General features: G+C 37.6%; 8 protein-coding genes, 4 long non-coding RNA genes and 1 pseudogene across 23 annotated transcripts; 7 read left to right on the top strand and 6 right to left on the bottom strand.

Annotated features, from left to right (window-relative positions):
- Positions 1-11,303: 11,303 nt before the first annotated feature.
- LOC147523572 (uncharacterized) lies at positions 11,304-11,996 on the bottom strand. The gene is made up of 2 exons (XM_086571506.1): positions 11,622-11,996; positions 11,304-11,516 (listed from the first exon to the last, which is right to left on the bottom strand). Exons 1-2 carry the CDS (start codon positions 11,994-11,996, stop codon positions 11,304-11,306), a joined length of 588 nt encoding a protein of 195 aa, XP_086427632.1.
- A 7,345-nt stretch (positions 11,997-19,341) lies between these two features.
- Positions 19,342-20,433, bottom strand: LOC147523571 (uncharacterized). The gene is made up of 2 exons (XR_015196657.1): positions 19,789-20,433; positions 19,342-19,558 (listed from the first exon to the last, which is right to left on the bottom strand). It is a non-coding gene; the product is annotated as an uncharacterized LOC147523571 (long non-coding RNA).
- Positions 20,434-25,217: 4,784 nt separating this feature from the next.
- TBL2 (trichome birefringence-like protein (DUF828)) lies at positions 25,218-32,015 on the bottom strand. The gene is made up of 5 exons (XM_086599068.1): positions 31,071-32,015; positions 29,866-30,058; positions 29,578-29,768; positions 29,164-29,322; positions 25,218-25,830 (listed from the first exon to the last, which is right to left on the bottom strand). The coding sequence occupies exons 1-5, from the start codon at positions 31,832-31,834 to the stop codon at positions 25,488-25,490; spliced, it is 1,650 nt and encodes a 549-aa protein (XP_086455194.1). The 5' UTR covers positions 31,835-32,015; the 3' UTR covers positions 25,218-25,487.
- LOC147523570 (uncharacterized) lies at positions 25,840-27,475 on the top strand. Its single transcript, XR_015216223.1, has 2 exons — positions 25,840-27,156; positions 27,233-27,475. It is a non-coding gene; the product is annotated as an uncharacterized LOC147523570 (long non-coding RNA).
- Positions 32,016-49,273: 17,258 nt separating the features above from the next.
- NIK3 (NSP-interacting kinase 3) lies at positions 49,274-55,448 on the bottom strand. 2 transcript variants are annotated; one of them, XM_086599057.1, is made up of 11 exons: positions 54,468-55,448; positions 54,042-54,174; positions 53,859-53,930; positions 53,524-53,667; positions 53,074-53,145; positions 52,889-52,948; positions 52,701-52,798; positions 52,448-52,597; positions 51,098-51,442; positions 50,028-50,419; positions 49,274-49,816 (listed from the first exon to the last, which is right to left on the bottom strand). In XM_086599057.1, exons 1-11 carry the CDS (start codon positions 54,568-54,570, stop codon positions 49,499-49,501), a joined length of 1,887 nt encoding a protein of 628 aa, XP_086455183.1. In that variant the 5' UTR covers positions 54,571-55,448; the 3' UTR covers positions 49,274-49,498. The 2 variants fall into 2 exon arrangements, with proteins under 2 accessions (XP_086455183.1, XP_086455186.1); XM_086599060.1 differs by having other exon boundaries at positions 51,098-51,439; positions 54,468-55,380.
- A 15,571-nt stretch (positions 55,449-71,019) lies between these two features.
- LOC147523567 (Isocitrate/isopropylmalate dehydrogenase family protein) lies at positions 71,020-80,479 on the top strand. The gene is made up of 15 exons (XM_086599052.1): positions 71,020-71,249; positions 71,329-71,372; positions 71,460-71,569; positions 71,665-71,702; positions 73,465-73,542; positions 74,183-74,236; positions 74,317-74,418; positions 74,515-74,603; positions 74,695-74,798; positions 74,915-74,983; positions 75,072-75,187; positions 75,900-75,934; positions 76,038-76,180; positions 77,842-77,964; positions 80,231-80,479. Exons 1-15 carry the CDS (start codon positions 71,024-71,026, stop codon positions 80,322-80,324), a joined length of 1,425 nt encoding a protein of 474 aa, XP_086455178.1. The 5' UTR covers positions 71,020-71,023; the 3' UTR covers positions 80,325-80,479.
- Positions 80,480-82,338: 1,859 nt separating this feature from the next.
- LOC147523566 (ethylene-responsive transcription factor ERF026 pseudogene) lies at positions 82,339-84,192 on the bottom strand (annotated as a pseudogene).
- Positions 84,193-87,355: 3,163 nt separating this feature from the next.
- On the top strand, positions 87,356-91,408 carry LOC147523565 (transcription factor E2FA-like). Of its 3 annotated transcripts, none has more exons than XM_086599041.1 (13): positions 87,356-87,861; positions 87,957-88,146; positions 88,249-88,302; positions 88,440-88,525; positions 88,625-88,713; positions 88,840-88,894; positions 89,145-89,197; positions 89,274-89,324; positions 89,427-89,475; positions 89,564-89,706; positions 89,851-90,085; positions 90,780-90,846; positions 90,950-91,408. In XM_086599041.1, the coding sequence occupies exons 1-13, from the start codon at positions 87,706-87,708 to the stop codon at positions 91,084-91,086; spliced, it is 1,365 nt and encodes a 454-aa protein (XP_086455167.1). In that variant the 5' UTR covers positions 87,356-87,705; the 3' UTR covers positions 91,087-91,408. The 3 variants fall into 3 exon arrangements, with proteins under 3 accessions (XP_086455167.1, XP_086455159.1, XP_086455163.1); XM_086599033.1 differs by having other exon boundaries at positions 87,358-87,861; positions 87,951-88,146; XM_086599037.1 differs by having other exon boundaries at positions 87,359-87,861; positions 87,954-88,146.
- A 54-nt stretch (positions 91,409-91,462) lies between these two features.
- Positions 91,463-105,764, top strand: LOC147523564 (uncharacterized). 6 transcript variants are annotated; one of them, XM_086599011.1, is made up of 17 exons: positions 91,463-91,601; positions 91,891-91,932; positions 92,034-92,089; positions 92,171-92,388; positions 93,193-94,985; positions 96,129-96,264; positions 97,503-97,639; positions 97,823-98,024; positions 98,375-98,613; positions 98,832-98,943; positions 99,523-99,667; positions 100,112-100,254; positions 100,463-100,629; positions 101,241-101,549; positions 101,631-101,686; positions 102,529-102,743; positions 102,906-105,764. In XM_086599011.1, the coding sequence occupies exons 5-17, from the start codon at positions 94,782-94,784 to the stop codon at positions 104,084-104,086; spliced, it is 3,246 nt and encodes a 1,081-aa protein (XP_086455137.1). In that variant the 5' UTR covers positions 91,463-91,601; positions 91,891-91,932; positions 92,034-92,089; positions 92,171-92,388; positions 93,193-94,781; the 3' UTR covers positions 104,087-105,764. The 6 variants fall into 6 exon arrangements, with proteins under 6 accessions (XP_086455137.1, XP_086455131.1, XP_086455143.1 ...); XM_086599005.1 differs by lacking the exon at positions 91,891-91,932 and having other exon boundaries at positions 92,001-92,089; XM_086599017.1 differs by lacking the exon at positions 91,891-91,932 and having other exon boundaries at positions 92,001-92,089; positions 92,159-92,388.
- LOC147523563 (F-box/kelch-repeat protein At1g23390-like) lies at positions 104,436-105,813 on the bottom strand. Its single transcript, XM_086599044.1, has one exon. The coding sequence runs from the start codon at positions 105,735-105,737 to the stop codon at positions 104,619-104,621; it is 1,119 nt and encodes a 372-aa protein (XP_086455170.1). The 5' UTR covers positions 105,738-105,813; the 3' UTR covers positions 104,436-104,618.
- Positions 105,814-114,278: 8,465 nt separating this feature from the next.
- LOC147523562 (uncharacterized) lies at positions 114,279-118,910 on the top strand. Of its 4 annotated transcripts, XR_015216128.1 has the most exons (4): positions 114,833-115,204; positions 115,295-116,624; positions 116,964-117,138; positions 118,717-118,910. It is a non-coding gene; the product is annotated as an uncharacterized LOC147523562 (long non-coding RNA). The 4 variants fall into 4 exon arrangements; XR_015216129.1 differs by lacking the exons at positions 114,833-115,204; positions 115,295-116,624 and adding an exon at positions 114,279-114,758; XR_015216127.1 differs by having other exon boundaries at positions 114,845-116,624.
- Positions 118,911-120,779: 1,869 nt separating this feature from the next.
- LOC147523561 (uncharacterized) lies at positions 120,780-126,411 on the top strand. Its single transcript, XR_015196648.1, has 3 exons — positions 120,780-121,140; positions 121,233-121,287; positions 126,377-126,411. It is a non-coding gene; the product is annotated as an uncharacterized LOC147523561 (long non-coding RNA).
- Positions 126,412-127,978: 1,567 nt separating this feature from the next.
- LOC147523560 (uncharacterized) lies at positions 127,979-131,457 on the top strand. The gene is made up of 7 exons (XM_086571481.1): positions 127,979-128,000; positions 128,217-129,174; positions 129,245-129,356; positions 129,585-129,631; positions 129,714-129,822; positions 130,102-130,185; positions 130,998-131,457. The coding sequence occupies exons 1-7, from the start codon at positions 127,979-127,981 to the stop codon at positions 131,316-131,318; spliced, it is 1,653 nt and encodes a 550-aa protein (XP_086427607.1). The 3' UTR covers positions 131,319-131,457.
- The last annotated feature ends 12,722 nt before the right edge of the window (positions 131,458-144,179 follow it).

The raw sequence follows: 144,179 nt of genomic DNA, 5'->3' as shown, positions 1-144,179 counted from the left end.
CGTCGCCCTGGTCGCTCTGGCAGTTCACTAGCCAATGTCGGCATCTAGATTTATCATATGTGAGCTTCGGAAGTTTGTTGCTTCTTTATATGTGGACCCGATTTGCACTGGTTTTGTTCTTTTGGAAACTTCGGCTCTAGTCAGGCTTTGTTGGGCTTCACTGGGGTTGAGTGGGGAACTTCAAATATTCCAGTATTCCTGTACTTTGATACATGTTTATCATTATATTCATGTTAACTGCGGAAACCTGCAAAAGTACAAAAATATAATTATTACATGATTATTAAACACATAATCGATCAGAATGCTATATCTATCGGGGTTTAATATTACAGTTTTGGGTGTTTATCACATAGCAAGAATACTAGACAAGATTGATACAATGGCCGCACGCAATGATGGAGGTGTTGTGGACACCATTAACCCTAAAGTTATCCCACCCATGCAAGCACAACAGAGGAAGAAGCTGAGCGATTTCTATTCACCAATCATTGGAGACCCACCCAGCAGTATTGTTTTTCCAGAGACAAAAGCTAACCAGTTTGAACTTAGAGCATCAGTAATCTCTATACTTCCAAAGTTCAATGGTTTAGACAATGTTCAGCCATATGTTCGCATGAACAAATTTCTATCAGTCCTCAGAACTTTTAAGAACCAGAATATCAAAGATGAGAGTATCAAGTTGATTCTTTTTCCGCTCTCACTCGAAGGTAAAGCCTCCGAATGGTTAACTGCACAGGTGATCAATTCAATAGACAACTGGGAGAAGTTGAGAACAAAATTTATGAACAAGTTCTACCCACCCCAGAAGACTGATGCCATGCAGCAAGCCATTAGCAATTTCAAAGGGAAGGTGAATATTTTTGTTTTCAAAAACAAAAATATTTTTGTTTCTATATCAATAGCATGAGAAACATGAATTTTAATAATGAATCTGGGATATATATTCTATACTGCTTAGTGTTGAGTTTGATAGATAGTTGATATTGTTCATTTCATTACCACTTAGACTATTTATTATGCTCGGACATAGTTCTTGTTGATAGAATTCTTTATCAAGGCACCACCATAAAACTTGGTCAGTTTTGTGTACTTTTGCTAGAAGAGACATTTAAACCCCTAGTAAACTGGAAGTAGAATTTTTAGACTTAGCTCATGAGACTTGAGCTTTATACCCATTCTTTGGAGAGTTCTTACGAAAAATCCGAGTCTTAGTGACTCAACATCTTTCAGTTCTTTATGTCATTATAATATAGTCTCATTATTTGTTGATTTGGTTAATCACGAAGTGACATCAACTGGGGAGATAGCCATTAAGTCTTGTAGTCTATTCAAAACAGAGTATCATACTGATAAGTCAAGTAGTGAACCTATTCAGCCTTTATCCCACCTAGTAGGATCATCATGTTAAACCCTTTTGAGCCTTACAATAAGTCATTTTCTTTCATAAAACCCTTTATCCTTTACCCAACTCCAGACAAGAAGTATAGCCAAAAACTTTTATCAGCCATACCCATATGTTTCTGAGAATACGAGGGGAACAAAGCGGAAGAAATATCACAAAAGGAAGATTACAAGGAAATACCAGAGAGATACAATGAAGACCATCATTCTGTTCTAAGTGAAAGAAGCTAGTGGAAAGCATATCCAGTACTAATCAAGGATATACCACTGAGCTAAAAAAAAATTAAGAAAAAAAAAAGTTGAACAGAATGGATGGAAAAAGCTAAGACAAAGGAAGAATTTTCTCTGCAATATAGAATTTGAAGAAATCTTCCAAAGAAAGAAGCAAAACCCTTAGTGTTTTTCAGAAACAACATTTGAATCATTTTAACCTTTCTTTCATAAACCAATACCCAAGCCAAATTACAACCCATGACCTATCACTACAGTATGGTACGAAGTCTAGAATAGGTGAGAGGATGCTAAAGTGAAGGACCCGACACTTCATATGTGATTGACATTCTTTCCATGAGACTACTGTCATCTAGAAGTCTATTTTTCAAGGTAGTATGTGGGATGTTCGTATTCATTATTCTTTTCCCCACATACATGAGGTAAAATAGTATACTATATTCTAAGAGATTCTTTTATGAGAGTATGACCGTGAGGATTGAAAGTCGAGATTATCTGTCTAAAGGTAAACTAGGGATTTCGTTTCTTGGATAGGAGAGTATAGGAGATTGACTAAGTACAAACATAAGCCTTGATTAAAAAATTTATCAATTTTTACTATCTCCCATCATAATCTATGAGTCTTTGCAGCAATGTAGTTAGCAATGGAGACCGTCTGTTGGAGTAAGCACTGAGTGGGTAAGGAATTTCACTCTCTGAAAAATACTATCATTCTTGAACATGCTATTAATTGATTTTGTGGGTATATCACCTAAAAACCCTCACGAGACTATAACTCGTCCTTTTTGGGGAACTTAAAGGTTTAAAGTCTCGTTGCATATGGTAAATGCAATCGCGATGCCTGCGAAAATGAGTTAGGATTTTATTTTTGTTATTAGGATGTGATTTTGATCACTTATCTATTTTTTATCTTATTTGCAAAGAGACTAGCAAAAGGCTAGTTGGGAGTTGTGATAAGTGCTCAAAAAGTGCAATTTAACCCTCAATTATGCCTCTTGTTTAGCCATCTTAGTGGACTAATAGTGTTTGTAAGTTATGTTTTATGATTCTACAGGTGAAAGAGAGAGTTTTGTGGAATATTAGAGAAAAGGGGTAAAACGGAGCAATTCGGAGCATTAAGGATTACATGGGAAGCCCATGGACAATCATGGAGAAGGCCAAGGAATTGAAGCTATTAAAGATGCGACTTTGACCTATTTTAAAGCCTATTTGGAAGCCCAAGGCCAAAGGATTCGTTGCTTGGACCAAAGCCCGCAAAAGAGGATAGAAGGATAGAGCATAAGAGACAAAATAGACTTCTGCATCTGGGACGAATGGATCGCGCGTCTAGACACATTGCTTGCGTATGAGATGCATGGATCGTGCGTCCAGACACATGAAACGACACTGTAGCCAATTCCTTCTCAGTTTTGGAGATGAAGTTGGACTCTGAAAGAAGTTTATTTGTATTAGGAAACAAATGGCGGTTTGGAATGCTCTAGAACTCATTGTAACCCCTATAAATAGAGGACCTAAGTGCCTCATGTAATTTGCCAATTCACTTATATTCTTGTCTCCAGAACCTGAGACAGAGAGAGATTAATAATAAAAGATTCGGTTTTAACTAGCTAAGTCTTAATAAATTAGTCTTTCTAGTCTTATGTTCTTCAACTCTTCTTCTTCTCGTTCTTCGTGTTCGGAATCTTTATGGAAGGCTAATCTTCTCCTTCAAGGGAGGAGATGAAGCCGGTGCTTAGGGTTTAATGATTCTTCTGGTTCATGGTGTTCTTCAATCAGGTTAGTTCTTTATGTTTTTAGTTATTAGTTCCATTGCCCAGACCAGGGGATGGAAGTATAGATTAAGGTTTTTATTTATTACAATCGAATATCATGCTAGTTTAGGGTTTTATTTATTGCAATTGAATATTTGCTAGTGACATGCTTTTATTTATTACAATTGAATATAATACTAGAATAGGGTTTTATTTATTGTAATTGAATATTATAATATTATTCTTTACTTTTCTTCTAGTTGTGTAGCGTTTTAGAGTAAGGGAAGTATTCTTTGTGTTTGCCTTATATGGTGATTCATTGAATAACTGCCCAAGCTCACATAAAAGGAAAGAAGATATTAATAGTGTGAACATAGAAACAACCTTAAGTAGAGTAATTATTAACGATGTTTCGTCCAAGAGGGCATCGGCACTCGCTCAATTGCCTAATTGTAATTTACTTGTGAGAACAACTATGAAGCAGAAGGTCATTGAATCAAAGGTATCGGTGGATTCTAATATCTTGAATTCCCTTTCTTATAAATTCTTAATAGTTTAGTTAGTTTAGTTTAGTTTAGCATTAGAATCTACAATATCTATAATCATAGTTTTTAATCCCTCAAACCCCATTTCCAGTCCTGTCACTTAAAAGTGGAACTATACCCTGCTCATCCTTTACTCATTGAGAGATAATTAGGTTTTGATACGCTTCTATTTTGTTCAACGACCATCATCTATCTACATCATCTGTATACCATCTCACACACAAAAAGAGGCAAAGGTCACGTACCCCACCAAAAACTGTAAAAGGAACGTTAATGATTAATAGTTGTCATTCACACCACAACAAATCGACACAAGTACAAAACTCACCAAACAACAAGCCGCATCGATGGTCTTCAGGGTCGTTTCCAAACTTTCATTCTCCAGCTCGACTTTATCACCATCTAGCACTATCCCTTCCAGGAGGCAGCTCGCTATAGAGGCCGAATGGAAGCTGCAATCTGAGCGCTTAACCATGTGCTTCTTCCCCGTACGCCCAACGTAGAAGAAGTCGTTTCCCACATCGCCAGTACGAGAGGACAAACTACCAGCCACAACATTGTGATGTCGCCCCAAGTTACCATGTCCTTCCTGGTTCAGGTCACTGTCACCTCCACGACTGGGAGACCTAAACATGACACCTCCAGGTCGCCCACGTCCCTCCACCTTCGCACGTTTGCCTTTCTCATAATCAGAGTCAACAACTTTGCGTTTACCATGGTTCCCATCACGATGGGGTCTAAACTCTATCTCCTCCATCATAAGGGGAGAGGGTTCCCTCGTCCCCTCATCACCACCAGCAGCACTTCCACGTCGCCTGGCCATACTCGAGTCTACAAGCGAACATAAAAGATCAATGAACTACTACAAGAACAAAGCATTCTTATCCAACGACAAAATTAGTCGAGAAGAACACATACCTCAACAGATCAGTGAAGGCAAGAACGCAAGAAATTTGGAGCAGAACAGCTTGGAGGGGAAGTAGTGCAAACACCCTTGCACTTCCCCTAACAGCTCTACTTATGCCTAAGTAATGTACCTTCCCAAGGTATGCCATAATTGCATCGAGACGCCAAACATCAGGCCACCTGGCAGCCATCATTTCATATCCCTCGACCGCCCATATTCCTACACGTGCCACGCACGTACTGTAGCTCAGGTTGCTCCAGAGTATAGAACACTTCATGCGTCCTAGAGATATGCGCAACCTACAATGCTAAAATCGAACAACAAGCATCACAGGTTAACAAGCTCACAGGTCACATAACATGTCTCACCCTTACCACAGGTCGCAACAACAGTCACGCATTTATAAAGCACAATCCGACACATCATATGCAAAGCATCAAGTAATTGAACAAAATAAAGCGACATGCATTCCATACAAGCAAAAGAGCGAACCGACGACCATAGTTAAGCCGCAGTTCGCAGGCTAATCGAGTTGCTGAGTCCACTTAGGAAATCCAGCTCAGTTAGCCACTAGTTATCACTACTTGAACTCCCAAGCACATTCAAGGAGGCCAAGTTGTTCATCATTGCCACAAACAAAAAGAAAGACGAACTGCCCAGGTTACCCCAGGAAACCAACTCTATTGTTTTAGGCCAGAGGCCACACAAAAACACAACCTTAAAACACCATTTCTAAACAACATTATCAAAGCTTTCAGTAAGAAGGACACCCAACACTTGAGAAGAGCTCGGGTCACCGGAAGTCGCCACAGCCGCATCAATTACGGTCATATCCAGGTCGCCTGAAGCATAGGGCTGATCCGCCAATACACCAGTAGCAGAAGGAGGCATGACCTCAGGAACATTACTAGCATCTTCAAGTGGTTCGTTCCTACGATCACCCAAAGCCCCACGTTCATGTTCCTCCTGCAAATCCTCGTATTTCTTCTCCAGCTCCTCTACCTCAGCACGAATGCCAAAATAAGCCTCTTTCACTTGCAGCGTGAAAGTTTTGCATCTTTCAACAAAGGCATTCGCTGCGGCTACTTTTTTCTTCAAGTTGTCCACCTCATGCCTCAACTCGACCGACTCGTTGACAGCTGACATCTTCTCCAAAGTCAATGAAGTAAGCTGCGTCTTCAGAACATCCAGTTCTTTCTTCTCGGATTGTTCCACCTCTCAAAGAGTTGAGAGCTCGTCCCTCAGCGCCTCAACCTCAGTCTTTTCTATCTCGATGAACCTGGCGAAGGGGCGCTTCAACTTCGATACCCAAAGAATAAGTTGCGCAATAAGCCTGATGCACCACATCGGTATCAAATAATAACACGGTGAATAAAAGGCGGACAAATCATATCTGAGAGCTACTTACCAGGCACCACGCCTTATCCATTCCCCTTAAGTTCGACTCCAGCTCCTTGGAATCCAAGTCCTTCCTATCACCATCCAGCGTCATTCTCTCCAACAAACAAGCAGCTATAGGTGCAGATTTGTAGCTACAATCCGACCTCTTCACAAACCATTTTTTGCTAGATACCTCCTTTATATACATTAAGTTTAGCTGACAAGGGGTGGGAATTTGGCCCTAACGACCAATTTAACCCGCCGTACGACCGACCGACCCTAAAGCCCTATAAAAACGACAACTAAAGCCCACCGAGTTTAGGGCCTTATAAAGAAAGGCGGGGCTAAGGCTAAGATTCTAAAACATAGGCCCGACCCTAACCAAGCCCTAACCAAGCCCTAACCGGCCATGTTTCATACTTTCACTATAAATACACATACCATAATTGTCCAACTCTTTGTTAAATATTTTCAATTAAAATAACATTGTCCTTTGTAATTTATCACTTACACCCAAGGGTACTTCCAATAACTTGTTTTATATAACAAAAACTTGTCAACTTAGCGGCCCATGAAGAACAATGAGCACTAGCCTAATAAAAAATAAGACTTTATTCCTTTGATCATCAAGTCAAAGTCCATAACTTATTATTCTCAATTTCTTTTCTCACTTATTTCTTATAAATTATATTTTTATTCACATCCAAGCCAAGTCTAAAACTAAAGATTTCCTTCCACACCATTAAAAAGCAAAATCTGACAAGCGGACATTTGTAACATAGAAACCAAAAACAACCTTTGTCGAGGAAAAATGACATTTGTAATCTCAAACCTTTCTCCATCACTTGTTCAAAAGCCAATATTTTCATTTCCATATACAAACTTGAATCACTTTTAAATTAGAAGAAAGGTAATATTATATTTGTTTGAATCTATTATAAAAATAATTTATGATATTACAAATAGTTTAACAACTTCCATGACCCTTAACCAAAACTATTATGTTTCTTCTTTATATATATTACTTCTTCCTTTAAAATGATAATATAATTATTTGTCTATGTATTTCAATGTTAAATGTAATTTTAGTGAGGTTTGAGTACAAGGAAGAACAAATTCCGAACTCTCGATGTACTTCAGTTCATTAGATTGTGGATGTGCATTTTAAATTTTTAGACTTATACAGGATTATTACTAGATTGGTTGGACTTTGAGTTTGTAGATTATTGTACATTTTTGTAATATAAATGAGTTTTCTGATGTAGTAAAAAAAAAAAAATATATAGGCCCTAAAGCCCGACCTAAAGCCTTTAAAGAGGGCTAGGGTCAGGGTCGAGCTTGAGGTTTCGACTTGTGACCCCCTAATATCTTAAGGCTTTAAATGCAAATTGCCCCCCTAACTCATTACCTTTGCGATCTCTTTTGGCCTTAGCCTTCTCCTTCATCTTCCCATATCTTTTTGTCGGTATCACAAGATAGGGAGCAAACCTCGATAACTCATTAAACTTGGTCACATACCCGATCCGCGGACTTCCGCTTTGAGAACTTGAACCCAACTGCTCTTTTACTGCCTCCGGAATGAACTTACTCTCAAACCTAACCTTGAAGTCCTCCCAAGTCAAAGTTCTAGTGTCCAGACTAGGGGTGAGAGCTCGCCACCAAAACCTAGCAGCGTCATCAAGTTGGTGAGCTACCAACTCCTGCTTCTAAACCTCAGTAAGTTACATACGCTCAAATACATTTTCACAACTTTGAATCCAAGACTCCGCTGTAATCGCATTCCCAACACCAGTAAATCGCTGCCCACCAAGAGTACCAAACTCCTTATTAGCGGCTTTTTAGCAAAAGGATCTCCCGCCCCGGATGGTTATTCTCGCATAGCACGCAACAATAACCGATTCAACTGTTGTCCTCGACATGATCTTTGGAGTGTTCACTACAAGTCCAGTAGTATTACCATTACATGTCTCAACCATGATCTACAGTTCAAACAAAACTCCCATTAATATTCACATATATCCAAAACTCTCAACACTATAACCCATATTCCACATCCGAGGATCACTTAGACTTTCTAAAACTTTTTTTTTACTAAGGGTAATTGTATTAAAAAGAAAATTTTCAAAGTACAAAGAATAGATATGATTGATAGTCAATCACTATCTCAAAGCTCAGCTTACAAATCTATAGTACATGGTGTTCATATCCTCAATTCTATGCATGAATGCAGGCCTGCCATCCCACCACTTCTTCTCTCCCTTTGCCAAGTGTGCTGCTTCTTTGGAACATATGTCCGCACCAAAGTTAACCTCACGCCAAGTGTTAGTCACAATGATCCATTCCGTGAGCCCTTTCACTTTGTCCCAAGCTTTCGGACCGCCAATGTGCGATCATTTTGAAAAGATTTCACAACTGCAGTAGAGTCGGATTCCACCCAGATATGTTTACATCCCAGTTCCACCACTTTTGAAATGCCCTCCACTATCGCAAAACTCTCCGCTATAAAGTTAGTAGCAATGCCCAGACCTCCAATATATGCACCAATAACCTTGCCGGTACTATCTCGAAGAAGCGTGCCACAACTTGAAATTCCCGGATTACCTCGTGAACAGCCATCAGCGTTCACTTTAATCATGGTACTGGGAGGTGCTACCCAATAGCATTCAAGTATCCGTGGAGTCCTCCTTAGCTTTGCCGGTAACTTCCAGGCCTTCAGAACTTCCAAGTCTCTGGTGGAATTGTTCATGTGTTTCTTCGATCGGTCATATGCTCTTTTGACCGCTCCTCGAACTTGAAACATGACAGAGCTTATGCTCGACTTCTTGCTGCCATATAAGACCCCATTTCTATTTCTCCAAACAACAACCAAACAAGTGATTGCAGCTGCCCTCCATAGATCCTGTACGAGAGGGCTTTCATTTCGACACTTTATTAACATATCCTCCCTATTTGCAATCTTCGTGTGGTGCTGCATGTTCTTTGCTATGAGCTCCCAGCACCTTTGTGCAAACATACATTCAAATAGAAGATGGTCTTGCGTTTCCTCAACCTCTGTACAGATGCAACAGCGAGACGCCAACTGAAAATTCCTCGCCCTTAGTTTCTCGTCTGTATGCATGGCCCCATGAAGTATTTTCCATCCTATCCCATGTGTCCTTGGCAACACCTCAGCTGACCAGAGAAACTTGGTCCACAGCGGCCCATTAACCCTCTCTCTTATTGCTTCATGTGCCGAGCTTACCGAGAACAAGCCATTGGTGGATTGGCACCATACTCTTCTGTCTTCTCTGTGCTGATCTGGGAGCTGCAGCTGACTTAAATCCACCCCAAGGCTATTAAGAATTTGTTTCAGGGAGTCCAGGAACTTCCATTGATTCCCCTGAATGCAAACACTGAGTGGTGCTTTAAGTTTCTGCAGAAGCCTTTTGTCCTGGATATGGTTTCCGATGATCACCTCCCCTATCTAGTTATCCCTCCATAAACTTATGTTCTCTCCTTTCCCAATGATCCACCCTTGATGCGTATCCATCTCTCTCGAGAGCCCATTGTAGACCGGTCCCTGCTTGTAGATTTCTTATGGCTCGACCAACCCCCCGATTTGTTCCTGTATTTTCCATTCATGAACTCTGACCAATCCGAAGTGTCGTTCAATAAACTCCAGGCAAGTTTCATGAGCATCGATAGGTTTATATCTCTGAGCTTACGGAGGCCCAGTCCACCCTCTTCCTCTGGCCTACAAACATTTTGCCATTTTACTGTGATGAATTTCCTCTCCGATGGGCTGCTACTCCAAATAAAATTTCTGATAATACCCTCGCATTCTTTAATCACCAACACTGGCCATTTGTAAATAGCCATGTTATGTACCGGTATGCTATTGAGAACCTACTTAGCCATAACCACTCGACCCTTGAAGGATAGCATCTTTCCCACCCAACCGGCTGCCCTTTTCCTGATCTTGTCGACCATAGGCACTAACGGTGCTCTTGTAACCCTGCCCACAGTTAAGGGAACACCCAAATATCTTTCCGGTAGGAAACCCTCTTTTATGCCCATGATATCCTCAATGTCCTGCTTCCTTCTATGTGCCATTGGACTCAAGAAAATCTTGCATTTAGCTTTGCTTATTAGCTGCCCCAAAGCCAACTGATAGGAGTCTAGAAGCTCCATGAGATTAATGAGCTACCTCCTTCTTGCATTAAAGAAGATAAATATATCATCAGCGAACATAAGATGTGTAAGGCTAGAGTAATTACTTTGTATCACCATTTTCTGAATTTTCCTGTTCACGCAAAGCCATTCCAGCCCCTTACTCAGACATTCCTCAGTGAAGGCAAAAAGTATCGGCGAAAGTGGGTCTCCTTTGCCTGAGCCCTCTCTCCGCTGTGAAACAACCAATCAGACCTCCATTCAAAAGAATCGAAATGGTATTATTCGTTACAGCTCCCTGAATCCACCCTATCAGTTTCTCATCAAACCCCATTCTCTGCATAACTGCCCAAAGAAATTTCCAATCCAGAGTATCAAAGGCCTGCGAAATATCCAGCTTGATGCCTATATTTCCACCTCGTCTCCTGACATGCAGCTCATTGACGAGCTCAGAAGCCAACCCCACAGCTTGAGAAGAGTTTTGATTAGCAATGAACCCATATTGTTCTTTTGTGACGATCCTCTGAGCGAGAGTATTTAGCCTTGAAGCCAAGATTTTTGTAATGACCTTGAACCCGAAGTTTGCCAAACATATCGGTCTGAATCTATCCAGCTTATTCGCGCCCTTTTCTTTTGGGATCATTACCAAGAAGTTTGCATTAAAGCTTCGCGGAATGCGACTTCTAATGAAAAAATATTGTACCGCCCTGGCCATGTCCAACCCCACTACATCCCAGAAAGTCTGAAAGAAGTGACCTGTGAAACCATCCGGCCCAGGAGAGCTATCTGGGTTCAAATAAAAAACTACCTTCTTTATTTCCCCCAGAGAGGGCAACCGAGTCAAGCTCACATTATCCTCGTCTGTCACAGACCTTGGCAACAACTTGATAAGGTCATCATCTGTCGGCAGCTCGACTCTTTCAGTTTCTTAGAAAACTATCGCACCATGAAATCCCCAATCTCCTTTTGATCAGAGAGAATCACCCCCTCTGTGTTTCTGAGTTCGGAAATGTAAGATTTATTTCTGTTCATATCAGCTAAGGCGTGGAAGAACTTAGTACTTTTATCCAGATCATTGTCCCATTTTACCTTGGACTTCTGCCTCCAAAAGGATTCTTCTTGCTCTAGTAAGCCCTCGACTTTGTTTTCCTGGTTAATCAGATCAGTGGCCAGAGCATCAGTGAAATTCCTCTCCAACTCTTTTTGCATAGTCTCCAGAACCTCAAATATTTCTATTCCAGCACTTCAAAGCACCTTTTCGGGCGGCTTAAGCTTTTGGGGAGACTTAAAACCGAGTGTCCTTCTATGGGCTCGACCCAACTCAAGCACTAGATCCTTTAAGCTTGGGTCAGTAGTCCACATCTTGAAAATTTTGAAGGGTACATTCCTGGGCCTTGGGATTGTGATTGTCCAGCCAACAAGGGGTGAGTGATCAGAGCACAGCTTACTCAACGCCCTGTACCTCCAACCTGGGTGCAAAAGATTCCATTCAGTGTTTATAAAAGCTCTGTCCAGCTTCCCCACAACCTTGTCCACTCCCATTTGTTTATTCCACAAAGTGAATTCGAACCCAGAGTGAGGAGCCTCCATCAGCTGATTTGAATTTACCATATCTCTGAAGTCCGTCATTGCTACAGACCGGGGAGTTCTTCCACCTTTCTTTTCTGTTAGACTAAGATAAGCATTGAAGTCGCCTATCATAAGCCATGCTCTAGACGAAGAGTTTAGACTACTCAACTCCGCCCATAAATGTCTCCGTCTCACATACACTGAACTTGCATGAATGATAGTAATCAACCCATTCTGGGACTCTACCGTGATGTGTTGGCTCGATTGATTGTGTAAAGTTGGGGCCAGCACATCATGCCTCTAAAGCAGCCAGAGATTAGGCACCCTGTTGTCATTAGAATTGTGAATAATTTGGGTGCAAAGCCCCACCGAACGAAGAAAAGATGTAGAGAACCTAGACGGGTCCATCTTAGGCTCAGCTATACCAATGATATCTGGCTCCCATCTTTTCACAACCTTTGCCAGCCTAGACTTCGTTTTATTATTCGAGATACCTCGAACATTCCAAAATATGCACCTCATTAAGAAAAGAGATGTGATTATTATCGAATGAGGCAAGCCTCAATTCTTATTTATTGATTTCCCCCCAGCCTGAAGCCTTGTCTTGGGTGGAGAAACCTTTTGCAACTTCTATTGCGGCATATAGCCTCTTTTCTTTGCTGTGTTATCCCCTTTATCAGGTGGTAGATTTTCCTCTGCCATGTCCGCCCATCTATTCGATGTGGAACCCCAATCTTTATGCAACTCAGAGATCTCCGCGTGCTGTGTACCCCCAGAACATGGAGGAGTACTCCTCTCTTCATTGTTTCTCTCGATTGCATCTTGTTGCAGGCTAGTATTATTGGAGTTCTCCTGGTCCCCATGAGCAGTAGCCTGATGGACCACCATATGGAGAACCATATCTGCCTCCACATTTACAATATCTCGTTCCTGCTCTGCCGATGCTGATGGAATGATAAGGTTATCACTCATATCATGTAACACCATAGCCAAAGAATCCGAGGAGACCTCCTTATCCACATCCACAATATCATTTGCCACTTACGGCTATGTAGCGTCAAAGAAAACCTCTTTGACAGCCCCTTCCACCTCTTCACCGATTGTGTTCAAGACCTGGCTGTTATTTACCACCGGTCCATTAGCCATTCCCCGAGGTACTACCTTGCTTGACTTTCCGGACCTCGAACTAGTTTCCCGTGTTTCCTGTGCTGTGTCCCCTTTTCCTCTTGGGAAAGAGGCGTCGTGGGAGGGGGGGGGTCGAGTCTGTGACCACAGTCTTCCCGTCTGCACTCATGGCCCTCTTAAGCTTCTTACATTCCGTTACAAGGTGCCCGACAATTTTACAGTGATTGCATATCTTAGGCAACTTGCCCACTTCCACTATTTGCCAAAAGTTATAGTGAGGCGTTTTTACATATATCTGATCCGGTAACGGCTTCGACAGATCAACGTCCACCAGAATGCTTGTGTAATACCCATACTCTCTACGCAATGTTTTCTCGTCTATTTGCATTGGGTAACCAACTCCTCGTGCAATAGAGAGCAGCGTTTATGGCACCCAAAATTCTTGTCCAAGTCCGACAGACGAATCCAAACCAAAGCATGTGATTGTCTCTGCAATTCTGGATTGAAATTGGGACTCCATTGACTTAGACGGAGAGGGACCTCGTCAAAATTCTAGGCCCCCTGAGCCCATACTCTATTCATGTCATCTGCATTTGAGAAGCGAAGGAAGAAGAAGCCTTTCCCAATTGGCATGATAAGCCACTCCCCAGATGGATTCCATTTTTCCTTTGCCAGTCTTCTGACCTTCTCAAGCGGCATCTTCACCAAGTCAATACGATCAATGAGGCAGTGTCTGCAATGCTCTAATCCTTTTTCATAGGCGGAGGGTGTGATGGTAATGGAAGGGTAGTCACCCATCTGTTCTGGAGGTGAGAGATCATTCATCACCACCTGTGGCAGAGGGTTTTTCTTCGTAGCTTCTACATAGCTCCTGACTGGTACCGTGCTCTTAGCAGCACTCATGTTGCCCACCACCCCCGAGGGAGTTGGGTTCTCCATCTCATATAGGTTCATCCTTGACAACCTTTTCCAGAACACTCACTATAATGCAATGAGGGATTTTACCAGAAAAAAGATATCATGAGAATAACCAGCCACAAGACCCAACCTTTTTAGAACTTTCACTGTTCACAGTGAAGGATTTCACCCAAAAAGGCAGGAAGAGAAGAGAATTTCAGAACTCACACTTGAAGAGCAGTGCAGGATTTTACCCGAAATAAGGAAGCAAACTTGAGTTTAGAGAAAGGAAGAGAGATTAAACTAGATTGTTTACTCAGCTGAGAATGAAGAGGATGAGTTATTTACCTTTTTCGGAAAAAACTGGAGGGAAACTGAAGATAAGAAAACTCACCTACTTAAGTTTACTATTTACGGGAAGCTTTGGTGCATTGGATCAAGGAAATAGAAAACTCTTAAGTGACCCCTAATCGCCCACTTAAGGTCTCCCACAATCAAGCTAATCATGCTAAAACTAAGCTAACCTAGGCTCTGATACCAAAAAATGTCACAGCCCGAATTTCTAAACAATAACAAAGTGAATATTTGAAATATAAATATCTCAAACATCACTATGTTTACTTATTTAAAAACCCAGACTATGACAGGGTGGATACAACACATACAAAACCCTAACAGCCATATCATAAAAGAATCAACTTAAACTGCACAATCCCCATAATTTTTCCACCATCACTTTATTAAACTATCTTCCATCCAAATAAAACATCAAACAAACTCTCTGAATAAAATTCCTCACTACCATGTTCTCATGTCATGCTAAAAAAAATTAACTACATTATTACATCCTTCTAATACAAATCAGACCTAATAAAATGACTAACGGACTACTCCAGGCAAGAATCCAAATCACACACGCCGCGGTTCCACTGCCTTTCACCTATGTTCCCAAGAACACACCCACATTGCCAAAACAAAGCAAACATGGGTCAGCAAAATGGAATTTGCTGGTATGAGTAGACTAACCACATATAAATATTTCCAATCTTTACTTATCCAACTAACACCTTAAATATATCATAATATAATCATTCTCAGCTTGGAAGACAGGTAGTTCCGTCATTTCAACAGGCATAATTTCTTCCCAAGCAAGACTCCCATCTTATTAACTCGTTATAATAACTTGTTTTAATAACTAAGTAATTGAACTAAAACTTACCGATATCCACGACTGTATTAAGGTAGGACCGCGTCCCTACACAAAATATTATTAAGTCCTACCCTCCTGCAAAAGAAAGTTAGAAGTTTCAAATGTAAGCCCAAACACACTTGCATAATCAAATCAATTTCTTTTATCAATTAATCAATTACTTTTCTTATACACCCACCTTTTAGTACCTACTCCATGATTTGCACTTCACACATTTGCCAAATCACATACATTCCTATGTGCCTCTCTCCCACCGAATACCACAATATCATAGCCACCTCTGGGCTTTCATACACATATTTCACAGCCTCTTTGGGCACAAAAACTCAAGTCATTCATGGCACATTCAATGAATACCTTAGGTCATTACCGCCACATTCAAGGAATACTTATCATATCACTAACGGGCCATTCATGGCACATTCAATGAATGCCCTGGGTCATTCCCGCCACATTCAAGGAATACCCAAACCTACATTCCTATACACTCAAGGAATACAACTAACCCGCAAGGCGAATACCTTAGTTCCTCTTTAGGGTAGTCCAAACAATCTGGTCATTCATGGCACATTCAATGAATACCCATATATAACGCTAACGGGCCATTTATGGCACATTCAATAAATGCCCACCTAACATATGACATCATCAGTCATAAAACTAAATTCCAAAACTTGAGGCGTGGGGAGTTCTAAAAGGGCGTGGTAAATTTGTTTACGCATTATTGAACTTTATTGTATATAGTATTTCGGAGAACTAAGGAGTATCTTGTTTCTTGTATTTTTGGTTTACGCGTTATTAATTTCATGGATGTATAAGTGTCATAACGTTGTGTATCATAAAATACTGACATATCACAGAGTAGTAATTACACATACACAAGTATATTTAGAAAGGTTTTAGCCTAAATTCAAGCATGCTAATAATCCTAGACCTATCCTAATAGACCGAATCATAATCCGAGGTAAAAGTCAAATTGGGTCAGCTGGTCAAAGTCAACCCTGGTCAACAGTCAAAGTCAACCTGCCAATGGTCAACATCAGTCAACCATACCTAAACTCCTCTAACCCAAAAGCCCAGAGACTAAGGCCCAAAGTCTAAACTTAAGTCCAAAAATGAAAATCTAAAGTTTAAAACATCTAAGCCCACATGCCATATTCCGGCCCAAGCCCAACTAAAAAGAAAACAACAGTACGTTTTCTTCTCCTTCTTCCTCCTCCCTTCACCAGCGACTCCACCACCTATGTAGCCACCATCGGCCATCTATATCCAAAATGAACCCAGCGGTTTGGTTCCTGGAGAAAAACCCCATGTACCTATATCAACAATTCGTGATTCCCTTATACTGAAAAAATCGAGATCGACACCATTAATGACTTCTCTGGAGATTCAACAGCCCCACCCAATCTAGTATTTAACCCTTCCACCACAACCAACACTAAACCAAGAAATACAACTTAATACACAAGAGTTCAAACAACAATCCAAACAGGCGATGCCATTAATGCTCCCTCCAAGCTTCGACAGCCCACATCTCACTACACCAACAAATCGCAGTCAATCTACTCACTAAGACGCATATATACTTACCTAGTTCACCTCGACATTTACAGTAATCATAATCAAATCAAATAAAACATAATTCAAACACAACAAGTAATAGGAAGGTTTGGTGCTGATGGCGATGCCATTAACAACCGGTGTCAATGCTTCGATAGTTCAATGCTCTAATTCGTCAGAGTTTTATATACTGTAGTACTTCAAGATTTGTATCTAACAGCCGGCACCATTAACAGAGTTTACAAGATCTTCAATATGGAAAACAGTATTACGGATATGATTAGCATAAAAAAATATTTAAAAATAAACATCTTCAGACTACTCACTGTTTATAAATCGAACAGCTTCCTGAAAGCGAAAAACCCCGAAAGACCGACGTCGATTGTCGAGCGAAAAGACGATCTTCCTCGTTCAAAACCTTTTCAGTAAAACTCTCTTTTTTTTCTAAAACTCTGCTGTGTTTTTCCCCCAGAAACTCTACGTGAGAAAACACCCTTTTTTTTTATTAGTTTTAAAAACCTTACCGAAACACAAGGATAACACTTATCTAGTTACTTACAGGACTTTTATCCCTAAACTGATAGTTATCATATAACTGTTTTATCTATTATTATTATTATTATTATTATTATTATTATTATTATTATTATTATTATTATTATTATTATTATTACTACTATTATAGGAAAATAAAAGAAAATATGGGGTGTTATACTCACACCATACATAACGCTCGACCTCGTAGCTCGAGTTTGCAAACTAAATTTAAGCGCCCGAGATCGCTTTACCGAGAAGTGCTCAATAATATCAGTGACCTCTATCCGATACTCATCGCTGGCGTTCAACAGGTTGAACACCTTAAACAACCGCCATGTGTTACCCACAAACTGACAGGGCGCTTTGCCACAGTAGTTTAAGAACTCACAAACCAGTTTAGAGAATGGTATTGTCATATGCGCCCTTAGCTGCCCCTCCCAGATTATAACCCCATAGTTCAGTGAGTTGTACCTATCGCTAAAGACCCATGCGTCCTATTCGGGCTCATGGATCTCCAGACGACTTATAGTTATCCCATACTTATCTCTCAAGTAAGGGAACGCCCTCAAAGCGTGTCCGTATACAGCCCTAGGAGACATCCCACTAGATGACGACCTCTCATCACGACCTAAAGTGCTAGTTACAGCAACCGCAGACGCAGATCGAGCATCATCTTCCCCACTTTTCGCCCCATCAACATCGTCATCTCCATCGTCACCATCGCTCACCCCACAAACTGATTCTTCCTTCTCTTCTTCCGCGTCATCCCAACCAAGGGAAACTTCGTGAACCTCATTAGATCACGTATCGTCTGAGTCAGACATCTCTCTCTTGTCTCTCACAACTCTAAACAACAGACAACGAAATGAACGACCTAACAACTCAATAACAAAAAGCAAGAACGAGGCAGAGAACAGAAGATCAATAATGACAGAAGACTAACCTGAAGACTCTTGGTGTAGTGAGTTTTGGTTGCAAAGAGAAGCAAAAGAAAAGATAGTGATTCAGATGTACAGCATTGCTCTGTATAACCGCCCCTCTAGTTTCCAAAGCATCATGATTACACCCTAGCCCTAGCCGCACACGACTTCCAACAAGCTGTCTTGTCTTTTCAAATCCTGAAAAAATGGGGCGACACGTTTTCTCTGCAACTACTCATATTTGCTCACGTGCCGTACACATGCCAAATATTATCGCACACCAGATAACCAGACAGGACAAATCGATCTCCGTAGTTCGTTGGGTATTTCCACTTCCACCAGTTTGTCTCTTTATGCATGCTCTACACGCGCTACTGTGTTCTCTCAATAGATCGCTTCACCAAGCGGCACGACCTACTGAGAGGGGCCTATGTAAGGGAGTGATATTCTCCTCCAGGAATATCAAGCACGTGCTCAGCATGGTAGAGATACCACACCGACCTCTGACTTACTTTGCCGACCTATGTCACTAGATCGCATCCACAAACTAGGAGATCGCTCTAGAACAGTTCGTTTCATTACACAGATCGTTCTGTATCATGACTCAGCATACCTTCTAGAAACGATCATGTACAAAGATACACGTACACAAATCACTGCAGCCAGCTACTGACCACTGCCGCAAGCTACTAACCCAGGCTACTAATCCCCATCATTACAGCAGACCTACTAGCACAGTTCTCACACGAATCAGCAATCTCCACCCTACATTTGTACTGATCTTTACACGTGTTGGGTGAAGATTCATTTTCATCGCCTATAAATACTCCCCATATGAACTACGCCAGACCTTATTCTTCTCTCCCCCCGAAATCGAGAGGAAGATATGTAGGCAGTTCGCTCAAATCAACGAACTCGATCTTTCCCACATTCAAATCCAATCTCCTTCTTATATCATATGTAAAGGTGAACCAAAACGCACCTTTACAGACACGCATCATCAGGTAGGGTGATTGGAGTAAGGCTATTTGGAAAGGCTATATAAAGACTGATCCAGGAAAGAGAAGATCATTATCTTCTTCCCACAAAAAACATAGTAAACCAGAGAGAGAAACATAGAGAAATAGAGAGATTTGTAATCACCATTACTGATTAATAAAAGCTTAGTTTTCCTTCATCTCAAATCCAAATTTATCAAGCAAACAACATAGATCCTTAGAAGAACCATCTTGCATACTACATCTCTGATAGTCACTTATTTGTTTTTCTGACAGCATTAAGCACCTCTATTTATGTGATTGCAACTGCATCTCAGGAGGGTTGTAGGTTGATCTAGAGTTTCCTTCTTATCCCGATTAGTGCAAGTCGAACATCTTTAAGAGAAAACTGGTGGTTAGCTAAAAGTAGCATTTGATGTCACAATATTAGATACTTGGAGTAGCTGTTGAGAGTAGCGTATGCTCATAATTTGTTTACAAAAAGTTATTAGACAATAACAGATGATAAATTGTTATTTGCGCATTCGTATTAATTCGTGCTACCTTTAACACACGAACCATGCATACAATTTTGACACGTACAAATACACAACCTATGTTCTTACCTTACTCTTTCTTTGATTGTTGTGTAACTCAAAGCAAATGTGTCTTTCCCACCTCTAGACTCTTCTGGAATAAAAAACAAACATGGAATTAAAACCTTGGAGTTTGAATTGGATTGATGAGAGAAAGGATTTGGTTTTTTTTTCTTGATTTTTTATTTTTCTACTTAAACTTTGAAACATGATTGAAGACTTAAACTTAAACTTAAAACAAGAATGAAGACTTAAATTAAAAAGCAAGAAAGATTGAGGATTGAAGAACTAAAATTGATTTTTATTCAAGAACATGAAGAACAAGAAAAATGGAGGTTAAGCCTCCATTTTCTAAACTTGATTTCCTACTCCTAACTAAAACTACTCTAACTAATTTCTAAAACTAACAATTAATGAAGTGCAAATTCCATTTTTCAAATGAGAACACCACCCTCCATTTTTATAGTTGAAATGTGATGAAATGGGTGGTGCAGATTATTTCTCACCTACTATAATCTAAGGTTACAATAATCTTACATACTACAATCTAAAAGTTACAATCTAATTTTACCTGCTACAATATCAAAGTCACGATCTAATCTAATATAATTTTGGGCATTTAAATAGTAATAGGCTTTGGTGAATAGTAATTGGTTTTGGGTTTTTCTTCATGACCATTTGTCATGTCTTTTGATTGCATTTAGTCCAGTGAATTGGTTGAAGTTATATACTGTTGCCCGTTGCATAGAGCTCTTTACACTGGTCGTTTTGACTTGTCACACGCTCAAATCGGAGTTTGGAATTGAAAGATATGAGCTTTGGAACTCATATTGACTTTCATGTTTTGTTTTGACAAAGGTTGACCCGGACATAACTTGCTTTGACCAGGTTTCATGGGCTTGAATTTGATCTTTTTTAGCTTTCTTTCTAATGGATTTTTTTTGGACTTTCATAAAAGGGTTTTCTTTCCAATTACCTTGTTTTATGCTAAAATACCGATTTTATTAAAATTTCATTGTTTATGTATTGAAACCTGCAAAAGCATTAAAATTATTATCCCTCTTTCCTTCCCTCTCCCCCTCAACCTAACCCTAACTCTCTCTCTTCTCACCCACAAACTCATCTCTCCCTCTCTCTTCTCCACCCTCCGCTCACGCCCCCATTGCTTAGCAGTTATCTAGTTACTTTTACTTATAATACACATAATTTACCTAAATAAAGTATTATTATTATAAGGGGTTTTTTTTTTAAAAGAAATTGTGGGCTTTGGTCAACAGAAACCTATATTAATCAAAATCTTGTGTAACTACATTCATTAGAGAAAAAGTTGGCTGTAATAGTACGTGTTTAATATACAATTTTAGGTGTTTATCAATACAATTGCAATTTCCTCTAGAACTTTTACTAAAGTACGTGTACTTTGCCAGTTGGTGAGATAATCTTCTAATTATTGGGTCTACCTGGCACTCTCTCTCTTTCTTCTGTATGATCCTATCTTATCATCTAAGTATCTAATACAATTAATTAAATTTACCCTATACCAAACAACCCTTTTTACAGCACCTCCTTGCCATCTTACTTCAGTGGAATAATCATATTGGATACCCAATATATAGCATTGCACATTTTTCTGGAGCGATTATGTAATCCTACTTAGTCTCATCTTCCACTTAAGTTAACAGTTTCTTACTTAGTGATTCTGATGTCAACAATATAATTGAGTTCTAAAGGAAAAGAAGCACAATAAGATTCTATATATCTTCACTTAAAAAGTGAAGGTTGTTTGTTGGTTTGTTTCCAATAGATGAAAAATGAAAAGCATTGAGTATTTGAGTGGACAGTCTAACTGTTATCATTGGTGCAATTCTGAGGAGGAGATCATTGCCACTTGTATAAAAAATCCGAATAAGAGTTAACAGTCTCTGCCTAAAAGTTGAAACCACGAAACATTTCTTCCCCACTTTTGTACTGGTAGCCATATAATTGGTGACACGCATTTGTCTTGCTTTTGCTACAATGAGAACAAAGTCCACAAGTCCTCAAAACCTAAATATTGGAGAAAACAGTTGTCTTTGGTGTACCACTTAATCTTAGCTTGGATCTTCCTAACACGTATTACTGAGGACTTGGTGTTGACAAAAGTTGGAGATAATCTGAGCCTCTGAGTTAACGGATCCACCAAAAAGAAATACTCAAAAGTTATGCTCCAGGGAAAAGGTTCTGCTCACATACTTTTCCTTTCATGAAATTTGTGAGAGTATGAAACTACCCCTAGTTGGTTTTCTATCAACTTCCCTTATTCGTGAAATTACCACAGTAATAATTGATTGTTACAATTGCCTAATCGCATAGTTGATATTTATTTACCATTATAGTTTCATATTTTCGCCCCCCGACCAATGTGTGTAAACACTAAACAGCTCAGGTTTTGGTCATTCAGCGACAAAGTGATTATAGTCATGAGAACAACAACCTTACCTCAGATGTTTTTGGTTGGTGGGTAAACCATGTTAATCAAGAAGCAGAAGACTTGACTCCTATGTATGGGGCCGGCTGAACGACTCTTGTTTCTTCATTCAATTCTGTCTGAAGTCATTGCTTCTTACAACAAGAGTGCAAGGAGCCAAGGAGTAGTGAGCAAAATTTCTTGTGTCTACTAAATAAGTTATTGTTCCAAAGTTTTTAATTTGGATAAGCACTTAATACTGCAATAGGCAATAGGCAAGGATAACATTGTCTTATGAATCGTACAAGTCACATGGGCTGCCTAAATTATTAAAGGGAGATAAGCTTTACCTCTTGACTCCAGTTACTATTACAGTATGTAACTTTCATAATGTATTGTGTTATACTCTTGTAGACAATTATCGGAAAAAAAATATATATGCTCTTGTAGACAATGACATATAGGTAAGTTGTGATTAATTAATTGCCTTATAGCTAGTATTGTTGGTCATTATCATATTGCTTAGAGCGAGTTCAATGGAGAGCTGCTAAAGGGTGCCACGTCAGCTAAATAGCATGAGAATCAAATTTGAAAACAGCTAAACAGAAAAATCGTTCCAATGGAGGGAAGAAAATGAGGTGCTAAAGGGATACAGATGGCATAATTTCTACCGTCCGTCCGTCAGTTGCAAACTTAAGTTGAAATTTTTTTGGACAGACGGCACAGTTTCTGTCGTCCGTCGAAATTTAACACACGGATATCATAAATTATGCCGTCCGTCTCCCGAAACTTATTATAGCTGCTAGCGAAGATCTTAACTTTGGCTGGATTTATAGCTCTTTCCAAATTTAGGAGCCTTTTAGCAGTCCCATTGGAAACACATTTTGGTGGTTGGTGTGCTATATTTGTCTTTAGCATCCCATATAGCCCCCTTGTGGACTTGCTCTTATGCCATCAGCTATATAAAGCCGGCAAGCATATACCAACATCACTTGCTTTCAATAGATCTCATTGGATACTAAGCTTGTTGAGCTTATCTGCTCATTGGTCTGCAAGAGAATGGAATCCTTTTGGCAAGAATCTATCCATGGGTCTTGAAAAGCATGGTGTTTGGAACGAGGGATTTTGCACCCTCACTCCAAACCAATCAGTTTGTCCATGCTTAGCTTTTGGTTCTGCTTATACTTTTTAAGCTTAGCTTTAGGCTAATGCATGGTGAACCGGCAAGTCACATAACGGCAATTAGGACTCAGTCATGGGTCTTTCTAGTTATTATTATCAAGTTCTTCTTCTTTAATGTAGTTCTTTTTTATGGAAGAATCATATAGTTCTGTTTCTTAGTACATTCTGTGATGACTATATATGTTTGGATCATCATTGCCCAGTTTGTAGTTTGATTTATGTATAAGTGATTTGTTAATCAAGTCCTGTTAATCTGCAGTTGTTTATTGTAACATGGAGTGGCTTCTATTTTTATCTTCTTTCTCTTCTGTCTTCCTGTATTCCAGTATAAATGTTAGACTTCATAAGCTGAAGTTAATCTCTTGTGAGTCAACCTTGCACAGTTGCACTTGATCTCATTTGCATGGTTCCGAGCAAAACGGTTTGTCATGTATAAGGAAATTCATTAACATTCCCAAGGAGGAAAGTTTGTTTGATATCATGACATCCAGATTCTGAAACTTTTTAGCAGTGATAACAAGGAACACAGGTTGACGGATAAAGCTGAAAATATAAGTGAATTTGGGGTTAATTATTCAGATTGTCATTTTAAAGTGCTACGGGTGCTAACCTGTTGTTATATTATGAATTTATGACATTGTCATATATTTTCACTGCCAATCAATCTCTATCTATGTCCATATTTTTTTTATCCCCCATTCACATCAATCCTTCAATCATGTCTGTTTATCACATGTGATCTTTCCATTATTCGAAGACAATGTCGATGTTAACTAAATTTAGTTGGTGCTTGAATTTTTTATATTCTTTTTACAAATTCAACGAGGAATTTTGGATGTTTTTCATTCTCATACAGTCATCTCTAGCGTGGCTCACTGGTTTGCTGACCTGGTGCTGATGTGCCCAGCCCCGACAATTCTTAAAGGCCTGGACTACCACGAGAATATCTTCATAGGGATGAAGATTCCGAGACCGTTGGATGTGTGATCTAACGGTTTGAAAATCAAAAACAAAAAGGAAGAGAGAATGTGAGTTTGTTTTTTATTTTCGGACCATTTGTTTAAATATGAAAGCTTAAGCACAAGAGTTTTGGAGTTACCAATATTTACCAAAGTTTCAGGAATTTTTAATACTTTTTGACGTAGAAAATGATGTCTATGGGGCTATGGGCATGATGGCAGCATTTTTGTCAAACTTTGCAATTAAGGTGTGCAAGATGTAAATCAAATAATTTAAGAGAAAATACTATTTATCATACGAGGTTCTCTGCAAAGAACCATGGCATAAAATGGGAAATTGTTTGTTGTTTGGCAGTGTAAACGGAGTTTTAATTGAGTGTGCCATTTTTGAGAAGTTTGGGATACGCGAACATACCAAAAGCACCAAAAAACACAGTGCGTACAAGTTGAGTTAGTTTTGTGTTTTGTCACTTTTGTGCAACATATATAGTGCCATATTTTTATTTTATTTTCGATGATCAACATATATAGTGCTATCACATTTTCTTTTAATATCATTTTCATGGGATCTACCACCATTACAAACAATATAATGTACGCTTCAACGGAAGGCATGGTTTTGGTTCATTACTTGAACATACTGAACTGTGTATTGGCATTATGGAACGATAAAAATGAATACCAACAAGACCTATGAAAGGAACAAATTCTCATGATATATACTGGAAAATAGAATTTTCATACAATAGCTTCTCATCTTCATCAAGTATTAAAGCAAACAGACGCAAAAATTGTTTTGTTACATACATAAAATTCTTGAAGAACTAATTGGAGATGCAGAATGATACTCTAACTGCGATACAGGGGTAAAGTTTATATCGAAATCCATAACTTTGTTTACTTTAGGGGTATACCAAAATTTACAAATGGAACTGTTTGATTCTCTGCTTCGAATCTACAAGCTATACTGCCATAATTTTGCCAGCTACAGCTCACATCAGAGTACTTCTTGACATTTTGGGGAAAAAATAATAAGAAGAAAGAATTACAAGTGGTAATTGAGCTACGAAATGTAACACAAGGGGAGGGGGAAAAGAAAAAAAGAATTAACAAATACTAAATAGAGTCATGCAAGAGTCTGGTCACCTCCGCCATGATCCTCTGCCAATTTTTAGGAGAGAAGCATAAAGCAACTCATTCCATGTATCAGGTACTCCAGGCAAACACCAGTGACTGCAATCTTGAGATCTCTCAGCTTCAATCTTTTCCTCTAAAGTCTTGTATTCTTTTCTATAGATTGAAGGATGTGCATCTTTTCTATAGTCACTGAGCTTACTGATGTTAAGATATGCTACAGGAGTTTTCATCCGTCTCATCACAGACTCCAGAGCTTTCATCTTTGCAGGGTACTTAGCTAAATACGTATCATTGTAAATTGGTTCGAATTCCTTGTGGCATTGTCCCCCCGAATTCCATTGTCCCCCTCTGCATCAAACATACATTTCCCGTGTTAATAATATGAATATAGAAAGTAGATGACACTTTTTATATGCATTACTTGAGTACAAGTTTGAGACTTTGAGCAGACAGCATATATGAAAAAACAGGTAGAACTGAGAGGCTCTTGGTTCAATTTCTTTGCTTATATTGAAAAAACAACCATATGCATTTTTTCTAAATATGATAATAACTTTTCAGTACCAACTCAATCAAAACTCAGAAGGGTAACCTTCTGACAACATTGATCCTATTCCATTAAATTCTGGCTAGAGAGGTACCTATATCTCCCAATTCAATACCAAGACTATGTTATGCCATATCATTTTAAGTAATTTGTCCTATTACTGGTTTAAGATTTTGATTTATCCTTTAAAAGTATGAAAAGTTTTTGGTTTCTTCTGACTTTGTGTGGGAAACCCATGTTCTGTATGGAACCTAACAAATATAGGACTGAAGTACCCAACTCCTGGGGTTACCTACTTACCTTCACCTCTTTCGGATAAATGCCTTTAAAGAACAAGTACTTAAGAATTTGTTGCAACAAAAGACATTGTTGTATGGGATAACAATTACGGATCAAAAAAAATCACAGAATCTATTCCCTGACGCTTTCAGTAAATTTCGATCTACATCTTTTTGCTGGCGCTCTCAATAATACTTAACAGCTTCAAACCTACGAATTCCTCCTCACTAGTGTTACCACTAACCACTGACTTAAAAGTCCAAAACATCATAATCAACAATTTTCTCCAACAGATTCACAACATATATATTTGGATTGATATCATCATAATCACTAGGGCTGGTCATCGAGCCGAGCTACTCGCGAGTAACTCGAGCTCAGCTCGAAGGCTTGACTCAAACTCGTCCGCATAAAAGTATGAGCCAAGCTTGAGCTTAATCTTAAGCTCGTTCTAGATAGCGAGTAATTCGAGTTCGAGCTCGAATAGCTCGTGAGCTACTCGAGTCAAGCTCGAGCTCGAGTAGCTCACGAGCTACTCATTTTATAAGCCCATATCCAGTTCAATATTTTACGTCCCACAAGTCCACAAAAGCTATGACCCATACCCACTACCCAGTTGCCCAAGCCCAACACCCCAACATAATTAAAGTCATTATCCATCAACCCTAACAATCAACAGCCGCATAATTAAAGTCATTATCCATCAACCCTAACAATCAACAGCCGCATCTAACAACCCAAAATTTTAAACCCTAACTCTCACACTCTCATCTCATATGCTATGCTCAAGGGAATATATTGCTTACGGAATATGAGTTTACCGTTTTGACACTTTTTTTAATAGACAGGTTTGTAGTTACATTTTATGTTTTGTTTAGGTAAAACAACTATATGGATTTTGATTTGGGTGTGTGGTATTTGTAGAAATTTAGGTAAAAGCATGGTATTCACAGATGCTCTTCAGAGAGTTGGAGCTAGAGCTGAACAAAGTACTTGCAGATGCAAACACTAAAAGATCAATGTGCACATTCCGCATTCAAAGCAAGATTGTTGTTGTTTTTTTTGTTTTTTTTCTTTTTTGAATTAAAATTCTTTTGGATTTTGGAATGTAATACTGTAATCGGAAGAAATCTACTAGCAATGCAATGGTATATCCAGGGTTATTTATTTTTTTGTTCCATAGTAGACAAAATAGTGAAAATACACTTAAATTTGATGCTGCAGTCTTGTTGACATTTTTCTTTTTCGGGTTTAAGCTGAAATTCGACGAGTATTAACTCGAGTTCGAACTCTAGCTCGTAGTGTAAAACAAGTCAAGTCGAGTCGAGCTCGAGTTCTTCAAACAATTGAGCGAGTCGAGCTTGAGCCTAATATTAAACTCGAAATCAAGTTCGAATGAGATTGAGCATGTCCATAATCACTATCAAATTGTCAATTTCTCCATAAACTCAAACTTACGTAAAGGGCCAAATTCTATGAATATAAAAGGAGGCTCGGGAAGAGGACACAAGTGGGACATACCTAGAAATTGGGGTGGAATAATCTCAACACTCCCCATCAGCACGTCATTGGAAATAAATACAAGTAGACACTTTTTTTTATTTTTTGTGCAACTTTACCTGGAAAGACTTGAATCCAAAACCTCTTATAAATTTGAGCTCCGATACCATGGCAAATTGTCAATTTCTCCATAAGCTCGAATTTATATAGAGGGAAATTTTCTATGAATATGAGAGGAGGCTGGGGACACTCCCCATCAGCGCGTCATTGGAAATAAATACAAGTAGACACTTTTTTTATTTTTTGTGCAACTTTACCTGGAAAGACTTGAATCCAAAACCTCTTATAAATTTGAGCTCCGATACCATGTCAAATTGTCAATTTCTCCATAAGCTCGAATTTATATAGAGGGAAAATTTCTATGAATATGAGAGGAGGCTGGGGGGGGGGGAAACATAGGTGGGACGCTTTTAGAAATTTGGGGATGAATAATCTCAACAATCACCATGTACGATTATGGGTGTACAACAGGTTTTACAAAACTCTGCTTGCGAAAAGTTCATGAAGATAAAAAGTCAATAAACTATCAGATCAAAATAGAATCGTGAAACCACCAGTATTTTCAACGCTAATCTGCTACAAGATCAACAATTCCATGACAATGAGAAAGTGTTGAAATATCAACCAAGTGTCGAAAATAACCCACAGCTCTAAACTTTGAAATTTGAATCAATGGGCTTGTGATACTTTGCCAGAGGACTCCAAACCCAAAAGAACGGCAATTTGCTCAACAATCACTTCCTTAGCTAGTATATAGTGTGGGAAGGAACCACTTCGTATTCTTTTGATTTTAGATTTTTATCATAGACCTTTTGTACACACGTATATCACTATATCCTATATGATTCTTGTACTGCAGTATAATTTATTACATTAGAATAGTATATAGAAGGATATCCTAAGTATCTGACTCATCTTGTTTTTAAAGGTGATTAACATCTTTTGAAACAGTAGACAAGAAACCTTTGATCGGTATAACAACTCAACTAACGTTATGTGACAACTCAATCGTGATTTGAATGGGATTTTCACTTTCTAACGGAATTACAATTGTTAACGGATTTCTATGTCGGATACCCTGAACTATTCTTCTGATTTGAGTAAGGCTGCTAAGAATTATCATGCTCTACTAGTGGAATTTGTACATCCTCTCACTGAAAAACGACACAAAAGATCTAACATAACAAGAGAGCTTTATATTATTTAATTTAGATTCATTGCATCAAGCTTAAGTGCTACTAAATATGAACAAACGAAAGGCACAGATAGAGAGAGAGAGGTATATTAGACGCTACCTGAAATGGGTGACTGAATATCCTCTGAAGAAAACCTGGGTTTTGCTAACATCAACATTACTGTCAATCCATCTTGACCAAGTAGTAAGAGCCTTTGTGTACGCTTCCATAACTTTCAGTCTCGGGTAGACATGTTTACCTTCTTGGTAATAATTTTCTCTATAAAACCGAATCAAACAACGAACATTAGTGTTCCTGAGGTGAGGAAAACTTTTACAGTTTTCTGATCTGCGGCGTTATAACATATGTAATTTTCAGATCCTTCGCCCTTTTAGGAGTGCAACATTGGGAAGGGGTGCTTTAGACATATTACGCACTTAACAAGTTTAGGAAAAAAAAGGGATAAAAATGTGCAACATGGGGAACCTACAGAATTGGAAGTCACTTCTAAACTATCAGAAATATGGAGCTCACCCTTTAGATGTTTTCTCATGAGTCCACCAATGACCTGTATTGAAGACTACAATCTCTGCGTCATGATACATTGGTGCCGTCCGGTCCATCAAATCCAATCTAAGAGTCTCCGTTAACCCATTTGTGCTTCCAGTGGATGATTCTCTCACCAGAAATGGAGAACTAACAAAATCTATGGAACAATTATAATCCTGAAACACAAAACAAACAGATTTAGATACCAGATAAGGACCAAAACCTAAAAAACCACTTCGTTGAAATTAACGACATGTGATTCAGAAGACTTGCCTCATAATGGAAAGCATAAAATCCCTTCTTTTTAAATTCCTTTTTGCCTGATATTTCATACACTTTCTTTTTGTCTGTAACACTATGGCGAAGGATGCACACCAGAGACTCCCACATATTCCTATTTAATGAATCGCCCACAAATACCAGCCTCTTTCCCCTCAACCTCTCCAAAAAATCGGTTGCATTCAAGCTGCCAATAGTTACGTCAACATTGAAGATTAGACTTGGGGTAAAGATATTTAAAATAAAAATAAAAAAAGTTGGTTGAATATCAATTGGGTGACACTGACAACATTTAACAGAATGGCTAATAACATGATTCAAGTTAAACTCCAAAATATAACATGAGTTTCTTTGTCACCAAAAACATGTTTCGAAAGAGAATTTTTCAGCGTACTCTCAATGAAAGTAAATAAAGTCAGAGATCAAACTTAATAGTCTTTTATGTGCCTATTGGTGTTGCTAAACAGCCTCCAACACTGCAGTATAAAGGATTTTCAGTGGCTGCTAATCGATTGTAGTCAACCAAAAGCAAGTTCAGGCACCTGAACAGCAAAGAGTTTCATTGTTCTGGTCACATAGTAATGCTCCCTAAGGGGTAGTTCAGGCCATTGAAGGCACATTTTGATCAATCATATTATCCACAGATTGGATTCTGATATCAACTAATTACTTTCTTCTTTCAAGTTTCACAAGGTATTTGAGAAGAGTTTCACAATATTTTCTAAAATAGAATTCCATTGCATCCCAAAGTAAAATAAAAAAAGTTCTCAAGTTTAGAGTGCTAGTAAGAATTGGGCAATGGTCTTAAAGGGCCTGCGTTTTGGTACCTAAACTTAGTCATGTGATCTCAACAATGAATTTGAACATTCCATCGAAACAAAAACACTAGAATCAAACATCACATCTCTTTCCCTCTAGTTTTGGAGTTTAGCCAATAAACAATTGCTGTTTGTGTATGTTTTGATCACCATCTCCATGTCACAGCAAAAGACTATTTAAGATTTAGATCTAGTTTGTCTCACCAACCTCAATAAAATACTGTATGTCCTGTATAATATACTATCATACCAACTTACAAACTGATCTCTAACAAAATCTATGTACTAAATTACCACAAGTCGTCAAACATTTTAAAAACAATTAGGGTATTATAAACTAATTAATCTTAGGTACTTAAAGCACTAAAACACAAATTTTACCTGGGGATATTGCAGTGATTAGGCTGCCATCTCCACTTCACAAAATGTTCATCCGGCCTCCCATTAAGATGACAATCGAAATCACGATCAATATGAGGACATAATCCAGCTGGATATAATGGCTTTTTATCATCCCTCACCCATCTACCATCAAATATATCACATTTCTCAAAATCAACATTTCCAATCCCAGAATCATTAAAAGAACTTGTTAATATATGTTCCTTTGTCAAATTCTGGTCATGCCCACTTTCTATCACACTCTCTTTAGTCCCATTATTACTTCTCCCACTCTCTCCCCTATCTGTTACATTCTTCTCCTTATTCCTATCAACAAAACTACTATTTGTACTATTTACTTGTCTAGATAAATTCCCTTGATAAGTTTTCTCCACAACCATTACTGTTATATTTTTCTCATTTCCAGTAAAATTCCCACTCTGGGACTTGTTTGAAACTAAATTCCCATCATTAAAAGCAGTAAAGCTAGAATTTTTACTCACTTCTTTGAAAATTCCTTCTTGGGCAGTTTTATTCCTACTTGAAAACTGGAATGGCCAAGAAACAAGAGGAGATTTAGTACTACTAAAGCCTTGAACAACAGGGTATAAAAGAGAAGCCTTTAAAGGATGGTTAAGAAACAAAACAGTTAACAAAAGAACAGAAGCTATAACTCCTAAACCAAAACCAGAAAACACTCTACTTTTTGTACTTATAAACTGTTCTGATAAACCAAGTGACCTTAGAAACTTTTTCAACTCCATTGTACTGCACTACTATGTATAAGCATGTATATAACTCTTTGTATATAACAATGTAGATAAAAATACGGAGATTACTAAGATGGGTTTGGAGTTTGAGAAGAGTTAAGTGGTTGGGTTTCGAGAAAAGCAAAGAATGAGTGCGAAGAAACAGAGGCGAATGGAGAAGAAGAAGGTGATGAAAGATACAAAGGTTTCTGTTTTTGGAAAATTAAAGAGTTTATGGTAAGTTTACGGCTCTATCCTTATTAGTGGATATTTCTAAATTTGAAATTTTATTGTGTGGGTTTACTTATTTGCCCTTTAACCCAAAATTCCACAAATATCACTTCCATGGGATAGTGTGAAAGGAAACGGGTCTTGCATGTGAAATAAAACCATAATAATGGCCATGAATCAGTTTATGATTTTTAACCACTATATCGATAACAAACAATTGAAGAAATCAAATAATCAAGATAAGTTGGTTGTCAAACCAATAAAACTTTGAGTCCGAGGGTACCCGAACAAAGAAATTTGTGTGGGCACACCTAATCCCGTTAGATTTCATTGGGATTGTGACTTGTTAACGTGAGGATTAACACCGTCATATTTCAGTGTTACTAGTAACAGCCTGTCACCCTTTTTTATTTTGGTAACTAAATCTCAAAGATAGAATTCTACATGGAACTATTCATCTTCTTCCTTAACAAAAAAATAAAAAGGAGATATAATTCTGCCCCTAACAATTATAACTGCAAGTGGAGTGAAAAATCTACAAGTGCAAGACCTCATAATATTCTAATAAGCTTGACAACATAGCAAATCATAATTTAAGCGAATACGTGTTCGTTTTAGTAAGCTACAAGTATTACACAAGCCCTTCCTAGTACGTACAACTGATGTCTAGCACTTAATATTCCATTGCTATGTTATCAAGCTAAATACAACTGATGTCCACCGGTCATAAACCCATGCTTAGGAAGTCTTTTATTTTTATAGTAATTTTTTTTTTGGACATAACTATCGCCACCTGATAGTAGTTGTCCTAGTTCTGATGAGTAAAGGATTCAATCTGATCATTGCATATCTTCATGACTGTAGAATTTAAGTAAATAAAAGGTACAACCATGTGTACAATTTAACACAAGAAGTCATAGAAGAAAATGATTGATTGGCATCATCGAATGGAAGAGATAAGTGATAGAAGAAGAACGAGATATGTATGATTAGATTGTTCATTAGAAACTAGCCATGCAGCCCGACCTGTGGCCGGGCCTATTATTCTTAAACCCATCATGTCTGGGCCTATATTTAAGGGAAGCACTTGGAAGTTTAACATATCCATATCCAATAAATAATCCATATCCATATCTATTAACTAATACATATCCATATCCATATCCAATAACTAATACATATCAATTAACTAATCCATTGTTTTTTAGAATTTGTTTTTTTTTTATCCCATGCGTACATTTGAAATAATGAAATAATGCGTAGCTTTGTTTTTTGTTTTAGCATAACACATGAAAGGACAATTTTAATTTATATTAAATTAGAGAAGCGAGCCAAATTCGGGGTTAGTTTGGTAAGAAGGCAAGTAATTATTTTTCAAATAGGAACTATTTTAAAAACTATTTTAAAAACTTTGCTGATGTGGCTCACTATGAGCATCTTGGGAGAAACGGATATTAATATAGGTAGGATGGTAGTAGCAGTACAGGAGGAAGAAGTGGCGGGAAGACATTGTTTATTATATTTATTCCTATTTATTTTTATCTTTGTTAAGGAAGGAGATGGCTGAGATTTAGTTACCAAAATAAAAGAGGATGACAGACTATTTCGGGTAACACTGAAATATGACGGTGTTAATCCTCTCGTTAACACATCACATTCCCAATGAAATCTAACGAGATTGGGTGCCCCCACACAAGTTTCCTTGTGCGGGTACCCTCTCTGAATCTGGACTCTAAAACTTTTTTTAGTCACTAGGATACACTTTGTAGGTTATTGTGTACAACTGAATTGAACCCAATCGTGATTTCTGTTAGTGACAAGTTTTCATGGAAAGAATTGATCAAAGCGAGATAATTATCTGATAATGTGATATCGATGCTACAATGCTTTTAATGGGAATATCCATAGACATGCCATATCTAAAAAAAAATATACAATTGAATGCTTTTAATATTTTTAAATTATTGAATGGGGGTAATTTGGAATTAGGAGGTGTTTCAGTTTTTACACAATATTCTTTCAAAAAAATTCAAAAATCTACGTCTTTAATCATTTTCCAAAATTATTAGATGTTCCACAATCGGAATTTGTAAATTGAACTAGTCATTATTGATTTGTATCTCGTATCTATTTTAATACAAAATTGCAAATCAATGGTATCCAAATAAGGAGTGATAGATATTAGTTACTCTGAATATAGATCAAGTGCGCGCTCTTAATTGTTCTCCTAAACTAAACTATTGTATTGAGGCATGATTGAGAACTTATGCCAACCATGGCACTTACACCAAAACAAAGATTGAATGAGTCACAACTGATGACGATGATTTTTAATTTCTCTAAAAAAGATTGTGATCTTTCATGTAAATGGGAAGCCAAAAATGGTTGAATTGTGGATAGGTTTAGGAAGGTTAAAGGGGTGTTTGGATCCTATTTATTTATTGCCAAAAAGTGTTTATTAGTGAAAACATATTTTTTGAAAAAATAAATGTGTTTGGTTTCTATTTTTAAAAAAAATAGTTTTTCATCCAAAAAACATTTTTTGGTCCCAAAAACTTGTTTTATGATAATTAGGTAAAACTTGTTTTTCAAGTTAAAAAACTATTTTTCTTTGAAGGAAACACTTTGAGTGCTCAAGGCAAATGAACTCTCCGGATGTTTTAGACTTTAATTATTTATGCCACGATATGCCAAAATATATCGAGAAACATAGTATGAAATCTGATTTGATAAAATAGTTTTTTAAAAAAATCACAACCAAACGTATTTATTGAAAAATTGTTTTTAGAATAAATACTTTTTCATAAAAATATTTTTTTAAAAAAAATGATTTTTTGAAAAAATGAAAACCAAACACCCACTAAAACTTTGAAACAAATTTGCTATTTGGTATGATCATCTTTGCTAAATATTATGACCCGAGCTCATGTGGTGTGATTGACAAATGGGTCGTATAACATTAAGTGAAAAGTAAACACCGCCCAATTGAAGAACCTCTACATATATCAATCACTAGCACTTGAAAGACACAGTGACCTTGAACCTTATAGGGTACTTGAGTCATTAGAAGATATTGCCATCAAATGAAGAGGCTTTAAATGCGAAAAAAGGAAAGGGCAGCATGGGCATGAAGTGAGAAAAGAAAGTTGCATTAACTGCCATGTGAGTGGGGTTAGTAAATATAAAGAACGATTATAGAGTGCCGACACACTAAATATTGTACGTGTCGCCTTTACACGCGGTTTTACAGAATTTATGCTCTTCTTAACTGTACGTGAGCTACTTTCTCTCCCTCCACTCCCATCAACCAACTCTCAGATTTTTGGGAGCATATTCTTCTTCTGTATTTTGTAGACTTGATAGATAAATCTGAGCCGTTGATAATAGACTGACCCCACTCCCATTTGTTTATGTGGAGAATCGTTAAATTTTTTGAAATATGCTAGTAACTTAGCAAGCAACTGACTTGAAGAGTTGCACCTGTGCATCTCATTGTGGCTTGTCTAGGGCCCAACGAATAGCAAGCCTTCCTCAACCCGAGGCCCTGATCACATGGATATTATCCCCAATTTGTTAAAGCAAACATGGCCGAATTTTTTTTGTTTTAAACTTTTACTGAAGGATTGAAGACAGAAATGTCAATATATATTGATGTATCGGACTTGATTTTCTGATTTACACCAGTGATATAATGGACCAGTACATTGAGGGCCAAGGTGAAATGGAAATATCAATGCCGGATTATTGTTTTCCGGTTTTCCCATATATGTTAGAAATATAAAGACCATGGATTCAACGACATTGTCGAAGATTGTTCTCTCTAACAATGGTTGTAAAGGAGTGTTTTGGTTTTCTGTGAGGTTTGTGAAGAAAGGGGGAAGAAGGTTGAGATTCTCTAGAAGGACCGAGTTCGCTTGTGAAATTAACCGCAAAATGATCCTCTTTCTTTTCTCCTTTTTTCTCGGGAGAGAGGAATCAAAGCCCGACGTAGTTCAAATAAGGTGGTATTTATAGGCTAAAGGAAAGGTCAATCCGGGAGATACTTACACACGATTGTAAAGGTGGAGATCGTGAATGAGTGTTAAATTTGGTTATATTATTGGTCATGTGTTTCGATTGGGAGTTGAATCGCTGTCGCCCTTATTTCCGGTGGTGGGAAATATTTGAAGTGAAGATTTTGGTAATGATTACCCCGGTGGTGATCCTATTTGAGGCATTGGGGTTGTCTTGTTCCGCCATGCGTTCGTCAAAGGTAATTTGTCTTGAAGACGTAACATATTTGTTCGATAAACCACCTACATGAAAAGAGCTACTCACGATCGGGTCTTGGAGGTCGATGTCCCGAAGTTCGCTTTTTATCTTTGCGCATGTGTGTTCATAAGGAACCGCCATGTATTCGTCGGTCTTGGAGGTCGATGTCGTGAGTTCGCTTTATGCTCCACGCGTGCCCGATAACTTTATAAAGATATCACTCCCGGAATACTTACACGCGAAAGGTGGACCGAGTGTTGAAGTTCCCCTCGAAAGGTCAATAGGAGTGTTTATGCCGAGAAACGTCACTGGCGAGAGAAAAATGTAAGAACGTGTGGAACATGAGCGACTGCGGTGGAGGACGCTGGTGTATGGCACAACTTTTGAATCATGTGGTTTGACAATTTGGCGGAAAGGGAAGTGATGGCGTGATGTGCACGTGGAGTTAATCGTAGCGATTGATGAAGAACGCGTGTGTCGCGTTATTATAGTTCGCTTTTATGCTGAAAAGAAAATTACCTTTGAAACACGCAGCGGCTAGAAAGCATAGGCGTAATCATAACTTCTTGGTAACTGAACGAGCGGTTTATACAAAATCAAATTTGGGACAACCAAAAGGTATTACGTGGTTTGCTTCCGCAAAACATGTGTTTGCCCGAAAAAGGGTTCCTCGTGAGTGCTTCTTGGCGCTTTATCTTTCCATTTTCACTTTGCATTCCTCTCTTTCGAGTGCGATTCGTTAAATACGTAGGTCATAGTAAAGTTGTAGGGTTTAAGCGGGAGTATTTGATAAAAAGACTTGTTAGAATGTCTGATTCTGATGATACTCGATCAGAGAAAGTTCGGGAGATATCATTAAGTTGTGGAGAGTATGAAGACGAAGAAGCAGTAAGTGCTGGCGTTGAGGCTGAGTTGGATGAAGAAGTTAGGGTAGATGAGGGAAATACCCGATCTAGGTCAGAAGGTGGTGTCGTCAGTACGTCAAGTCGAGGGGGATGTCGTCATCAAGTGATGTACCCCTTAGAAGTGTAAACCGTCGTGCTGCAAACTCGTTCTCCGAACTGAGAGTAGCGTATGGGATTAACGTCTCCGACCTGGAGATATACGAACCACGGTTGAGTGAAAATGTTCGGAGTGAGGAGTACAACCCGCCGAACGGTGGAATAATAATTTGTGAAGGTCAGTTGAGAGCGCATATGCAAATACCGTTCTCAAAATTGGTATGTGACTTCTTGGGCCATTGTTGGAAGTCTCCTTGTCAGTTCGTGGGGAACACCTGGCGATTGTTTAAGGTGTTTGACCTGCTGAACGCGAGTAGGGAATACGACATAGGGGTATCCGACATAGTGGAGCACTATGTGGTACGGCGATCGGGAAATATGAACTTTAGCTTGCAAACCATGACGACGCGTTCTGCTGTGATCGATGGTATAAGCAATGAGGCCTGGACAAAGAGGTCGCTGTTGCTAGTTGGCAACTACTGTGTGAACGGGTGTAGATTGCGAACTAGGATTTGTAACATATCTGGTGGGTAGGAAAATTTTTCTGTTGTTACTTTATTTAACAACTGATAGTTGTTCTAACAGGCTCTTGTCTTGCGTTGGCTGCAGAGTTTTCTGTGAAGAAGCAAACTGATCGTGGGGAGATAGAAAGGTTTGCTCGGCTGACTCGTGAAGAAAAACAAGCGAAGTTGCCTGAAGTTGCTCATTTCTTTGTGGAGAAGGGTGGGCCTGCGATCCGGGAAAAAAGGAAGGCGCAAAAAGATCGAGCTCGAGGTCAGACAAGGGAAGAGGTAATGGAGGCGCGAACGAGTGACTTGGTAACGCGAGAAGAGAGGCAACGGGCGCATGGCGGCGCGAGGCGACCTGCGAGAGGTGGTGCCTCGTGGTTTGGAGGATCGAAGCCCGTCCCGCGGGGTTCGATCGATGCGCCTGTGGAATTGAAAACGGTGGTTTTCAACCCTCGAGCGAGGAGCAGGTCGGAGAAGACGCCGCGCTATGTCTTTGAGGAAGATGTTGTTCGAGTGACTAAAGTAGCGCGGCATGCTCTTGGGGAAAGCTCCAGCGCAGGGGGCGGTTCTAATGGTGGTCCGGCTGGGGCTATGGTTTCTCGCCGAGTGGAGCACGACTGAAAGGTGTCATGGACTTGGCCACTTTTAGGGGCGGGTCCAGACGCGCCGACGGGCGTGAATCCGATCGGTGGCAAAAGCTTAAAGCTCGCGCAAGGCGAGTGGGAAGGCGGTTGTAGGGTGGCGGCGAGAGCTAGAAGCGGCGTTTGTGTTTCGACGAGCATGGAGCGCGAACGAATCGCGGAAGGGGCGGATCAGCTTTCCGGATCAAGTAAGATATCGGGTTACTTGTTAGAACGAGATAATATTTGGATGGCAACCGTAAAGGATTTGGATGATAAAGGGTTGGTGATAAGCGAGAAGAATGAAGATTGCGCAATGCTTGGTACGCTGCGTGTCTATCGTTGTTTAATGTAATCGTTTTTCGTGATACACACCGCTATTCCGTGGCGATTAACCATGTGTGTTTTGCAGTAAATTTGGTAAAGTGGGTTTGAAATTAAAAGAGATTGCCCGATTCAGCGGAGGCAAATAGAAGCGGTGGTGAAGCCGCGCCTAACGAAATGAAAAATGTCCGTGAAGCCTCGAAGATGGAACGCGAGGAATTGAAAGATCGAAGAAAGCTCATCAAGCACCGAAGTCCGCCAAGATCTTTGAAAGATACCGAGGTGAAGATCCGAGGCAAAACTAGGAGGGGAGCGGAAGAGAACGTCCTAGCGAATTATCGTGGAAATTGGTAGGCTGAACGAGTATACCTTACACTGCAAGAAGGTTGCTCAGGACGCTACCAAAGCCTATGAAGCTATGACGTTCTGGATGCAGATTTCGTTGAACTGGAGGCGGATTACAACGCTTTGAAGACAAATCATGCACGTTGTACATCTCACACCGGGGTAGAACAGTGGGGAGTGATTAGTGGCGCCCCGGGCCGCCGAGAGGTCATGTCGGAGATTGTGCTACCGCGAACCGATGTTCTTTTGCCGATGTCTTTGATGAGTTTAGACTTGGATGGAGTTTACGTGATGGTGGATTGGGAGAGATCTTTGAGATTGATGAGTCACTCATGCCTGGAGAACTAATTGTCGAGCCAAGAGATAGCGAGTTGTAAATTCGTTATGTAATCTTTGGCGGCTTTTATAATTTTGTGATACAATAAAACTGGTTTCCTAGGGTAACCTGGGCAGTTCGTCTTTTTATTTGTTTGTGCCCGCACTGTGAGTGATCTGGTACCCTGTTCTGTTTTGGGGTACTCCTGTGAGGACGAATATTGCTTAATCGGGTTGGATTTCCTGAGTAGTCTCAGCAACCCGACTATCTTACCATGGTTCCAGTCTTGCTAAGACAAGTCGTTGTTTGCGTGTATGCCATGCTTGTTGTTTGTTGCCTTATTATGTGTAGATCGCTTGCTTGACCACAGTTATGTCTGCGTATAACAAAGCATGGCAGGTGCATTGCAGTGACCACTTCCCTACCCATGACTGGTAAAGTTGCATGAGCGTCTGGTTGTTAAATTGCTTGCAGCTGTTAAGGTGGTGCACGTAACGAGGCCACCAAGTCGCTGGATCCTGGTTCGTGAAAGAAGTCGAATCGTGCTATGTTTAGTGCCGCTAACGGCAATGTTCCCTCGCGTGCGTGACACGTGGAGGGAGGCGAGCGGTTCAAGGAACATAATGATGGCGGGCAGATGGCGTTTGGCGTCTCAAGGTAATTATGAGGCGCTTAGGAAAAGACGTTTCCTATTGCATAAAACTGCTCATCGAATACCAACAAAGTATTTGCTCGTCTTCTTGCCCAAACTTAAGTCTTTCTTCTCGCTTTGCTCCTTTGCTGTGCATCACCATCGTTGCTACTCGTTCAGATACGTTCCTTCTCCTCTGAGAGTGTTATTTCGTCGAGAAGAGTTTGGAATAAAACTGCATCTCATGTGATAGTACTTTTGTATGCTAGGTTTTATCATGGTAAGGTGTCGTCCATTCATGAGGGGAGAAAAAAGCGTGAGAGAAACGTCGCCTCTGATAATGGAGAGGATGGAGTTTGAACCGCACGTGCATGGTGATCGCGGAAAGAGAAAATTTGAGGTAGTAGAGGCGAAGGGTCATAAAGCGTTCGGGAGGGCTAGGCGTCAATGGCGGCATTGTATTTAGGTCGCCGCAAGCGGATAGCTATTAACCGATCGTCCACGCGGAGTGTAACGACCTGAGGCAAGGTTGGCCAGTCGTTGGTGAGAGTTCGTCTCCACGGTGTGGTGATGTGGGGAGCGAATTCTACTACATGGGGAAGACGGGGAAGAATCGTATGGTGAAACGCTCAGACTGTAGCTTCCACTCGGCGCCCATAGCGACCAGCGTTCGAAGGGATAAATCTTGGATGGTGATAAGGCAGAGGTGAAAGATGAGGACATGGAGACGTTGCTGGGGACAATGGATATGGCTGCCTGTTTGGTAAGTTCACGACACGCTAGGCTGTTATGTCGGTGACCAAAGCAAACTGATTCGTTAACTTTGTTTGTGCAGTTTCTTGCAGGGTATGATAAATTGAAAGAAGTTGTCCAAAACACTGAGGTGGATGACAACCCTCACGTCGAGCTAGGGTGTATGCGAGCTGCGTGGGGGGCAGACAAGAGAAAACTGGAGGTGATGACTACCAAGTACCAGAATGTGATGGCGAGAATCTGCGCGTTAGTGGACGCGGATGGAGTTAGAAAGGGAATTAGCTGTGGTGATTGCTTATGCTAAGAAGTGCCAGAAGGTGACACGTAAAGCGAAGAAGAAAGGCGATACCTTTGTAGACGCCCTACACGCTCTGGATGAGAAGTATGATCTTATTTGAAAAAAGCGATTGCGGCGATGAGCGAGGGAATGAGATGCGTGTGATCTTTGAGGTCATTTCGGCATCTTGTTTCGACTAAGCGCGACACCGGAAGATAAGCATGTCATAAGTGAGATTTGATAAGGTGATCTTGATTTGGCTCATCGACCATGAATTGTAAGTTCGTTTATATTTCCCTCTCTTATCGAGAGTTAACAATAGAGCTGTTGTGTTTTCGGGCTTTCCCGAAAGCGGTTCGCCTTTTTCTGCAGAGAACCGGGTTTCCACGAAAGTGGCAGTTCGATACTTGGTTAATTTTTGTAATGATCACCGATCTGGATTTTCTGGGTAATCCCAGCAGATCAGTGGGTGTAGTTGTTGTGGCGAATGGTCATATAATTTTATTGGTGATGTTCCGTATGCATGTTGCCCGTGTACTTACGTAGTAGCTAGCGTTACGCTTTAGGATTCGAGAAATATCGCGCCCCGGCCGCGGTAATCAACCTTAGAAATATAGGTTGTCGATGTGACAGGAATTGGAGAGGGTATGTTGCCTGTGAGCTCCGGAGAGCTGTCGGCTCGCGGAGAGCGTTCTCGTTTAGTCGATCCTAGAAATATAGGTCCTCGACGTGACAAGAAGTGGAGAGTCTATGTAGCCTGTGAGCTCCGGAGAGCTGTCTGCTCGCGGAGAGCGTTCTCGTTTAGTCGATCCTAGAAATATAGGTCCTCGATGTGACAAGAAGTGGAGAGGCTATGTAGCTTGTGAGCTCCGGAGAGCTGTCTGCTCGCGGAGAGCGTTCTCGTTTAGTCGATCCTAGAAATATAGGTCCTCGACGTGACAAGAAGTGGAGAGGCTATGTAGCCTGTGAGCTCCGGAGAGTATGCGCTTTCATGAGGAGAGCGTTTCGTTATGAGAGGCGTATGGATGGCGTTAAGCGTGTGAGAGCTGAGAAGTAGACTGGTTGTACGCCGGAGGCGAGCTGGAGGATTGTTTGGATGCCAGTAAATGGAATAGCTTATACTAGGAGACAAAAAAGAAAAAAAATGAAGCTGAAACTTATCGTGCTTTTTTTTTAAAAAAAATACAACAACAAAGGTTTTATTGATAAAATCGTTTCAGCAGATAAGTATTCCATGGGCGAGGTAACAATTTCCCTTCTTGAGTTTTTATCCAGTACGCTCCGTTGCCCACAACACGTACTACTATGTAGGGACCTTCCCAATTAGGGGCTAGTTTGGAATCATCTTGCGTCTTCTTGAGCACCAGATCGCCAGGCTGGAATGATCGAGGATGGACTCGTTTATTGTAGGAGTTCCTCAGAGTTTGTTGATAAGATGCGACTCTGATGGTAGCTAGATCACGCCATTCTTCGAGCAAATCAATCTCTCGTGCTAAGACAGAATCATTGTGTCCGATTTCAACGAGCTCGAACCGAGTCGTAGTGACTGTGAGCTCGGTGGGAATGACAGCTTCTGTGCCATAACACAAAGAGAATGGAGATTCGCCGGTACTGGACCGAGCTGTGGTGCGATGGGCCCACAGGATGTTCTCCAACTAGTTCGGCCTTTGAATTGGGGTCCATTGTCCATTACCAGTGTATGTGGCAGCCCAAATCTGGTGATGATATGAGTCCAGATGAAATTGCGGACATGCGATTCTTTGACATGTGCTAAAGGAATGGCCTCGACCCACTTGGTGAAATAGTTAGTCGCCGCTAAGACGAACCGAAAACCAGTGCTTTTCTGGGGGACGAATGGTCCCATAATATCCATGCCCCACATGTCAAATGGTCATGGGCTTGCTATATTGATCAGTTCGCGTGCGGGCTGAATGATGTTGTGGCCGAATGTTTGACATTTTAAGCACTTGAGAACGTATGCTTTGGCATCGGTCTGCATACGGGGCCAGAAGTAGGCTTGGGAAATTGCCTTGTGGGCTAAAGAACGACCTCCGGCATGATTTCCACATTCTCCCTCATGGATTTCGGCAAATATCATTTGTCCCTGCTCTGGAGTAATACATCGCAAGTGCGGTCCACCAGCAGACTTTCTAAACAACTTATCATGCAACACGCAATAACGACGTGCTTGATATTGGATTTGCTGGCTTTAGCACGCTTCGGACGGGGCGTGTCCCGTTGGATGTAATCCATGATGGGTTGCATCCGTGCGGGCGAACCGATCGTCGGAGAGAGGGGAACGGTCGGCTATAACTAGGGCATGTTCGACTGGTATGCGGTCGATCGACTACCTCAATGAGGAGTTGTCGTGGAGCATAACTTCGGTGTTTGAGTGGCTAGGTAAGCTATTTGTCTGGCGTGGCGGTTCTCATCACGCAAAAATGGTTTATGGTAGAATTCTTAAAAGAAGGCAACAAATGATGAGCGACACGAAGATACTTGAAAGGTTACCTTCTGAAGTGGTGTACTCCTTAGCAACTGGCGGCGAACGACCGATTCGCGAAGTCGCTATAGACTTGGAGCACTGCACACCGAAGCCGAAGCGCCATCACGAAGGCCCATGATCGCCATTATTCCACCTCGTTATTGGAAGATGCTTAAGTCGAAGTCGAACGATTTTTCTACCATAACGCCGGAGACACTAAAACGACCCGATGCCACTCCCGCGGGATTGCTAGGGCCATCTACAAAGAGAGACCGATCGACTTGACACGCTCTTTGACAACAGCGAGCTCCATTTCGATTTGCCGGTGTGGGTCGCTAAGGGGAAATCGGGCGAGGAAATCGGCAACGACTTGACCTTTCTGAGAGGTGCGAGGTACAAACTCCATGTGGTGTTCACCGAGCTCCTCGCCTGAACGACCATCTGAGTAGTTTTGTTTTCCTTGTGGAGGAGTTTCTTCAGTGGCAGGTCGGTCAGTATATTGACCGGATGTGCTTGAAAATAAGGCCTGAATTTCCGTGCCGAATACACCAAAGCAAGTACGGCCCGTTCAAGGAAAGAATAATTCTTCTCAACTGGCGTGAGGGTCTTACTTGTGAAGTAGATCGGCTTTTCTGAATGGTTCTCCTCTTTGAAGAGAACTGAGCTGATTGCAAAATCTGATACTGCCAGGTAGAGCCCCAGTGTCTCTCCAACTACCGGTGTGGCTAAAACGGGAGGCGTGGTGAGGTACTTTTTGAGAGTGGCGAATGCTTGATGGCATTGATCGTTCCATGGGAACTGCTCACCTTTCTTGAGGAGTTGTAAGAACGGACGACACTTGTCTGATGCCCGGGATATGAATCGATTAAGTGCAGCGACCATATCGGACAACTTCTGTATATGCTTCTTTGTCTGTGGGTCAGGCATATCTAAGAACGCTATGATTTGGTCTAGATTCGCTTCGATCCCTCGCTGTGACACCTGATATCCGAGGAATTTACCAGAGGACGCTCCAAAGAGGCATTTCTCTGGGTTCAACTTCATTCGAGTGTGTGCCTTGATAACGGGAGAACGCTTGCTCAAGGTGAGTAATATGGTCGACTGCTTTTTTGCTCTTGACGACCATGTCGTCAATGTAAACCTCCATGGTCTCTCCTAACATGTCCTGAAACATGTCAGTTACCAGACGCTGATATGTCGCTCCGGCGTTCTTAACGCCGAACGGGAGGACGTTATAACAATAAATTCCTTGTTCGGTAATGAATAAAGTTTTCTCTTGATCTTCCTCAGCGAGTGGGATTTGATTGTATCCGCTATACGCATCCATAAAGGAAAGAAGTTCATGTCTGCAAGTTTGGTCGACAAGTCGGTCAATGCGTGGCAGGGGAAAACTGTCTTTCGGTGTTTCTTGATTAACATTCGTGAAATTGACGCAGAGGCGAACTGTGCCATTCTTTTTGGGAACCGCAACGATGTTAGCGACCCATTCGGGGTATTCCACTTTTCTGATGAAACCGACTTGCTTGAGTTTGTCGACTTCGTCATTAATGGCTTTCTGAAAGCGCAGAGATAACCGGCGAGGTCGCTGGCGAACTGGCTTAGCATTAGGATTGACATTTAACCGATGACAGGCTACACTAGGGTCTATACCAGGCACATCGATATACGACCAGGCAAAAACATCTTTATTCATAGCCAGAAAGTTTACAAGTTGGGCCTTGAGTGTAGGGTCAAGGTTAGCCCCTACATATACAAACTTAGGGTCATTATCAGTTCCTAAGTTGACCCGCTCTCTGTCGACCTGTTGGGGTGCGGGCCTGGGTGACGACGCTGCTTCACGTGGAGGCACTGCAACGTCCTGAGGGAGAGAGCATCTATTCATCTGGACTAGATCGGCAGCTGTGGTGACGAGGACAGGAACTGGAGTGGCTTCTGTGGGCATACCCAGAGGAGCTGGAGTAACTGTCGGCAGGAAGACTGGAGGTGTAACACTTGTTTGCGAATCTATTGGAACGGCAACGACTAGATTGGCATCTAGAGTGTAGGTGGACGACTTCCTCTTCTTACTGGAGCCCCCAGCATGTTGCTTGGATGTGTTGACTCTGACCTCCGCAATCAAGTCTTTGGCCATGGTATAACTGATGGGTTCGCTACTTGTGTGGAATGGTGTACTGTCGGTCTTTCCTGCTGACAAGATTTGGTTACACTGATATGCTTCTAGTTGATTGCTTCTCAGCTCCATCAATCCTCTGGGTCCCGAAAAACGGAGAACTTGATGCAACGTCGAAGGTACAGCTTGCATTTGGTGGATCCATCGTCGTCCTAATATGGCATTATAGAACGACTGGATGTCCAGGACGCTGAAGCGCGTATTGCAGCTGACTTTGTCCTCTTTAGAACCCACTGAGACTGGAAGAATGATATCACCGACTGGGTCGGCTCTAGAACCATTGAAACCATAAAGGGGGGCAATCGGGTCTATCAGAACTGACTTGGGTAAATTCATTTCTTGAAGAGTGTGATAAAATAAAATGTCGCAGGAGCTCCCCGGGTCGATCAAGACACGCTTCACTGTCTAGTCGCTGATCTTGACGTGGACGACGAGTGCATCATTGTGAGGAAGGCAGACCTTGTTGAGGTCGGCCTCTGTGAAAATGATATCTCCTGAATGACGGCCGAGGTGACGCGGAGCATGTTCTGCTTGGGAAGTAAAGTGATAGACTTCATGAAGAGCGCCAACACGACGTCTTTTCTCTCTTGATGAGGTGACTGAATCATCGGGGAAAGTAATCATGTGAATTGTGCGAGCATTATCCCGATCTGAGGAGTGTTGTCTGCGCTCATGACGAGAACACTCTTGGGGACGTCCTCTACGGGCAGGGCGAGCTTGAAAGTCTTGATGATGACGGCGATGGGGGGAGCGACTGCACGCTCGTCGAGGTGGAGATCGGCTGCGCACGCGGCGAGCCATGAGCTTATGACGCAAATCACCGTCAGGAATATTGGTGTAATATTTAATGTGACCAACTTCGACAAGGTCTTGAAGATAGTGCTTAAGCCCCCAGCACGCATTCGTTTCATGATATTTGGCTCTGTGGAAGGCACAATATGGCTTGTCGTATGATCACCGGCCGCTTCACATCCGGGCGAAGTACGCGGCTCGCCCGGATCTTGTCGAGGATGTAACTAGAGAGCGAAGTTAAGACAAATGAATTCTCTGTTGTTATCTTGGCGAGTCCCAGCCTTAGGTGCCAGCGACCTGGATCGCTGTTTGGTACGCGGAGTATGATCAGAGATCGCTGCCACCTCATGGTTCTCGGCTAAACCATTGGACTTCAAACTTTCTTGCAACTTGATATACTTGTCAACCCGGGCGTACAGTTCGGATAGTGTTTCTGGGCGTTCCTTCATCAGCGATCTGGACAGGTCGGTATTACGCACGCGACAGGCGTTTGAAAATGTCAGTGTGGAAAAAGATTATTTCAGTCCGCTTTCCATGCCAAATTCACCTTGAACCGCCCCTAAGAATTGGCGAATGGTCTTATCTTCTCGGAAGGATAACTGGAACAGCGAATCAAGATCTGCCTTCCTGCATCTGTTGTGCACGTATTGGCTAGCAAACAGGTCAGTAAGCTGCTCAAAAGTTTTAATAGAGTCAGGCTCGAGAGAGAAGAACCAATCAAGCGCCGCCATCCTTGAGGCGGCGGAAATAATCGGCGAGTGAAGATGATCATACTCGTAAGAACCGTAGGGCCAAACTCGAATGTATCGAGCCACATGTTGACCGGGGCGAGTGTTTTGCCATCATACATGGGGAAACGTGGGTGGATAAAATCTTGAGGAGAGGATTTGCCGAGAACGTCAGTGAACGAGGACGCCGCGGTATGTCTTGAGCATTTTTGAACAATTTGGGTTCGTGATTTTTTCGACCGCACTTTGGCCTATCCTATGTGACAATTCGTTAATCTGGCCGATTAACCTCGTTGATGCCATTTTCAGCAACATTGTCGACCGGGTTGTTGTTGATAAAGCGTCGACTTGGGCCCCTTAAAGTAACATTTTCTTGCCCGAGCAAGGAAATGCTTTCATTTGTTACACCCGGTTGTTACGCAAGGTGTTGAACCCGAGCTTCGAGGTGACAACCATGCCGTGGGCTTGAGAATTGGAGAGTTTGTAGTTAGGGTAAGCGTGATTTCCCAAGTAATCGAAACCACGCCGGCGCCAATGTAAAGGAGCGTTTTTGGTTTTCGTGAAGTTTGTGAAGAAAGGGGAAGAAGGTTGAGATTCTCTAGAAGGACCGAAGTTCGCCAGGAGCTTAACTACCACGATCCTCTTTCTTTTTTCCTTTTTTCTCAGGGAGAGAGGAATCAGACCCGACGTAGTTCAAATAGGTGGTATTTATAGGCTAAAGGAAAGGTCAATCCGGGAGACACGTGATTCTCTTACACACGTGTAAGGTGGAGATCGTGAATGAGTGTTAGGTTGGTTATATTATTGGTCATGTGCTGATTGGGAGTTGGCGCGGTCGCCCTTATTTCCCGGTGGTGGGAAATACCAGTAAGATTTTGGTAATGATTACCCCTGGTGGTGATCCTATTTGAGGCGTCGCGTCTCGGCCATGCGTTAAATCAAGTGACATCTTTGTTCGTACCACCTACATGAAAGGAGCTACTCACAGATCGGTCTTGGAGGTCGATGTCCTGAGTTCGCTTATGCTGCGCACATGTGTGTTCATAAGGAAACTGCTCACAGGTCGGTTTTGGAGGTCGATGTCGTGAGTTCCCTTATGCTCCACGCGTGCCTGATAACTTTATAAAGATATCACTCCCCTACAATGGTCCTCAGCTGTTTGTTTTGAGGAATCCTTATAGTATCATCTTATATTGACTAGAGTGGTGCAATTTTTGGTAAGGGTTGCTCGTTAGCTATACTTATCACATCAGAATGTAGAGTATAACCCCGCAATCTAACCTAATAACCTATGCAATCCGACCGACAATATAGTATATGCTCGTGTGGACTTTGTGTGGATACTTATCACATCAGCCACTCTGATTCTTGCTCTACAACCCTGTATCTGTAATTCTGTATTACCTTGGTATGCTGTGTATAATTGAGGTCTCAATTTGGAGCCACTTGTGGGACCCCCCATGTGTCACGAACAAGTCCTGACTCCTGAGCACAGGCAACATGGGATTCATGCAGGGCACATGATCGTATAATTCGATGAGCTGAAAGTTCTTACAGTGGATTTCAAGGAAAGTCCCATACGAGACTGCAGCATGCACACTCGTTTGTGGGACGGACGAGAGACAATGCGTCGTGCTTTTGTTTTTGCACACAAGGGACAATGCGCTATGCATCAATGCTTGCAAAATACTGGAGTCTGGACCTGAAATCAGTTCTTTCCGCACCCAAACCCCGTAAGAGTGAGGTAATGGGGACCAACATGTTTTCTATAAAAGAAAGAGCCAAATCTTGCATCCCAGCTTAGGTAGACTAGAGATAGACAAAACCAATCACCTTTTGTATTACACTCCTGTGCCAATAGGACTACCCAGCAAGTGAATCACATTACTTTGCAAGATCCAGTAATCAACAACCCCATTCGGCGACTCTGGAACATTGATACATTTCATTCATAGTCGTTGTTACTCATGCAAGACCTCGATTCTAATCAACTGAGAGTAGTATTCTACAAGAGGAAGAACTAAACAACAAATCATTGCACTTCAAATACATTGCTGTGAAATTCCAAAATTTTTAAACTGAAGCTCAATTAGCTAAACTAAGAAGAGACACTTATACATAAATTTCCTTTTGTACAGATGAATAAATGCATTTAACAGCTATGCACATCAACGATCAGATTTTCCATTTCAAGCTCTTTTGCTTGAGGGAAAAAAGAAGAAAGGAGAGAAAACGAGAAAGTGGTGTCACCGTGGCCCTGAAAGCTCCATTGCTTCGACAATCAATGATGATTCCTCTATATAGTCTGAATATCTCTGGGCGAAGCTCTCTGAAGATCGATATCTTGGTGTATCAATCTTCTGTGAGGCCTCCCACTTCTCGGCAAGGCCATCACCTTCTAACATCCTTACCACTTCAGACATTTTTGGGCGATGAGAAGGATGGAACTGAGTACACAAAAGAGCAACTTGAACCATTTCTTCTAACTCAATTCTGTCAAAATTGTTCCTTAGATCCTTGTCTATCATTAGATTGAGTTTTCCATCCTGATGAAGCTTCTTCACCTGCACAACAATGATTTAAAACTAAGACTGAATCCACATAACTTCAGTTTTAAAAAAAAAAAGTAATGTGTAGCTGCTTGCAGCATGCGTACAAGTGTGACTAAAGAAGACAATTTAGACTTCCTTGTATTTTATTTGAAAATAACTCATACTCCTACTAGTTGTTTGTGTTCATAGAATCATAGGTGTGAGGGAGAGAGAGAGAGGTTACCCAATCAAGCATTACGCCTTTTTGATTTGAAACTCTTCCGAAGTCCAATGCTTTCTGACCTGTAATAAGCTCTAGGAGCAAGATACCAAAACCAAACACATCTGTTTTTTCTGAAGACTGGCCCGTGGATAAATACTCGGGAGCTATATGACCAACAGTTCCTCGCACAGCAGTACTAACATGAGAATCGCGGTGATCCAAAAGCTTTGCCAACCCAAAATCTCCAACAACTGCTTCAAAGTCTTCATCAAGTAGAACATTGGCTGCTTTCACATCACGGTGAATAATCTTGGGATCACACTGTTCGTGCAAATAAAGTAACCCTCTAGCTGTTCCTAGCGCAATTTTCTTTCGTCTGGACCAGTCTAAAGCAGGCTTACCGTGAATTTGATCTGTTGGAAAGACACAAAAATTAATTTTCAAAATATTTGGATGTACCTTGGAGTAAATATTGGGACTGATGACCTTTCACATGAACAAATAAGTAAAAGAAAAGCGTCAATACTTGGGATTACCATACAATTTGCTACCAAAAAAAAGGAGAAATCATGACAGACAACTTATACCTCCGCCTATAAACTTATTAACCCAATTAACAGGAAACAGGTTTATTTTCATTTACAATAACTAGGATGAACAAAAAATTTATTAATGTTTTATGCATTGTCCTTATCGAAAGCAAATTGCCAAATTAACCAACCACAGCACAGTGAGGAATCCTCTAAGCCCAGATGCTGACAAATAATTCATCAAGCAAGGCAAGGAAGAGCTGGGCACGTACAATTTGGGTTCTTACCTGATTTTCCATTCTTTTTGGAACTCTCAGGTGACTTTCTCCTTCCTTCTAGAATAATCTACCCTTGGTCCTTTTAATCACTATGCTTTTCCCAGTTATGTAAAAAAAAAAAAAAAACTTCTCATCTGAAGGGATGCAGTCGATGTAATGGTACCACTTCATACTGTTCGTTTTGCTAAAAGAGGTAGTACTAATATAGTAATATGAACACATTTTGGGAATTATCAAATTAAATTAACGACTTCAAATGCAGTAAAACGATGGAATGACCTGCCTTTTAATCGAGATGCAACACTTCCATTTGGCATATACGGATAAACAAGAAGCCGTTCCTTCTCAGTCGAGCAAAAGCCACAAAGGCGGAGGAGATTACGGTGAACTGCCAAACTTATCATCTCAACTTCTGTCTGGAACTGAATCTCGCCCCCAACTGCATTATAGTCTTTCAACCTTTTGACCGCCACAATAGTCCCATCTTGCAGGCAACCCCTGTAAACAATTCCAAATCCACCCCTCCCTATAATGTTCTTCGGGTTGAAATGGTCGGTGGCAGCACGAAGCTCCTTAAAGCCATACCTCTTTAAATGACCCAAACGTACCTCTGGATCATACTGATCTGCTGAATAACATTTGAAAGAAGAAACACAAGCAAAACCAACTCTCATTCTTGTGAAGATACTGAAGATACTAACGAAATTCAGTGCACTTCATTACATGATACACTCTAACCATACATTGCACAAAACTGGAGAACACAGATGATACTTACAATCATAAAGCCTAAGAAATATTTCAGACATAGAAAGTCAGGGAATCATTCAGCAATTAATGTTATTTGATAATGCAGTAACCCAGCATATGCCGAGTCATATACCAATACATAAGTTGAGCTCAAGAGACCAAAACAAAAACCAGTTTCTGTCAATTTTAAGCCGTAAGGTAAACTTTTAGGGAAGGCATTGAGGAAACTAGAGAGAGAGAGAGAGAGGACATAACAGATAAATTGAGTATTCAATTTTAATAAAGACATCTAATGTGGAAGCTCTGAAATATTACACTCCAATGTCTCTCTCCAACAGATTGGAAGTTTGTAAAAATTTGTTAATATTAAAGTGGTAGATCCTGAGAGGTTACTGTTCGAGCCTCTGGTCAAAGAATAGCACTGATATCATGATGGTGTTTTGCATGTGCCAACTCTGGTATTTTTAGACATTTTTACCTATCCCTATCGAGATCCCGAGCTCCTTTATACGGGTTTACTTCCATACAGTTTGGGTGTTTAGACCAAAGTGGTTGTTCCATAACATCAGTTGAAGGTCACTATCCCCAACTATGATAACATGTGTTAAACACCAAGGCTACATTGTTGATTGGCCTCATACTCTATATGTCCATACCATAGAACACAATTATAGTCCACTTACATCTTCTAGATGAGAGCATAGTCAAATATTAAATCTACCGGGCCAGAAATGTTTTCAAGGGTCCTAGCATTAGCTATGGCTGCCCAACTAAACAGTTTTGATGTGACCCAGATAAGTTATGACATCTTTGCCATTTACATCTTCTGACAGAATAAATGGTGTGAGATGGAAAATATCAAATGGAACTAAAAAGCACCAACCGTTGACATCAAAAAATATCTGTTGGTTGTGTCTGTAACGCCACCAAAGAAGAAACCCGACAACAATAATAACAAAAGAAACGGACCCAACACTCGACGCAAAAGCAATAACCATCCTGTGAGTTCTTGCACTCCCTGGTTGTGACTGATCTGAGAATCAAAAGGTATAATTTGCTTAGAATAGTTTGCTAATCAAAGTAAGAGATATTTAAAGAACATTCACTGCAGATACCATTAACTTTTTAAACTTCACCTCTCAGAACATCTGGTGGGAAGGAAAGTGGCTCAGGAGACATAGCAGAACAGTTGTTGGCTGAATTCTGACCACAAATCAAAGGATTTCCGACGATTCTGAGGAGTAGACGAAAAAAATAAAAAGGTGAATAACCAAACAATACATTAAAGAAAAATGGAATTTACTGGAAAGAGAGTGCAACATACTTGAAAGTTCTTGCAGATATTTTCGGTAACGAACCACTAAGATTGTTGTATGATAGGTCCCTGGAAGCAGATTTATTTTCAGTATTAATTAAGAACTTCTGCCATGGACCGAAGCTATCTCTGTTAATAAGGTTTTCCCATCAAGATATTCAAATGAAGGAGTGTTGATGAACATAGAAACTTACACGAGAGTGAGACCTTCAATGTTAGATAATGAATCAGGACAGGGCCCGGAAAGACTGTTATTATTTAGTCGCCTGTTCAGCACAGACACAAATACGTAAGACAGTAACATTTGTCCCAACTCCCAAGCAATCAACAGAGTTCAGAAGAAAAGAAGATCATAGAGACATTCCACATGAAAATTAAAAAGAGAAAAATAAGAAGAAAACAAGAAAAGTACTATAGTTTGTGAATGGTGAGGATCATAACACAAACTAGTGACTGTCGAAGCCGAAGGTGGATAACTGGATATTCAAATTTGTTTGAGATGAACATTTATTGGATTCTTCTTTTAGGTGGGTATCATGTCAACATTTTGACATACATTCGATTTCATCTTATAGACGCATAACTATTTGAACTATATTCAGTGTATAGTGAAAAATGAACAAGTAAAAAAGTTTTCAACTTACAGATAATTGAGGTTTTTCAGGTTCCCCAAAGAACTTGGTATTTCACCGCTGAGACTGTTGTTTGAGAGATCAAGTGTTTGCAGCTTCTCCAACTTTCCAATGTCCACAGGGATTGGACCATGGATGTCATTATTCTGCAGCAACCTACAGCAAAATATCCAAAGTTGGGAATCATTTACATCACAATTCTAAGGGGTCCAGCATTTGTTTATTAAGTACCAATTTCTGAACTTTCCGTGACAATTACATAAAGTGCATCTAGCAAAAGGAAATGTGCCTTATAAAGGCTGTTAGGTTTATACAACAAAAGAAGATAGGAGTTAGGCTCCACTCACACAGATTGTAGGTTACTCAGGTTTCCGATTCCCAGTGATAATGTGCCCGATAAGCTCAGACTAGGTAACCCTCTGATTAAATGAAACAGAAAAGGAGGGACTAAATTAGAATTAAATGAAAGAGAATGAAGAGATAGTAGCTCAACTATAGATGTGTTGTACAATAAAAGACATAAAACTTACAGAGCAGATACATGGCCATCAGGGGTGCAGGTAACCATCCTCCAGCTACAAGGATCTACTGAATAACTGTCCCAGTTCTCCAATACATTATATGGGTCTTTAAGCCCATTCTTTATAGCCATTAGTGCCACAACTGGATTTATGTTGCAAGGATAATAAATTTAGTGTTAGCCACTCTCATTATTGACCTCTTTTCCTCTCACCATTAAGCACCATATGAAAGTTAATTTAGTTCTATATCTCTGAGTGTAGTATGGAATGTAGTTCAGTAATTAATTTACAGCTACAACATTAGATGCTTTAACATATACACTTAAGTTCATGATAGTCATTAATTTCCAACTTAGTATTGTTAATAGATAAGTTTCAGTAACCAACTAAAGTTTCAGAAAAGTAGCAATAACTAAGAAGTCAAGATCTACTAACCTTCATAATTGATACCAGAAGGAGAAAGAGTTGCATAAGTCCCTTCAATCCATGCCATGAAAAGTAAGCCTATTGTCCACGAAACTAATATTCTCTTTACCATTTTCCCTCTGTTCTTCACTAGACAAACTCACTTAATCTCTACACAAAACCAAACTACACTCCATAGTCAAGTAAATGAGCTTCTCAAAACAACCAAACTTACAACATTGCCTTCTTTAGACCACAATTCACATATAATGCTCAAAACTACACTATATAACCACAACAAGTAATGAGTATCTTACACACTATTACTTGAAACTAACTCAAAGAGTCCAAAATCCTCTTCAACAAACTTTCGCCAAACACCACTTTAGCTCAACACCCCCAGATAACAAAAAAGCTAAAACACTACTTCCCACGAGAAGACTTTGAGTCAATACTAGTACTCTACACTGTAAACAAAAGAGTAAAACAAGACCCCAAATGTCTGAAATACTCAAAAATTGAGAATGTTGGCTGCAATCCACATATTCCAATATATTGAATATATATCAGTTGGTTTTTATCACTGCATTCTTCTTCACTCCTCTCTCTCTTAACATTATATCCTTCAACTAAAAGATAAGAATACACGCAACCAAACTACACTAGAAGCCAATATACAAAAGGCCAAATGATGAAAAAAAGACACAGTTACACAGGCAAAAACACTGAACAAAAATATCATAATTTCCAGAAAAAAACATGTATGACTGGATTAATGAGAGTGTTTTAAGAAATGGGGATGTCTCAAAATTTGATATTTTTTAGCTGATTGGATTGAAAAGTAGGAAGAGATTGATCAAAAAGAGCCAAGAGAAAAAAAAAAAAAAAAAAAAAAAAAAAAAGGTGTTAAGTGTTGGCAGGTCACGTGCTTGGCTTTGTCTGCTTTTGATAAAAAGAGGCTTTTACTATATTTTTGTGGCAGTGAATATAGTATATAGTATAGTATTTTATGTGATTAGTATGTCCTTCTTTCTATGCTAATGTGAGACGAATATTCAAAAGTGACTTTACCAAGGCCATATGTCTTACTTTGGGAAAGATGTATTTCTTTCTTTCAGATTTGTTTTGTGATTTTGGGTTGGGGTAAAATTATTCTATTTGGTCTTTGAGATTCTAAAATGCGCCTCAGTATAGAATCATTGGATGCCACTTTTTCGAAAAAGCTAAAACTAACACCCTTTTTCACCATGGGGTGGGTATGGCTTACACAATGTGGTATGACATTTGGGTTGGTTTGAATTATTGGAGCCACTTTTTACAAATTTCAACTCTCAGTAGACTTTTGGTTCATCAAAAAACAACTTCCAGTCGACTTTTGGTACCTTGGAATTAATATCTATTGTGTACTTCAAATTTTGTCTGGAGTTTTGTTTCTGCGCATGTCTTGCTGGTGAAACTCTACTTTGTCGAGGTATGTAACTTATGATAGTGTATGTGATAAGTGGACGCAATAGATAGTTTTACACTTTTACTAAAGTTGCACATACAAAAGAAGGATTTATTCGCTAATAATCAACCCAAATGGCCACTTTAAAGTATCTTCTTATTTTAAATGTCTAAAGAGAACCACCTTATAATTTTGCCATCTTAAAAGTGTCAAAATTGGTCTAAAATCTCTAAAATCTTGAATTTTTTCCCTACAAGAGCTTCTATATTATTGTGAATCTGTGAGAGTTGGGATTTTCAAACAATTTTGATGCCTATGGTAAGCACAATTTTGCGTGGACCACTCACCAGAGTATCGTCCAAGCCCAAAAAGTAGCTAGAGCTGTAGGCCCAAAAAGTCCACAGTAAAAGTGTGTCCTTTCGACTGTTCACTTGTTCAGCTTGGCATAATTGAGTCGTGGTCTCGTGAGTTCATTGGATAATCCAAGAACCAGAAAGTGGCCTGACACCCAGACCTAGTGGTCTAGTGTTTTTTTTTGGTAACTACCTAGTGGTCTAGTTGCTAAAACGGGCATTGTCTAAAATGCGCTATAAGTTAGTCTTGGCCTCTTGGGTAAAAAAGGCATGGAGTTCAACAATTAACAGTTGGGATTATTTTGGAGGTTAGTTAATTCTTGTTGGTTTTCGAGGAGAGAATCTCTAATATGCGTTTATTGGTAAACCAGTACTTGAGTCATGTGCACAATTCCATAATTACCTTGGACTGTACATAGCTCATTTGATTCCTTTCTCCATTATTTTACTGTTTTAAAATTGAGTACTAATTATAGATTCATGGTTCGGGTTTTCGGAATTTTCCGGATTTCAAAAAACCGAAATTGATAATATTTCGACCTATATTATATTTTGATTTCAACTAATTTTAAAATTATCAATATTTCGACTCTATGTTGTTTTTTCTATTTTATTTTTAAATTGAAATATTCGTCGGAATTCTTACATTCCATTTGAAATCGTGAACATTGTACTAATAATCAGTAATCTGACTTATTTATTTTTCTTTTCTTTTTTTCAATGACCTAAATACCACCTAAACGGCTTAAGTAAGCTATATGGGTATTTCAATGACCTAAATACACCTAAATATTTTTTCTTTTCTTTTATTTTCTTTTACACTTATTTCCAATTGTTATCTATCAATGAAAAACACTAAGCAATTATATATTTTAGATACGCCAAACTAGATATTTTAGATATCTGAAAAATAATTCTAACATGTCATATTGTATATTTTAGATATTTGGAAAGTGATAAGACTAGCATCGATGGAACCAACTGGTTGTGCGACCGGTGCCTAAACAATTTGGAAAAACTCTATTGCTAGACTAGAAATCAACAACAACAAATCCAATTTGTAATAATTTACACTCGAACATTTTTTTAAAAAAAATATTCTCACACCCTTAGCTCTTTTGGACTCCTTGTAATGTGGCACCCAAAAGTCTTGTTATAAAAGAAATAAATAGATTTATTCTCTTCAAACACTAACAACTAATGAGTGTTACGTGTAATTCAACTCGAACAAAATTTACAATATCATCACTGTAAATGCACATAAACACTATGTGTGTTAAATGCAACATTTTATCACAAATTTTATTATGTTGGGTTTTAGTTCAAAAACAGCTGGAAACAAATTTATTAAACTCAAAAAACAAACAACAATAAACAAATACAAAACATAAAATAAATAAATAAAATTTATGCATTCAATTCACTTTCTAGCTCTTACAATCTACTAGCATCATGCACGTGCTACACACGTATTAGCAATACAGACAGACATCACATAGTTTTAATTGACACTAATTTGTTCAGTACATGGAAGGTCAACTTACTGACTTGACATGGTTATACATCAAATTATGTATTACTTGTTACAAACCTAAATTTAAATCAAATAATATTTTGGTGTTTACAACTAAGAGACACTGCAGAAATGAGAACAAATGCTTTTTTTCATTTTACATAAATGACTGATTACATATTCCTCTACTCTACAAAACTCAAGGAACACTAAACCTTAAGGTTTAGACCCATCCAACATGGATTTCTTTTCTTCTGAAGCTTTCTTCATTTCAAATATATATGGTATGAAAGCCAAGGAAGACAATTATGACACTACTCTATTGCTTTCTTTGACAGAGAGAAGCACTGAAGACTCTACGGTGCTCACAAATTTCCAAATAGTTGTGATGGTGGTGTTGGCAAGGGAGCCAAATCGGCATATGGTCAAAAAGATAAAGTTCTGCCCAACTGCCCCACACAAACAAAAGAGAAAAACATTCCATGCTGCCTTTGGATGATCTCTACAAAACTGGACTGCCTCAAATCCACTTACACGTGGCCAGCTGAACATGTAGATAATGTTGTATATGGTATCCCATAAATTCATCCCTAGTATTATATCTCAAGCGCTCGTCTTAAGATACCTGTGTAACAGATTGCAAATTGGTTGAGCTGGAGAGCATGAAAAAAATATATGCACTGATGTATTAGATGATTGTGTTTCAAGAGAGTAATTCAGTGCATGAAAATCGATTTGCTAATAATGATCTATAACCCAAAGTTGGCAACTGTTTCTCGTTACCTAAAGCCATGGAAATCAATCTTGAAGTCTTTATAGGCAATAGGATTTCCTTAATCATAAAAAACAGTCTCTATCAAAGTCACTGAAGATCCTAGCATAGCCTATTGGTACCTATAACATAGAAAATGACAATGCCTATAACATCTATGTGGATTCCGGATTCTAACCATTTTCCGTAACTTTGCTCGTATAAGTTCAATGAAGTTGGCTACTCACATGGAAAAACTCCATCCAAGGCCCAAGGCAACCTTGGTTCAAATGGAAAAAACCAAATAAGGCATGGTGGTCATCTCGAAGTAACTTGTTCAAATTATATACATGAACACAGGAATTAAGTAAGTACATAGAACCAACAATTTAATCCAAAGGCAGAGTTATCCCAAAAACTAATGTACGACAATCTACTTGATGCAATCTATGAAGTGAAACAATGAAAATTTTAATATAATGACCAAAACCATAACATAAAAGCCACGCATTCAAAAACCCTATCTATGACATTTTGAAATTCAATTATGCGATCTCATTGTTTGTTTTTCGGTGAAATTCCTCTTCTTACTTGTGCAGAAATAAAATGATGACCAACTCAAGTTACAATGACTAACGACAAATAATTGTAAGAATCCAAGTGGATAAACAGTATTATTAATAAAATTTATTGTAAGAAAAGCATACCTTGCAATATGGTAATCATGTGTGAAAGATTCTGCAAACAACGAATGCCACTTTTGCATGATTATTTGTACTGAGGTCGAAACTCGGAAAACAATGAATTGAAATAATTATGTTTTTAACATAAACAAAGGGGAAAACTATAACTCTGCAAGTTTGCAGGAGATATATAGTCTAATTAATTCCATTGCAACAAACCCAAAGCTAAACTATTACTTCGTAACCTATTAGTGAATTATTTTTTCATCATCACAATCTCCATTGTCAAGCAATGGTTTTCTACTCAGACAAAAAATAAATTGAACATCTAAACAAATCAATAAACGTGGAAAAAAAAATAGATTTAAAATTATCAATTTAGATAAATAAATCAATTGGAAAAAATATAAAAGCCATGAATTCAAGAAGCGCCAATAACGCATTGTAAGAGAATATATCTTGATCAATTCCTCTATTAACCATCTCATTCAGTGTTCATTATTCCGAATGGAATATAGGAATTCCGCCTAATATTTCGATTTTTCAAAAAACTGAAACCGAAAAAAATAGTATATAGTTGAAATATTGATAATTCCAAAATTAGTTGAAATTCCGAATATAGCATGGGTCGAAATATTATGAGTTTTGGGTTTTAAATTTGTTGGAATTCCGATAATTCGAAATCGAACTATGATAATTCCAAAATTAGTTGAAATATTAATTAACTTATCGGATTTGAACCAATCTTTTGTTGAAGTTTTGAATAATAGTCTCACTACCAATATCTTCCATTTATTTGGATTATTTTTTCTCAGATAATGAAAGCTTCGTATTGATCTTCTATACGAATCAGGACTGGAACAAAAAAATCATGAGGGATTGAATTTTGTGTAAGTCTTAATCTAGAAGATGAGGGGATAATCAGTTGTAAAATTTCAAATGTATATGTCAATTATTAAATCCACGCATATCCTTTGCAAACACACAACGTGCAGTAATTCATCAAACTTCAAATAAAGTCAGCTACTTTGTTTAACGATCTACAACTACAACTCAACTACATTAAAAACAAAACATATCTCGTACAAATACAAACAAATCCACATAAAAATTAACTAAATTTCCACTACACAGAGTTCAAATAAACACAAATCAAACTGATCCATCAATAAAAAAACAACAATCAAACATTTCTTAACAAAATATCATGAATTAATCTAGAAATGAGAATCAATACGATAATTTACGTAGATTATATGTATACCTCTTGTTCAGATAAGGGTTTGCACTGCATGAGCTGAGAAATCTGTTCATCAATATGTCCATTGGAGTGTGTTGATACCGGATCCCCACTCTTTTGCTTCTTCTTTGGATTTGAATTATAAATAAAAACCCTAACCTTAGATTCGACCTTGTTTCTTTGAATTCGATCTCTCTTATATTTTGTCAAGAAATGTTGTGTGTAGGTCTTAATCTAGAAGATGAGGGGCTAGTTAAGAAAACTGATCTCTCTTCTATTTTGTTAAGAAATGTTGTGTGTAGGTTTTATTTTAGACAAAGTCGAATTTCCCTTCCCTTCGTACTCTTTCTCTCTCTCTCTCTTCGTAATTTTTTTTTTCTTCTATCCTCTTGTAAATTGACGATTTTGGACCCACAATAGATAGCAAAAAGACAAAAATACCCATGTGACGTACGTGAAAATACTGTTCATCGACCCCCATATTTTTCTATATAGTAAGATATTCCACGTTTTCCATATCATCTTTGTTCTTTATCTCTCTAATTACTTTGATAATTGATTCAAACCAAATTATCCCTACTACTTTGTTCTTTATCTCTCTAATTACGTTGATAATTGACTCAAACCAAATTATCTCTACTATTTATAAGGGACTCAAACCAAATTATTTCGTGATACATGTTCATTTGAACTGGTTTTGTGTTTTTTTGATGTCTTTTGTTGGCCCACCAGAAAAAAAGTATGAGAGAGAAAAATATCGTAAAAGAAGAGAAAGAGAGAAAGGCATTTTATGTTTTTGAGAGAGAGAGAACCATGTGCCCAATGCTAGTGTAGTTAATGGGATCATATATTTTGGTTGGGCTTATTATTCTAATAAATCTGCTAGTCAATTCAACTCTTTACACCCCCGGAAACTCACGAACACGTATGTGACTCTTTTGGAGACTAGCTATGAGCTTTTTTTACTCTTATTGTAGGTAAAAGATTAGCAATAATTTATATAAAAAATAACTTAAACATTATAAGGGTTGAAAATGGGTCAAGAGGTTTACTAAAACTTTTGATTGCATACTATCATAACATCTCGACCAGACTCAATAACCTTTAGTTTACTAGTATGCGGTCCGTGCTATGCATTGGTTTATTTTTACGGTTTTGAAGAAAATTATATTACGTCCATATTCTTTTTAGATCTATGTTAAGTTGGAACATCAACAATAACCACCAAGAATAAGATAAGTCAAAATTGTTTCCGATGTTTTTTTTGTCAATTTGCTACTATTTTAATTTACAAATAAAATATAGAAAATAACAAATAATGAAGTAGCTTATAGCAGTGCGGGAGGTATCTATTATAATAATGATTTTTAATTGGACAAAAACACAGGTTAGGTGCAGGAAGGTTAATGATTCAATTTGCTTTCCTTAGGGACTTAGAACACGCATCTTTTGGACTAATTCTCAAAGGCATTTAAAAAGATTTATTTAATGAATTAAATGTTGGCATGCATGCACAAAGAGGGGATAGGTGTTTCTGGTTTTAGATATGTTAAGCGAACGATCCATGCTCTCAAAGAAACAAAGTTAGTTTAAACGCCTTTTCATCTTCAAGACATTAGCAGAAGTTGTTTACTTGATTGAATGCATGGGGATTTGCAGATTGGGATATGAGTTAGATGTGCATGGGGATTTGCATAGATATTATTATAATAAAATGGCTTAGAACGTTTTGAAACCTCAATGACATTTAAAATGTTACTTAATAAATTAAATGTTTTGTAATAAAAGATTGATTTGGTAATAAAAGTACCAATTACTTCAGTTACCAAAAAATAGTTATCAATTACTCAAAAAAGTGGTTGTATTAATAGTTATATTAACTTTCTACATGTGAATTTCTACACTATTTAAGAAATTTGAAACGTCATTTCCAATTTTTGTAAGGGGAATTAGTAACTCTTTTGACTTCTTAATTTCTTAGTAAATGGATATTAATTACTTCAAAGATCGGTTACCAAATACAACCAAATACAATTATACAATATGTATTAAATATCTTGAGCCGTGTAAATGCAATTAACTCTCTCATTTAATCTCAAAATTGTGCGTGAACATATTATCAAGTTTCACGTAGGCTTTGGGCTTGGTATAACTATGGAAAGAAATGGAAAAAAAATATAAAACGTAACGCACGGAGATTGAAGATTGCAAACTTTTCATACGATTGAATTTTTGTATGATGCTATAAATATTTTTGCTTCAGCGGTGGTGCTTAATCCCCAAACCTCGTCATCGGTTTCAGAAAACCAATTAAGTCTTAATCAATCTCTACGTCTTCTATCAACTAAACATTAGCTATTAACTCTCCTATATTATTAAGGCTATCCAACACATATAAAACATCACCTCCACACTATCTCCCTCGCCATTGGTGTTTCTAATTTGTTCTTGATCTCTAATCATCTTCAGGAAGGTTCTTCAAGGTAGAGGTACGGATTTAGTGTTTTTTCCCTAATTTTAGAGTAAATAGATTTGTTGGATTATTGTTTGATGTTAGAGCATGGACGTTGGCTTTTGGTTGAGCTGTACGTTTTACTAACAGTTTTAATTTGTTTCGAATTTTTAACTTTGCCGATGAAGATTCAAGATTTTGGGTTTGAATGCGAAAACCAACAGTAATTTCGCTCACAACTGAGTTGTGATGAGAATGTCACAGACCACCCTGCTCTTTCATCTGCTATGTGTATGAATTTATTTTATACTTTTGTTTTCAGTTGAGTTTGACAGTAGATATTGATGTCAAATTGTTTTCTTTACTTGTCATGCCTAAATTATTATAATTTAGCTTTGATCCGCTGATCATAATTTACTGTCGAACTCCAATACTCCATTGGTTGTTATTCTTTGTTGACGCCACTTCTTCCTGGTTATGTATTCTCACTTTACACTTAAAAGTTAAAACGTTTGCCCACCCAAACAACTGTAGTAACTTTTTTTTTTTAATTTTTTATGGTTGGCTTTATTCTTAATCACCCAAATGACGCCCACCATAAATCATTAATAAACCATTGTTCTTTAATCACTAATAAAGTCTTCGATAAACCTCCTAGCATTATTATAATATTATCGGAAAGAAAAAACTCCTACCATTATTTTCTACATAGGAATTAATGTATCGTTAAGAATAGAAACATAAACGTCTATAATACCAATAAACCTCTTTGTCTCCTCTACTAATCACCTCTCATGTCTCAATCAAAGATCCGTTTCTATGAAGGTTTTTTTTTGCATTTCCATTTCCATTTCCATTTCATTTGTTCAATCCAAGTAGCGATTTACAATTAAGTTAGTCGGGTTCCCAAATTGCTCTCTCAAGGTTCGCAATTATTTAATTGTTCGTTAAATGTTTAATTCCAATTTTGGTGGTCTCTTTTGTTTGTTGATGTTGATTGTTTTGCTTTGCATATGATGAATCAGGACTGCTTCTCTAGCATTTAATTGATTTAGCTCTATCTGTCAAGGTTAGTAAGTTTCAGTGAATTTAACTCCATTACTAGCTCAGAGAAGGGACATGTAGCCAGACTTCTATTGATAGTAAGATACCAACATTGCATCTCATGGTATGGTAGTAAAATACCAACATTACATTTCGTGTTCTGGTTCTTAATTTGTCAATTTCTTTTTCCATGACATTGTAATACGTTTCGTTTTTGTAAGGATATCAAAGGATAGGGATTTAGTGCAAAGAAGGTGACCATAAAAGTTGAACCACAAATGGTGGTTGGGATTTCACAGGGATTTGTGTTCGACCGGAATAGATGTACGCTATGAATCGTTTTGAAACATTTTTTAGTATAATTTTAAAGCACGTTAATGTGTATAAATACCAATTAAAAATGGAATAAAGGCCCACAAAATAATTCATAACTATTCAATTTAATTTGTGAAATGTTAGTTTTTTTTTTCTTCCGATAATATATATAATTTGTGAAATGTAACGGTTGTGATAAAAGGTCAAAAACACAAAGTAGCATATGGAAAGATTATTAAAGGTTTTGTGGGCTTGGGCCTCTATGACAACGTTTCAAGCCATTAAAAAATAATTATTCTACATTAAAAAAAATTATTTCTTACAACCAATATTTATTTTTAGTCTTTATGTTTTTTTAGATGAAATATATATAACACTCCTTTTAGCATTTTAAAGTTACTTGCAGGCATATTGAAATTGAGATACCCACTTGCTCCAAAACAAGCGTAACAACATATTCCAAAGGGTAACATAGGTTACCTTGGTATTGAAATAAATAGAAAATCGTGTGGTGGAAGCCAAGTGAGCACTTAGGGTTTTGTATTGTAGCTCAATAGTTCACTTGCTTATTAGTTTCTTTGGTTTTGTAGCAATGTAGGCAGTTTTTGCTATTGCATTTACTGTGATTGGTGTGGCTAATAAGGTTATTGTAGTTTTATATTTGTTGATTTGGGATAAGCATTTTAGTCCTTTAGTTATGTTAGATGATTTGCTTGCTAAGGTTGAAGAACGACCATATGCCCAAGGTGAATTAGATATATATAAATTCAAGTATTACTATCCTAATAAAAATGTGTTATATCTTATTTCTTGACCTATTTATTTCATAACTCAATGGAGAAGAGTGTGCCAATTACCGTAACGTTCCTTGCTTTAGCTCGATTAAGCAACAAGAACATTATATCAATGCTATTTTCAACCCCTCCCCTTCTCTCTCTCTTTAAATTTTTTTATAGGATGTCGGATTTTCCTATTTACATGAATTTGTGATATTTACTTTCTCTTTACAAAGAGATGAAATATCCATTTGTTGTCATTTGCATTGGTGTCTGGGTGTTTTGTATTTTTTTTTTGTTCAACATGGTATATCATGTATTAAAACTAAGTTCCACTACTGTATGCAATAATAGTTGATTGTTTTTTACTCCTTGAATCATCTTCTAGGATGTTCTTCCCATGTTTATGTTAATGGTGGTTAATAAAGTTAAGTATACCAGTTCTAGTAAGATGTATGTTATGCATAATGAAAGCTCCATTTGGATGTCAGTATGCATGTCCATGGTTGTGTTCATCGGTCGATCAGTTGGATGGTCAGAGAGGAATCTGAGAAGATTTAGACACCAAGTAATTCCATCAATCTTTAAAGTGTAGATCGATTGATGAGTGAGATGATGATAGTGTTGTGGAGCAGGTTGTAAAATGTGTGTTGGACTATTAACCACAATAACTCCACTGGCTAACCTTCATGGCAGAATGGTTTTTGTTGCTAGGAGAGGATTATAAAGTGTATTCGGAGCCACGACCTGCTGAGATAACAACAATAGATTAGTAAATACTAATGGATCTTAGACAAGCCTAAGGAATAGCCAAAAAGTTAGTGTAGTTCTAGGTTTGTTCTGATAACATAAAGGCTTAGACCTATTATGTAAAGGACCGACAATATGTCATTTGATGTGGTGCAAGATAATAGTGACGTGCTACGAATACAAAAGAGCCATTAAGTCCAGCAGCGAGAGGAGAATTGGTCCAAGCTATTGACTTTTAGCATTGCTGTATCCACTTTTAGCATTTAGGAAAGATAGTGTAGGTGGAGTTACAAGATTATAGTTAAACTTTGCGGTATTTGATTTGCAGCAAGTAAAGTATGATCCGAGTTAAACCATCATCCCTTGCTACTGTGGATGGTATGTATAGCATATGTTTTTAGTATTATTCAGTTTAATGCTTGCTTCGGTACTTCGATTTATTTAGCATTTATCTTTTGTACGCTCTCTTAGTTATCACGAGACAAAAAAGGTTAAACAAAGAAACATATGAAGATGTTAGAGTAGAACTGACCATACATTAATCAGGTGTTGTCCTTGGCCTAATATGGTAACATTATAATCAGTGTGATTCTTAGGTTTTTTTTTGCACGAATTTTATACCGCCATTTATATGCATTGTTGTAATGAGCATTGACCCTAGACTACAAGATCATGTCTTTGGAAACAGAGTAATATTGTTTAGAGAATGGTAGGGAATAAAAATATGTAAGGAATTGAATAGGGGAAAATTTTGTGGCTACTTTCTGGGAACTATGAATTAGCATATATCAATGCTCTATTTGGCTTTAGAAATCACAATTAGCGTATAGTTTATTTGAATATCTATATTGGTGAGATTTGTTCTTAGCTGACAGCAGTGTGAAGGGATTTGATTTGGGCTTAACATCGATAAGTGAAAAGAATATATGTATGCAAGTCAGGCACTAGTAAATTAAAAATCATGTTAAATTTATTGACACATTTCTTCCCATGTCTGCATTCACCTTGATGATTTGCAAATGATTATTGTTCCTGATTTTGTTACCATTTTACTTTGGGTTCGCAGATTAGACACTATTGAAAATTGACGTGTTGAAGGAACATGGCCAAATGCCTGGTCCAGACTCTAGATGTGGTTACATTTAGGATAATTGTTGTTCCGTTGGTTACTACTATGCTGATTTGAACGGTGAGTTGGAGTTTGAGTGTTGCTCAGTAGTAATGGCCAAGTTCAGAATATGCTTCACTGCTGAAATTTTAAGCTCGGACATGTAAGTTTGAAAACGGAATGAAAGTCCTTTATCACTAATAAGGACAACTGCTAGCACAAATAGTTTGAATGTATGTAACAAGGTCTGAGTTGGTATTATTTTTGCTTCATTGCTTGAACTGAGGTTGGGTGGTATTTCGGTGGTAGTGTTAATGCTACTTAATTATCTCATCCAGTGCAGTATGTGCAAGAAGCTACTATGGTCAAAGAGAAAGAATAACTATTCCCAATGGCCAAAGTAAAGGAAGGTTTAAGTCCCAAGTTATTAATAAACCTGCAGTACTAATGGAACTAGGAGTTGAACCGTTTATTTGGCTTTGTGCTGTTGTGTGTTATTAAATCCCTACTTTTAAGTGAGTATTCTATCATCATATATTTTTGGTTTGCTAATGTTTGTTTTGCTTAACATACTTCGGTGAAATAATGTGAAAATATAATAGCATTTAGCACTTACTGAAAACTTATGTCAAATTGGAATTGAAGGCATGCTCTTTTGTTTTACATAATTTAACCAGTAAGCTTGAAATTGATCCTGTATGTAGCACAAGTGGTTAACGTGGGTTTTCTTTATTGATGTACTTTCAGAGTGATAAAGTTGTATCTAAGGTCAATTTGCAACAACAATATTATTTGAGGTAGATGAACTGGGGATGAAAATAGATGCTTTCTCATTATTGGTTAAATTTGCATTGCTGCGTTGGTTTCAAGTATTATGTGTAGTTACTCTTCGTTTATGATGATTATTTCCTTACTTCATTTAAATGTTCTTATTATGTATGATAATGTCAAATGTTGTGTCTTATTGTATAGATAAATGATAGACCTTGATTCTGTGATGATCATGCTACAAGCAACAACCTCATGTAAAATAGTGGGTGGTATAGGAAATAGACTTTTCTCCGTAGCTAACAAGATTCATTGTTCTTCAGTTGTGAAAGAAAGATGTAGTTTGTCTTACAAATAGCTGCCTATTGGTTGAAACTTAAGAGGAAAAGTCTAACTTTGGACAGTTGAATCTTCCTAATCTTAACTCATAACTCAATGCTAATTCTTTAAATTTTCACAAATGGGCTTTTTAAACTCATAACTGAAGACTTGATCTATTGTTGTGTACTTGATGTATAGTTGCTATGATCTTGGTTATAAATTGTTTGGTCACATTTTGCTTCATCATTAAACCTCAAACTATAGCTAGCATGGAATACCTTTCCCTGTTTGATTACTACTGGCTAACCCAATTGATTTATGAATGTTACAATTGGTCTTTCAAATGATTATTCGTTATAAAAGAAGTATCTGAAGAAACATTATGGGAAATACATTCAATCTGATGAAGGTGGATACTATATACGAGGGGTGTAATAGGACCTTCATTGAGTGGATTTACAAGGAAATTGCAGGTAGCTCTGGAATCGATCATCAAGGGTAGACTGGCCTCAGCTTGGAGAAACATTAAGGGAATTACGACTACTTGACTCTGCCTCACCTCTCACAGGCAAATCCCCTTGAAGTAATGAATCAGTCGTAGCTAGAACTCTATTACCGTCCTTACGAGATGGTCTTTACGAGATTGTACATCTCACTTTATATCTGACTTTAGAAATACATAAAAAAAAATGCAAATGTGTAATGCATTTTTTCTGGCATGGAGCTTTTAGTCAAGTTTTGTTTTCTTTTGAGATTCATATCGCTATATAAGACCGTTGCTATATTCTCTCTACATTGAATGAACCTTATATTGCAAGGTTTTCTTGATTGTAATTTTTGCACTTCATTGTATAATTTTCTTTGTGCTTTCAATATGATTTTTTTTTAGCTCCTTACTTTGTCCTTTTGCGCATAACATGATGAAAAATTACTCTGACTGCGTATGATATGTCTTGGTTTTTTTTTGAGAACTTTTCATGTCAATAGCTTGATGCTGAAGTTGGTCCCTGAAAAGAAAAGTCGATTGATTTCTCAAAGATGAATACGACAATAGGCTGACAGTTGAATACAAAAAAATGTGATCCTTTTCTTTGCAAATGAGAATGAGAGTGCTAGATGAGGTGGTGTTAATTATGGCACACAAACATCATCCAAGTGGACTTTGTTTTGGCGAAAGATTGCAAAAGTTTTGAGAACTAGTGTAATACCAAAGTTATTTTATATACATTTTCCAAAATTGGAAGATTTTATGTTCCTCGGTGAATGAGAAGGTACAATAATAATACAAATGGGCCATTGATAGTCTAACATTTGTATTAAAAGCTTCATATTTATATAACATCTAGAGGTCGCCTTGGTTTTGGATAGTGCAAGTTTTTGCAGTTTGCAATTGATTTTAGTTACACTTAAATTATTACAACTGTTTTGAGTTATGCAACTATTAAGGTATATTGAGATTATATTTTTGAAATTCATCATTTAAATGGGTAGCCATAGTAAGGACATCCGTGCCAAAGGCACAGGTAATACCTAGTTACTAAATAATGAAATAAGAAGAAAGCACTTAGAATTATATAAGAGCATCTCCAATGGAGAGTGTAAATATTATAGTTTGTAAAATATACACCAAAAAGTTAGAAATGGTTTCCCCATAGAGGGTGTGAACCGTATATAATAATTATTAGTTTAAAAATGTTGATGGAAATATCTACCCATTTTACACACTACTAAGAAACTCGGACGTCACTTCTAATAACGTCTAAAACAATTCGATTTTCGAACGTCACTTCTAATAATGTTTAAACAATTAATTAATAGCTTTGCGAAGGATCTAGTATGTCACTTTGGGTTTTAAGTGAATTTGTAAGTCACGGACGTTAGATGGAATGACCACGTGAGAGATTTTTTTTAAAGGATTTGCGACCGGTCTAGTCCATCACTATTCAAGTTTCCACATTTGGTAACACTTTCCCGTTGGAAAAAACAAACTGTGTATTTCTAATTAAGAAATTAAGGAAGTGCAAAAGAGTTTATGAAAGCTAAATGACACCTATGTGGAGGTGTAATTTTACACCCTCCATTTAAGAGGTACAAGTAATACTATATAGTAAAATAGGCAAGATGTGCTTACAATTCTGTAGGGAGGTATTACTAAACACTAAAACCAGTGTTCTAAAAATCGGCCTAGATGGGCGTCTAGGTGGTGCTTGGGCGAATTGTTTTGTGCGGTCCGACTAGAAGGTCTCAGGCGACTGATTAATCGGTCTAGGCGGGACTGGATGGTGCAGAGGGGCCAGTTTGTGTTTTTTTAGTCAAATTTGTTTCTAGTTAAAAAACATAATTGGAAAAATCAATATCAAAATAAAAACCCATAATTTCACCAAGAAGAAAAAATAGAGGAGAGAAAAAGGAATAAATACAATATTTGAGAAAAATTGAAGACTCCAACTCTTAGCTTCAAGGTATGACTTTTACGTAGAAAGATAGCTGGAATTAAGGCTATTTAAATGCTTCAGACACCTATCACTATGGGAATCTATGAATCTGGGTCTCGAGCGGGAGTTAATATTTCAAGATTGCAGAGAGTTTAGAAGTTTGAAAGTGAAAAGGTATGGGGAGGAAGACTAAGGTAGGTCACATGACGAAGTGTAGTGTATTTTTTTTGGAGTGGGTATTTAGTTGGACTAGTGCAGACCGAACTTTGTTTTTGCAAGGAATCCAAGTTCAAGTCCCTATTCTTTTGCAAAATTAGAAATTATATACACAGGTAAAAAAAATGCACAAAACTTAAAAAGTTTAAAAAAGTTTTATTTATTCATTTTTCATATATATATATAACTGCCTAGTGCCTGCACCACCATCTAGAAAGTTTAGGCACTAGCGCTCCTTCACTGCCATACTACTGCCCAGCGTCTTTTTGAACACTGACTAAAAAAAGTCCGGCCGATCTAATAGTTTTTAGAGACTGGAGAGGTTCGGGTATAGACAATATTAGGCCCAGCCCAATAAAAGCCCACCAAAGACTATAAAAACAAGTAACAGGCCAAAAAACGCTGAAAACTGAAATGTTGCAGAAGCTTGCTCGTTTAGGCGCCATGTCAACCTTCACTCCTTCTCCTTCATCACTAGCTCTCAAAACATCTCCTTTTTCCATTAACTCAAATTCCCATTACTTAAATACCCTCTCTCTAAAACCCCATACCAATTTTTTCCGCAACGCTTCACTACGTTGTTTTGCCTCTTCTTCAATTGACAGAATCAAAGTTTACAATCCCATAGTTGAAATGGATGGTAAAGACTGTTTATTTTTACTTTATTTGTTAAAAGTATGAATATTTACAACTTTACTGTTGCTTTTTTGTGTTTTAAGGTGATGAAATGGCTAGAGTTATGTGGAAAATGATTAAAGACAAGGTAATATTGTTATTTTTGGTTAAAAGAAAGTTGTTTTTTGGGAGGTTGTGAAATTTTATGTGATGGTTTTATTGTTGATGAGTGCAGCTTATAAATCCATATTTGGATTTAGATATAAAGTATTATGATTTAGGGATTTTGAATCGCGATGCAACTGATGATAAAGTTACTGTTGAAAGTGCTCTAGCTACATTGAAGTAAGTTGTATAGTAATGTATGTTTGGTTATTGGATTAAGTGGAAGGGAGAAAAGAGACAAAGCATGAAACTTATACTTGTTTTCGGTTTTACAGATACAATGTTGCTGTCAAATGTGCAACAATAACTCCTGGTTAGTTAAATTGTTTCTTTACGCTATACTGATGTAATATTGATGTTGTTGCTTAGAAGACCAAAGTTATTTGGATTTGTTAGCTTTGTCGATGTTTTACATGTTGTAAAAGGTGTGGTGTAAAGAGTCTGTTTGGAATAATGTCAGTCATGTATACAATAGTAACTGTTAAATCTTCTGAGGGTTTTGGAAAATTTCTGGTAGGAAGTAGAAACCTTAATGCAAATATTGTATCTGGCGTCTTTGGTTGTTGGAGGAAACTCCAGAAATAAATCCCCTTATGGCCTTATCCAGAAATTAAAATTTTCAGCAGAATTTTCCAACAGCATCTTTGAAAAACTGTCCTTAAAACTATTAGAAGAAAACAGATTTTGGAAATTTTGAGTATGTTATTTGATGGTTGCTGTTTGATCATAGAGAAGTAGTCACCACAATTTGGAAGACCTATGAAAAAATAAGTTCTAAGCATCTTTCACTATTTTGAATCTTCAAAGCTACTCATTCTGGACTCGAGTTATCGTCTTGCACACAGTTGTTTTATAACTTAGGTTTTTATTTGATAACTTGCACACGGCATGGAAGTATTGGGAAGTAAGTAAAGGGTGCAAATTAGCTTACTTCAAATGTTTTAGGAAGCAATGTTAAGAATCGAGAGCTCAAGCTGGATCCTATATATAGGAGAGGGATCAATATACCATGGTTTTCATACCATGCCCCACAACTTCACCCACAAGACGAACTAGAATCTAATTTTTTGTGGATATATCCAAAAAACCATGAAGATCACCTCCACAAAATTTCATCTCATTTGATAGTGTTTAACAATGTCAAAAGATGATTGCAAAATCGAAGAATCTGGGTTAAAAAAAATTCAAAGTTGACAACATTTTTTAACTAGGTTGGAGGTTTCCAAATGAGCCGAATTTTGGTGAAGTAGCTATCCGTAATTAGTAGATCATATCCACAAAATATTAGCTCTTAACTTGTCTTGTAAAGGGGCGTGGTATAAACTATGGTATGAAAACCATGGTAAATGGATCCCTCCCCATATATATATGGGGAGGGATCCATTTACCATGGTTTATACCATGGGCCACAACTTCACCCACAAAACGAACTAGAATCTAATTTTTTGTAGATATGTCCAACAAACCATGAAGATCACCTTCACAAAATTTCAGCTCATTTGATGATGTTTAACAATGTCAAAAGATGATTGCAAAATCAAAAAATTTGGGTCGTTAAAAAAAATTTAAAGTTGTCAACAATTTTTAAATAGGTTAGAGATTTCCAAATAAGCCAAATTTTTGTGGAAAATTTATCCATAGTTAGGAGATCATATCCACAAAATATTAGCTTTTAACTCATCTTGTAAAGGGGGGTGGTATAAACCATGGTATAAAAAACCATGGTAAACGGATCCCTCCCCATATATATATATAATTTCCTTGATTATGAGGCTTTTGCTTGGAAGAAGAGGATATCAGTTCCTTATCACTGGAGTGAAAACAGTTTTTGTTCTTGGACAATTGTTTCTTTTACTCAAGAGGTGTCGTTTTCTTTTCCAGTGTCCTGAAATTATCACTGAACCATGTGTAATTTGAAACTTACTACTAGGCCGAGGATGATTGCATTTGTACTTTTTTTTTTCAGTGCTAGCAAATTGAGACCTGATAGTTCAACTGTAAACTTCTGTGTTCTTGAATTCCAAAAGAGGATCTAACATGGTATCAATTTCTCTGCATCCTTGGATGTCACACAGATGAGGGAAGAGTCAAAGAATTTGGGCTGAAATCTATGTGGAGAAGTCCCAATGGCACCATAAGGAACATTTTGAATGGTTTGTATTGCATTTAAATATTTAATCTTATTTTTCTGTGCTGATTTTGCAATTAGCAATAGAGTTCGGTAGTTCCTAACTGAATGTATCATCAGACTTGCTTGTGACACCTTCATTTTAGTCTAGTATGTGGTATTGCTTAGTGAAATAAAACTAGCAACAACACTAAGAAAGATGTTTGACCACTCTTTCATCTTAAAAACCAGGAAGCAACCTAGAGACCAGGTTTCTCCTCCAGAAGCTTTGACTCTCCTTGGTAGTTCTCCACAGTCATAGCTATTGGAGTTTTTTCCCCCCTAAAACTCTGGGATCCACCTTATCAAGATCCCACGAGCCTCTAATATTGTAATAATGTTTCAAGAAAGCAAACCATTTGGTTGGTAGAATGGTAACAATTCTATCCCTTGGAGCCTTGTCATCTTCCGTGTACGAGTTCTGATTTAGAGGAGCCCTCTTTACTCTTTTTGTATCTGAAGTTTCTGCTTCTGTTTTTCCTTTGCTTCCAGCTGTTAGTTGTCAAATTAGCAAAGGAATTACCACCCAGCGTTCAAAGTATCTTTCCCAGTTTTTCTGTATCTTATGTCATCCTCAAAACTTAATTTCTGTGTCCTTGGAAATTAATTACGCGTGCATTGTGCAGGTACTGTGTTTCGTGAACCCATCTTGTGCAAGAATATTCCAAGAATTGTTTCTGGTAACTTTTCTTTTCCATTTAGTTATAAGATTGGGTTATCCCAAAAGTGTCTTTGCGATACTTATTCTTAAATGTTGCAGGCTGGAAAAAGGCCATCTGCATCGGTAGACATGCCTTTGGTGACCAGTATCGTGCAACGGATGCTGTCATTAGTGGACCGGGAAAGCTTAAAATGGTCTTTGGTAATTATTCAGGACTCTGAAGGCAACTGTGAAGCTCTTAAATGTTTTATGTGTCAGATATACTTTGGTTGTTAATTGTTTCACTTCTGTTTCCAGTCCCAGCGGAGGGTGGAACACCGGTGGAGCTTGATGTGCATGAGTTCAAAGGCCCTGGCATTGCACTGGCCATGTACAATGTTGACGAGGTTTCTTTCTTTTGCAATTTGATTTAAAAGTCTAAAAGTGGTCAGGAATTTCTAGTCTCACATATTTATGCAAGAATTCTGTAATTTTCAGTCAATTCGAGCTTTTGCTGAGTCATCAATGGCAATGGCTCTTGAAAAGAAATGGCCTCTTTACCTGAGTACTAAAAATACGATCCTGAAAAAATACGATGGAAGGTATTCTTAAGTCTAGTTAGCAGTGAAGAAAGTATTTTCTGGTTGTGTATTATGTAGTTATATTTGGTAAATGAATCTTAATGACCCTCATTACACTCACTATTAATACATTACAGATTTAAGGACATCTTCCAGGAGGCATATGAAGAGAATTGGAAACAGAAGTTTGAAGAAAATTCGATATGGTCAGCGCATATCTATGATGGTCTGTGACTGATTACAAGTATTCTTAACATAACCTGAAACTGAACTAGTTTATTTTTTGATGTGCAGGTATGAGCATCGTCTAATTGATGACATGGTGGCTTACGCATTAAAAAGTGAAGGTGGATATGTTTGGGCTTGCAAAAACTATGATGGAGATGTCCAGAGTGATTTTCTTGCTCAAGGTGCTCATTTGGCTCCAACCGTTTGAAATAATTGTTCAAGTGAATACTTGTCTTGCTTCTTCTGTGTAACGCACTTGGTGATGTTTGCTTCCTTCTGCTTCACAAGAGTTTTTAATCTTTAGGACTTCGTGTTTACCTAAGTAGCTATACCTTAGTAGAACTTGACAGTTTTAGTTTTTTGCCGTGTTAGATAAATATCACTGCACTGCCTCACCTTACTCTTAACTTTAGTTATCCTTGTTTAATTTTTAATGCCTCGCTTGTCTCTAAAATGACTCTCTTTTTGTTGTAGATTTTATTTATATATTTTATTTATTTTGATAGTTAGACATTTATTCCCTTAACCCTTAAATCCCCTTTTATCCCCGGTGAAGGTTGGAATTGAACCCAAGACCATGTGCCCAACCTCCCAAGTCTTGACCAGTAGGCAACTGGAAACCTTCAAACTAATAGAAAATATCATAAAATATGATCCTAAAATAGAAAATAGTGATTTTTCAGTTTTTCTAAAACATTCTCAGCTTTAATTCTTATTTAGTTATTTTCAAGTGCTATATGAAAGTACTATTAGTGCAATGCCATTACCCATATAGTAATTTACCAATTTTGTAACCACATTGATGACTTCAGAAAATGTCTTTTCCCAACTGTCTTCACAATTTTCTGAACTTGTATTCTTTGTCCTAAACTAATAGTTGAGTGGTGACTGCAGGGTTTGGTTCTCTTGGCTTAATGACTTCTGTATTGGTCTGTATCCTTTCAACATCATTTTCTCATTGTGATTCTTTTTGACTTGTATTCTTTGCCCATGAATCTTGTTCCATGGTTTTGGTTGCTTGTTTGTTTGCAGTTATCCTCTGATGGGAAGACGTTAGAAGCCGAGGCTGCTCATGGCACAGTGACTCGACATTTTAGGTTAGACCAGAAGGGACAAGAAACTAGTACAAACAGTATTGCTTCGATATTTGCATGGACAAGGGGGCTGGAGCATAGGTACTTTTCATGTTTGTCTTTCATGAAGCTATACATGACTAACATGTCCGTCCAAATTAGTCAAATTGATCTTTGCTAGTTTTATCTGAGCAATAAAAGGAATCGTGAGCTGACTAAGCTGTTGATGAAAATCTTGATAGAGGATCTCTGCATATGTACCCTCTTGAAGTATAATACTGGATTTCTCCCTTTTCTTCCTGCAAATCGACCATTTTGCCTTAAGAACAGATCCGGGGAGGTGTTGTTGTTGTCCTCTCCTTACTAAAGTATCCATGTCGGACACAGATGCACAGCCACTTGTGCAAGACACGTTGTGCAGGTGATTTTGAACTAGTGTTTCTTCTATACCCTACAAGACTAAGAAAATAATCTATTAACATAGTTACCAGTCCAATATATACCACTTTCATAGTCACTTAGTGGTGTAAGGAGGCACTTTGTAAGGTTTTCAGCCCAATAACTAGTGGTGTAACTAAACAATAGTAATAGTTTTCTTTTTAATTAGCTGTGTCGCCGTGTCCTGCTCATATAGGTCCCAGTGTCGGACACCGACACATGTATCCGTGTCAATGTGAACTTAGTAGAAACCATATAACAGCTGCTACGATATGACATTGACATTGTCACCCTACTATTATATCTCTTGAGAGGATATCCTTGCTTCTGTTTTCTGGCTCAAACTTAAGTTAAACGATTGAAAATTACGTGAGTGGGTAAGAAAAAGGTTGCTGAAACTTCAGTGATTAAAGGCAACATACTGGGCGTCTGGGAGGTGGTTCACATTCCAATATTTTATGCATAGACGCATAGTTCCTGCAAAAATTAGACAATAAGGAGTTGTCAGCCATGGTTGATAAATTTGTAAATAGTAAGTACTTTATGAAGGAAAGCTGTCCACAAAGACGAAGCGACTCCGAGTGAGATTAATTTCAGCCATATCTCGGAGAAAATGCATGTTCTACTTTTAGTAGAAGCGTTTATATCCGGTACTGTAGGAACGCCCAAACATATATCCGACTTGGTTGATGATTTTTGGGGTGCGCAAAGAACACTGCCACCATATCATTTACCTTTCTCCCTAAGGTAAGATACTTTGTTGTCCTGTCCCCGCCTTCAACAGCATATGGTGATATTAGAGCCTTCTTTTTTTATCCCTTGGCACATTGTAGAAAATCCGATATGGCTATCTTAGAGGAGTCTGAGGCTCTGAGCATCGAAAAACAAATGATATTATATTGTAGATGTGGAACTTTTGAGTTTAGACCCATAGATTGTAGTGCCTGAACCTTGTCATGTTTTGAAATGTACCATTGGCAAAGTCCTTTTCTCCATGTAGCGACCACCTCCCGATCTAAATTTGCCTGCTATCGAGCTGTTAAAGTGGTATAAGGCAAGCGCTTATTTGTAATCCGCAAACTGATTCTTGTACTTAACAAAGTTAACATAATGTTAAAAGTAGCCTCAGAAATTGCATTTGTTATTTTGTGGTTGGCATTTTGGTTTTTTTGTAGTTGTTAGTACAAGTAATTTGCTGAATTACAAGCCATGCTATGATGAATATGTGATATCTATTTTTTGCTGATTGGTAAATGTTGTGGTATTTTGGTTTTGAATTTATTATTCTGCTCCTGGATGTAATTTGATTGCCCAACTTTCTTCAGGGGCAAACTAGATAAACATGAACAATTGTTGGATTTTGTATCCAACCTAGAGACTGCATGTGTGGAAACAGTGGAGACGGGCAAAATGACCAAGGATCTTGCCCTTCTGATGCATGGATCCAAGTCAGTATTTTTTTCTGCACTTTTCTTATGTTTGCACGGGACATATTTTACTTTTTATCCTTTTTATCCTTTTTATATACCTGGATATCCCTATAGAATACTTTTCCTCTTTATCCTGATTAAATCAGCCTAATTGGCAGAATCGCTAGAGGCCTAAACACATTTAGGTAGTATTTGTACATCCGTAAACACATTTAGATAGTATTATAAACAATGCTAAATCTCTCATTAATTACAACAATATTTCAAAATGAAATAAAATAGTAATGGTAACAATAAAATAAACGATGAGAAAAAATCATGGCTTTCCAGTTGCAAATCAATATTTCTCGTTTGATTTGGCTTAGGTAAATATTCTTTGGATTCTTTTAGTGAGTCAATGTCTAAATTCGATATATGTTGCTTTGAATTAGTCAATATTCTTGCCTTCTTGGCATCTTATTTCCATGTACATTCCCAGACTCTCCATCCTTTTGTTTAATATGTAATTTCTGCAATGCAATCAATAAAAAGCTTTTTTCTTTTTAGCCCGTCCCCAAAAAGAAAAAATAGTTGGACAACCTTAACTTAATTACCGGTATACCTCTCTTTACAATTGAATGATAATAGTTATAGTATGTTAATTCTCTTCAGTTTTAGAATCTGTCATTGTCACGTAGTTGTTTATCTATATTAGAATTATAGAACTTAGTTATGGACTCATGGTTAGAAGAAACGAGTATAAAAAAATCTACCATTTGTCTGGCAGAAAAGTTGACCTTTGGTTTTCCGAAAAGGAGATTTTTGAGATATGGCTGCTGGCGGTAGGATGTAAAGGGGATCCACTACTTAACAGTATCATCTTAGTTCCTTTTCTGGATTGGAAATCCATTTAGTCTCCTATAAGGCAGATAGCGAGATTTGTTTTCTTTTGTCAGTATCAATATAAATTGTTAGTTGCTAGTACTGAAGAGAGTAAGTCATTCGTTACCAAAGGAAGGGGCGTTTTGAAAGGATAGAAATTTATTTTGATATTAATATCCCCAGTTACATCTAGCTCATCCTGATCAGCTTCTTGGAGCTAAATGTTAATCTGCAGAGGTTTTGTCCCACTTGACCTACCTTGATAAGCTTCTTATAGCTAGATGGTTAATTTGCAGATGTTTCATTCCATTTGGAAATGATGAAGTGTTCGATTGCTATATATATATATATTAGTGGAGATGGGGGTGATTATATGAACTCCACTAAAATGAACTCCACCACCACATAACTCAATGAATTAGAAGCTGATTTTTGGTGGAGATGTTCTCCACACAATAGAGATCATCCTCACAAAAAATCAGCTCTAAGAAGATGTACAACCTCATAAAAAATTATTTAGAAAGTTGTGAAATTATCCAACGGTCCAGATTTTTATAATTTCGATACAACTTTTGACAAGGTTAGACATATTCAATTGAGCTGATCTTTGGTGGGAGTGTTCTCCGTCATGATATGTATACATCCACAAAAAATTAGTCCTCAATTCATTTTGTAAGTTCATTTTTAGGAGTGGAGTAACTTTGGAGTCACTATAAAGTGGAGTTCATATATTGAATATTCTGGGATAGTTGAATTTTATTGACTGATAGAAGAATGCATATAGAAGTGGGGGAGATCCTCAACTGGCTCTGTTGCAGCAACATCACTAGGCTATGGCCAGCGAAACCAACCACAAGAAAAACACCAATTGTCCCTCCCCAAAATGCATTCAGCAGAGTATATGTCATTTCAGGAAATAGAATTTTTGGCATTATTTCTCTCAATGAAGTCCTAACGTTAGGGCCGTTTTCTTGTAGACAATATGTTGATTCAGTTTGTAGCCAAAGGATTCAAGTAGAGAACATGTCTAGCTGAGAAAACTTGTAGACGTATAAGATTAGGATTTGAAGCGGTAATTTTTTTTTAATGATTAATAGAAATGTATGCATATGTTTGTTTTGATTGTAAAAGCAGTTTGTTCTTGGTGGAAGTCGGGATTGTTCCCAATCCATAGCTTTATTCCTACAAAAGCCTTACAATATGAGTGAGGGCACCCTTCAAATGTTGAATTCAGAGATGGAAAACTGAATTTTCTGATTAGAATTTTACTTTTTCTCGGTTGCTCTTTATTGGCGAATATGTGTGTGTATCCAGTATTGTTGCTATCATCTCAAAAATATTCTTCGTTTCATGTGTTATTATTATTTTGTTAATGTCAACCTGACTTAGAAGGGGGTTCTAATGATTGGGTTTTGATATACAGAGTGTCAAGAGATTTGTACTTGAACACAGAAGAATTTATTGATGCTGTTGCGCAGAATCTTGAAACAAAGCTCAGAGTGCCATCAAGTTTGTGAATGGACTGATGAGTTTCTTATAGCATGGCTAATCGAAAAAAAATTAGCGGCTTAGTCAACATGTACTTCAGAGTGATTGGACTGTATATCTGGGGAGTGACTATACTACGCCACTCGAGTCATAATTAAATGAATACACGTAAATTTAACTTTAATGTTTTGGAGGTTTTTGTCTATTTTAGAGTATTAGGTAAATATGACTCTTCAAGCAGACACTTTAGTATTAGGTAAATAGATTTTGGAGGTTTTTGTCTATTTTAGAGTATTAGATAAATAGGACTCTTTAAGCAAACTCTTTAGTATTATGTAAATAGGACTCTTCAAGCATTACTATGGATCCCGAGAAAATCAGGACCATCACTTAATCCTTTAAGCAGATTCTTTAGTATTAGGTAAATAGGACTCTTCAAGCATTAGCACGGATCCCGAGAAAATCATAACCACCACTTAAGCCTTTATAATTTTGCTTAAAAGCTGAGCTGTTTTGTATTATTATTAGGTAAATAGATTTTGGAGGTTTTTGTCTATTTTAGAGTATTAGATAAATAGGACTCTTTAAACAAACTCTTTAGTATTATGTAAATAGGACTCTTCAAGCATTACTATGGATCCCGAGAAAATCAGGACCATCACTTAATCCTTTAAGCATATTCTTTAGTATTAGGTAAATAGGACTCTTCAAGCATTAGCATGGATCCCGAGAAAATCATAACCACCACTTAAGCCTTTATAATTTTGCTTAAAAGCTGAGCTGTTTTGTATTATAGATTTATTTTTTGAAAATAGAAAAAAAGACATTTTGTCTAATTTCTTCTTTCAATAAACTTGGCTTCACTGCAATTACATGATATATATTGTCTTCTGTGGATCACGTGTTAGACTGCAATACCTTTTTGACACAAGTGTTATTGAGATTGTGTTGTTTTATTTACTAGTAACTAGATTAAGAGTTGAGACTCGTCTTTTTCAGCAGAAAGGATTTTATGAAGGTTATTTGGGCCCCATTTTGATTATTATTTACCCTACATGGCTAGAAGGCTACATACATATAGATTTCAATTCCTTGACGCACCCTCTTGACAATTCAATGTGATTATTACTTACGGCGCCCGTTGTATTATATTTAGATCCAATTTGGCACTGCTGCAATCCTTCATCGTGCCCATAGTGTCAACTCGTGAGGGAAAACATTTTAACTAATTTACTAGCTAGTAAGAAGAACTGTCTCTACTCTACAAAGCCTTAAAAGATGGTGTACATGTATCATGTATTAGTATAACTGTATAAGAACATTGTGCTAGTGAATAAATCCATTCCAGTAGACCAGTTCTAAGTCCTAACTAGAAATTGAATAACCAGTGACTACGCCATTGACACAAGTGTGCGTCTGTGCTGCCGGTTACCTGACGATGCGCTTGATACGTCTATCCTTAGCTATGCCAATCATGACAGTACGGTATTCCAACGCAAGTTGGTAATGGTATTAGGTGAACGATTGGAATTGTCCTAATTGGCTAATTGCTCGACAAATCCTTTCGAAGGCATGGTGCTCACAAACTGAAGCACTTGTAGCCCAGGAAGACACCTAACTTAAATAAATGGACGGAGTTTAACATTATGTCCAGTGTTAGTTTGTTATGCTTCCTGTTTCAATTTTAAACAAATTAACAAAGTAGCCTAGGACTGTATTTAATATTCCGTCAGGTGTTAAATATTCGGAGTATGGGTATATATTCCTACGGGGTTGATGATGCATGCCTACCAGTATTTTATGACAGTGACTGGTATAGACTCTTTGACAGAGTCCAATGAAATACATTTGTCCTCAGGAATCGAATTAGCATTCTAATAGCCCTATGTATATAGAATACTTACACAGTTCTATGGAGACTTAATTAGGATAGGACCATATATACTGTGTCCAGGTGTTTAGGCTCATGCAGGACTACGATCGAGCAATAATCAAACACTGTAACAGAGTAGAGAGATTATGCTTAAAACATTTCATGTCCACACATATTAGTTCTGATGATTTTCTGTTGTGTAAGATTATTCTCAAGCTTGAAACACTCCCAAAATTTAGAACACCGAACACAGGCAATATCACAATATACATGCTAAGAATTAAGAACAGTGTATGCATATATGTTAGATAATCTTAAGAATAGTTCCATAAGCTTCCTCCATCCAAAATTTCTACGCAGTCTTCAGATAGAAACAAGTTATTTCTTGGAGGGCTGAGCAGCATTCCTTGGGCCATATCCTCCAGTAGCATTGGCATGTCAAACAATGCCTCTTCATCCACAAATGCCTCTCCATGACCACCAACACCGAAGTCATTTCTTGACCCACTCTGTACTAAATATGATTCGGTACTAGAAGTTGTGTGCAGTCTCATTGCTGCAGCTGCAGTAGCTGCTCTGCGGATATCTGAGGGCGATCTAGACTTGGCGACTGGATATTGAGGAATCAGTTCAGGGAAGTTGAGAACAGCATCATCTCCTTCAAGATGAAATGCTGCAACATCATATGCTGTCGCTGCCATTTCAGGAGTTGGGAATGTACCTAGCCACATACGTGTCAGCGTACGCGGTTCACGGATTTCCGACACCCATTTTCCGTACCGACTTCTAATGCCTCTATAGTTTGAATTTTTCCACTAATTTGCCCACTTAATCCACCCGTGGAAGTGTTAGTGAACATTCTAGAAATTTCACGACGTATTACGCTCTTGAAAGGCTCTTTAGATTAAAAATACTAGCCTTTTGGGCACGCTCAATGAGCATGAAATTTACCGTGAGCTATATGTTCATACGTATAAAGATTGTTACAAATAATCATCTACTATACAATTTTGCTATTTTGCATGTGAACATATGTAAAAGAGAGGAAATATAAAGGTTGAATCATGCATAGACAGTATAATTTATAATTGCATAAATGATAGCTCAATTTGATTAAAAGCTCGGCTGAAATATACAATCATTCCAGTAGACTAATGCGTAGATAGCTCAATTAAACAAAAAGTTCAAATATAAATAATCGGAACCCGAACCCAATCGTGCTTATAAAATTAAACCGATCCCAAAATTCCAATTTCAAGATATAAATGTTCACAAATGTAAATATATTGAATTTGTGGTGTAAAATAATGTAAATTTCAAATTTTAGAATATATCAAAATTTTATCCAAAATTTCAATGTAGAACTTTTGAAATTTTGGATGTGAGAGTGAAACTGTGAAAAAGATGTGAAATATAGAATAGAAAGAATAAAGAGAGATAGAAACATATATGAGATATGAGATATTGAGGAGAAGATGAGATGAGATATTAATTTATTAAGAGAGAGAGAGAGAAAAAAAAAGATTTAAAATATTGAGGAGAAAAAGAAAATAGAAAAAGAGATGAGATATTAAGGAGAGAAAGAGATGAGATATAGTAAATACGTTTGTACCCCTCCTTTACCTCACTTATTACGTTATTTTGTTCATATATTAATGGAATAATTGAAAAACACTAGGGGCAGTTTCAGTATAGAAATTATATGACTTGTGAATTTGTCTTTAGTGGGGGGTATCTAATGTTTGTTTTAACCCTTCACACTATCAGTTATTACATATTTTTTCTTTGGCAATAACTGAAATAAGTGAAAACAGTTAGGGGCAAAATTGAAAAACAAAAATCCAGTCGACTCAAAATCTACTGTTACTCAAAGAGTTCTCTTTACAGAGTAAAGATTTAGTTAAACCACACACTTCACCCTAGCAGCCTAGTGCAATTGACTCAATTTTCTAGACGAGGACTTCAGAATGATCATGCATCCTTATATAGGTTTTCAAATTGATGAACAACCCTTGATGGGCCATGTTATGTTCGATCTTGTGCGTGAACGTTGAAGGTCTTTTCATGATTTCAGCCTACAATTTTTATCCATATTGAATTTTTAGTTCTGTTCGTACTGCAAATAGCAAATCTTTACTGATTTTTAACTTAACTATAAAGCACGAGCATCCTAATATTGACTTTTTTATTCAGTTTTATCATTCTATATAAGTACTTTCAAAACTTAATAATTGCAAATAATAGTATAATACCACCTGTTATAAATGTGCTGAGTATAGGATTTTTTTGTTATTTTTTTTTCACTTCAAATTTTGAAGACACACGGAATACGGATACCTTATATTTTTCTTTAGAGTTTTTTCATATGCTCCAAGAACAACATCAAATCCATGAAAAAAAAATATACAATCGAGACAGTCTTGCTATCTCGTGGTAAATTTTTTCATACACTCTAAAAAAAATTTGTGATCAGCTTGATTAAGAAGAGCTTTGATAGTTAATACAAGCAAAGATTCCATTATAGTGAACACAATTATCTCGCGGTAACTGATTTTTTGTGTGGTGGCTATCAAAAAAAATTTTAAAACAAAAAAGGGCTCACGACAACAACCTTCAATGGATTTTCTATATCGCGGCAACTCCTTGTTGTGGGCATTACCTTTTCACGGCAACTTCTTGCCATGGGCGATTTATGATTAATAGAGGGGGTGCCAATACTTTTGAATTTGTCAAATGGGTGCCAATCCCATAAAGTGGGGTGTAAATACCGCAACCCTAACTATAAAGCACGAGCATCTTAATATTATTCACTCGTATTTTTTTCTTCAGTTTTATCGTTCTATACAAATACTTTCAAAACTTAATAATTGCAAGTAATAGTATAATACCACCTGTTATAAATGTGTTGAATTGTTTGATTGACCGCCTATCTACACAGGGGCAGCAACTGACGAGATTTTATTTATTTATTTATTATTATTTTAAAAAAATCATAAAATGTTCACTACTGTATCCCGAGTTTTGATATTATTCTATTTTTAGTTTCATTCTTTATATCAAGTTAGCACTCTAGCTTTTAATTCTTCCCATCTTCATCAATTTTTTTTTTTAAATACTAAACATTATCATAAACCTTCATTTTGCCAAAATTGTATTTATAGCAATCCTAATCCTTTGGTAAATAATCTCTTCGTGTTTAATTGAACATGGTGGACATTACAAAGTTCATAAAGGAACAAGTAGGTCGTCGTCCCCGTCCTCAATGGTTTCCAGCTTAAGATATTACCAGATTTCTTACAAGGTGTAGATCTATTACAACTACAACTGATATCGTCACCAATGCCAGCCACAAAGTGGTTGGTGGTAAATCTAGAGATGGAGTGGGTGAGTGCATTGTTGATTTTAGTATTGTTGAGATAAATGCGATGTGGTGTATAAGAAAATCATTTACATACTTTCTACCATGGACCAAAATATCGCCGATATATCCGATATATAACTGATATATATATCGGTATTTTGGTACACCGACATCGATATTTCCGATATATATCCACCGAATATATAACTCTTTTTTTCCGATATATATTGGAATTTCCGATATAAAACTTTATATCGATGAGATAATCGATATATCCGATATTTATCGTTTGACTTTTTGACAATTTTTTAATATAAATATGATATTTCCAATATATTTCCGATATATCCAATATTTTTGATATTTTAAATAGTTTGGACTGGTCACAAAAAAAATAAATATATCTGATATATATCGGTTTTTAAGTACACCGATATATTAACCGATATCGATATTTTGGTCCTTGTTTTTTATCCTCATCCGTACCGTACGTAGTATCTTTAGGTAATCTTTAAGAAGGAAAACATGATTGCCAATATAAGACACGAATGCTTCACTTCTTTTAGAAAATAGCAACAAATACATATGTTTAGAAGATTGATATTATTCTATTTTTAGTTTCATATTTTATATCACAAGTTATCAACACATATTTGATTTAACACTCTACCTTTTAGTTTTGCCCATCTTCATCATTTTTTTTTAATACTAAACATTATCATAACCCTTTATTTTGCCAACTAGCAAAGTTGGTAAATTTTTTGGGTAATGATACCAGAGGTTAACACTCTAGCTTTTAGTTTTGCCCATCTTCATCATTTTTTTTAATACTAAACATTATCATAACTCTTTATTTTGTCAACTAGTAAAGTTGGTAAATTTTTTGGATAATGATACCAGAGGTCTGGGACTGTCAGTACTAAAGAGTTACTGATCTCAAAAAAAAAAATTTGCATTTATAATAATCCTAATCCTTTAGTGAATAGTCATTTTGTAAGTCACTTTGTGTTTAATTGAACACAATGGACATTACAAAGTTCAAAAAGAAACCAATAGCATTTACATACAACTTTCTACTGGTTTAGTCTTAGAATTAATCCTCATCCGTATAGTATCTTTACATAATCGTTAAAAAGGAAAACAAGACGGCCAATATAAGACACGAACGATTCACATATGTTTAACAGATTGTGCGATCACACATACAATCATTTGAGAATTACTTTGAGAAAAAAAAGTATTTCTCAAACTTGATATTGATTAAAGCTAATGTCCATACCACACCATATGAACTAAAACTAGAAGTCCTTTATTCATCTAGATCCAGAAGAAATCTATTGAGCTTCAAAGACATTCGTCTTAATTGATTCAACATTAAGACTACAATTGGAACGAAAAAAAAACAAAAAGGAAAGATAGGAGGTGGTCGGAAGGAGGTTGAGTGGATAGCACGCGCATGTGCATTGGGCTTCAAGTGTAAACTAATGTGTGCGATGTGTCAGAAATGAGAGGGTACAGTAAGTTAGCAACCACATCAACCGAGACTCCGAGAGTATAAATATCATGAAACCGCCTAAACGTTCATCTCTTTTGCTGTATTATTCTGTAAACGTGTCACGTCAAACGACTGCCTCTGTATATCACTTCTTGCGAACAGTTGTATCCTTTGTTATTCTTTCAAGCCCACGGTTTGGTGTGAAAAACTGCAAATCACGACAAAAGATGGTGAGCTGAGTACGACGATAAACAAGGCGCGCATCGCCGATTCGAACTCCCCAAGTCCCACCGTTTAATTAAGTAGCTATCATTTTTACAATTAATTGGGATCCCCATACATAATTTCAAACATAATTAATGGAGCATGAAAAGTTTTACAAGACCGAGATCACCTGATCATAATAATTAACCTAGAAAACGTTAATTGATTTTTGGTATTTATTTCCCGTGTCTAGGTTCCCTCCATATATCTATCCGAACTAAATTCCCTCCTTCCCTCGTTTTCTTATTTTTTTCTCAAACCCCTTTTCTCCCCACCTTCCTCCGCTCAAACACCTCCCCAATACTCCCTCTCTCTTTAATTCTCCCCCCTTAAAATTCCCCAATAAAACTCCAAAAACTAAAAATCAATCCTCGAGATCAATTTCATTAAATCAAGGGTTTGATCTAGAAATATTCCATGTCTATAAATCGAGTGACATCAGGAACGATGATTCGACAATTGCCTTTTTCTCCTTGTATTAAAACCCCTTTTGTTTCGTCTGATGATTATCATCGTTTCTCTGCTTCAGAAATTAAAGAGTCGTCTGATTCTATTGTCGTTAAAGATTCTCCCGTAAGTTTTCTCTCTCTTTTTTTTAGTAATTGGATTATTTGTGTTGATTTTAGTATTTAATAAGTTGAGATTATAAAACAAATGGGGGGCAGCAGTTGAAGCGGAAGGCAGAAACAGAAGAATATGAAGCCGAGACTAGTGGGAGGACCTTTGATCGGGCGCACACCGAAGTGGTCAACAGTCCCCACCGGACACCTCAACCAGGAAAAGGAGGCAGAATAAACAGCAGATCCAAGGTACCAAAGAACGGTAGACATGCGCCTCAAACTCCCATATCAGATGCGGGTGAGAGATACATTCTGAGTTTTTCACTAACTACATACTCCTTTTATCATCATCAAACAAAAATGTATTAAGTATTTAATAAGATACGTTTCTGAAATGCAGATTCACCTGGCATGGCTGTTACTCCAGTTGCTCACCGTATTGATAGCTCTTTAGGTAATTGAAGTAATTGTTTTTTCTGAGATGGTGTTATCAATAACATATGTTGGGTAGTGTTTCTTTTAATTAAATTTCTAATATATGTTAAGAAATACTCAAATGAAGTGATGATTTTTTTGTGTCAACGATTGCAGGTATCTTGACAAAAAAGTTCATTAATCTGATTAAACATGCGGAAGATGGTATTCTTGATTTAAATGAAGCTGCTGAAACATTGGTGGTGAGCATTTTGCTACCCGCATATATAAGTTCTTATAAGACTGCTTCTTCTTCCCTGCAACCTGCATATATAAGTTGTTAACATTTTCTTCTGACACAGGTACAGAAGAGACGGATATATGACATAACCAATGTTCTTGAAGGAATTGGACTCATAGAGAAGAAGCTTAAGAACAGAATACGCTGGAAGTAATCTTCTCTTTTCCATCAAAGAAATTCTAGTTGTTGTTTTTAATATATTTTACTCCTTGGGTTTACTTCTAAAAAATCATTAAGCACATTTAGTTACTTAATTTTTCTTGAATGTTTCATCAGGGGTTCCGATGCTTCTGGCCCGGGGGAAGTTGATCACAATGCCACAATTTTACAGGTGCATAGAAGCAGATCTTAACTTTTGGCATGGAAACACTTAACGTCTTTTTGTATTTTTTTGGTACACCTTATCATGTTGTTTGTCCTGTTTTTATTCCTTTCTATTTTTGTTATTTTCTTCTTTTCTATGTCCATTTGAACTATACTTCCTTACTGGACGTTCTATCATTTTACAATTTCCCATGTCTTTTCTTTGTTTAGTTATTTTTCGTTAACTTGATGATCTTGAGATTAACTATCTTTTGCAGACAGAAGTTGAAAACCTCTCTTTGGAGGAGCAGAGATTGGATGATCAGATAAGGTTTGATTGTTAGTTCCACTGATGTTATTGCTTATATTCAAACTCCTTTTCTGCTAATACTTACTGTTCCTTGCAGAGAAATGCATGAAAGACTCCGAGATCTCAGTGAGGATGAAAATAGTCAAAAGTATACTTTCATTTCTTTCTACCTTTTTCGAAAACTTTGATTTTATTTTCAAGTATATAATTTTTCTATGTTGCTTCCAATGTATCTATTCCAACTGTTTAGGTGGCTTTTTGTGACCGAAGAAGACATCAAGAGTCTACCCTGCTTTCAGGTTCTTTTTGTGCCATATGCAAAATATGTTGATTTTTGTTAGGCAGATTCATACTTAGCTCATGCATTTCTTGCATATCTTCTTGCAGAATGAGACCCTGATCGCAATCAAAGCTCCACATGGCACCACTCTGGAAGTCCCAGATCCTGATGAGGCTGGTGACGATCCACAGAGGAGATATAGAATCGTCTTAAGAAGCACCATGGGCCCCATTGATGTTTACCTTGTCAGGTACACTTGTTCTTATGAATACAAAACATTGGCGGTCTCCACTGTGTTGCTATTGTCTATCATCTTGTACTCTAGTTGACTCATATTTAAGTTGGAACTTGGCATATTTTGCTAGCTGAATGCTTATTGTCTCATTTTTTTTAGTCAATTTGAGGAGAAATTTGAGGATTTGAATGGTGCTGAGGCTCCTCCAAGCACACCACTTCAGTTAAGTACTGCGTCTAATGAGAAACATGACACAGCAGCAATGTCAATGGAGGAAAGCAGAATAGAGGAAATGGAACAGCAAGGACAGGATACTAATAGGATTTCCTCTGATCCTAGTACTTCACAGGACTTCGTAAGCGGGATCATGAAAATTGTTCCGTCAGACATTGATGTAAGTTAATTAACCTAAGTTCTTGTGGCTAAATTAACTGTTTAGCATATTTATGGTGTTACTAGGCATTCTGTCAAGTAAACAATGATCCTAAAAGCAAGGTTGTTCACCTCCTCCCCTCGTGAGGTCCACATGTGAAACAACCAACTTTTGAAACGATGATAAAAGATATCTTGGATGATTTACATGCATGGCCCCATAAGTTGACAAGGAACATGCACACTTTTGGGAGTGGGAAAATAATTAGCTCTAACAAAGAGAGTACAACAAAAGGGGCTACTTTTTCAGATAGATGATAAATATTAGATAATGATGTCTGATCCAAAAAAGGGAAGAGAAACAAGAGGATACGTTGATGTAAAATGGTTTCATTTCAGAACCTGGGTTTTGGAAAGCTCCAGAATGCGCATGTTGATATGATGAACTCGTGAATATATATTGAGACACTTTTCTCCAAGAACGCACACCATTTTTTCTACATAAGTATAATAAGAGCTTTTCAACAATTTGAAGATTTTATTTCTTGTCTAACAACATTGGAAAATCAATTTCTTTTACAAGTGATGTTTATTTCATATTGGAAATCTATGCCACGTTTTTTTCTATATGTTCGGAACTGTCTCAACTTAATTCAAAGGCATCATTCCTCAGCTTCATATATCAACTTTAAACTTTCCATTACGTTCTTTTGCAGAGTGATGCAGATTACTGGCTTCTGTCAGAGTCAGGAGTTAGCATCACAGATATGTGGAAGACAGATCGTATCCTTTTCTCCATAAATATTGTCAATGTTCACTTTTCCCTTTTTCCGTTTCCAATTCATTTAGTTTTGCTGTTTGAGTACATCCTTGATTCTGACTGTAGCGGTTGTTGAATGGGGTGGAGTGAATGCACTCAATGCTGCAGAGTTTGTGATGACTGCTGCCAACACACCAAGGCCACAAACTCCACCATCAGGAATTATTGCAGTGTCTTCTGCTGCAAACTCTAATCCTCGATGAGTGGGGCTTGACAAACAAAATGGTGAATATCTCAAACAGATCATGCCCATCCACCCTTGAATTACGATTAAATGGTTATGATGGACTCCCAAGATGCTACTGGAAGAAGCTAGGAGATGGGAACTTACTGCTAAAGTGTACCGAGAGTAATGTATATAATCCTATGTTCCCAGGCATGAGAAAAATTAAATTACATGATGTTTCCGGGTCTGTCCCCTATACTATAGCTACGTTGTACTGATTTTCCTCTATAGTACTGTTTAAGTTGGTTATGGAAGTAACATGCTGGTTTATCAATACCAAATGGGCTTTTTTGTTGGTATTTTTTCTGTGATGGTATACAAAGTCATGGGCTAACGCAATATTGGACAGCAGGGTTATAGTCTGCAAAATGTCGTTGCTATGTGTATGTCTCATGCACAGTAGGGATCCTCTCGCCAGCGTTGTTCAGAGATCTTGCAAACGCAACCTGTAATTTGTTGGTGCTAGTCATGTGATATATCGAGCTCCAAATTGTATGACCTACTAGGCCCCTCTAATTGAAGATATTTCTTTACTCTTTTTTATAATCTTTTCATTATATTACTACTAACAAAATTTAGAGTCTTTACTTTATTTAGTCAACCGTTTTATGGGCTGTGAATTTAAAGTCAGAGACAAGGTTACCTTAACATGACATTTTTTTCTTACTTTATTTGGTTTAGTTGGTGCAAGTAGTAATATTTTCTCAATTGTGCAGCTCACTGTGCTAATTAGTAAAGCACTTACTGTAATCTGAATATTGTACTACCTGTTTTTTAATAGTGCAGGATATACTAATGAATAACTTCAGGATATTAGCACTCGGTAACTATTCTGTACTCCAAATATTCTAACCATCTCTTTGCTGCTTTTATGGTTGATTGACTTTTCAGCAATCTGTAAACTAAAATCATCACGGTTAACAGAAAATGCCACTCATTGCGAAAGATTGTTTGCTTTTAGAGAACTGAAACATGTAAAGGTAAGTTTGTTTGTTAATCATGTGGTGGTGGTGGCAGCTATTCTTGGAAGAAAGCTGATTCAGGTGCAGTTTTGCCTGCAGCGATAAGTTTCAGAGATTATCCCAGTTTGCTTGCTGGCATTTTCCCACAAAGACAAAATTAAATCAGAATGGAAACTGAACATTAACATTGTTAAACCAGCGCGATATAGTTGTAACTCATGCAAGAAGACTGCAGAAGTTAACAACTTTCTGACAGTCTTTTGACATTAGTTGCTGCGCTGAATAGGAGTGGTACAAAGAGTACTGGAGGTGACCAGGTATTTTTTTTCCCATATGTTGACAATAAGCAGTTCTATTTTTTTCTTTCTTTGCTCCTTCGTGCTGTGCTGAATATAGCTGCATTATTCAGTGTAAGTGGATCTAGAATATACTTATCTAAGTATCTGCAGGATTCGTGCAATATTTATTTCTTGTTTAGTAGTGAACTTCTGCAGTCTGTAAGGAAATACTGTAATACATAGAAGCAATGTAGAAGAAATACACTAGCTATAATAGGTATAGTTGAACACTTGTGCAAACTCTATCAAATAATCTGTAGACAATTTACTATTAAGGTATACATAGATGCAATTTAAAGTTGTTTGTTGTAGCTATCCTTTTTGTGTACTGTGTGTGTGTGGATTTGGGGGTTGGGTTTGTCAGAGGAGGGACATTGAAAACCGTGGGATGAAGAATAAAGACATGTGGATTTTGGGTGTGGGGGAGAAGGTACATTGAAAGAACCGTGGGATGAACATGGGGGGAAATGGTGCTACAATCCTTCTTGGTCTGTTCTGTAGATCGATAGATGTTTTCCTTTTAATTTCTTAAGGCTTACAGTGAGCAATCTCAACTTGTCGTAGATTCATGTTCCTCCTTGTCTTTTATTTTCTGTTTGTTTTCACAAAAATGTCTACTATTGTTGTCCTTTTCGTCTCCTCTTCAGCTATTGAATCTATTTCATCTATGCTGCCCAGACATGCATGTTAACTGCCACAATATGTAAAGAGTAGATAAATATTTTGCAGTCTACATAAAGTACATTTTTTTCCCTAACAAATCCCCGCTGCTGGCTGGTACAGAACCCGGTTACCAACTAGCAACTCCGACAAAGTAAACAAACTGAACCAGCTGGTGTCTGCAAAAACTCTTCTTTGAACTCTATGGCCATGTAACTTAGATTCGTAGAAGATTTTCTAATGTGGTCCCCAACTGTAGCAGAAGAGTTTATTGTTTTAAAACCTTTGGATGAGGGAAGACTTGTGACAGAAGTTCATAGAAAACACGAATGTCCTTGCCTCCTTTGTGATATTATTAACTAGAAAGGCTGACTGCATCTTTCTGTCTCTCCCATTTGATTATTAGATTTAAATAATTTGTACTGTTAGTTCAATGAGTATTTGCTGCCCAGTTGGTGTATGAAGCACTAGAAAAAAAGGTGGACAAATTGGAAGACTAGATCTATTGTTTATTATTTGCTCATTGATCATCTTGGTTCTCAACCAGCAAAATCAACAGATATTTTTGCTAGAGCATCACATGAAGGGAAGTATCAACAGTCTGTCATTGCATATAAAAAGCAGAAGGTGATGAAATTGCACGTTAAACACTTCTGGTGATGAAATGTTGACGGTTAAACTTTTGAAATGTAAGCCTTACAGTTACCAAGTTGTGCCCAAGAAACTTATTTCTGTGCAGAATTCAACCCATAATTAGGACTTTGTGGGTGTCAGAACTCAGAAAGGAAGTGGTCCTGTACAACAGTACATGTAGGTGGCTAGGCCCATAGAATTAACTATATGGTAAAATGTGGGCCTCCATATCTTCTCCACATAAACTTCTCAGGTAGTAATTACATTTTACATTTTATGGTTACAGAGTTACAAGCTACAGCAATGTGCTAAATGCAGGGTGAAATTTTGCACGGTATTATCTTTATTAAGGAAGTCAATTTTGACGGCCCATATGATATCTTGGTCGAGTTTAATTCATTTTCGGATTATGATGCATATTTGTTCTTTAAATCAAACTTTTAGTTGAGATTTCGGCAATCTCAATAAAGATTATCAGACATTTAACGAGACCCAGTGCTGTCCACCCAATGATTGAGTATTTGAGTGTCGTTCTGGGTTTATACTTTATTATTACAGAAAGAGAGAAAATGATTTTGTGATGGTCCAGAATTCATTCAGATAATGCCTTCACGTCCGTCCTAATATATGATGATCCATATAACTCTAGAAGTCACACATATAGACAACAGACTGAACAAATATCACAATGAATAAAATTATTAAACCACAGAAAACATAATATTTTGTACGAAACAGATCAATAAGCCTGTAATGATGTTTCGTTTACGTAGATACTTCCAGAATCATCACTGTTGTAGTACTCCTTTGTCTCTCATTATTAATTTATTACACAACAATTATATTTGAAAAATGCGTTATACTGTATAGTACTGTCACCCTCATGTGCACTATCTGTAACAGAAGCTTCACCACCACACTCCTTTCTCAAACTGAGTATCATTTATTTATCTACTCCCTCCCTATCTCTTTGCACTCTGTTAACAATCAAAGCCATGGTACAAACTTACAAACTTCATCATTAATGTTTGCACTTGTTAGTGGTCATTACTAGAACTTCCAATCCCATTTTTTAAGAAATGGGGTTGAACAGATTCTCAAGGGTCCTTTTACTTCTTGGAGTTCTCATATTTTTCTCTTTTAAAGCTTACTGCGATGGTTCAGATGTTTCTGTTAGATTTTTAAAGACCCCTCTGGAAATATCACGTTTAAGTACAGCTACATTTGAGTTTGAAGTGTTTGAGAGCGGAAACATTTGTGGGAACTGTAGCTTGACATGCAAGGTCAGTTCAGTTCTTTTTGTTTCTTATATTCTGTTTTATCAAGTTCCATTATGCTTTTTGGTAGTTGGGTTCTTTGCATTCTATCTTGAGCTCTTTTTATTTTTTTGAAACTGTTCGAGGTTCGGCAGACCCCAACCTGTATTCATGAAATTCTTGTTGTATTCCAATCTGTGCTTTTAACTCTTTTATCTTGAGCTCTTTACTTTTATTTATTTGGTGTTATTGTAGCTGTACTAGTGTAGGGAGATAGTTCAATTTTAGATGAGGTTTCAGTATGCTATATGTAGTTTTGCCAACTTAGTTTGCACTCTCTAATCATATGATTGAAGAGTTTCACATTTTATGATCAAAGAATAATTCCTAGTTGATTTTTGGCCCTTTAAGGATGTGATTGAATACTGTTGCTCCTAAGGAAAATCTAGATGGATTTAAAGAAGAACTCGAAAATATTGATAAAAGAAGCAAAAGAAGAAGTAGAAAAAGAAATAGTTTTTCTTTCGGTTCCTTCTTAGTAAACAACAGAGTAATTTCATTTTATTTTTAAAGGACAAGAACTATTGGAGGAGTTTCTGATGTGTGCTTTGTCTTGGTCGGTAAATATTGGAGCTTCAACAACTCAACAAGTTACAATAGCTGTGCAGTTCTTTCTTGTTTTATAATTGTATATCTAATCACTTGTGATACACTAATTTGAAGCTCTAGTGTTTTGAGCAAGATAGTCAGCTCGGCTCTGTTTTTGAAGAATATCTACTGTCTAGCTTTGAGAATCTATCTGCATTAAAACTAGTGTTAGCATTACTGTAGGATAATTTTATGAAGTTTCAGGTTTTCAAAAGCCAAAATTAGGATTCATCCACAATGTGGTTCAAATAAGATAGAGTTGGATCTTTTTAGGAAGAAAGAGATTTTTTGTCATTCACCATTAATGCTAATTTAGTAAGGGTCTTTATCTTTTCATAAATTTTTGTATCACTTCTTTAGTCTATTCAAGTGGAGAACTTATATAATCGAATTTTTAGCTTTCCATCCTACTGTAAGTGGCTAAGTGGTATGATTTTGAAGTATACTGAGCAAAAACTTGGGCAGTTATTGATTCTTTATGTTTCTTTGTTCTATTATTTACTGAATATGTCATTTATGCAGTTGGATGATCACGTCTCGCCAAGTTGTGAAGCTAGGAAACTTTCGTACATGGACTTGCATGACGGAGACCACAGTTTTGAGGTCTGCATCAATGACTTTCAAGGAGCTGGCTGTGCTAGTTATAATTGGACTGTTGGTAAAGATTTTTTTTTCCCCTAGAGTTTCTGGAACAATTTTGTTGGGGTTAAATAGTGTTGCTATCTGGGATAAGGGTAAGAGGTCCTTTGATATCTTGGTGTTGGAGAATAGGAAGATATCTTTAGAATTATAGTTAGAATAGAAGGGTTTTGGTTGGAGTTGTAGGTATGTTTGAGTAGGTTTAGGATTTTGGTATTGTATATTGGAGCATTGTGAATGTTTTATGATATTGAATAATTGGATAATTTTAGTTTTGTTTTCATGGTATCATAGCTTAGGGGGTTAGGTCTTGGTGTTTGTAAGGGGTTGAAGTTGGTATCGCTGCAGGGCTTGGTGCCAATCCGCAACAGTTGATTTTGGGTAGGGGTATCATATCATATTCACAATTGCCGTAGTTTTATAATTTCCCAATGCCCTCTTTATATGCTTCTTCAGTTTTGGGGTGGTTCACATTACGGCTGCAAATTGGGTTCGAATATCACTTTTCCAGTGGCATCTTTCTTCCCTTTGCAGCCAAGACTGTACCCTTTGCAGATGGCATTCTGTTTTCTACCAATACGTGAATGTACGACATTCTTCCCTTTCCAGTTGACACTTCTTTTCCTTTGCAGCCGGATCAGTAGCCCACAGGCATCTTTCAGTGACAGTTATTAGAAACCACAAATATCGTGGCAATGGCATTAGCATTAACATTGCATTGCAATGGCATTATAAATGGTAGGCAGTATCATTGCATTAGCAGAGTACTATTGCTGTAGTATCTGTTTTCCTTTTTAGCAGACTCTCGATGTTTTCAATCTTGAGTTTGAGGGGAGCTCTTGGAGGACGGAACGTCGCTAGAAGATTATAGTTAGAATAATAAGGTTAATGGTAGAATTCGGATTTGGCTTGGAGTTAAGTTGGTATTTTGGTATTGCAGTTGAGAATTGTAAATTTCTTATGGTATTGATTAGTAATAGGAATTTTGTTTTTTTTATCAACAGTTTAGGACAAGTTGATTTTAAAGTAATTCCAAAAGGCTAGGACTCGTTTCAAATCTTTCATTTAAAGCTTTACGCTGAGCTCTCCACGACAGGGAATATTAAAAGATGTTGGAGTTGCGAATTAAGTTGTGCTTCCTGGCCTTGAATCAACTTTCCTGAACTAGATGTTAGGATGTTTTACTATTGAAATTCATTGGTGTTTTCTTTGTGTGAGTTACTTTCTTCTAACTTGAGTTAATTCTTATTGATGCAGATACAGTCCCCCCTACAGCATACGTTACAGCTGAAAGATCCTTTACAAATGCACTGAATATTTCTGTAGATATTTCTTTTAGTGAACTCTGCTCTGGTGATGGTGGCTTTGGTTGTGCATCCGTGAATGCCTGCAATGTGAGTAGGTGCCCACAACATTAACTCGTTTCATATTTTCGTTTATTGTCAATTTTCTTCTTCTTCTTATTATTGTCAATGCCAACGTCCAATTTCTGGTTTGTATTATCTCTTCTAGTTTGCTTGTCGATGTGCTTTGACTAGTAGAAGCTACTCTTATTCACTATTCGCTTCCTTTTTTAGCTTCTTGTTTATGGCCCTGGACAAGTTATACCATCTACAATGAAGGTTCTTCAGTCAGAGCTCAAATTTTCTCTTCTCGTGGGTTTATCGTCTACTGTGCAGTATGGACGAGTGGTGTTAGTAATGGATAAAAATTTCTGTACAGACAGTGCTGGAAACTCTTTCAGAAGGACCGCCAATTCTAGTTTTTTTGTACATTTTGGTGAGTCACCTTACTAATACATTCCATTAAGAGTATGAATATATAGCTGCACCTGTGTGATGATACTTTTAGCTATTTAGACAAGCAACATTTCTGATATCTACTAAGCCTAGAATTGTAAGTTTCATTTATGAAAAGGATTTGGGAGTTCGTATCTTTCAGTTTTGTGTGGATTTTCCCATACCAATTAAAAGAACGAATATGATAGTCACTTGATTTATTATCATCATGATGTAATGATGTCAGGATACACTCTCCTTTTTTGAAAACAACCGACAGATTTTCTTAAGATATTCAACATTATGTCTGAGTACGTTTCAACACACTTTTTGTTGCTTTGGTTCACTCAGATAGAAGAAGTGTTTTTGTGAATTTGAGGACTCACATACCAGAAAAGTTACTTCAACTCAATCGTGAAACTAGAACAGTTGAGGCTACTAATAACCTTAGGAATCTAAAGGTTTACTTGTACTTCTCCGAACCTGTTCTCAATTCATCTCTAGAAATCATGAATTCTCTTCACACTAGTGAGGGGTTGCTTATCCTTAGGGACGGGAAGACTAAGGGAAATCGTCGGTTTGGCTTTCTGGTAAGTTTTCTTTCTTAGACATTTCTCTTACTTTTATAGTGCTCATGGAAAGACATTAATTTTGGGATATTATTCTTTGTTTAAGGTTCGATGTTTGACATGGCATTCATGTTTATCATTTATGCATATGCCACATAACATAACTGTCTTCACGAGTTGACATACTATGAACCGTGTTATGTTGCATATATATTTTTAATTTAACTTCTCTCTTTCAGGTTACAAATATATCAAGCATTGCTATAGTCACCATAAGCTTTAATTCAAGCTCTATAATCAGCCGACAAGGAACAGCAGTTTCTCCAATTGCACCTGTCACTTTCATATACGGTACCTTCTATACTCAAGGAAGAATAGGCACTTTTTTTCTAGAAAAAACGACCATTCATTTAGAAGACGTATGTGTTTGTGTGTGCACAAGGAATGTTAAGATGCAACTTAAGAATATGTTACAGAAGAACCCCGCTAGAATATAAAGTCTTCACTGCAAGATCCATACTCATTCTTTTACTATGCAATTTTTAGAGAGGGGGTTAGAGAATGGAATGGAATGTATTTGTTGAGAGTTGCTCCTTAGCATTCATCATATATGCGCAAACCCACATTACTTGAGGCCTACATTGTAGAAGCATCATTATTACTTGGCAATATACATCTTCTAAGAACAGTAGATCTCGTTGTTCTGATGAGTTTATGAAGTTAACAGAAGTCGATGTGAGTTATATTGAATCAGATGCCTGGTCTGTTAGTATTGAGAGCATTTATTAAATAATAAACAAGTTCATTAATTTTGTTTAAACCTTTCTAGGAATTTGTTATTCGTAGTTAATATTAAAATCAATAAATATGTTTCAAACATAGTCCAGTACGGCCAATTCCTTTGACATAAACATGGTCATGTGGTGACAGATTCACAAAGGCCTTCCGTGAGACTGAGTACAACATCAGCCATGAGGACAAGAGAACACGTTGTACCAGTAATAATAAAGTTCATCAAACCTGTATTTGGTTTCAACTCGTCCACTCTATCAATTTCAGGAGGGCATTTGCAGAGGCAAGTTACTATCGTTGTAGCTTTTACATTTTGGTTTGTGGTAAATATAAGAGAAAACTTTCCAACTATTGGATATCTGATGACTCAGAGATGGTTAAATATATTGGATACCGATTAGGATCCGGTGACAACCAATTTTTCTTTTGGATCAGGTGACAACAGTTATTTGACAATTCCTTTTGACAACATATTAAATTGAGCCTGTAATGGATCAGTTAACTGCTATTTTTTGTGAGGATGATCACCTATCTTGGAGATCGATCTTACCAAAACTGAGCGTATCTCTAATCTGGTGAAAAATGTGTTGTCCACAATTTACAAAATTCTGGAAATATTGAAATACTAAGAGTTATGGAGTTATATTTTATTAGGAAAAGGATAGGGCCTCGCTTCTTTTGTAAGCCTTCACAATCCTTGTATCGTGCTACTTTTTGTCTCATGCAGATTTCTTGAAATGAGTCGGAGCATATATATGGTACACATACGGGCAACTGATACCATCGTATCTGTTAATGTTCCTGAAAACATAACTAGAGATGTTGCAGGAAACAAAAATCTAGCGTCAAACATACTACAAGTGAGGCATTGTAAGAACACCTTTCACTTCCTTAATTTCAAATAACAGGTTATTTCTCCGTTGCAAGTTTTAGTGGGACATTCCATCATATTTTACTCTTTATCAGCTTATCTTTTACAAACATTTTTTCTGGGCTACACCTTGCATATCTGCAGTTGTGATTTCTGATCTGATAGGTAATTGTATTCACATTTATTACCAATGGGTATGTTTAACAGATACTATTCCGGTAATATCATATGTGCTTTCCATCTTCACAACTGCGGCTTTTACTGTAACATCTTTGGTGGCTGGGTTGCTTACTATATCAACTGCAAGCTTTCAATCCATTGGAGTACTATCAAGACCATCTTCATTGATGATTGATCCTGCAAGGAATCTTTTTGTATGTTTCTAAACTTTCCTGATGTCTTAGCAATATTAAGACCTCTTTACCCAAAAAACTGAAAACAACAACTTCAAGATCTCTACCAGCCTTACTTCTAGAATGGTGACTCCAACTGATATTTTGATTATAGAAGCAAATCAATCTGTTTTTAAGGAAAGCAAACCAGGGCTCTATACCTATGACTAACCGTAATTACCTTTCCCAAATATAGGTCAACATATCGGATGAGCTTTTCCAAGTAATAGAAAAGTTATTCTCATGTTTGAAATTTAGATTCTCTTAAAACTTTGATTGATATTCTGTCTCTTGATTGAGAAAGAACCAGAACTGCTTCTTTGCCAGTTTGTCAAACTTGAGACCCTTTTGCGCTTGGTGTCAGTTTTTCTTTGTGCTTGTTTCTCACCTTTTTGAAATAATGAAGTTGTACCGTGGCTCAGTTAGTATTACTTCTTTTGATGGTGTAAGATTTCTGTGCATTAATGTTAACAAAATAACAAGGTGCATGTAGTGCCAAAGTATATGTGTAATATTAGTATAGGTTCATTCCTTGGTACTTCTACTAAGTGGCCCTCAAACTAATTTATAAATTTACTTTTATTCTGGGACAGAGAATTGCCTGCCACGTCCAAGTCTTTGCACTGTCTAGATGGCTAACAGTTGCTCTGCCGCTTGAGTATTATGAATTTGCAAGGGGTTTGCAGTGGAGTATCCCATACCTTAGTCTCCCATGGGAAACTGGACATTTGCATTCGTTCATGGGAGATTCAATCCCATCTTCCATGTCACAATCAGAAATATACAGTAGAGCACAATCAAAATCTTTCAGAAGTGAAAACCTGGAACATAGGAATTCGGAAATGGTTACGTCTGTATTTGGCTTGCCGCTTACTCCAATGGAGTACAGATCATTTTTTGAGGTCAGTATGTCACAACCCTTTCTACCATTCTCCTTTTACGTATTCCTTGTTATTTTGACAAGAATTTGTTTATAACTGCAGAGCCATAATATCAAACCTGAAGCGGAGCATATTCTGGGTCGACAGAATTCGGACGGGTATGAATATCTCTCTTATCGTACTCCTTCTCCAGTGCTCCCAATAAATTACAAAAATGAAACAGAGAACCATCAAAGAAAACACAACTATAAGAATAAAATTCTTAAGTACAAAACTGTGATGCCGAAAGTACTCAAGTAAGAACAAGTTCCCTCAAGTATATGTCTCATTTACTTAGTTTAAGTAACATTATACTGAGAACAGCGATGTATAAACTTCAATAATGTGATAAGCAGAGCATGAAAGTGGAAGGTTTGCTGACGAGGATTTAGCATCGTTTATTTGGACAATAGGGTTTGCTGACCTTTCCGCTTCTTTCCAGATTCGGTTAAGGTGGTCTTAATTCTTAACCACCATTTTTTAACTCGCTTGTTTCCTCCCTCAATGTTGATGAACCTGCAATCTCTATATTGTTTCTCACTGTTGCTGATCATGGTTCATTGAGCTATTTGGGCATGAGAAAATTATCTTAATCAACTATCTCCAGGTTTTTATCAGCCAAAGGTGCCTACCTCAACACTATCTGAAATTTTCACGAGAAGATCATATAAAATTTTGTCTTTCATATTTCTTCCACTTAGCCCTCTCAATATCATTATCCTTAGTTCCTTACTATTGTCCAAATCCTCTTGGTATACTGGTAAATCTACATTCTGTAACTCTTCTTGATAAGTATGACAATATACCTATGCTCAGTGCAATGGAAACAATGAAAAAACATATTAGTATCGTACCAATTCAAGATAAATATATTATTAAAGAAGAGATTGAGTTCTTTGGTTGCAAACATGCACAAAGTGTTGTTGAATTTGACATTTTGTTTTTTTTTGTTTCCTTGTAGGTGGGAAGAATTTAGTAGAAACATGTTCTGGTTAGCTGTAATTGGTGGCAGCTTAATGTTGCTCCATGCTATGTTACTATTTATCTTGAGATGCAGGAGGAAAAGTTCTGAAGAACAGAATTCTTATGGAGCTCTCGTATTGCCAAGATTCGAGATATTTTTGGTCATCCTTGCATTGCCTTCTCTTTGTCAGGCCTCAATGGCTTTAGTTAAAGGTATCTATTATGTTTTAAAATAGCAATTAAGTAATAAAGCCTATTGAAAGTACAAAAACAAATGATACTCTTTATATAGAAGTATAGGTAATGAATGTATGATATCTTGTTATTTGCGTATGAAATGTAGGAAACTGATTTTATTCTGTTGTCATTTTCAAGGAGGAAGGACTTCTGCGGTTATAGTTGGAATTCTGTTGTTGGGGTTGACATCATTTCTTTTACTTGCCTTACTGGTGTTCCTTTCTGTTGGAATTACATTTGGCAAACTACTTCAGTATAAGGAAGTCCATCAGGAAGGCCAGAAATCTCATTGGTATGAAGATATTGTCAGAGTAACTTTGGGTCCTGGTAAAAGAGGGCAATGGACCTGGAAAACCCAACCGAACTCCAATCATCTGACAATGCTAGGTCCACTGTTTGAGGATCTCAGGGGCCCTCCAAAATATATGCTCACACAGTTTGCTGGGGGTAATATCAGCAAGCGTGCAGACTGCATTATTGCATCTGATGATGAGACAGAAGATGCCGAGGCACCTTTCATCCAAAAGCTGTTCGGCATTCTCAGAATATACTACACAATTATGGAATCTGTGAAGCGGGTTGTTCTCGGACTCGTGGCTGGTGTTTATTCAGACAATGGGTCATCCAGGACTCCAATATTAGTCTTGTTATGCATCACTTCTTTTCAGCTTTTCTTTCTTGTTCTCAAGAAGCCTTTTATAAAGAAAAAGGTTCAGTTAGTAGAAATCTTGTCGATTACCAGTGAAGTGTGTGTCTTTGCTACATGTCTAGTTCTCTTGGAGAAGAAACTCCCAAATGAGGACGTATCAAGAGTTGGAATCTTCATGCTCTCTGTGTTCCTCATTGCATTTATCTCACAAATGCTCAACGAATGGTGTGCACTGTACAGACAGATATTGCGATTGGACTCATCTGAGAAACATGTATCATCAGGCTTGAAAACATTGTTCTTCGGCTTACTTTTGATAATTATCCCATGGAATCTGCAACAGAACATTAAGAACAAGTATTTGTCAAAACATTGTAGCGATGGTGATACTGGGGAGGCTGCTGCTTCTACTGACCAGTACAGAACTCCCGGGACTAGGAGCTCAGGTACAGTGGAAAAGCCATGGTTGAAACAATTAAGGGAATTGGCTAAAGCTAGTTTTAGCAAAGAAACTAGAGCGCAGCATGATCCTTCAAGTAGTCAGACCCGAAGGAGTGGATTTTGGAGTGGCAGAAGGAGTGGGAGCTCCTCCGTAACTTCATCAGCAGACTTCAAGTCGAAGCCAAGAGCATTATACAGAGATTTGGAAGCCATTTTTTCATCTCGATGAACTTCAACTGCCCAAATTTCAACTTTATTCTTTATAGTCTTGGAGAGGTATTAGACCGCTTCTCGTCACCTGAACTTCAACTGAATTAATTGATTTTTTTTTTGTTTGGAAACTTCAGCTGATGTTGGTTGGTGGGATTACTGGTAATTGGCTTTGTTTGTGCCTGTTCTTGTAAATCTTTTGGTAATTTAGATTATGCTTATGAAAGTTATGGATGACTTATGGAATCCCTGCTGATTATATAGGCGACAATTAGAAGTCCTGGTGATTACTAATTGGTTAGGTGAATAACCTTCGATTTATCATATTAATATTTTCCTCTTGAACGAGGAAATTATAAAGTCTTGAATATTGAAATACAGTATCATTTTCATAGTCTACAAAGTTCTTGTAGAACAACTATTACATTATGCTTTATCAAAAGAAAAAAAAAACTGTTACATTGTGCATTCCATAACTTCGAGGCGTCAAGCACAAAATATGCGACTTAAAAAGTGCCATACATTAAAAACTTAGCTGCGTCCCTGTGTACTCATCTCCGTTTACCGGACCCAAAAGCTTTCAGAAGATCATGAATGCCTACTTTTGAGCATGTAAATGTGAATCTATGCAGTTGATTCTGATCGGTTATGGCCGAGTTTTGAATGCTCCCCCAGTTGCATGAACAATCAGATAACTCGCAGTAGACAATCACTTTCAGATTTGACAAATTATATACGTAAACCAAATTATCCGCCATGGAAATATTGATCGACGATGGAGATGAACATGGATCAATTAGTCCTCCAAGCATTATGGACGGCATTTTTCCAATTTCATTACAGTCAAATGTTTCAGAGTTCACTTCCCAGATCCTTAAACTCTCAACATTTTCCATGTCACCAGTTAATCCAATCAGAACCAAACGATTTTTTGAAAACGCAATTAGAGAGAAGAAAATGGAGCCATTGGGCCTTAGCTCTAACGTATCTCCCCATGTCCTTGTATTTGGATCAAAGCTACAAAATGTGGCAGAGTTTTTCTCTATCAAGTACATTTTTAAATCTGATGCAGCCACCGAAAGCCAAGTGGTGGCTGCACAGACCTTGAGAATATCTGGCATTGGTTGACAGGTTTTCCATGTACGGGCTCTAGCGTCGTAAATCTCAACTGCTAGTGGATCTAGCTCGAAATCATGAGATCCACCAGCAATCACGACATGAGATCCAATTAGTGCCACTATTGGATCTGATCTCCAAACTTTTGGCCCATCCACTTCATGCCAAGTGGAACTTAGTGGATCCACTGAGAAGGCAAGTTTTGATGGCGTGTGCATGTAAATGAGATTGGAGTGAGATGAGAGTATGGGTGAGTATCTAAGTGGCATAGTGGTGCGTGGGATGTCGATCCACACGCGTGATTCTGGATCATACGCACATGTAGTGACCATTGAAGGGTTGCGCGAATTTTGGACATATGCAATAAGCCATGGTTTGATACGTGAAGGATTGGACAGTGAAGATTGAACAGCATATCGCCAATTTTGAGATACATGATAAGCGGCCAAGAGATGGATAAGTGGTAAGTGTGAGAGAATTGCTTCTAAGAGATCTCCATTAATATCAATGGTGGTGTTTTCTTCACCTCTCTGGGCTCTCTCCCCTTTTTCCATTTTCCCTCTATATTTGTGTTTGCACTTGTTGGTGGTTGTAATGGGCAACTCTATAAATAGTGTCGTTCTTAAATAAATAGCGAAACGTTTGGTAGATCAACTACTAGCAAAATAAAAGAAAAGATGTGGATTAGGATATGATTCATAAAAAAACAAAAACAAAAAAGGGACTTCGTATAGATAATCCTTAGTGGGCGGGGTATTGACATCCCAACTAATGGGATTGTCACTCTTTCACCAATTCCAAAGTAGTAGACCCCTATATTAATCATATATAAATTGTTGTACGCCATTCATTATTTTATCAAATAAGCACCCTCTTCTAATTTCAATTATATCTAGTTATTTACACATAAAAATAATCAAACAAAAAAAGAACAAAAGAAGATTACTTTGGCGCTCAATTTGTGGCATCTAAAACCTCATTCATCGCTTAATCTTGTAAATTTTGACGACAAGCGTACATAAAAAAAATAAAAAATAAAAAATAAAAAATAAAAAAAATAAAATAAAATCACCTACGACAAGAAGTTGCGGTAAAAAGGTAATGCCCACAACAAAGAGTTGCCACGAGATGACAAATCCAGAAAAAGTTATTGCCGTGGGTCCTTTTTTATTATTATTTTTTTTAATAGCCACTATAAAAGAAATCAGTTGTCGCGAGATGGTTGTGTTCACAAAAATAGAGTATTTGTTTTTATTAATTATTAATACTCTTCTTCATTAATTTGATCACAAGTTTTTCTTATAAGTTTTTAAGAGATCTCCATTAATATCAATGGCGGTGTTTTCTTCACCTCTCTGGGATCTCTCCCCTTTTTCCATTTTCCTTCTATATTTGTGTTTACACTTGCTGGTGGTTGTAAAGGGCAACTCTATAAATAGTGGCATTCTTAAATAAATAAATAATGAAAAGTTTGGTAGATCGACTACCAAAAAAAAAAAAAAAAAAAACACACCTCCATGGACCTTGCAGCACCACTTGTGTTGCACCACCACTCACCCCCCGACCCTTGCAACACCTGCACCACCACCCATTGTCCACCTCCCATCGCCGCCGCCACCACCACAGTTGGACCAGGACTGCCGCCACCACCATCGTTCAACTTAAAGAACAGATCTACAATAAACCCTTCTTACCTAGTGCCGCGCGCACCACTCGTGCAGCACCTCCCCCTACCGCCGCTCCCTTCCAACAACACTCACTGGTTATTGCTTTCGCCACCACCAATCCCTCACGATTACCTTTGTCTCTCTACCACCACCTCCACCATTTCTCCACCGATCCCCACCGTTCTCAAAATCACACCACACCTCCACTATTCGCAAACCACACCAATCCCTCACCATGTATCACTTACGCTAAGCAGTTCCGATCGCCTCACAATCCCACCCTTTCTATCACCATTTTCTCAAACACCTACTCACCACCGTTGACATCATCATTCACCCACCACCCATCCCAATTTTCACATCGGTAACACCACTATACCCAATGACCCAACCAAACATTCCATGTAACCTTGTATAGACCCCTACCTACTTCTACCTTTAGCTTTAGCAACAAGAACAACAACCAAAGACTGCAAAAAAAAAAAAAAAACAAACAAACGCCTCACAATCCCACCCATTCCATCACCAGTTGCCTTCCAAACGCTCACCCACCTTCCCCATTTCCAAACAGAAAGGAAAAACAGCCCCTTAATCCACCAGCATTGGAAAAAAAAAGTTTTAGGTTCTGGGTGTTGTTCGATGGGTTGTGGAATTTGTGATGAGATTCGGTTTTGGATGATTTTGGATTTGTTTGACGGGTTTTGATATTTGTTTGTATTGGTTTTTGTGTTTTGTTCGACGAGTTTTGGGGTTTGGTATTTGTTTGTTGTGGAGTTTGATATTTGTATGTTTTGGGATTTGTTGAGTTGTCGTCGGGAATTGGCTATGAGAGGGAAGAAAGTTCTCGCCCTCTCACTTACTTCTTCAGGGTTTCTTGCCCCACCCCCTAAGAAACATGTTCATTGTCCTTTCCGGGATCATCATGGATGCAACAATGGGGTGAATGGTAATGGGTTTACTGTTCCCTACATTTTCACACATTTCGATAAACAACACTTGCATTGTCAGTTGAGTATTGAAAGGGTACGAGATGAAATTAAGGACGAACGTGAACTGTATTTGTCACTAAAGAACTCCTTAAAGTCATTAGACAAATGGATATGTGGCATTTGTCTTTGTATCCATGCTCTTGGTATACCGTGTCGTCATCTAGATGATACCATAGAACCACCTGCTTTGATGGAGAGTGGAGAACTCACATGTGTCATTATGGGCATACCACAGCCGCCTCCTAAGCCCAACACTACGGATATTTCACTTATGACACACAGGGGGTGATACCCCTAATCCGCTTGGTGTTGCTTCACATCTTGATGAGACGTTACTTGATAGCATGGACCAAAATATCGCCGATATATCCGATATATCGCCGATATATATCGGTATTTTGGTACACCGACATCGATATTTCTGACATATATCCACCGAATATAGAACCTTTTTTTTTCCGATATATATCGGAATTTCCGATATAAAACTTTATATCGTCGATATAATCGATATATCCGATATTTACGATATATATCGGTTGACTTTTTGACCATTTTTTAATATAAATCCGATATTTACAATATATTTCCGATATATTTCCGATATTATATGTCCGATATATCCGATATTTCTGATATTTTAAATAGTTTGGAATAGTGACCAAAATAATGGATATATCCGATATATATCGGTTTTTGGGTATACTGATATATTGATTGATATTGATATTTTGGGCCTTGCTTGATAGTGCATTTCGTATACATTTTCGTACTGTGAAAAGTATATCACATGTTTGTCGTTTGGCTTTTTTCTGGTGCACTGAAATCTGCTCTCTGGGGTATTACGGCTGACTCTGGTTCAGTTATGCCTTGGGTTCGTCTCCTTCTTCTGTCGCGCTACACTTTGCAAGTTTTTCAACCATAGAATCGTCAGGAACGTCGTTCTAGTACTAGAAAAAACCTTCAGCAGAAACAGATTCTCCATGCTTTGACGACATGGAATGAGCATGGTGGGATGTTTCGTCTCTTAGAATCTGTAATAGAGCCTCCTTCAATCTAGTCAACCAGGAAATCTATCCCCACTCAGAATGTGCGTCGATGATTACAGAAAGTTGCTAATGAACATTTTGTTGCAGCGGTAAAAGTGTTGTCATCATCAGGGGTTGCGTCTAATACTTCGGAGACTATACATGCATTATAGGAGAAACACCCGATGCGACAACCACTTGTGAGACCAACTGTTCCTCTTGCTGAGCCCCCCTTATTGGTAGAAAGAGACACATTATTGTCATGCATTAAGTCGTTTCCGAAAGGCACTTCTTGTGGTCGTGATGGTCTCTGGGCTCCGCACTTGTTAGATGCCATGAGTGGTGCTGCAGCAGCTATATCATCTGACCTGTTAGATGCCTTGACTCATGTGGTGAATCTTTGGTTACAGGGATGATGTCCACAGCCGTTAGCGGAATTCGTAGCGAGTGCTCCGCTTACCCCACTCCTTAAGCCGGATAATAACATTCGTCCGATAGCCGTGGGTATGGTTTGACGACATCTTGTTTCCAAGATTGCAATGAAAGGAGTTTTCAAAGATGCGGTGGGGTACTTGCAGGATTTTCAGTATGGGATCGGTGTCCCTGGTAGAGCAGAGGCGATTTTGCATGATGTCAATCGCATGGTATATACTAACGGTGACAGTACATCTCTTTCTATGTTGCTAGTAGATTTTTAGAATGCCTTTAACTGGTTGATCGGACTACTATGTTGAGAGAGGTTCACATTCGTTACCCCGTTATTGCTCCTTAGGTCAAGTATTTGTATTGTCAGTCTGCGAGATTATACTTGGGGGATGATTACATATGGTCTGCTTCTGGGGTTCAACAAGGTGATCTTTTGGGTCCCCTTCTCTTTGCACTTGTGTTGCACCCTTTGATCCTACAAATCCAATCCAGTTGTCAGTTATTGCTCCAGGCTTAGTACTTAGATGACAGGACTCTGATTGGGGATACAGAACAGGTGGCGATAGCTCTGCGTATGATTCAAAAAGAAGGACCTTCTTATGGGTTGGTTCTTAATGTGGCTAAGACTAAAATATTTTGGCCATCACTAGATCCACGTAGTTCCACTCTCGGTCTCTTTCCTTCAGATTTATCCCGTCATCAGATGGGGGTCAGGTTGCTTGGAGGGGCAGTCAGCACTGATTCTTCTTTTGTCATGAGCCTTGCTCACAAGCGTGTTGGAAAGACTATGACTTCGATGAACCGTTTAGCTGTATTGGAGGATCCACAGTGTGAGTTAGCACTCTTATGAGCTTGTGTTGGGCTCTCCAAGTTGGTCTTTGCGATTCTCACTTGTCCACCATCATTTTTTAGGGATGCAACTAAGACTTTTGATCAGCACCTTCGCATGGTTCTGCAGACTATTATAGTTTCTTATGGTCTTGGCTTTGGGCATTTGAAGTGGCGTTTAGCGACGTTTCCATTACACCTTGTGGGGTTAGGTATCTATTGTGCATTTGATGTCTCTGCTTTTGCTTTTGTGGCCTCCCGTTTTCAGACTTTAGAGCTTCAGAACCACATTCTTAGGAGTTGTGGTTCAGTGCCTATGAGTAAGATCCTTGATGATGCTACCAGTGCATTGCATCTCTGTCTTCCCGATTTTGACGTTGATTCTTTGGCTGTGAATGCTACCGTCCCCTTAACCACAAAAAGTTTTGGCAGAAGCTTTCTACGGTAAGATTGTTGTTAATTTTGAGAGGGAGTTTGAGTTATTTGCTCGTCAGAAAGCAATCATGAGATGATTGCAGTTGGAACATGTAAAAGATTTTATATTTGCTATTCCGTGGAGGGACTTGGACATCGTATGTCACAGGTGGAGTATCGTGCCATTCTTCGGTACCGTCTTATGATTCATCTATACCCTGATGATGGTTTTTGCCCTGTATGCAAAAAGAGTATATTAGATGCTTATGGGGACCATGCAGCACATTGCCACATTGTAGACATTTTTCGGGTTTTAAATACCGACATGATCATGTTAGAGATATTTTGTGTTATGCATTTTGGAGGGCTAGAGTACAAGTAAAGAAAGAAGCTCTTGCTAACTTTCTCACTGATCTGAATGAGGCCAGATCGGCACTTCGGCCTGCAGATGTCTTGATTTACAGTTGGTCTGAGGGAAAACATGCATGTGTTGATGTAACTGAAGTCTCTCTGTTGGTAGGGTTGGGGAATGGTGACTTTGAGGTGGGAGAAGTAGCCAAGAGAGCAGCGACAGAAAAGATGGAGAAACATGAGAAAGTTTGCAGGGCTAACCAGCATTGTTTCATTCCATTTAGTTTCTACACTTTCGGTTTTTTGGAACAACAGTCTGCTGAGCTCCTCCTTAAAAGACTTCAGAAAGTTATGGACAAGTAACGTGATGACAGCTGGTTCTAACGAGTTTGTTTTTAGAAGGATATGATTTCTTTATTTAGAAAGACTTCAAGGGCGCTAAAATTTGTTGCAGACGACTTTGTCTAATTATTTGTAAAATTCGTTATCAGTATCAATAAAATTTCCATTTAAAAAAGAAAAGAAAAAGATAATGATATGGTTCCAAAATAAGACGAATAAAAAAAATGAAAAAGAGACATCGTATGGATAATCCTTCATTTTCTAGACAGTTGAACTATGTATTCTTATCTTATGATATTTTCTCATTTATTAGTGTTATTTTTCTAGTAACCATTCCTATCAGCAAGGACCAAAATATCGCCGATATATCTCCATTTTTTAGGTATCCGATATGGATACATTGCGATATATTAGATAGATTTATTGATACATTTTGTATTTGATATATATCGAATTTTTCAATATATCGGTATATATCAACTGATATATACGATATAGATCGTTGACTTTGACCAATCTTTAACTTATTTTTAATAATATATCAACGATATTTCTGATATAATCGGCAATATTTTTGATATTTTTCGATATATTGACATACAAAACAAAATTTTGACCGGTTAATAAAGAATATATACCCATCGATATATCGATATATATCGGTTTTTGGGGGTCCGATATATCGTCCGACTTCAAAATGTTTGGCCTTGTTTATCAGCAGGCTATTAGGTAGACTGGTTTTTTTCGGTGAACTGTAGCTGCATTCAACTTTGTCTCTTTTTTTGGTGAAGACATTGTGTCTCTTGACTCTGATATCTGGTGCAAATATGCATTTAATAAGTGTATTAGCCGTTTGCATAGATAGACCATAGTATGTATTGGGCATAGAGAATAGGCTCAAAACCATCTTATGTCCTATGAATTAAACCTAAGGAGAGGGATATAAAATGGGAGAGTGGAGGAAGTAACTCATGAGAAAAGAAAGAGAGGTAAAGAGAAAGAATGGAAGTGAATTATGACGGTTTGATTCTGAAATAAATACGTAAGCAATCTAATTGGGTGCAGCCGATAAAAATAGAGCTGGAGATGGGTGCAACAATAAGTACATGATTTTTCCAAGATCTTTATGCAGTGAAGGAAATTTTTAAACGCCGCCATATATGAATGAAAGAGCATGCGATGTCGAGTTTGATTGTGATGATCAATAATTTATAGTTCATTGTTTTAGCTGTAAATGAGTATGATCGAAGCCTGACGAATGTAATGAAATACTGTACGATGTTTTTATGTGGATGTTAAGTAGAAGGGCCACTAGACCAGTATGCTATCCAAATACACGATCGACGTGACTGATCCAGGGAAAAATCAACCACTCAATCATAATATTTTATTATTTTTGTAAACTTTTAAACTTGGACCAGTATGTTATCAGACTTGTATAGAATCTAGAGATATTTGAACGAGTGATATAGATTATTAGCATTAGAGAAAAGGCTCCACAACCACGTGATGACATGACTCACTTGAACTCCTTGTCAAGTCACTGTCTACTGTGTTCAAACAGAAACAAGAATATTATGAGCATGCATCTCCGCAAAATTGGCGCCTCACAAAATCAAATGAGATAGATGATACAAAGAATGAGAAAAGGACCACAATGAGTTGTATCGTATTCGTATCACGGTAGGTATAGGATAAGGATGCCCTGCCAACCAAGGCCTAAAATTTCGATATCGGTTTATATATTGGTATATTTAAAAACCGATATATATCGAATATATCAGATATATTGGATATATCTATTTTTTTGGTGACCAGTCCAAACTATTTAAAATATCATAAATATTGGATATATAATATCAAAAATATTGGAAACATATTAAAAATATATTGGAAATATCAGATTTATATTAAAAAATATCAAAAAATCAATTGATATATATCAATTATATCAGAAATATCGATTATATCGGCGATATAAAGTTTCATATAAGAAATTCCGATATATATCGGAAAAAAAGAGATTCAATATTTAGTAGATATATATAAAAAATATCGATATCGGTATACCAATTTACCAAAATATATCGGCGATATATCAGATATATCGGCGATATTTTGGGCCTTACTGCCAAGTGCCAACCATGACTTACTATAAACCATGGACCAAAATATCGCCGATATATCCTATATATCGCCGATATATATCGGTATTTTAGTACACCGACATCGATATTTCCGACATATATCTACCGAATATAGAATTCTTTTTTTTCCGATATATATCGGAATTTCCGATATGAAACTTTATATCGCCGATATAATCGATATTTCCGATATAATTGATACATATCGGTTGACTTTTTGACCATTTTAAAATATAAATCCGATATTTCCAATATATTTTCGATATATATCCGATATTTTCGATATTTTAAATAGTTTGGACTGGTTACCAAAAAAATGGATATATCCGAAATATCTGATATATCCTATATATATATATCGGTTTTTGGGTACACTGATATATTTATCGATATCGATATTTTGGGCCTTGCTATAAACTAGCACAAAGCACAAAGCAAAAAGTGCGGGTACTTTTTTTTTTTTTTTTCCTGACTGAATAGAGCCCACACAAGATATATAAAGCATAAAATGACAAAAAGCGTGTGGACACCGTTACGGCTTGGCCCAACGTTTTTTTTTAGACTTTAACAACCACATACTTACCGTTATGCCATTATTTTTAGTTTTTTGAAGACTTTAAAAATCATATAATTACCGTTTTACCATCTATTTTTTCCAAACATATAGGACCTATTAATTTTTAAAATAATTTAACAAAATGTGAAAATACCTTTTTACTCTTACTAAAGACAAAAAATTAAATAAAATAATAATAATAAAAAAGTGAAATGGTAAAACTACCCCTAGGGCATACACCAAATAATTGTTCATCAAACTCCTCGTTTTTATATAACCAAAATCTAGAATACGCCTGCTGCACTATAGTTGTGGTGCGCAACCTTATGAGCCATATGTACTGCGAGGGTAAAACCGGAACAATGAGTGAACAAGTTAAGCCTACGAACTAAAAAAACAAGAAAAAGAAAAATGAAAGAAGGCCAGGGTTTCATGCACCTTCCCTCTTCCGTGGCTTTCTAGCGTTCTCCGCAACTCGCCGCCTCTTATGGAAAGTTGAAACCTTCTTCTTTCAGTTTATATTTTCAATAAGTTTTTTATACCCTAATTCCTCCACTGCAATTGTCGATCTATACTTCTTCCTTTTTACTTTGTTAAACAAAGAAAAAATTCTTCTGTTTTTGGTGGTCTCGATAGTGCAAACAACATGGATTTTTTCTATTACTTATATACTTAGTATTCCTTATCAATATCATGGTTATTCCCCATCAATAGTATGCTGGCGAATAATTCCCTTTGTTAGGTCGAGACGAAGAGGCTTTCGATGTACAGTGTACTGGGCATAAGATGAGGTCGAAGTCACAACTAATGAGTGTTTGGCGATCAAAGTGAGTGCAATTCGCTTTAGTGTGTGTGTTAGGTTTAATTGTTTAAATACTGGGTTTTTTTTTTTTTTCTTCTTCTTCTTTTTTGAATTTCAGACACTGGCAAACAAGTATTTCTAGTTATTCAAATTATTAAATGAGAACACATTCCAAAATAATAGTGTCAATTTTCTTGTTTCTCGATTTTCTTGTCAATTTAAAGCCACATTGGAAGGTACTCTGTTTATACTTTACATGATTTTGGTGCACCTTTGTTTGAAATTTTGGCGGGGGAAAAGAAAATAACATGCTAATATCTTTGAGTAGTAATGCAGGTTAACCACAAGTCTTCGATGATTGTATGCTATTATTTTGTGGGCCCTTTTCTCTATTTCAGCTGATTCCCTGTGCTTAGCACTCACTTCTTGAGTATTTTTGCCGCCTGCAACTTGCTTATTTAGCAGCCACAGGTTTATAACTTGATCCTCGTTTTGGTCATCTTCTATAAAAAATTTCTTGATGGCTAGTCACCATTGAATAGTCTTCTACATTGGTTGTAGGGGTCCAGTATGGGAACCATTCAATGCTCTGGATCGAGGGTCTAGTATTCTAAGAACCATTTAATACTTTGTTTTATAGTTATAAGAGAATTGGGCAGGTACCTGGAATTCTGTTCCAATTAGACATTATCTACATTTGTAGTGATGTAGTATAGTATAGTACTATTGCTATATATACATTTTGTGGTGTCTGTGTTTTTCCCCAGGGTGTTGTAGTGTGAGTCAGCTGTCTACCTGTTGTTACACTTAGTATAAATATATGATTTACATTGTTGTGCCTCTTTTTCCTTGTTAAGTTTTTAGGACTCCTTCATTGAAATTCTGTGGGTTAAGCATTATTTCTGTTTTGTTGATGAAAATGTTTATCAGTCAAACATTAAATAATGTATGAATCATATATTGTGATATGGTTTTTCAGAAATTATTCTCTGAACTTTTTCATTGGAATCTGTTAATCTCTAGTACTTCAAGGTTAATATAGAGATAAATTCAAGTTTTGCCTAGATTTTGGTGTACTTGCATCTACAAGAGCACTAAGTACTTCATGTGGTAGGAATATTGGTTTCGTTTCAGGCACAAGGTACAACATTTTTGGCTTGCCAAAAATCCAGCAAGAGATTAATGGCATCATGTAGCTTGAGGTCATTTATGGTCATAGTGTAGAAGGTGTAACCTAGCTTAGCTTTCTCCACCTAAAGTAGCTATATTAGGCATGTTTTAACCTTCTAGAGAGCACACGCACCACTGGACCATGTGTAAATTTGAACCATCAGTACCTCATGAGGAAGAGCATTTAAAGCTCATTGTTACTGATGGGGTTGACATTCATATCTGGGCACTGGACTGTTTTTATTAGTCCTTGTTTAAAGGTTGCATATTGTATAAGAGTGCATATCTCTTGGATACCCAGAAAACTGAGCACTTGTTTTTGTACACTTGTTCATTTGTGGTTTCTTTTTTTGTTTTTTGTCTCCTTGAAAAACATTTGGACCAAGCACAGCCTATATTTCATTTATTATTATTATTTTCTTTCTTTTTGATAATTGATTGGATTTAAGGTGTTACCCTGCCTAATCTTGGTGAATCAGTTGCATTGACACATTTATCACTCTTTAGCTGAATTATATTTTTAGGTACATGGTTAATGTTGTACTTAACCATTTTGCACTCCTTAGCCGACACATTTACTCACTTCTTGAGCCATTTATTAAAGATGGTGTTCCATTTTGATGGATACGGCAAGTCAATGGCAAAGGAAAGCACATGGGCAGGAAATATGGAATTGCATACGACCTCTCTTGTTATGAGAAGTAATATCTACGTTCACCGAGTAATCCCCTAATCCATCACTGTTAAGCGCATTTCAAAGTCATAATTTATATTCGTTTTTCTATCACAAAAGATCAATGTAGGTTCATGACCAGGAATTTAGAGAACTTTGTGTGTCATTCAAAAATCAAGATATTTTTAGTCTACTAGAGGTTCAATTTTGCAACTATTCTGTAAAAAGCTCATAGTAGTCGTTGTTGCTTGATCGTTTTAACAACCATGGTGCCATCAATCCAGTGAATATTCCAGTAATCTTGTTCATTATAGGGAAGGGGGTAGACCTTTTGAGAACCCAAATCCACCTACTAAGAACCATTTTTCCATTTTCTTTTGTTCATAGAAATAACAAGAGCTGTCGATAGATTATCGGGACTGAATTAAATTGCTTTGCTAGTTGGTTGGTCGGTCTAGAAGAAAATGGGGGAAGTTAAGCTTGGGAGTAAATAGCTACAGCTCATGAAATCAACACTTGGGAGCTCGGTGTCGATTGTAAGATTTGAGAATTTGCTATTTAGGTGAGTAACCTCATTTACTTAGGTTTATATACTGTTTGAGCTTGTTTAAAATCATATTGATTTTGTTGCTTTGATGTGAATTCAAATTGAATGAGAGTTATGATGGCTTGGTGTTAAAATATGAATGGTACAAAAACTGTAAATTTTATGTTTCTATCTTTGTCTTTGATATTACTTATAAAATCAAAATTTTGTTATTTTTGATTGAATTCAACTCTGAATGAAAGTTCTGTTAGTCATCTATCTAACGTAGCAAGTCCTAACCTATTTGGATGTGTTGATAGAAAGTTATGGTCTCCACAATTTAGGTCATTAGAGTTTTCTGATAGCAGAAATTAGATTCTGCCCCAGTTTGGGAACTATGTTTTCTTATAGTTAGGTTGTGATTCAAACCCTTGTCAAAACATTAAAAAGTAAGGGTTACGAGTCTTCTTTCCATCCCAATTGGCCTCGTTGCATTCTGTGGTATGTGGAGATGGTTCCAGTATCTAAAAGTTTGGATGGCAGAAAATAGTGTTAGAAATCAGTTTCTACGCATGGTGTTCGATCCTAGTTTTAGCATATTTAGAATGAGATTGAGAAGTTTTGTAAAACATAAAGAAGTAAGGTCTATGTGTTATCTTCACAACCTAAAAAGCCTCGTTGCTTTTGGATACATGTGGAAAGAATTGTGTCATTTGAAAGATGGTGCGTCAGGATTTTAGTTTTCTGAAATCAGGATTTTTTACCATTTTCGACCTAAGTTTTCTTCTTGATGGGCTGAGGTTGGGGCTTCAAGTTTTACATGAAAAAGTAAAACTACATACCCTAGTTTCTAAATATTTAAGTTGTGTGTCGAGTTTCTAAATAATTAAGTTGAGGTTAGGAAGCTACGGGTTTCCAAAGTGAACATGGAGAATGAAATTGGTGAAAGTTATATTATATTTGAATAATGGTTTATTGTTTACATGATTTTATTTCTAGTGTCCTTGGTTGAGACACGTACATAACGAGGTAGCCATGGGGGTTGGTTTTGCTTTTAATTGTTGTTGTGTGTAAGGTAACGAGAATTTTTATGATAATGGAAAATATGGTAAACAAAGAGTTACTCGATAATTGCTTAACAGTTAGTTACTTAATTTACTGTTCTGGCATTTGTCGAGATGGTTAAGTAGCTAGGTTGAGCAATGAGATGTATATTATTATGATTTTCAGGTCTTGACAGGTTTCATGTTTATGAAATGTTGAAAATACAGAGGAGATATTGCAGAAATTTTTGTTGGATTTTCATGTCTTGGTATAGTTTAGGTTTTGTGTAGTTGGTCTGTATCATGTCCCGAGTTTCGTAATGACTGTAGATGTCACGTGTCTTTGGTATTCAGTCATTTTGAAATTTGGGTCATGACATTACCGATATATTTTTCGTTTGTGTATGATCACTTACTTCAATACCTTGGAAGAATATATTTGAGGTTATTCCATTTGAACTAGTAGCCCTTATGTAGCGTACTTGCACACTGTACTATATTAAATTTTGTCGCTTTATGATCTATTGAACCTAACTACTATCTGTTTTTGTTTTGTTTTTCTTTTTTATAGATTGAACTTAATAGAATGAGGCTATGATGGCTGGATGGATGGATAAGCTAGACGTGAAACGATTTTCCGGCATGGTGTTGGGTTTTATTTTGTTAGTTTTGTAAACGTTTGAAGTTGTATCTTGGTTGGTTGGTTGTAAACTAATGTTAGATAATGAAATTATTTACTAATGAAAAGAGTTTGTTGAGCAACAACTATGTCTTTTGAGTTCCCCTTTATGTTGAGCAACAACTATGTCTTATGAGTCCCCCTTTATGTATCATGGTAAGCCTTCATGGATATATAAATAGGAGGCTTACACTAGTGCTTATTTTAGATTTGATTGAATGGAAGTCGTACTTGATGCAGTGATATATTGGAGGCCTACGGGTTACAATCTCACTTCATCAGTGTATGCTGCCATCTTTTCACCTTTCTTTATTTCTATTCTTTATTTTACACTTAAACTCTTGTAGTCTCCTATTCCTTTTCCCATACTTAATACAATTCGATCTGAGCTCACTTAGCAAAAAAAAGGTGCCAAAATCTACAGTGCACAGGCTTGTGAAATGGATAACTACATATGTAAGACATCAGGCCATTAGCCATGCAGCAAATATTTATGACCACTCACCTTGAAACTCATCTAACTCTATCGACATTGACAAGTTAAGTGCTGATGTCAGAACGGAGTTCTCATTTAGAAAAAAAAAATAGTGCATAGTTTCCCCATAAAGTCCAGAGTTTTGTTCATGATAAAAATGATCCATAATAAACCAAGTGTGAAATATTAAACATTACAGTATGCTACATTATATGTATCATTCTTATTTTGGCAGACCAAAACTTCCAGTAAGAATGATGAGAACCAAGTGATAATGGTGCTTAACAGGATGGTATATGATATGTAGCATTCCAAATAATGGATGCTATATAGTATGTATCATCCTTACTTTGGCAGACCAAAACTTCCAATAAGAATGGTGAGAACCAAGTGATAATGGTGCTCAACAGGATGGTATATGGTATGTAGCATTCCAAATAATAAATGCTATATACTATGTATCATCCTTACTTTGGTAGACCAAAACTTCCAGTAAGAATGGTGAGAACCAAGTGAGAATGGTGCTCAAAAGGATGGTATATGGTATGTAGCATTCCAAATAATGGATGCTATATAATATGTATCATCCTTACTTTGGCAGACCAAAACTTCCAGTAAGAATGGTGATAACCAAGTGATAATGGTGCTCAAAATGATGGTATATGGTATGTAGCATTCCAAATATTGGATGCTATATAGTATGCATCATCCTTACTTTGGCAGACCAAAACTTCCAGTAAGAATGGTAAGAACCAAGTGATAATGGTGCTCAAAAGGATGGTATATGGTATATAGCATTCCAAATAATGGATGCTATATAGCATGTATCATTCTTACTTTGGCAGACCAAAACTTCCAGTAAGAATGGTGAGAACCAAGTGATAATGGTGCTCAAAAGGATGGTATATGGTATGTAGCATTCCAAATAATGGAAGCTATATACTATGTATCATTGATAAAATGTAAAAACGATAGTTTTACGTACGAATAAGCTACGAAACTCAAATGTAAAAACGATAGTTTTACCTACGAATAAGCTACGAAACTCAAACGTAAGTAAAACTAAAGCTAATTTATGCTTAATTATCAAAGTTCTCTACTCTTGATGCTATTGCAATATACTTGGAATAGAAAATTCGTTCCATTTCTAGTTCTTTAGAATTCACGTTAACTAAGATTATCAGTTCTATCAAAGTCAATGAGAGTACGGATTATATAATTATGCTAACAACGATGGGAAATAACGTAATCAGAATGTTCTAAATAGTAAGATGGCAATTAAAATACTAAGGTTTGAATCTAGATAAAGAATTAGGGAAATCTGATTCCACCTTAACTCGACTTAATTTACTAACGAAGAATTGTCGTAATCCGAATTGCAATGCTTTCGTATAACAATTGGGTGTTTCTAATCCCTAATTGTTCATGGTAATCTCTACCAACTAACAACTAGCATGTGAAGTAATCAAACCCACACTACACCATTTGGGTGAATTTGCAACAATTGGGTTTTTTCATTAGTAACACTTATACAGCCGTTAGGAAATTAGTCACATATATTATCCGTTGGCAATGCAATCAACCGTTGCTTAAATAGTTGAATTATTTTGTAACATTTCTTTAGATATTTAGCAACGTTTACTCATCCGTTAGAAACTAAGAAAAAAAAAACAAGAAAAAGAATATTACATCTAAAAAAAAAAAAAAAGATAAACTGAAGCGGGAGTATTTCACTTCTGGCGCTCATCGAAAAAAAACAATAGACGAAAAAGGGAAAACAAATCAACTAAAGCTTCGACGAGTGGTGCTGCCACTGCTGCCGTGAACTTCTTCTTCACTCGGTAAGTTCCTCTATCCTCGTCTTCCTTCTCGTTCGTCTTCTCTTCTTCCTCGCTCCTACAAATTATTTAAGGTTTTGGTTTTGTATGTCTAGGGTTCGAGATTTTCATTTTTTCGATCTACTGAAGAAAAGATTCTCATTAACCGAGGTGAGTAGTTGATGTTTAAGGTTTTTATTATCTGCTGAACATATTTAATTTTATTAGTTGATTGTTGTTTATTATGTTGATTTTCAATGGATCAGTACAAGATTGTTTTTAATATGTTAAAGAGTGGATTTTGATGGTTCTAATTCAGATATCAAGTTTAGCTAAAGAATGATTTCTGAGTTTTCTAATTAACAAGTTTATCTCTATTTCTAATGGTTCTAATTCAGATATCAATCAAGCTGAGAGCTTTATGATTTTTCTGCTCATAAAGTATTGATTACCTTTTTTGGCTGTTATTTTATGATTTTTTAATAGTTTGGTTTGAACCAATGGTTTACTTTTAATCTCTTCTACAATGAGTAGTTGTATAAATTAAACTTGACCTAACTGTGTTTGTAAGCTAACGCTACCAAAGCACCAAGCCCTAGTTCTATGTTCAACATTTCAACTATTATATATATAGCAATGATAAACAATACATACCGCTCCGATATGATGCTTAGCTAGAGATGAGCCACTAGTTTCCTCAAGCCCAAGCCAAGCTATCGGATCAATCTCCAAATACCTAAAAACCAATAAATCCTAAAACTCAGATATTTTGATATCAACAAAATTTGTGTGTGTGTGTGTGTGAAAGAGAGAGGACCTAAAATGGGGGAAGCAAGCCAGAAGATTCATGAACCCAAAGCTGAGGATCTTCTGAAACTGAGAGAAGAAACAAAATTGAAACCAAACATATAAAAAATTCCACTTTGGCAAATAAAAAATTTGTTTTTTAATTAAAGGATCAAATTTTTTTGTTTTCGTTAATGTAATGATCAAACTCTCACCTTTAAAGCTCCTCCTTTGTTTTTGTTTCTACGAGAGATTTACTTTATTTCTTTTTTGAGTTATTATTATATATACCTTCGTTGGTTGTTTCATACGTGTTCCAACTTAACGTCCCGGTCTTCCCACGTGTAAAAAAAGGATTGCGTTTGTAGGATTTATCGACAGCGCCTACGAAAGAAACGCAATTGAACTGGGAACCATTTAGTAAAAATGATAGCCAAAGACTTACAAATGCAATCTTATTTTTTTTGTATAGCGTTTTTTTACATAAGCTATTAAACAAAAGCTATCTATGTGCCTTTTTCTAGTAGTGATGGTAGTTGATAGTACATATGAGTGTTTAAGTGTTTTTATGACGTTTGCATATAATCGGAAGATTGGAACTTATTTGCTTATTTTGTCTTAAATTCCTTAACTATATATAAACATGTTTTATTGTAGAATGAGTGAGCAAATTCAGAAAGTTTGGATGGACGAAAAAAACAAGAGGTCCATACTTTATGAAGACGGGGTTAGGGATTTTGTTTCATTTGCCAAAACAAAGTTGGTGGTCCGCTTGTCCTTGCCCATGTAAAAACTGTAGGAATAGGTTCGACTAGAATATGATGTGGTCGAAGATCATTTGAACCTAAACGGTATAGATCTTTCATACCGTGTATGGGTTTTACATGGTGAAAGACGCTTGCAAACTTCGATGGAGCATCCGGTGGTGGGAAACATGGAAGAAATAAACACCGAGGAAGAAGGGCTTGGAATATGGAACTTTGTTGATGCTTATATGGGCCATGGTATTGAAATAGGAGATAATGAACCACCGTTTGTTCCCGAACCGGACTTGGGTAAGAGGTATCTTGACTACAAAAAAAAAAAGCGGAAGAAAAATTGTATCCTTTTTGTGAGGGACCCGAGACAACACTTTCATCAATTGTTGAACTTCACAATTTGAAGAAACAGTTTGGGTGGTCTAGGAATAGTGTGACAACATTGTTGTCCATGTTGAGGAGATGGTTACCCAAAGATTGCCAGTGAAATATCCTATAACGAAGCAAATATTGAAAGACCTAGGGATGAAAGCCAAGTGCATTCATGTGTGCGAAAATAATTGTATGCTATACTCGAAACTTGTCGAAAATTTGGAGGAATGTCATCATTGTAAAAAACCTAGATATAAAGTCATAGCGGGCAAAGGAGGGAAGGTTTCAAAAGAGCCTAACAAAGTGTTGAGACACTTTCCTCTCATTCCGAGACTCAAGAGGTTGTATACAATACCATGGATAGCACGTGACATGACTTGGCATGCTAGATCAAAATCTTCATGGGATTTATATGAGGCATCCGGTGATTCGCCAATGGAAAGTATGTAAAGAGAAGTATGAAGAATTTGCAGAGGAGGAGCGCAATGTTTGGCTTGCTATTGCAACGGATGGATTTAATCCACGTGGAGTTGATCCATGGGGTTACAGTTGTTGGCTTTGCATCATCACGGTGCCTTATAATCTCCCACCATCCTTGTGTATGAAAGCAGAATTCCAAATGTTGTCTGTTAATTCTCGGGCGAAGGCACCGAGTCAAGACATTGATGTTTTTCTTGAGCCATGTATGAAGAGTTGAAGCGGTTGTGGGATCATGGAGTGCCCGCTTATGACATGTATAAAAAGGAACATTTCACGTTGAGAGCTATGTTGATGTGGGGGATTCACGACTTCCCGGCTTTTGGGAACTTATCCGGTTGTGTAACCCATGGATATAAAGCTTGTCCAAGGTGTGGTGACAATACTCCATCTCTTCATCTACCTATTAGCAAGAAAATTGTTTACACAAACTATAGGCAGTTTCTTAGTAGTGATCACCCTTTTAGAGATGGGAAGTACTTGGGGCTCAAGACAGTGGAAGATAGTCTACCTCCAGAACCACTAAGAGGGGAAGAACTTCTAAAACATCTAGATCATATCGACTTTGTAACTTGGAAAGACAGCGAGGGCAAGTTTAAAAAAGAGCCGAGGAGGTAAATGTTGATGATAATGATGATGGTGGTGAACTTATGGGGCATGGTATAAGAAGTCAATCTTTTTGGTATGGAGTCTTGGATAGACCATGAAGTCCGCCATGTTGTTGATGTGATGCATACCGAGAAGAATGTTGCGGAGAACATTTACTAAACACGATCCTTTGCTTGAGTAAAACAAAAGATCTTGTAAATGCACGCAGAGGATATATGAGGCTTCTTGGCATACACAAATGGGCGTGGATGCAAATTGATTCAAACACGGGAAAACAGTTAAGCCACATGCTTCTTTTGTTTTGGATAAGAATGAGAAAATGGATTTCTTAAAACTTTGAAGTACTTAAAGCTCCCTTCAGGTTTTCTTCTAACTCGAAAGCAACATTGTTAGTCTCAATCCACCTGGTTTGCTAACAATGAAGTCGCATGACTATCATGTCATCATGGAGTACTTATTGCCTGTTTTACTTCAACATGCCTTTCCGAAACACCGGGACTTACGGAAAGCTATTCACCAGATAAGCTTATTCTTTAATTTATTGTGTTCGAAGGTCTTGATCAGAAAAGACATTCAAGAAGCCAAGTTGATGGTTGTCGAGGCATTGTGTGTGTTAGAGAAACACTTTCCGCCATCCTTTTTTGATATAAGCATCCACCTTGTAGTGCATTTGGCAGATGAGGCTTTGCGTTGTGGACCTACCCAAGATCGGTGGATGTATCCGTTCGAACGGTAATTCACTTTTATTTCAATTGTTTGACTTCATTTGACGTGTTTTTGAACTTAAAATTTACATATGTAAGTTTGGAATATTTGATTCCAATAGGTCGATGAAAGAGTGTAAAGATATTCCTAGCAACAAACGATATGTTGAAGGTTCTATTGCAGAATCCTATCTTGTTGCTGAATCTGTTAGGTATGCCATGGAATACATGTCTAATCCACGAGCCGGTAATCACAAATATAGTCAAGAAGTCTTTTTAGATGAAAATGGTGAGTACAGTGATGAAGGGCCTATCCTAGATGGTAAGGATGTGTTATTATCCCCTCATCAATTTGTACTGATATCGCCGATGGAGTCTTTGTTTTAGACTTGAAGTCGAAGAGCGTGATACATTCTACGTGTCTAAATTCTTTAATCCTTCACTATGTAGGTCTGGAACATGTTTTGTTATTATGTAGATACTTCTATTAAAGCATGAATGAATAAAATGCAGTGAGTATTGTGAGTCATTGCAATCGGGTTCACGTGCTAAAGGAAAAGGGATTGCAAAAACAGAGGTAGAGATCTGAGACAAATTTCATTGATTTGGTTATATAAGAAGGTATTAATTCTTACAAAAACAATATAATTTAAAAATACTAAGATAGTTCTCTTACTAGTCATGTTTTTAAATTGTTTTCTTGTGTATTGTTATAGTTGTTGGAGGACGATGCCAATTAATTCTATGTTGTGGCAGTTAGTCAAAGGCCAACTAAAGCTAAGACATACAAGAAGTACAGCGTTAATGGTTTTGTCTTCTCTCCCAAGTCTCATGATGATACTTGTTACCACCCAAGGCAAGTGGTGTTTTCATGAGGGCACATTACTTCTTTCTCGCAAGTAGGAAAGACAAGAATCCCATTGATGCGACAACGATGTGGTATGGGGTCATTAAACAGATAATCGAGGTAGACTATACCGACTTTCAAGAGGTGGTCTTTTATTGTGATTGGGTGAGGGTGGAAGACAAGACTAATGGCTGTAAAATCTGTCCAGACTCAAGCTTGGTGATGGTCAACCTCAACAAACTGAAAAGTTCAAGTAACTTTTTGGATGAGCCAGCCATTCTTGCTAGAGAGGCATATCAAGTGTTTTATTCACAAGATTTGAAACATCCTGATTGGTCAGTGGTTATACATTCTCCAAAGCGGTTGACTTGTCGAGTGGATGAGCTAGATGTACCAACTGACTTCCAATCTACTCTTGAAGACCAGCCCAATTTGAGACCCTTGCTAGAAAAGGCGGCGTTAATTAATTGTCTAATATGTTAATATAACTTTTTGCTATGGATGTATCCATTTGTGTTTAGTTTTATATTGGGTGAGTCATGATTTTGTGCTGCAAGTTTGATGATTGTACACTGAAATTTATTTGATGGTTGTGCCTCAAAGTTGAATGTGATTTATTTTACGTTTTGAAGTGTAGTGATTTCACTTAAAGATTAACATATGCAGTACCCAATATATGCATCCATTATAATTGTCACTATTTGCAGGATATTTTAATGGAATCAAGTGGTCAATCATCAGGGTCCTAGTGCCTTGCAGAACCCCCCCCATCAGGTCAAGCAACACCCCAAACAAGTCAAGCAACACCCCCAAGAATATCCGAATCATCCGGAGCACCTTCATCGAGTTAAGGCTAAGATGCTTGTCTTGGTGTCTAGTAAAGGGCCTTCTTTGTTGGTCCTTATGGGGCAAAATGGGCAACCCGCTTTGGGGCATTTTATTCGAAAGTAACCATCCCATTGAATTACAAGGATTGAGGCTTGTGAAACAATCCTTTAAGGATGCAATGTGGGAAGCTTTGGCGGTAACATTCAATTCTTGTTAATAATGTTATCATTTTAACTTCACCAAAATGAATTTCTAACTATTAAAATTCTTGATAGGGTGAGTTTGAATATGATGTGCCCATGGCTTTGGCTTACAAACAACTTCGGAGGGAGTTTTCCTCTAAATTCAGGATCGCAAAAGCAACTATCGAAAAGAGATCATAAAGAAAGCCTTAAGCAAGGAAGTCGCTATTGCCGCTTGTCCGGATGGTATGAATCCAACAATTTGGGCGAGTTTGTGACCCGTGAATTGAATTCAGACCTGAAGTCGTACAAAGAAATGCAAAGAATGCATCAAATAGGAAAATGAACACTATTGGTCATACTCTTGGGGCGACAAAAATATGCCCAAATACGTTACAAGAAGGTACCGGCCCTATCTCAATGTCTTTATTATTAGAAGTGGTGCAGTAGTATCATTTTATATATTTTTGTGTAGAAACAAAAGAACCCTAATGTCAAAGTACGTCGAGAGGACGATTGGCTAACCGGTCACGAACGTCGTAATGTCAAAGTGGTCTTTACACACGAGTCTTCACAGCAAGATGTTTTTGTAGAAATCTCACAGCTTGTTCAGAGTGCCCTGGATGGTTATAAGGCGAGTACATGCTTTGTTACTTGGTCTTATCTATGTTAACAATGATTACTTTACGTACGCTTTACACCTTGTTTGGATTCATTCTTTGATGTCAAAGAGTGTTCTGAGCTTATATAAATGCTCATTTTGAGGTGATTAACATTTGTCTAATTTTTTTCAGATATTTCAATGTAGTCAATCTCTTGTATCCCAGGGTTGGAAGTATAAAATGCAGGTTACATTTCCACTCTTCAAGTTTAAAGTCTTACTATGTATTACTCTTTTAACTAATCTAAATGTCTTGCCTAAATTTTCTTAGGCCTCAATGTTGGAAATATATAATGAAACAATTCGTGATTTGTTACCAACAAATCGAGCTGGTAGTGTGGACAATAGCACAGCCGGTAGGCAATATACAATCAAACGTGACGTGAATCGAAATACACATGTTTCTTATCTGACCGTGGTAGATGTCTGCAGTTTGAAAGAGGTTTCCTCTCTTCTCTCCAAAAGCCGCACAAAGCGGGTATTTTCTTGCATTTTATGATAGATGAAAATTTCTTTCCTCTCAACCTCCTCCTTCACACAAAACGCTTTTCTTCTTCTTTCTTTCTTTCTTTCGATCCAACCACCACAACCATGTCCTCAAATCAATCATCCGGCGTGGATTCCATTCCGATGATCCCATGGACGCGGTTCCAACAAAGGGTTTGATCGAAACCCCGCTCACCAACTTTACTCACAACGGGTAATCCATGTCTCGATTTCTTTTTCCATATACTTCCCGATACACCATCACAAGATTTAATCCAACGTCTAGAATTAGCATGGACTCATAATCCTTTAACAAGCATTAAAACTTCGTTTCCCCTTACATTGGCGTTAGAGGTACTTGGTAAGTCGATAAACAACGGTTTTATGCAGCTGCATTGTGGTTACATGAACACCACCCTAAGACACTAGCTCTTAATGTTAGATGGTTTGCGGAATCCGGGTATTTGAAAGATTTGCTTGAGATTTTGTATAGGATACTTGAAGGGTTAGATGTTGAAAGGTGGCTTAAAGAAGAGAGGAAAGATCATGTGGTGTATTGGAAGAGAGGGAAAAGGATTGAGAGAACAGAGGAAGTTACTATTTGGAAGAAAGGTGAAAGAGCTAAAGTGAATAAGAAAATTTGTAAGAATAGAAGTTTGAGTGGTACTGTAAAGAAAGGTTCAGAACCATTGTTGAAAGATTGGGTTAATGAGAATATGAAGAATCTTACTATTGAAGAGAAGAAGCAGAAAGGTGACAAGGATCGGGAGAAGTTGACTCCGAAAGTGCTTAGAAAGAAAAAGACTACTGCTATGGCGGAAAAAGCTCTTGCAAGGTATACTAATGATCCCAATTATCAGTTCTTGCATGATCAGATTTCTGCTCTGTTTGCTGAGTTGTTGAGTTCGGATATTAAGTGTTTGAAATCTGAAAAGTATGGTAAGGTTAGTTTGGCTGCGAAATGGTGTCCATTTCTTGATTCTTCCTATGATCAGTCGACTCTTATATGTGAGAGCATTGCGAAAAAAGTTTTTCCAAGAGACTCTGATCCGGAGTATGAAGGGATTGTAGAAAGTCACTATGCTTTTAAAGTCCGTAATCGTCTGAGAAAACAAGTTCTCGTCCCTCTTCGTCAAGCTCTAGAACTTCCTGAGATTTACATGGCTGCAAACAAATGGAACTCTCTTCCTTACAAAAGGGTGGCCTCTGTTGCTATGAAAATTTACAAGGGACTCTTCATGGAACATGACGAATCGCGATTCACTGAGTACCTTGAAGATGTAAAGAAGGGAAAAGCGAAAAAAACAAATTTTGGCATACATTGCTTAGAATTCTACTTTTATACAATGCTAAGAATTCTATAAGTTGGTACTTTACTAATTTTGTATATTTTGTGTAGGTGCTGGAATTACTCATAGCTGGAAGGAAGAGTGCACACATATGCTTGTTGATGAGTCCATGCCCGTTAAAGAAGATTTGCTTGATGCTATTGTGGCCCAAAAACCTGTTGTTCTTAAAAGCTGGCTAAAGGTATCTAACACACACACACACATACACGTATCTGATAGCTTAGTTTTATTTCGCGACTTAGTAACCCCTCAAAGTTGAGGGTACTACCTTTCTATAAACGAGCTATAAAATGAATAGAAGTGTATCTTAAGTCTTTATTTAGCCACCCTTTTATATTTTTCTTTGCTTCTCTAGTGCAACTACACTTTATGTATAATTATTTCTATAACCATAATTTATGACACTCAGGTGATTGCAGAGAAAAAAATTCGGACTGAAATTCCAGGCTGTGACATGTAAGCTTACTTGTATACCCCTCTGTTGCTTTACAACTATTCAGGTTTATGAAAAATTGATAACTGAGGTATGTTTCCACAGATATGTTCCAACCTTGACACTGGAAGGATTACCAGTCAAAATTGTGGACCCCAAATTATGGGAAAGCTGTGTTGCTGGTTACACGTTTGTATTGGGATCTTTGGAGTTGGTAGAACTTCTTCACTCTTCAGTTTCTTGACCTTTTTTTATCTATCGTTTTACCTAATCACTGGGCATCCAGAATTAACATTTCTGGTTCCAGATAATATATGGGATATGAATGTTTGAGTAAAGCCATTATTTATTGCTGTGGTCTGTTGCAACCTGGCAAATTAATTTTTGGCAGCTATGAGCCTATGACCTATCTTATTTTATGGTCCGTCATTGTTTGTCTTGATGTTGTGGGATTTAATTTTGAGGTTCTAATATCAGTCTTCATCAAATGAAGTATAAATTTAGGGATAAGTTGCAGCAATTATTGAGTATTGGTGGCGCAAAGGTTCTCTCCGTCAGCGAATCTTCTTCTAGTGAAGTAAGTTATTCATTCTACATTTCTACTGCTTTATACAATAGGCTCTAGTGTGAAGAAATATTTGGACAGCCTTGCTTTGGGTCAACTTACAAGATAACTCTTTAGGAATATTATTTCCCGTTGCATCGATACTAGCTGAGGGGTATCCTTTGCAGTACTTAATTACTATATCTTGTGCAGTCAGGAGTGATGGTTTTGATGTATTACTGCAGAAATATCATCACTTAAACACTGCAGTTTGGAACTCGTTAATTGTTGATCCTAGTTTAGTGATAGAGAATGCACAGTTTTGTTGCAAGTGCAGAAAACTTTTTCTTAAATAACATGTTGCAGGAGGTCTAGGGTGATCATTTTTTTTGTTGGGACTGTGTACATCCTGGTTTGTGTAACTACTAAAAGTTTCAGTCTCAATTTTCACTTTAGATTTCAAAAGACGGAGCAAATAATCGTGTGGTATTAGTCAACCCTCCAGGATCAGCGAATCATATAAAAGACTTTCAACAGCTCCATTCATTGCCCCATGTAAATGAAATAAGTTTGGTTCTGGCTATCTTATCTGGTCATCTCGATCAATCCCTCCTTGGATCTCCTTCTAGTGAGTTAGATTATATCTTCATAAATGCTATCTTTTTATGTTCTTGCGTAGGACGTGAAATGTATACATTGGAGCAGTAAAGCACATTATGTTTGATTAAGTCACATTTAAATATGGATTTGAGGATTGAAGGTGAAGCAAAAATGAATTGAAGTTTCTCCCATATCCTACTTTGCACCTTATTATTATTAAACAAATTTAAATGCTGTCTTATTAGCTGCATCCTAGTTTCGGATGTGCGCTGATGGGTTATAATATTAAAACGCAAAACGCCTGGGAAACTGATTATGAAGCCATCATAAGGAAATTCAGTGAGCAGGGGTATGGTTCAGTTGTACCAGACATTGTTTTCTGGAATCTCAGAGATTCAAGATCCACACCAGTAGCAGCAACACAAAAAGGAGCTGCACTTGTTAGTGGATATTCAAAAAACTTGTTAACGTTATTCCTGGGGGATGATGGACAATTGAATCCGGAGCTTATAATGGAATCGGCCATCTCCGGAGAGGAATATAAGAAGTTAGCTGTGTTCGATTGATTCAAAGATCAAAGTAATGTTTCTTCTTATGTTTTTTTTTTTAAAAAAAAAAATCTTCAAATGAAAATGTTATATTTGTATTGGCATCTATCTTGTTCAAAAGCGCAACCTTGTTATTCTAATAAGATTGGTTAAGTCATCTGTTTCGATAGCAAAATTTCCTTGCATGCATTATTGCGACAATCACAAGATGTTGTAAATGATGCAAGGAAGGCTCATCTACTTACAACACGGAATAATGAATTCATCGATGGGGTGAGTTTCTATTCTATTTTTATTTCCTGAGTGCATTTTCTTTGTATCATTTTCTTGTTATGTTTTTTTAGGTATGGTTTGGGGCAGAAAACCCTTACCGTTTTATTAAATAAACGAAAAGAAAATTACAAGATAATAATTGGAAAAAGACTCGAGAGAATAAATTAATGATGTAATTGCAATATTACATAGTAAAGGCCTAAGCAGCTAGAGATTGAGCCGATCTGGAGAATGTATATTCTTTACTATATATATATATCAGTTAATAGAACAGGTATTATTTTGGGTCAACTGGCTTATACAGCTACTTTCTACCAATTATGTTCAAACAATAAAACATGTTTCAATGCACAATGCTAGGCTGTCATTGATCGTTACATTCCATAAAAATACTTCTTTCGATGTTAAATATTATTTGTTATGAAACTTTTTAATTTTTCGTTTTTCAGCCCAATTTGGGTATCGAATGGAGTTGTTGGCTCTCCAGTGTTTTGCGGCGTTTGATCAAAGGTACTATTACTTTGTTATACGGAGAATTAGTTTTTCGACTTGGCGATATTAAGATCAATGCACACTCGCGGCTTAACCATACCAATGTTATAACTTCCGGAAGATGTTGGTCCCACATATAGGTAACACAAATTCTCTAAATTCCAATTCGGGATGTGGAGAGATACCATTTAAGGGGAGATTCATTGATAGTGAACAATGGCCTTTATATGCATGGATAATGCCGGGGAGGTGTATAGCTAGGACCATCGACTCACGGGTTGCAATAAATCTTATCTTCATTATGTTTTTCCTGCCAAGAGCCTCACAGTCCTAGATACTTTAGCCAACATCGGTCTTTTCTTGTTTCTCTTCCTAGTCGGCATAGAATTAGACCCAAAGTCCTTACGTCAAACTGGAAAGAAAGCCCTTGCCATTGCTATTGCAGGGATCAGCGTACCATTTGCTTTAGGAATTGCAGATTCTTTTGCTCTCCATAAAATTATTTCCAATGGTGTGGACCATGCTTCATTTCTTGTCTTCATTGGCGTAGCTCTTTATATTACAGCCTTCCCTGTTTTAGCCCGTATAGGCAAAGAAGCGTGCTCTTTTCATTGGATACCATATTGCGGTTTCATCTCATATACTACACTCTCATCACTTAATGAAAGTTTTGACAAAAAAGCCATGAACTCATTGAACCCATGCGGTAGCGCCATTTCCCAAGGACTTGGATTGGACTTCGGACTTGGTGTTGCAAACCGTGATGGAGTTGGGTGTTATCTTTGTGTGATGGAGTTGGTGTTACTGCGGTGAAATGATGGAGCTTGGTGTTGGAGACTTGCATAAACAAATTGGTATACATTGATAAGGTGTTGGGTGGGGGGCGGCGGATATATATCAAGTCGTTAGAGGTTAGTTTGAGGTTTATTTGCTTGGCTAAAGTGTTGGACTGTTGGTTGTCCTTAATCGATGTTGACAACTTCCTAGGCTAATGAATTTTTATAGTAGCTACCATACAATACTTTGTTTTGGTGTTGTTACTTCTGTATATGTTTGGTGAAAAAACTCTTTTGTAAAGGTGGCTCACATATAAAAGGGCCAGAGAAACCAATTTTTTTTTATACAATGAAAATTCATTAGTAACGGATACTGAACCGTTAGCAATAAATTTTTTTTATACAAAGAAAATTCATTAGTAACGGATAGAAAACCGTTAGCAATAAAAATGTTTTATACAAAGAAAATTAATTAGTAACGGATATAAAACCGTTAGAAACAAAAATAAAGTGTCATTTATATCCGTTACTGACAAAGAATAAACAAATTTGGTAACCGTTACTAATAATTTCTAACGGATAGGTATCCGTTACTGAAATTAATTTTAGTGACACTTCATAACCGTTAGTAAATTTTGTAACGGATAATAAGCGTTACAGATATCCGTTAGTAATATTTGTCACGCTTTTGTGTCAACATAAGATAACCGTTACTAATATTTTTTGTAACGGATGAGTATCCGTTACAAATAGGCTATTATGGTGTAGTGCCATTCTCATAGTGAACTAATTACTTTTTAGAATGGAATAGAATATTACGAACTATTCTACGCTAACAACAATCAAGTTTTCATCAAGACTTCTTCAAACCCCTCTTTAGCCTTGAATCATTAAACTATCATTTATATATAAACAATAACAAGACATGATAAAAGAATATAAATTTACCTATTTGATTTAAAATGAAAGTCTAATAATGCAAGATTGAATTAAAACTAGTAATGATTATTAACTAAATCTATGAATTAAAGCTAAAATGATTTAATGAAATAAAACTAGAATTATCAATAGCTAACTAACTTTATTGATCTAATGAATAATAACAATAAACTGATTCAAAACTGAATTCAAAACAAGATAATAAAACTAATTAGTGGAGTCTAAACTAATTTATTTTTTAATCTCGGTCTAGTTAATGAGTCTCCTCCTTTCTTCTTTTGAAGAGAAGAAAGAGATCTCCAATTTCGTGCATGGGCCTGGAGCCATATTTTGGGCCAGAAAATCGGGCCCAAAACCTAATTTCTTCAGTCCAAAAATGGGCTTTCAGTTAGAAATGACTTCAATGCCCTTTTTGTCAACTTTTGCTCCTCTGAATGGGTCAAGGCTTAGACCGTTGGAAAACTCTTTTCGAGCCGGTCGTTTTGAACTATGGTAGGCCCAATTCCGAGGTCTGAGTCCAAAGATACGTTCTTCGGAAGTTATATTGACTTTTATGCGCTGTTTCTGCCCGCGTTGACTTTGACTTTTCGGCTTTGACCGGGATTTAAAAAATGCTTTTTTTTTTTCTTGAATCTTGGTATTTAATCACAGAACTTATTAGCAACCAACCCTTGCTCCTTTATCTCGCAAAAGTGACACATTTCTGCACATAATTGACTCCAATGCCTGAAATACATAAAAACACGTAATCAACATTAACTATTATTTATTACTTGCATAATCGGTCTAAAAGTATTATTGTTAAGAGGTTAAAACTACATTTTTGGGCTCTTATCAAACCACCTCCAAATAACATTTTGCTTGTCCTCAAGCAAATATGAGAAATTAGAATAAGTGACCAAAAATGGAGTTCTAACTAATCTCGTTTCGCCGAGTGCAATTTCATTGACCATATGCAACAAGGCCTTAAACCACTAGGAATTTCCTAGTGGACGAGTTATAGCCTCATGAGAGTTTTCCAGTGAAGGTACTCACAAACTTCATCTATACTACAACGACTAAGAAATACAACTACTGTTTCTTTGTTATTCTCAGGTACCTATACATTTTAGTAGCAATGAATGAGAATAATCAAGTCAAAACCTAAGCTAATATATGCATAATAATCAATCATCTATGAATAAACATATATATATATAATGAGCTATACTATGAAATGCACTAACAGGTCCGTTTCTAAAATCTCGGAATAACGTCCTTAAGTAGGTTTTTTTTTTGTTTTTTGTTTTTTGTTAAAGGTAATTGATTAATTATAAAGAATAAGGATTACATGATAGCAAATGTAGCAGAAAAATAAAAAAAAAGATACAAGCCTGCACTAGAAAAGAAGATCTAGTGAACAAAACGATAATAAGTCGTATGATGATTCTCCAGATGAATCATGAATGAAGGTCGAGAAATCCGCCATATATCTTGTCCCCACAGTGGTTAACGCAGCTCCATGTACCATTTGTCCGGCTCCCAGTTGGTCTCTCACCAAGATGAAGTGAGAGGTTAATCCATGCCGCTTTATCTTTCAAAGATTGCGGGTTTCTTTGACTCTCGATGTGTTGTGTTCGGAAAGCTGGACAATGAAGTAGAATCGCATTCTACCCAAAGATAGCGCCAACCCAAATCAATCGCTTTGTTTAATGGCGTATAATAGCCATTGTTTCCGCCATGTAGTTAGTGGATATACCCATCCCACTGTGACCCGCTCCCCAAAAAATCTCCTCAGTAGTTTCAAGAAGATATATCCCCACGATCTTCCGGATTTCTTTCGAACATCCGTCGGTGTTTATCTTGAGTATACCCGAGGAGGAGGAAGTAGCCAATAGCACTCAAAGATCTTTGGGGACCTGCGAAATTTGAGTTTGTAGTTGGAAATGCTTTAGAATCTTGAGGTCATGCATCGAAGTTTTCCATAATCCCAGGGACTTATGATCGCGCTCTTGTAATCGCTCTCTCGACCAAGAAGCAAACTACGTGTAGCTTGGAGCTTTTGTCGTCATAGAGGGGCTTTGTTCTGGTTTTTCAAAACTGACCATGATCGTCAAGGAGCAAGCCTTCCACATATCAAGATGAGTGAAAGCGTAGTGCTTGCCTTTGCTGCTGCCGCATCGAAGAAGGACTCAAATCCTGCTTGAATTTGAAAGATTTCTTTGAGCAAGCGCCAAATCTTCTTAGGAAAAAGCGAATGGAATAGGATATGTTCAGCGTTTCTTTCTTGATTTTGGCAAATACTGACATCTAGATGCAAGGTGAAACTTCCTTTTGCGGTGGTCATCCGTTTCTAGCCGCACCATGCGCTAGTTTCCAAGCAATACCCGTGTTCTCGGCAGAATTTTGGCTCCAAATGAACTTACTCAAGCTGATTTTCGGCTTTTTTTCGATGCTTTCAACTACCACTGCCACTGTGAAGTGCCCATTTATAGAATCGATCCAAACTCTTGAATCTTCTTTGGAACTGTCAGGTTGGGGTAGCTTAGAGATGTCGATGCCCAGCTGATGGAGTACTAGTGTCATTTCGTTGGAGAAGGACCATCTATCCTCATGTATGTAATCACAGAGTCTAGCTTGGAATTTAACAATTTCTTTCCTTTCCTCTTGAAAAAAGTCACATATGGGCCTCTGCAACAACCAGTTTTCTCTCCAAATGTTTATCGCCTCACCATTACCGACGTTCCAACCATGTAGGGGTGCCATTTCAGTGAGTGCCCATTTGATGCTTGACCAAACTGTTGAGGTTTTGTAGTTTGACCATCCACCAACTCTGTTGATATATTTCCCCCTCATGAAATCTGCCCGATCACCATCTCCGGACGGCGTCCAAGCTTGTTTCATTAACATCGCCAAGATTAATATCTTTGAGCCTCGATTCCTAACCCTCCCTCCTCTGTTGGTTTGCATGATTTCTCCCAAGAAACCGTTAGAGCTTTCCTTTCCATTTGGGTTGCCACTCGGATAAAGTTTCGATGGTGACTTCACATTCCTTTATCACCCGATTTTGGCCATTTGTAGATAGCCATATTGTGAACGGTATACTATTGGGGCGTGCTTTGCTAGCACCACCCTTCCTTGGAAGGATAGCATTTTACCCACCCAACCTGCCGCTCTCTTTCGATCTTATCCACTAAAGGGCAAAGAGTCGCTTTGGTAACTTTTCCCTTGATGAGAGGAACACCCGGTAGTTCTCGGTGAGAAGACCCTCATTAATGTTGACCCCCGAATCACGGGCCTTTCTTCTATTAGACATAGGGCTAAGAAAAATCTTGCATTTTATCTTATTAATAACTTGCCCCAGGAGTCCGGTATCGATTGAAGTTTCATCGGATTCTTGATACCTTTCATATTAGCATTCTTTGAATAGAAATACATCATCGCAAACATCAAATGTGAGGGCTACTCTGATTACTTTGTATTGACCACCATATGAGAGAGCTCTTTCTTACGGATCGGTTTGTTGATGGACACTGCTTTAGACAATCCTCCGCCAGGGGCAAAAGCATGAAACTGTTTGAGACCTCTTTCTGCGATAAAGTGACCTTGTGGACCCCGTTGAGCAAAATTGATAAAGTATTGCTTTGCGAATGCTCCCTTCAACCATTGAATCCATTTGTCTCGAATCCCACCTTTGTTGTAGCACCCCAAAGAAAGTTCAATCCATAGTGTTAAAAGCTTGCGAGATATCTATCTTTATGGCGATGTTACCTCCATATCTAGGAGTTTGAAGCTCATTAATCAATTCGGAAGCTAGTCCAATGGCTTTCTTTGGGAGTTCTGTTTGGGATGAACCCATATTGCTCCTGGCGATGATCCTTTTTCGCAAAGCGGAGATAATCTCATGGCAAGAATCTTAGTAATCACTTTATAAATGAAGTTAGATAGGAGATAGGTCGAATTTGTTCACTGGTTTGCATTTTTTTCTCTTTCGGGATTAGGACTATGAAGTTAAGCGTTAAAACCCATGGGCAGTCGCTTTGATGAAGAAGTATTGTATAGCTCGACAAGGTCATGTTGCACAATGTCCCAACGATGATGGAAGAAGCACCCACCGAAACCATCGAGGTCTGGAGAGCTATCGCCACCGAAATTTGGAAAAGCTGCGGATTTTATTTCTTTTTTTGAAGGTTGGGTGGAGAGAAGCGTTGTCGACCTCGTGATAATCGAGGCATGGAGGCAATAAGATCCCAATCGATATCATGCTCCACCTTTTAAATTTCTCGAGTAATCGCCACTAGGAAGGAGCCAATTTCTTCTTGAGAGTCCATAGCGGGGGCTTCATATCGGTGATCGTAGATCTACATCATTCAAATTTGCTTGGGCATGAAAGAATTTGGTGCTACATGCGTTGTCATTGTCCCATTATTGCTCGAGCCTTCGTCTCGAATTTCTGTTCTTGCTCAATAACATCTCCACCTTATTCTCTTGGTCCACCATGAGGAAGGTGAAACCCTCAGACATGTTTCCTTGATCAAACTGCTCCACGCATCTGATTTCAAGGATTTTGGTTTCTTCCTCAACCTTCACCTTAATATTGCCAAAGACTTCCCTGTTCCATGTTTTCAGAGCCCTTTTCAATCTCTTCAACTTATGAGTAAGAATATAAATCGAGTGTCCCATGATGGGAGTTTCCCAGCTTTGTTGCACCAGTTCTCTGAAGGAGGGATGATCACACCACATATTAAAGAACTTGAAAGGGATATTCATTGGTTTGGGGATGTCTATACTTCTCCCGACCAGAGGAGTATGATCGGAACATAGTCTGTTGGCCACTTTGTATTGCCAGCCTGGGTATTTAGCTCCCCAAAGGACGTTGCAGAAAATCCTATCCAATTTACCCAAGATTTTGAAACTTCCCACCTGTTTATTCCACCAGGTATGGTGAAATCCTTGATACGGTACTTCCATCAGAAGAGAGTAGCTGATACACTCTCTGAAGTCATTCATGGTGATGGGTGCGTTACGCCTTTTTTATCCCCATAGCTCAGATAGGCATTGAAGTCCCCCATGACCATCCATGGCAGGTTGGAGGAGCTGATGATTTGCAATTCAGCCCATAGATGTCTCCTTTGTACATATATACAATGGGCATGTACTATTGTAATAAGAGTCCCTTTCTACCTCTCTTGTGAGTACATTTGCGGAGCAAAGCGATGAAAGATAGTAGGAGTAGTAAGAGAGACTTTCCAAAAAAGCCAAAGATTGGGTATCGAAGATGTCTTGAATTCTGAGGAGGAAAGATGTGTTCAGCCCCGAGACCGAAGAAAGTTTTTTGACATGTCCTCTGCCTTTATCATAGGTTCGGCCAATACCTATAATATCCGGATCCCATTTTGCGAATCAACTTAGAAAGTCAATTTTGTGACTTATCATTTGTGATACCTCGATATATTCAATATATGCATCTCATTGTGAATATTGGAGATTTATTGTTGAATAGTCGAAACCGATTAAGAATCCCTTACGTCGGACCTAGTTAAGTGATCTAGATCCGGTGGAGGGGGAGTTGTCTCTTTGAATCGCCATTGTGGCTTGTAAACACCTCTGCTAGGATATGCTTGATCATCATGAGACGTCTCTTGGCTCGCGTCCATGAAGGTATCTCCATCCTGTTCTCGGTCATCATTCCTGTCATCATCTCCTAAGTCAGCCCACCTGAGTGGTGGAGAATTATTGGGATCTGGAGGTTTCTCCTCAAGGTTGGAATCCTTGTTTGTTCTTTTTAACATAATGAAGACCTTATCTGCCTCAGAATCCGCTAGTCTTTTTTCCAGGGGAGATTTCTGGTCTATTGGAACAAGGGCTGCCACCACCCTCTTGAAGTCGCGCAGAGAGTTGTAGGCGACCCATTGTTATTATCGGTGTTCCTCTCTACCGGATTTATCATTTGCGACGTTCATTTTTCGAGATGGTTTCCTTTATTCGCCTCTAAGCGTGCATTGCCCTCCGTAGTATTCTTATCAAAACTTCTTGTTGATGTTGAGGTCCACTGGGGATGCCCTCATTTCTTTGCATCCCGGCTTGCATTGGTAAAGCCTCATGTCCATCCTCATATATCCCATTCTCCCAATTTGGTGTTGTGACATTATCGTCGACAATGTTGAGTATCTCTTCGACATCCAAACCCTCGAATCTGTTCTGTACCGTGAGCTCTTTTGGTGTCTCTGAAGACTTAGCCCTCCATTCTCCTTGTTTGTTCATATCTGCCTGAGAAGAAGACTTCCCCTTATTCTTCCTAGTTCTATGGACAGCCTTATCACCTCGGCCTGCTTGATCCCTCACAACCTCTTTATCTCGTTTCTCATTTCCAATATTGCCGCCAAATCTCCCCTTTAGCTTTCTGCATTCCGTGACAAGATGTCCGACAATTTTGCAATGATTGCAAAATTTTGGCAGTTTCCCAACCTCAACCGTTTGCCAGAACTGAAAATTCTTTGTTCGCACATAAATTTGGTCAGGGATTGATTTTGAAAGATCCACGTCCACCAAAATATTGGCATAATAACCATATTCTCTGTTAAGAGTTTTATCGTCGATCTGCATAGGGTATCCCACCCCCCTAGCAATTGACCTGAGCACCTCGGGTTCCCAATATTCCTGCCCAAGACCAGGAAATCTAATCCATACCAAAGCATGAGTCTGTCTTTGAGTATCCGGACAGAAATTTGGAGTCCATTGATTTAACCGCATCGGGATGTGATCAAACTCCCATGAACCTTTTGCCCACACTCGCTTAAGGTCCTCAGCATTGGAGAATCGAAGAAATAGATACCCTTTACCAATGGGCGTGATTAGCCAATCCCCGTGGGCTGCCGGAGTTGTTTTATGAGGGTACGACTTTGTCAATGGATATTTTTGTAAGTCAATCCTACCAACGAGGCAATGTTTACAAAACTGCAGACCCTTCTCAAGTGCTCTCTCGGGATGGTTATCGCGGGATAATCCCCATCTTCTCGGGTTAGGAAGCTTTTCCAAATCATCTTCTTTGGGGTATGGCTTTCCTTGTCGCCTCTGCATAAGATAGGAGTTGTCTACTGTCGGCCAGCCCATCCCCGATTCTATGTTTCTTGTATTATTCCCTTCAAGAGTCTCCCGAACCAGCGTTTAGCGGACCTGAGCCCTCTTGGCAATTCGAACTCCGATAGATCCATACTTGAACTCTCCCGCTGTTTGAACTAACTTTCGTACACAATGTAGGATTTTACCCAAACGGGGAAGAAGGCATGAAACTATCAAGAAAGAGTTTCTCACTTCAAAACTCAATTGTGGACAATAGAGGATTTAACTTTGAAGTGAAAGAAACTTAACGACCCTAAAAAAGAGAGAGCGGTTCCTTTTTTTCGAAATATTTGTATCTCTTGTAGAAATTCCTTGAAAGCAAAGTTAAGCAAAATGTGCCAACTTTTCTGAAAGAATACGGAACACTCACTGTAGGTCAGTGAGGGATTTTACCCGACTGCAAGAAGGAGCTAGGAATGAGAAAGAGATCCTTCTTCCTTGAACTATTCAGAACATTCACTGTTAGGCAGTGATGGATTTTACCTGAATAGGAAAGGGAAATAGGATGTAGAAGATAAGAAAGCTTTGTCTAAGAACTTTTTAACTAAAAGCGGCAAAGTTTTGGAGCACAGGATCATAAACATGACTTATGTTATATCGCGCCCACTCTGATTTTCTGCTCAAGTTTTGCTACTCCAGTGCGCAGTGGGCACACTTTACCTTATAATCTCAATGACACACAAAGAAGTCGAAATCGATCAAACACATCTGCCACTTACTATCACACTAACTGTGCACTGGTATACCAAGTGCGATGAGTGCATAGTGACGGAGTTCTCATTCAGAGAAAAAATATAGTGTGCAGTTTCCCCATAAAGTCCTTCATGATACAAATGATCCATAATAAACCAAGTGTGAAATATTATACAACTGCCATTAAACATCTAAGTTGTATTCCATTGAACAAAATGTAACACCACTTTAGTTCCCACATTCCAAATCATTTTTTGGTTAGATGATATAGCAACCATTCCCTTCGCCTCTCCACCCTTAACGCCATGAACACCCTTGCTTTTTTGTCATCATCAAGGAGCTCTAAAGCTTTAATGAAAGTAATGCTATCTAGGTCAGGCACATTTTCTAATTCAGCAATGATCTTTGCTTCTTTTGTATGTTCAACACTAGAACCAATAATTTGTTTCTTCATATTATGACCCCTTTCAGAAACTCCAGTAGTTGCCATGCCATGAGTTGCCTATTCCATACCTTCTCCAGTGATTTTTCGCAGTTTTCTAACATTGCATTGATCGCATAATCATGTTGATCGATTCCTCTTAGCATTAGTTGATGGGACTTGAACATTCTTCATCACCTTTTGCCTTCGTCCAAAATAAAAGACATGTTTACTTAATCAGTTGATAACCTGATTAAGTGACATGTAAAGATTGCTAACCTAATCAGTTGCTACGAGATCCTTAGCCCGAATAAACATCAGTGACATGTAAAGATTGTTTACTATTTTTTTTTCCACCGTCAAATAGCTAAAACTAAAACTAACTAGTGGTTTTATTTCTAACTGAAGCTAGAAACCTGAAATTCCACAAGGCAAAAAATAATTCTTTTTTCTACATTTTTCAGTATACAAGGGAGTAAATTTAAGGAATGCACTGAATAGCATTTGGAATTGTTGCAGAAGACACTTACAACATCTCCCATTAATATAAACAAGCACCATTCTTCATAAAACAAATGAATTAGATTGGCAATATATAATAGCCACATATATCTTAATCAAGCCACGCTTCGGTTCATATATCTAGACTTGACATTTCGATATCATACCCAAAGCTTAGGTATGGTTTAATTTGTACATCCAACCGCTCCTATCTCTCAAACTGACAATTAGATAGTCCTACCAGGTACATGAAACTATATTATACATAGGAACAATAATAATTTCATCAAACCAATCCTATATACATGTATTGGCAAGAAATTAATAAGGGGGCATGAGCGGGTTTGACTCACACGAGTCCAAACTAGAACTAAAATATAAAACAACCATTGAACATCACATTCTAAAAACAATTCGGTAGAGTTTCCTCTGTATTTTCAACATTTCATAAATATAAAATATGTCATAACCTGAAAATTTAATAAGAATTCGTCTAAACCAAATATAAAATCTCATACCTCAGTTGTAAACCCAACTACTAAAAATATACTGATTCGTAGAACCAGCTACTTGACCATCTCGACAAATGCCAGTTAAATCAAGTAACTAATCCTCAAATCAAAAGAAAACGACAAATATACAAACAATATCCCAAAAACCCTAATACATGTCTTATACTATACAAACTAGCATACCTACATCTCCATTTTACCAAGACAACCTATCACTTCCTCCACACTTCTGTTGTGCTCTCCATCTACGTTCCGTGCACCCCCATGCAAAAAGCATATTACGGGGGTCAGCATAAAGCTGGTGTGAGTGATTCAGGGATAAGGCAAGTAGTTCCTCACTCGGAGCTATTTTAGTTCCTTATTCTCTTAACAAAACATCTAAAGTAACATATAGGCGATTATACAAAATAACTACATTTATCTGTACTTTTACCTTTACCTGAGTTAGTATCATAAGGTAGACATGCGCCTTGCACAAAGAGTTAGTATGGTCTACCCTCCTGCAAATCACAGTTCAATTAAGCGAAAATAACTAACACTTAAGACATTTATAACTTAACTATACCATCATATTCCAATAAAAAAAACTATATCATCATATTTTATTCATAACATAACAAACAAATATCCCTAGCCACGACCACGATAGTCACTTCAATATCATCACTTGAACCTTCAGACCTCAAATATATATTTGAACCTTCAAACCTCAAATATATATATACTTCACTAATAACACACATCAAAGTTCACATCTCTTTATGAAATTACACTTACGAACTCCGATAGTTCATCATTTCAATTATATATGCAAGTCGAATTCTAAAACACTATCAACATCAAATTAGTTGAATTCAAGTCGAATTCTAAAACCCCAAATTTCTAGGGCATAAACAAAAATCAAAGAAATTTCCGAACCGCTGCTGCCATTTGGATGTCGTGATTGTCTGAGTTTCACCGCCATCCTTCTCTTTTCCTTTTTCTCTTTTTTTCCTCCTCTCTTTCTTTCTCTCTCTCCCCCTCTTTTTCTCTCTTTTTCTTTTCTCTTTCCTCACTTCTTTCCTCTTAGTCTCTCTTTCTCTTATTTCACTTTTATCTCTTTTCTTTTTCCCTTTCTTTCTCTCCTCACTCCTGTTTTCCCTTTCTTCTTCTATCTGTACACCATCTCTCT

Source organism: Coptis chinensis, chromosome 1 (assembly GCF_015680905.1).
Source record: "Coptis chinensis isolate HL-2020 chromosome 1, ASM1568090v1, whole genome shotgun sequence".
In the NCBI taxonomy this organism is placed as follows: Eukaryota; Viridiplantae; Streptophyta; class Magnoliopsida; order Ranunculales; family Ranunculaceae; genus Coptis; species Coptis chinensis.
Note: the sequence above shows the minus strand (reverse complement) of the source record. Positions and strands in the feature narration are given on the sequence as shown.

Bases quoted from the DNA above. Each gene is read 5' to 3' on its own strand.
- LOC147523560 (XM_086571481.1), top strand. From the start codon at position 127,979: ATGGACGCGGTTCCAACAAAGG. The intron at 128,001-128,216 runs GTTTGATCGAAA...GGTTTTATGCAG, and splicing joins GGACGCGGTTCCAACAAAGG to CTGCATTGTGGTTACATGAA. The intron at 129,357-129,584 runs GTATCTAACACA...TATGACACTCAG, and splicing joins TTCTTAAAAGCTGGCTAAAG to GTGATTGCAGAGAAAAAAAT.
- LOC147523563 (XM_086599044.1), bottom strand. From the start codon at position 105,737: ATGGAAAAAGGGGAGAGAGCCCAGAGAGGTGAAGAAAACACCACCATT.
- LOC147523567 (XM_086599052.1), top strand. From the start codon at position 71,024: ATGTTGCAGAAGCTTGCTCGTTTAGGCGCCATGTCAACCTTCACTCCT. The intron at 71,570-71,664 runs GTAAGTTGTATA...TCGGTTTTACAG, and splicing joins AGTGCTCTAGCTACATTGAA to ATACAATGTTGCTGTCAAAT. The intron at 74,237-74,316 runs GTAACTTTTCTT...TAAATGTTGCAG, and splicing joins TATTCCAAGAATTGTTTCTG to GCTGGAAAAAGGCCATCTGC.
- NIK3 (XM_086599057.1), bottom strand. From the start codon at position 54,570: ATGGTAAAGAGAATATTAGTTTCGTGGACAATAGGCTTACTTTTCATG. The intron at 53,146-53,523 runs GTAAGTTGAAAA...TGTGCTGAACAG, and splicing joins CTGAAAAACCTCAATTATCT to GCGACTAAATAATAACAGTC. The intron at 49,817-50,027 runs GTAACCTCTCTC...ATTGTTGTGCAG, and splicing joins AAGGCGTAATGCTTGATTGG to GTGAAGAAGCTTCATCAGGA.
- LOC147523572 (XM_086571506.1), bottom strand. From the start codon at position 11,996: ATGACGGACTTCAGAGATATGGTAAATTCAAATCAGCTGATGGAGGCT. The intron at 11,517-11,621 runs GTGCTTTGAAGT...CTGATTAACCAG, and splicing joins AGCTTAAGCCGCCCGAAAAG to GAAAACAAAGTCGAGGGCTT.
- TBL2 (XM_086599068.1), bottom strand. From the start codon at position 31,834: ATGGAGTTGAAAAAGTTTCTAAGGTCACTTGGTTTATCAGAACAGTTT. The intron at 29,323-29,577 runs GTGAGCTCCATA...TCGGTTTTATAG, and splicing joins CATGAGAAAACATCTAAAGG to AGAAAATTATTACCAAGAAG. The intron at 25,831-29,163 runs GTAGCGTCTAAT...TGTTTGATGCAG, and splicing joins TATTCAGTCACCCATTTCAG to AGGGGGACAATGGAATTCGG.
- LOC147523564 (XM_086599005.1), top strand. From the start codon at position 94,782: ATGGGGTTGAACAGATTCTCAAGGGTCCTTTTACTTCTTGGAGTTCTC. The intron at 98,614-98,831 runs GTAAGTTTTCTT...TCTCTCTTTCAG, and splicing joins ATCGTCGGTTTGGCTTTCTG to GTTACAAATATATCAAGCAT. The intron at 98,944-99,522 runs GTACCTTCTATA...ATGTGGTGACAG, and splicing joins ACCTGTCACTTTCATATACG to ATTCACAAAGGCCTTCCGTG.
- LOC147523565 (XM_086599033.1), top strand. From the start codon at position 87,706: ATGTCTATAAATCGAGTGACATCAGGAACGATGATTCGACAATTGCCT. The intron at 88,303-88,439 runs GTAATTGAAGTA...CAACGATTGCAG, and splicing joins CCGTATTGATAGCTCTTTAG to GTATCTTGACAAAAAAGTTC. The intron at 89,198-89,273 runs GTTTGATTGTTA...TGTTCCTTGCAG, and splicing joins AGATTGGATGATCAGATAAG to AGAAATGCATGAAAGACTCC.